General features: G+C 44.7%; 2 protein-coding genes across 21 annotated transcripts in view; both read right to left on the bottom strand.

Annotated features, from left to right (window-relative positions):
• The window catches only part of Nfrkb (nuclear factor related to kappaB binding protein), a 33769-nt gene extending 22097 nt beyond the window's left edge, over positions 1–11672 (bottom strand). For 4 of the 15 annotated variants that reach the window (XM_015995450.3, XM_015995455.3, XM_015995453.3 and 1 more), the window contains exons 1-8: positions 11558–11672; positions 9151–9324; positions 6216–6417; positions 4189–4316; positions 2533–2707; positions 1908–2045; positions 1264–1337; positions 392–476 (exon numbers count right to left, since the gene is read on the bottom strand). In XM_015995450.3, the coding sequence (XP_015850936.1) occupies positions 392–476; positions 1264–1337; positions 1908–2045; positions 2533–2707; positions 4189–4316; positions 6216–6417; positions 9151–9285 (937 nt within the window). In that variant the 5' untranslated portion in view covers positions 9286–9324; positions 11558–11672. Of the gene's footprint in view, positions 1–391; positions 477–1263; positions 1338–1907; positions 2046–2532; positions 2708–4188; positions 4317–6215; positions 6418–9150; positions 9325–10635; positions 10763–11132; positions 11374–11557 lie in introns of those variants that run through there. The other 11 variants (XM_015995457.3, XM_076575927.1, XM_006976551.4 and 8 more) reach the window with 6 other exon arrangements.
• Positions 11673–16496: 4824 nt separating this feature from the next.
• Positions 16497–117246, bottom strand: Prdm10 (PR/SET domain 10). 6 transcript variants are annotated; one of them, XM_015995460.3, is made up of 22 exons: positions 116966–117246; positions 78660–78860; positions 76112–76276; positions 73532–73591; positions 64399–64606; positions 62615–62856; positions 60237–60440; positions 54027–54099; positions 51830–51947; positions 48949–49078; positions 48009–48251; positions 41896–42243; positions 39855–40010; positions 38634–38813; positions 37525–37635; positions 34361–34561; positions 33383–33526; positions 32807–32977; positions 31654–31794; positions 30456–30630; positions 23596–23699; positions 16497–19082 (listed from the first exon to the last, which is right to left on the bottom strand). In XM_015995460.3, the coding sequence occupies exons 2-22, from the start codon at positions 78729–78731 to the stop codon at positions 18879–18881; spliced, it is 3450 nt and encodes a 1149-aa protein (XP_015850946.2). In that variant the 5' UTR covers positions 78732–78860; positions 116966–117246; the 3' UTR covers positions 16497–18878. The 6 variants fall into 6 exon arrangements, with proteins under 6 accessions (XP_015850946.2, XP_076432038.1, XP_076432036.1 ...); XM_076575923.1 differs by having other exon boundaries at positions 48009–48227; XM_076575921.1 differs by lacking the exon at positions 116966–117246 and adding an exon at positions 90343–90584.
• Positions 117247–125380: the final 8134 nt, after the last annotated feature.

Below are 125380 nucleotides of genomic sequence, written 5' to 3'. Positions count from 1 at the left end.
TACATATATGCACATAGAGCATCTTCCTCAATCACTCTCCACTTTGTTTACTGAAGCAGGGTCTCTCTAGTCTAGCCAGTCCACTTGCCCAAGAGATCCCCTCTCGGCCTGCAGAGTACTGGGATTACAGCAGGCTGTGACACTTACCCAGCTCTTACATGGGTGCTTGGGGATATAAACTCAGGTCTTCACACAGCAAGTACCATATCCACTGAGCCCTCTCCCCACACCTTGCTGTGCTAATTTCAAATTCAGAGGGCAATTACAAACAAAAGTGGTCAGCATAAAGGAAGCTATGGTTCCACTCGTTTTCGTCACATACAGACAATATGTCCTACAATAATATCCCAAGTCAGGTGAAGGGATCTAAGAGGGACCCGTAGTCTTTTACCTGCGAGAGAGCCCTTCCTGCCGGCATTTACACGAGTCATGATGTCACCGAGGGTCAGGTCCCCTGTCAAAAGGTCTGGGTGATCCTAGATACAACATCAGAGATCTGGTTATAGAAGTCCAAAAAAGAACCCCAAATTGATGGCGACTGTGCCAATTTACCTAACAGATACAGATACAGGGGGACACCTGAGGTAATCATGTTGAATTAAAATACACAGAAATACCAACTACTGCTCTTCACATGGGGCACAGAAAAACCTGGCCCCCCTTTCTGCTATAGGGCAGCTACAGTTCATAAAGCCCTTCTGCATTCTTAGTTCACATGCTCATCAGATAGTTTTAATACTACTATAGTTTACAAGTCTGAAAATAAGATTATTAGGACTCAAGAGGTCTGCTTGCTATCAGTATAAGTGGAGAAGAGAGAAAGAACTCAATTCTCCCTCCCTAACCTTCCCACTTCACCCCTCTGCCTCAGACAGCTGTCTTCTCCACCTTGGTTGCCTTCACAATGACATGACAATGGAGGCAGCGCAACAAAAGGGAGGAGCACAGCTTTCACTCTTGGTGCTGCTGCAGGACCAAGGATAAACTCAGCCTCTGGGAATGAGAGGCAATCATGATTCATTCTCACACCAGTGTAACCACAAAGACTAAAGGAGGTTCACATTGTCAACCATGCCTTGCAAAGCCAAAGCACCTGATTGCCCTCTCACACCTCTGATGCTAAGTAGCCTGTCTTGCTGCTCCAGTCTCTGACAATGACAACAAAAAAGCACAATGCAGGTAGTGACTACCACTGTCTCAGGACAGACAAACCAAAAGCATCAGACTGAAAATTATGAATGACCACTCCCACTGCAATCTTACTGGTTGATGTTTCCGCTTCTCATGGTGCTTCTTTAACATTATCTTCAGGTCACTGTCACCCAGCTCTATTTTATCTGAAAGTAAATGAATCAAACCACATGGACCAGATCATTCACTACGATGGTGCTCTAACTTAAATCTGCTTAGTCAGACAGTCAAAAGCAAGCTACTTCTGATGCTGTGTAATGTAAGCAGTGTAAGCAGAAAAGTCTTCACACAGTTTCAGGATCAGTATTCCATCATTTCTCTATACACTGCCCAATAAGTGACTTCAATTATGTAGCAGACCCATAAGCATACTCAAGAGGCTTGGCATTCTCCCGTTTCCTATTCCAAATTCAAGTTCTTTGTCTTTACAGCCTAGGGAGTTGCTATGGGTCTGGTTGCACATTCTATTGCTAGTTCAAGCAAGATTATGCTTTTTTAGCCCAAAATAGCAACTGATGAGCTCCTGAGGACAATCTCAAAACAAAGGAAAGCAGGGAAGCCTACCTCTAGATGGTAACAGTACTACGTGGTCCCACACTTCTCCAAATCTCTCACTTCTAAGCAGCAGTGCTGTTTCCTGTCCCCACCTCCCTAAGGGGCTCCACTTTCTACACCACGAGGTCTTGGAACTGCAGTAGCATCAGCTCAGTCCTCACCTGCTGTTTTCATATCCGTAGTGGAAAGCGTGGGCACCACCCTCAGGGGCACCGCAGGACTAGGAGAACGTGCTGGAGAGCTTGGAAGCCATGAGCTGAGATCTTCAAAAGAAAATTTTTCTTGTAAATCCAACGTGGCTGTGGACTCCAATAGGGGAGATTGGGTAAGTGGCCATTTGGGTTGAACAGGGCTAAGCCAACAACATGGAGGCCAGGGTTCCACATTCCTTCCTGACCCTTCCCCAGATGAGCTGGAGCACACTTAGGTCATTTAAACGGCTCTTCCAGGAGAGAGACTTCAACAGAGTGATGGGGTCGCATTGCAGCAGGCCAACAGTCACTACTACTCTCCTGTAAGGGGAAAAGCAGTTCTCTCAAGTGGCACAATGGGACCAGAGGAAAGACCCTGTCCTGCAGGGATCTGTCCAAGATGTTCTCATCTAACCTAAGTGCCACAGGAGCACAAGAGTAAAGAGGGCATGTAGTCACCCTTGACACAATGTCTCAGCAACTCAACCACCAAGAGCTGGTGAGTCCCTCTCCCCCCCCACGGCTCCTTTATTGGGAAATACATGGCTACCACTGGCTCCAGTACCCTGGGCTCCCAGGACCCAAAGACACTCACCCTCTTCGTCAGAGGACAGGGCGGTGTCACCACACTCCTCCTTCACTTCCCGCAAGACCTTCAAGTAACGCTGCTGGGTCCGCCACTCCCGCTCCTCGGGGCTCCGGGATGGTGAATGGCGCTTGTGGCGAAAGGGAAGAGCCGGGCCACTCCTGCGAGCCATCTCCAACAAATCCTACCAGAGACCAGGTGAGGGGCCAGGTCAGCATCAGATCTTACTCTCTGCATAGTCTGCAAGTCCATGTTTTTATTCTCGTCAATGTTAAAAAGGCCTAAGTCTCACTCCTCCAAACGAGGAAATACACCATATTTGATCATGTATAAAGAAAAAGTATCTAGATTACTTAGTTTGATCATTCACGACACGAAGAAACAAAATCTGAAATGCCCTGAGTGCCAGTACAACAGCACAGGGGAAGAGCTGCCCTGCATCTCCTGGCAGAGACTGAAGCCCAAGCACAGGGACACATTGAAAACACTTGATAAAACCATTCGGTCTACACAGACGAGCTTCCTGGTAAACCGAAGTTTGTTTACAACGGTGCCTTATCCCAAAACATATATGCAAGGATTCCAGAACTCTGACAAAAATCTGAAATTCAAAATACTTCTGGTTATACCTTGCCAGGCGGTGGTGGCACATGCCTTTAATCCCAGCACTTGGGAGGCAGAGGCAGATGGATCTGTGATTTCAAGGCAAGCATCAACTACAGAGCTAGTTCTAGAACAGCCAGGGCTCTACACACACACACACACACACACACACACACACACACACACACAAAATATTAACTTACCCCTGCCCCCCAAAAGGAAAAAATTTTTAAAAAGAAAAAAAAAAAAAAGAAACACTTTACTAGAATGACATGGCAAAAAATACCCAATTTTGTGTTGACCTGTTTCACTCAGAATTAAACTAAACACCAAGTATCTCTACACTAAATCTCAAGGAACAATTTAAATAAATTGTAACAGGGTCAGTGAGATGGCTCAGAGGGTAAAGACACTTGCCACCAAGCCTGACAAGTCTGACCACTGGACCTAGACACAAGACAGAAGAGGACAGAGTCCAGAAGAGGACAGTCCCACTAAGTGCCACACATGCTCTGTGGCACACCCACACCCACACATAAGCACACTCTTGCACACAAATTAAGGAAATAAAAATGCAATAAAGTTAAGAACTTTAATAACTCTGCCTCAGAGAATTACTATTGGGGTTGGGAATTTAGCTCAGTGGTAGAGTGCTTGCCTAAAAAGCACAAGGCCCTGGGTTTGGTCCTCAGCTCCGGGGGGCAAAAAAAAAAGGGAGAATTATTATCAAACTGGAAGGGATCACGAGGCCACTATGTACTTGTGACAGAGGCCAGTATGTACTTGCATATGGATTCCAAGGGCATCCTAGATATCCTCAATAGCTCGTGATGAGTATGGGTCCCTTTGCTTTTCTTTGTCAATACTGATTCGAGGAAGTACTTTGTTTTTCATGTTTCAACGTCTCTGCAATCTAAATAATTGCTCCTACCAGAATAAGGGAAAGCAAGCCCAGCTTTTGGCAGTGGTTCTTTTGGCTTTTGTATCAGAACCACTATTTGATGTTATGATGCTTGCCAGGTCACTGGCCACGTTGCAGACCTAGTTCTGAGCATTACTTACACTTCTGGAAGCAAGAATCTGTTTCAGCAGCCGATGGAAATACTGCTGTTGGGAGTTGAGATACCGCTTGTACTGTGACTTGAAGCAGAGCTGACGATACTTGACCACCTCAGGGTTAAAGTGTCCATCTTAAAAACACAGGTACAACTGTATGCATCAGTCCACACATATGGAATGAGTACACAAGAGATGCGGTTGTAGCACAGAAAGAAAAAAATGACTAGGAGAATCAAGAGAGACCCAAAAATAAATGAATGGTAAAAAACAATGACAGCTCAATTAAGTAAGGCTGGAAACCATAGTAACCACAGTAACACAATTATCTTCAGCAAAACTAGAAATGAAATACAGCATCAGTCAGAGAAACACACAGAAATCTGTCTCCGCCTCCATAACTTGTCTGTATACTTACCACACAAGCATACACTGTGGGGGATGCATAGCACTTAACATAAGGGCCCTTACGTATCCTCTAAATCCTGCCAGGGAACCTACTCCGTTTTGCATGAGGGAAGACAGTGTCCTCCCACCAGAGACCTGAGCCACAGTGAAAGAGAATGATACCAAACAAAGGAGAACTTGTTCTTAAACTAACAACACACCAAAGAAAAGCAGCTGTGTAGAGTGGTGTGCCTATCACCCCAGCTATTTGGAAAGCCAGGTAAGAGGATTATAAGCCCAGGTTAGGGCCACTCTGGACAACAAAGTGATGACTATTTCTTACAAAAATAAAGGGGCTTGGGCTGCAGATCAATAGCATATGCATGTGAGAATTCAATCTCCAATACCACCCGTTAAAAAAAATAAAGTGAGCTAGGCGGTAGTGGTGCACACATTTAATCCCAAGACTTGGGAGGCAGAGGCAGGTAGGTGATCACTGTGACTTTGAGGCCACCATGATCTCCACAGAGAGTTCCTGGCTAGAACAGCCAGGACTACATAGTAAGAGAAATCTTGCCTTTAAAAAAAAAAAAGGTAGCAGACACCACTTAACTAAATGACCACAGGCGGCATTACCAATGATGGAAAACTGATACCATGTTCCTCTGAAGTGGTATAATGGGAAGGAAGGAAATTTCCCATTCTTACCAAAAGCATGTGACACAAACATAGTGTGAAGTAATAAGAAAACAAATTCCCAGAAAGCAGGACAGTGTACAACAAAAATGTGCTGGGCTCTTCAAAAAAGCCAGTGTCCAGAAAGCAAAAGAGAACCCTTCATACATAGAACTAAACAGACACAAAATCAAAACACACTGCATGTTCCTTGAGTACTTTACAAATTTAAACAGCAACTTACAAAGACTTTCAAGAGTAGTTAAGAAAACAAAATGGCCAGGCAGTGGTGGCGCATGCCTTTAATCACAGCACTTGGGAGGAAGAGGCAGGCAGATCTCTCTGAGTTCGAGGCCAGCCTGGTCTACAAAGCGAGTTCCAGGACAGCCAGGGCTACACAGTGAAACTCTGTCTTGAAAAACCAAAAAGAAAAGAAAAGTAAGGAATATTCTATATTACTCACTCAGTGTAAATTTTCTTACAGTCAGCTAACAGGACTGTTATGAGGAGGGTGTCCTTTGTGAAAAGATACACACGTGTGCAAAGACAGACAGGAGTGGTGGCTGTGGGAGACCCCAGGCCTGCTAAAGCAAACACACTCTGCTAAACTCAAAGGCAGCCCAGGCTACACAATGAGACCCCATCTTTAAAAGAGAAAGGTGGACATGGTGGTGAGATGTCATGCTTTTTTTTCCCCCCAAAAGTTTAAAAATTAGTCATAAAGATCTTTAGGATGCTGGAAATGTTTTATTTCTTATGATGGTTACACAGCTACGTTCTATTATGTATTTTCTATCATAAGTCAATACAATCCTATTTTTTAAAAAGAGCACAGGCAGCAAATAAATACACAAAACCACTCTCCTCAGAGGTCACATCAGTACTTGCAAATGAATTAGAAAATGAAAGGCATGTGCGCCTAAGTGAATGTGTACTCAACCCTATCAAAAACAAAACACTGAGCTACAGACCTCGAAAGAGCTTCTGGGCAATGTGCAGAGGGTTTCCGAAGCGGAAGTTCTCCCCACTGAACAGGGCAAGGATGAGCTCATTCTGCTGCTCCACATTGTCTGTAGGAAACTGAGGCAGGAACTGCTGGAGATGTTCACGCTGAGAGTCACTTAGTACTTCCTGCCATGTGGAGAGGCTGACGACATCAAAGAATATCTCAGGCTGGGAGAATGTGGAGAAAAAGTAAGCAACAGATAAATATGCACTTAGTGTTTTGTGTCTATGCAGCCAAATTCACAGAACATAAAATTTACCATTTTATCACTATTAGGCACACAGTGAAGGAGTTGTAAGTATATTCACATGTCTTATGTAGCCATTATTACAATCCTCAAGTTTTTGTAAACGGACTAAAATTCTAATGATCTTGACTCATTCTAAAAATCAGAGATTAACTGCCTATGGCAACACCTACCTGTAATCCTAGTACTTGGAAGGCAGAGGCAGGAGGATTATGAGTTCAAGTCCAGCCTGAGCTACATGGCAAGAACCTATCTCAAAACAAGAGTTTACTAAAGACAGCGTTCAAACTACAACATAGCAGTACATAATCCAAAGGAAAATTATCGAAGAGAGAAGCCCATTTGGAAGCCATCTCTGCCAAGTAGGGTATGATGGCAGCCATGTGAATTCAACTTAAAATAAGACAAAAGAAAAAATTATTTGGGGCAGAAGAGATGTCTCAGAGGTTAAGAGCACTGGCTGTTCTTCTAGAGGACCTGAGTTCAATCCCAGCAGCCATATGATGGTTCACAACCATCTGTAATGAAATCTGGTGCCCTCTTCAAGCAGAGATGCAGGCAGAACACTATATACATAATAATAAATAAATAAAATTTTTAAAAAATTATTTGGGAGAGAGGTGTCTAAGAAGAGGTGACTAAAAAGATTAAAAAAAGAGAGGAAGTAGGATTGGCTTCCATTTTTTAATTAATATATATTTTACTTTGAGATATGTAGCCTTGACTGCCTGGAACTTGCTATGTAGACCAAACTGGCTTTGAACTCAAAGAGATACACATGACTCTGCCTCCCAAGTGCTGGGATTAAAGGTGTGCACCAAATCCAGCATGGACTTCATTTCTAATTCACTCGCTATATATTGGATGCACAGGTACCAAATAATGAGCTTAACACACAGTTACAAAGTAGTTTAAGAACTGCTAGTGTTCAGAAGTACATAGCTCAAGAATGTCTACCCTACATAATATTAAGATAGTTAAAGGGGTTGGAAAGGGGAAAAACACACTGGAGTTAGAACAATGTCACAGAAGCAACAGAATCAACAGCAAAGAAGAATAATTATCAATTGGGGGAAATGAAGAAGTAATGAAGGTAAGACAGAGAAAAATACATAGGAGCTTAAATGGCATTGATTCTGTACTACCCTAGGTGGTAGCTACATAGTTTTAGGACAGATGGAATCTATTGATTTATGGTGGTTTCATTTTTTTTTTTTTTTTTTTTTTTTTTTTGGGTTTTTCGAGACAGGGTTTCTCTGTGTAGCTTTGCGCCTTTCCTGGAGCTCACTTGGTAGCCCAGGCTGGCCTCGAACTCACAGAGATCCGCCTGGCTCTGCCTCCCGAGTGCTGGGATTAAAGGCGTGCGCCACCAACGCCCGGCCGGTGGTTTCATTTTTAAGATGGTCTTGAATTAGTGAGCTCCAGTGATCTTTCTGCCTCAGCCCCTAAGTAGGTAAAAATACTGGTGAATGCCACTCACACCTACAGACATGCATGTTTTTATCATTGCTTTAAATATATATACACATATAAGTGTGCCTATACACAGGTATTTGTTTATATACTCTTATCTGTGATTTTTTTTTTTAATTAACAGCTTCAGGCAATGTTTGGCTGGACCAAGTTGAAGAAAGGTTTGACAGTAGACAGAGGGACACATAACCTTCTAGATAATTATGACTTTACCCCAGCAACAAAACAGAGCCATGGAAATTTAAGCAGGAAACCACAGGATAATTCAACCACCAAACACCCTTTCATGAATATATCCAATCACCTTAGACTCAGTAGCTAATATCTTTCCCTCAAAACTTATTTTTGCATTCAATTTTAGTTTTAGCATCTAACCACTTCTGGCATGAATCAGGTATGCAATAAAATAAGCATCTGATGATCGGATGGATGTCATAAAGAAATTTCCTTGAAAGAGTACACAAAGAAAACACAAATAACGGTTGGAGATGAAGCTCAGTTGGCAGAACGCTTCGATTTGGGCTGGGGGTGTAGGTTAGTCAGCAGAATGTTTATCTACCATGCACAAAGCCATGGGTTCTATTCTCAGTACCACATGAACCAAGCACGGTGGAATGCATCTATAATCCCAGTGCTTGGGAAATAGAAGGATCCCAAGTTCAAGGTCATCATCACCTACATGGTAAAGTCAAAGCTAACCTGGGCTGAGAGAGGGAGAGAGCACAGGCAAACACTCTCTTAACTGTTGGTAGCCTCCTTACCAATGATGACAGGACATCTGAGCTGTGAACGTAGTCAGGGCATGCTGATGTTCTATCCTGAGCCATATACCGCTCCTGACCAGAAGGTTACCTTATGGACATATACAAGTCTGGGTTTGTTTAACAATTCACAACAGGGAAACCACTTGAAGAGAAACATAATTCTGCTCTTCAAATCGTCAACCTATTTTTCTAATTAGTGAAAATTATCTGTTATCATCAGGTTTACTTATATCATGCTACTACTATTCTGACTTGTTGGTCAAACATGTAGACTACAGCTTATACTAACTACACTTGGAAAAAGCAGTAATGGAGCACTTGCTGAAATGCGGAAGACAAAAGGGAGCAGGAAAGGCAGAGGTGCAAAGGGTTCAGAAGAGGCGGAGGGAAAGGATCGCAACAATGTTATCACTCACATCCTCCAGAAGGTCTTCAGGCAGACTAACCCTGGTACCACCCAGAAGGCAGTCTTCCATGATCCGTGTACCATGACCATCTCCACAGGGACCCAGTTCTAGGGGATCTGTCAGCATGTGATCCAAGGAATCCATTGTTTCTTCTCCACAGGTATTCTACACAAAAATAAGGACCTGAGACAGAAAAGCAGAGATCCGGTTAATGCTAATATTCCATCTCAAATCTGTGTGTTTTTTTTTCTTTTTTCTTTTTTTTTTTTTTTTAAGCAAGGGTAGGGGCTCACTCTGGATCCCACAATGGCCTGGAATTCACTATGTAGCCCAGGCCGGCCTCAAACATGCAACAATCCCTCTGCCTCAGCACCTAAGCACCAGGATTACAGAGTGAGTCATCACCCCAGGCTCCAACCTCTTCTTACATCTCATCCTTTTCTCTAACCATGCTGCCGTCCTCCTTCCCCTCCAGCACCCCATTCCACCGAGTTTTCGAGTAAGCAAGACTTCTCAAAATGCTTTTACAACAACTCCTAAATTCTTACGTTTCTTACACTTTCATTTTATAGAAGACTAGGACTCAGGAACTGAGTGATAAAACAGACATGATGAATCAAGTGCAGAATCCCAGGCACTTAGAAGGCTGAGGCAGGAGGATCACAAGTTCCAGGCCACATGAGGCCATATCAAAAAAATAAATAAATAAATAAATGATGGATCACGGTCCATAACTACAAGTTCCAAGGTCAATAATCTATTAGAACATAATTTCTTTAGTAACCTCTGAATTGTTAGAAAGCTCACTATCCATGTGCAGAACTGGCAAGAGACCTCAATGGGTAAAACTGCCACACAAACCCGATGACCTGAGTTTGATCCCTAGGTCCCACCACAGAAGGAGATAACAAACTCCTGAAAGTTGTCCTCTGACCTCCGCAGGAATTCTGTGACATATTTGCAAACTTACACACACATACACACACACACACACACACAAATTCCCGAGGCTCCAATCACCAGACCGTTACAACTAGTTGTCAGTGGCCGTTCTGATCTTCAGATCCATGCAAATTAATGCCATTTTCCTCTTTCCTGTAATAACTGAACAGGGCTGGCCACCCTTTTTACAAAACTAAATACAAGAACATATCTAGAGAGCATCTCCCAAAGCTGGAATCATGTGTGAAAACTGAGGCCACAGCTCACACAGTGCCAACCCACCAGTGAACTCACCCTACATGCACTGGATCCATTCTTAACCCCCACTACCAACAAACAGACCAAAAAGCACTCAAAAAAATCGAAAGATGAACTGGACCTAATCCAAACACCAGATTTCTACCCTCGGGTTGTCACTAATCCGTGACATCTTACCTCACCAGGTGTCAGGCTCCTTCCCTATAGGTAGGAGGAGTTGAGTCGGGACCTCCCTACCGTTATTCCCACTCTTGGGAGTCCTACAGTGAAGAATCTGCAGCTAAATGAGTTTACCTAACTTTGAAGATCCTTCCCACTTCCCGAGTTCTCAAAGAGCAGGCCTGTGATGTATCTAGAATGAAGCGCTTTTCTGCGAAATGATTTCCAGTTCTGAAAATATTTCAGACCTAGGAAAGATACAGTGTTACGCGGACGAGCCTGTGCGGTTCCCCAGGCAACTGTGCGCTCACTACATCTTCAGCACAGAGAAACGCGGGCATCCTGAATGCAGGTGGTGCCTAAATCACTGAGGGCGGTGAGACAGGAACAAGACGCTTGCACTTAACAAAACTTCAAGACAAGGAGAAGAAAAGAAAAAAAAAGTAGAAGCAACCTGATGCTTAGAACAAGATCCTCTTAACACAGGCGGCACTGAACAGCCCGCCGTCAGGACCTCATCTGACAGGTGCACCGTTTCCACAACTCACTCCTAAGCTCCCTCCAACGCCGACGGTTGGTTAGGCTGGACGCAGTTAATAGCCAGTGACAGCAGCCTCTGCCTTGCCACTTACTCCGCACAAGAACTCAGGATACGAAACGCGGGCGGCGACCGGCGAACTGGAACCCCGGAAGCCGTGGATTCCTAAGTCTTGGGGTGTCCCGGACTTCCTCGCTGATCAGGAAGGCCTCGCCTCTGCACCTGGGCTAGCCTACCCTCCAGACCCTGGCGAGGCACCGGCCAGCGAGCCTCGCGGGCCGTCGTCCCTGCTCGCCGGCCCCACCTGCGCGCAGCGCGCCGCGGCCCCGCCCCTCCCCCACCCGCCCTCACCCCAACCCTCGCCCACCCGGCTGCCGCAGGCCCACGCGTGGGGCTCGCCGCGTGCCCACGGGGACGGGGATCGCGGAGCCCCCACTTCTTCCCTTCGCCCCGGCTCCTTCCCTTCACCCGGCACCCTCCAATCCCCGACGCCTGGGCCCCCCCCCCCCTCCCCCTCACCTCAGCCCTGTCCGCGGGTCTCATCCGCTGGCTCGTCCGGCCGCGGGCTCCCGGACGCGCTCGCTCCCGCAAGGCCTCTGGGTGCGCGCACGCTCCGGGCTCCGGCAGCGGAAGGGGCGGGGCCTGTGGGGCGTAACCTGAAAGGCGGGGCGGGGCGTAGTGAGCAGGACCGGCTGGGGTGGAGCCTGGGGCAGCACCTGAACAGCTCCGCACCGGTCCGGAACGTCCCGTCCACCGGCTTTCATCCTTTCCACCCTTTCACTGGCTGCTAAAACAAGAGCACAGCATGACCAGGCGCCGTGCTAACCGCTTGTGTGACAAAATTTCTCCTCGGAGACGCAACACATGGGGATCCCATGCCACCAAAGTCCAACGTGACGAACCCATGAGTGTGCCCGGGATTGCTTACAGGAGTATGGGTGAGGGGGTTTCTCACAAGGGCAGAAATGACTCAAAGGCTGCTGCATAGCCGGGCGGTGGTGGCGCACGCCTTTAATCCCAGCACTCGGGAGGCAGAGCCAGGCGGATCTCTGTGAGTTCGAGGCCAGCCTGAGCTACAGAGTGAGTTCCAGGAAAGGCACAAAGCTACACAGAGAAACCCTGTCTCGGAAAACCGAAGGGAAAAAAAAAAAAAAGGCTGCTGCATCACCAATGCCCACCCCAGCATGCGTGACAGCTCACACAGCTGGGAACCTGGAACACACTGCCTACAGGCAGCTCAACAGGTTGGAGAAGGTCTTTTCCAGGTGCCTCAGTTGGTCTAAACCTCTTCCAGGTGAGCTCGGCTGGTTTGTGCTTCTTCCAGGCAGCTGGGCTGCTCTCAAGAGTCTTTGCAGTTTTTTCCCTCTCAGAGTCCTCTTCGTGGCTCAGCTTCCTTCCATCTGAGGGGGATCTGGTCAATTTCAGGGGCTTCCTGAAGCTATCTTGAGTTGTTTACTTTCCTGCTTAAAGAACTACCTGCAGGAGGAGAGAACTCTTACAATACCACTACTCTATCCGGAAGGCTTTGTTGAGGCCAACAGAGAGTGGAGGAACTCTTGCAGTCTGGAAGGTTGGCCAAGTAAAACAACCACCCTAGCTGGAGAAGAATAAACATGGAAAACTTACTCTTCTTACTCATTATCATGGCCCCTTTTCTCTAACTACATCTTATTTAGAAATGTCATCTTCTCAAGTACCCCCCAGTTCTGCCCTCTGGTCCTGTGTAGACTACATAGACTATCCATGGTTATTTCAGTTTAATAGACGTCAGAGCAGTGAGCCATGCCAAGCTAATGCCCTTCCGTTGATGGAAAATAGTGCTTTCAAAATAAATCTAAATCTTTGTGCCCCTATTGGCTCCACAGATGTCCTTAGATCCTGTTAGAGTTAGAAACCAAGTATGAATTGATGAACTATGAAATGTTTGTATGAATGAAATAAACACTATGTCGCCGGGGCGTTGGTGGCACACGCCTTTAATCCCAGCACTGGGGAGGCAGAGGCAGGTGGATCTCTATGAGTTCGAGGCCGGCCTGGGCTACAGAGTGAGTTCCAGGAAAGGCACAAAGCTACACAGAGAAACCCTGTCTCGAAAAACCATAAAAAATAAAATAAACACTATGAAAACCAAGTATGAAGAATCATTCTGCGTGACCAGACAGGAGAGCATCAATACATTACTACTTAGGTCTGACTTTGTTTTAGAGCAGTGTTAGGGTCACTGCAAAATTTAACAAAGCATAGGTTTTCCATAAATTCCCTGCCCACCACCGCCACCACCACCACCCACCCACCCCCCCACACACCCACCCCCCCCACACACACACAGGTTGATGAATCTATGCTGATGAATATCTGTGATAATTGTTTCAATGCCCACCCCCAAATTCATCTATGCCCCACCTACTCCTCCTTACTTCTCTACTTCCGGCAACCATTGATCTTTTAACTTTCTCCATCATTTTGCCTTCAAGCTTGCCATCCTCTTGCCTTAGCCTTCTGAGTACTGGCATTACCACTTTGTGCCACCACAAAGGTTGAGATCAAGTCTTCTTTTCCTAACCAGATAGTAAATAATATGGTTTGGGTTTGGGTGGTGGGTTTCAGATGCAGGCCCTCTGCCTCTGAGCCACACCCCCAAAGTCTTTGTATTGCTTTAATATTAATTTGAAGTTCCCTGGTGATAACAAACATGGAGTGGTATTTTCATATGTTCATTTGTTAGTTGTATATTCCTTGCTAAGATGACTTTAGATTATTTTTTCACTAGGGTTGTTTCTTTTTCTCTTTTTGTTGAGTTTATGTTCACTGTCTACTTTGGCTAACAGTCCATCAGACAAATGGTCTGAAAACATTTTTCCGAGGTCTGACTCCCAGGTTCCATCTCTTGCTCTCGTTCTCTCGAATTCTGTCTTGATGGTAAACACCTTTAAACTGTGTCGGCTTTGGTTTGTTTGTTTTGCCTTGTAATTGTTGTTTCATCTCACAGTGCAGACACAAGGCCTTGCACATACTAGGCAAGTGCTCCATCCTCAAGCTCTCTGCAGCTCAAGTCACCTCTGATAGCTGAACATGATGTCCTGGTTAAAAAGAATTTCCAGAAGCAGGCCTTTAGTAAAGTGCTAAGTTGAGGGGGAAAGGGAAGCAGCCTAGGGCCTAGGATTTAGTTTTAATCTTTTCAGTGAGCATATGATTCTCAGCAGCGGCCTTCCTTCTCAAGTGCTTTTCAGTCATCGTCCTCCTCATGGGGCAAAAGATGGCTGTAGCAGCTTGGATTTGGTTGTTCTGTCCCCCCAGGTCAGGGAGGCTCTGTGAGAAACTCTGCAGTTAGACATTGGTTAACTAGTTTCTCCTGAGCTGGTTAAGAAGTAGAGTGCTCTGGTATATTTCACAATGATTTCTTTCCCTGTACTTCTGCCGGGGGCATCAGGGAATCTTTCTCAGTATTTGCTATGAGAACCTGATAAGCTCATAAAAACATAGGACTCTTCCTTCCCCAATGTTTGGATCCCCTGGAGTTTTTAAAAGTGTGTGTGTGTCTGTCTGTCTGTCTTTCTGTCTGTGTATGGATGGGCATGTGCACATGAGAACAGGTGCCTCAGGAGGCCAGAAGCATCAGATCCCCAGAGCTCCAGTGGTTATGAGCCACCCAACATGAAATTTACTGGGAATGGAATTTGGATCCTTTGCAAGAGCCCTCCAGCCCTGCCTTGGAGGTTTTTCTCTCTCAGATTCCTCCATACTGAGCCTCCAACAATTCATCACAGTTTAAGTTTTCCTATCCCAGCTAACCCTGGTTCCCTTGAAGGGGAGCCCATCAGTCTCTCCAATAGTGAAGGCAGTATGTTCCATGACCTTAATTGTCGATGGGACTTAAGTTATTGATGAAAGGACTCTGGCCAACTCGATTATAGGAGCATGGCTCTAGCAGGCCTTGCCCTTCTCCCCAATTCCCTTTGCATTGCTAAAACAAACAAACAAAAACACATTAGATTACATTCCTGAAGCTAGCCACCAAGGTCTGTTCCCTTACTTGGCTACTTCCTCCTCCTGAGGTTGACTACCAAGGTTCAGCTATCCAAGTATTGAAGTCCAGCAATCAAAAGCCCCCCTTGGCCCACCTAATTAACCTGCCCAATTAAAATTAAACACCTCATCCTAACACAGGGTTTTCCCCTTTACCTTTATAAACCACCATTTGCCTATTGGCCATGTGTGTCTCCTCTTTATCCAGAGGCTGTCCTTTGTCACTCCAGAACAAATGTCCCTGCCCTCTCTCCTTCTTCCTCTATCTACTGCTTGTCTCTTATCCCCTACCCTCTTTGTGCTGAAAGCTTGGTCTTGGGGGTCCTGGGCCCACAGTTCCTTTCAGTTGAGTTTTCATTTTGTTCAGGAAGATCAAGAGAAATCTTTCAAAGTTCTGAAATGTCAGGTTGGGAACCAGAAACCAACGTGTAGTATTTTGAGGAGAGGAGTGTTGAGACAGGGTTGCACTCTGTAGATTAGACTAACCTAGAACTCACTATGCAGACCAGGATGGCTTGTGCCTAAGGGTGCAATATTTAAAAGAAAATATTTAACCACATCAGTAGTCCCTGTACACACACACACACACACACACACACACACACACACACACACACACACACACAAATAAGAGACATGATTATTAAAAAAATATTTATTAATTTTTACACTTGCTGGGTAGCACAAGACTATTAACACTATAACTCACTGACTATACAATAAGTGTTCACATTTAAATAACAGCATAGAATCAATACTTTCAACCGATGGGCCAGCTTCAGCATCTCATTAGGTGCTTCTTAGCTCCAGATATTTGGAGAATCTTTTTTTGAAAGGATAATTCCAGGTCAGAAAATAATTCAAGAACATCAAAACAGAAAGTCTTTCCAGAAAAACAGGAATCTTACATGATGAAATATCCATTTCTCTGGGTACAGACTAAACAATGAAAATGTAAAAAAATCTATATCCAACCCACTTCAAAATATTCACACTGTACTGAATACTGCAGTCTACAGTGTCGTTGATATATCTGGGGAGACATCACCATGTAGACATACATGTCCCCAAATCAGGCTGTCAGAGGGATTATACTCTGCCATCCCTTCTGATGCCTCAGGATAAATTCATAAAACACCTGATCTTAAAGTGGCAATGTCTTCACTGTCACCCACATCTCTGGTTGATGATAGATGTTATGGTATTTATTTACTCCACATAAGAACTAAAAGAGGAAAAAAAAAACCTTAGAAGGGAAAGAGACAAAAAGTCCTTCAACAGTATTTTTCCTGGGTATTTTAAAACTTGAAAAATAACTGACACAAAACCAGCCTTCCTTCAGAGATTGGCTTGTTATTTTAATCACTGGGCTATTCCTGAGAAGAAGGGAGATACCTTGCTGGCTCAAATTAAAGATAATCCAACAGGCCAAATTTATTTATTTATTTATTTACTTTTTGTTTTTCAAGACAGAGTTTCTCTGACTGTCCTTGAATTCTCTGTAGACCACAGTGGCCTCCAACTCCAGAAATCCGCCGGCCTTTGTCTCTGTGCTGGGATTAAAGGCGTGCGCCACCACACCAGCTCTAACAGCCAAATTTAAATTACAAAAACTCAAACTGTACCTTTGAGATGGTCTAGTGCTCTTTGCCTTCCAAGTCCCTCTGGCTGAGACCTTGGGATAGTTAGTTATTACACCACAGGACTTTAGGAACTGGAGTCTTGCATTTTGTGACTTGGAGTCAACATTTCATATTGAAAATATTGTTACCTTTTTGTTGTCAAAGATACAGAGTCCATTTTCAGTTTCCACACATTTTTGAGGTAATTTTCTCAAGTTCTTTTCATGCCCAAATATTCAGACATAGTCTATGAACAAGATCTCAAAAGGAAAGTGCAGGATCTACATAATAAAGTGACTTCAAAAGCAAATATTCCTTTCCAGGAAGGCATCTTTACCACACAGAAGATAATCTATTTCTTAATTCACAGACCCAGTTTTCCCTCAGAAATGTAAATATAATAAATTAGTCAACTTCATTTGAAATGAACTTAGGTGTTCCTGATCTGGAGTGATAAATTCACTCTGCAATAATTATTTTTAAAATGTGTGTCACAAAAAGTTGTTAAAATACAGGCTTTTCCGATGTCTTATGGGTACAAGTGGAATGTGCCATAGGAAGAGGGCAATATTCCCCACTAGAGCCACAGCAAACAAGACTCCCACACAGGAACACAGGAAGACGACTATCACACAGAAAACTGCTTTCCTCTCCCAGCTAACTGTTGCTATTCCTCCACACCCATCCTTTTACCTCAGTGTATTACAATGGTCCCCTTATTTTGACTTTTGCCCTAAGTGGGAAGTTGGTCATCTTTAAACAAGATCTGGGTGAGTTACAATATGCCTGAAATTTAAAATGCTTAGAAAGAAGAAAGGCCACCTTTCTACCCAACTTCAAAGAATCTTCATTTTTAAGACAGCATTGAAAGTGCTAAAATACACCCAATGCTGTGAACAGAAGTGGGATGTAGGGGCTAGAGTTGTAGCTCAATGGTAGGGGACCTGCCCAGCATGCAAGAGGCCCTGGGTTTGATTCCCAGCATCACAAAAAGTGTTATACATATACCTGATGAACCCAGTAGGAGTAAAAAACTCAACCTTTATTAATGAGCAGTAAATGGATCCTGCAAGGCAGGACAAGGTTTCAGTTTTGTCTGTCTCTCTCTTCATATGTATATGTATATAGATACATATGCATATATACATATGTAGATACATATATATTCAATTTATATATTTAGTATTTTTTCATAGAACTAATATCTCCTTCTTAAACACAGTTAAATATAACCGGAAGCCTGGAGGCAGAGCTTTAATGTGGGGGCTTTAAATCCTGTTGAGATCATGCAGCCTTTTGTCTTCCAGGGAGTCTATGCTTGTGGAAGGTGAGGCCAGATCTGCCTGGGGTCAACATCTGTGGGGAGCACCACCACTGCCCAAATCTGTGGGGAGCACCACCACTGCCCAATAGGTTTCCCCAAACAAGGGAGTTTAAAAACAACTGCCATGATGGTGCCTGACTGTAGTCCCAGCTACTTGGGAGGCTAAGGCAGGAGGATCTCACGAGCCCATGAGTTCAAGGTTACACTGGGCAGCACAGTGAGACCCCATATAGGAGAGAGAGAGAGAGAAAGAGAGAGAGGTCAGCAATAAGAAAATTTTTAGATGACAGTTTTTCCTTCAGAACACCATCATCAAAACTTTATCTTATCATTTTAATTTTTTCATCCAATAAGCTGCCTTTGTTAAATTACTGAAAACTCAAATGCATGAGATAAAGTGGTTCTGACCTAATCACACCCATGAAATAAATGCTCCTTCTCTTTTGATGCCATAGCTTGGATTTCAGAAGTCCAATGACCATGGACTTGGTACATCCTGTGTCCACCTTTGGTATGAACATAATATGCCACTTAGTATTTCCACAAAGGGACAGTAAGGCTTGTCAGTGTGTTCAAAAACGAAAACAAAACAAACAACCAGCTCAAGAGCAAGGCCGAGTTTCTCCATCTGGAAGTCAACTTTCCCTTGAAAGAGCTGCATTCCATGGCAGAAATCCCAAGGGTTTGAAGAGTCAACTGGGTAAAGATGACCTTGGCAAAAATCACCCTGGCATATGTGTGTCAAAACTGTAGTTGCCAAACGCTGAGTGAGTAATAAATCTTTAAAAAGAGGTCTAGGTGTTTGAAGCTTCAGATTTCGAATGAAAAGATGTGGTATGAGCTCTGGACTCCAGGTGCAGGATGAAGGCTACGGCTTGGTGATATGCACTTCGCTGTTCCCGTTCCCGTTGGTGGTGGTTGTGATGATGTACTGTGTGGTCTGTTGTTGGCTGGGGCTTGTAGAGTCCAGGGAGTCACTGTGTGTAGAGGGTTGAACCTGGACTGCACCGGAGAGGGTAGAGGATTGCTTTTCCTCCAGTTCTGGTTGACTTTCTGATAACACATAATGACCCTAGAGCAAAAGAAAAAGATCTTTTAAAAGAGCTGGGGTTTGGAAGAGAGCGAGGGAACTACTAGAAGAGAGGAGGAGCAAGTATTCAAAGCAATACTTCAAGGGGACCCAAATAGGTACCTATGAGAGATGCTTGACCTGTGTCCTTTATGGAGGGAGGGATAGGTCACGGTAATTGACTCCAAAGGTAATTCAAAGGAACACCTTTGCTGTGTCATCAGATAACACAATGAGGAACCTTACAGACATTTGTAGCATAGTGGTACCTTACTTGACAAAAGAATTTTTTTTTTCGTTTTTGTTTTTCAAGACGGAGTTTCTCTGTGTAGCTTTTCGCGCCTTTCCTGGAACTCACTATGTAGCCCAGGCTGGCTTCGAACTCACAGAGATCCACCCATCTCTGCTTCCCAAGTGCTGGGATTAAAGGCACTTAGGAAGCAAAAAAAAAAAAAAAAAAAGTGCTTTTTAAGAGTTGCTCCTGAGAATTTAGAAATTTTTAAAATGTTGCCAATTAAGTGTTAAAATTCATCCAAAATGAAGACCAGGTCTCTGTAAAGGGGCAGACTGGTGTCTAACACAGGTCTTCAGCATGAATGGTTCCCAGCTAATAGAATTTCAAAGCCTAATAATATTTGAAATAATACTTAATGGGGCTGAGGAGATAGCTCTGTCAGTTAAGTCTTTGCTGCAAAAGCAAAGAGAGCCGAGTTCAAGTCCTAGGACTGGACCCTCCCCCAAAGGCCAACTGTCGGCACACTCCTGTAATCCCAGCGTTATGGAGGAAACTAGAAGTAGATCCCAGGCCCAGAAATCCATGGGCTCCAAGTCAGTAAGAGGCCCTGTTTCATTAAACAAAGTGGATAGTGCCGGAGTAACACCTGAGGTTGACCTCTGGCTGTCCTACACACACACACACACACACACACACACACACACACACACACACACACACACACAATATAGTAAACGAATGCTGAGTTTTAGTTTTCCAAGTAAAGACGTTTAGAATATACTAGAACAAAGGCTGGTGAGATGGTTCAGCAGTTAAGGGCGTATGTCCTCTGTTTATGGAGAGAACACAGGTTCCCTTTCCCACATCTGTAACTCAGCTCCAGAGGATCCGATGCCCTCTCCTGGTCTACTCAGGTATCTGCATTTACATGCATGTACCATACCTGCTCCCACAGACATACATAATTAAAAATATTTTTAAATCTTTAAAAATAAAATAAAATTTGCTACCCTCATCAAGTATAAACATTCTACTTGAGAACAAAGAAAAGGGGTTAGGGATGCAGGTCAGTGGTAGCATGGGTGAGGTCCTGGGTTCAATCTATAGCACACAAAAATAAACAAACAAACAAATAAATAAATATTAAGAAAAGAAAGTACAGGAAGAATACAGCCTTAGAATACATCGCCTTGCACTGAATAAACTTAAGGGACTCTCACATTGTCTTTACCTTTTTCTCATTTTTTTCCCTTTGGTCATGAGACTTTCATACATATAAGCTGGGCATTTATTCATTGTATTAGTTTTTTGTTTTTTTTTTATGAGCTCTTATATAGCTCAGGCTAGCCTTAAACTCACTATGTAACTGAAGATGACCTTGAACTCCTGATCCTTCTGTTTCCACCTCCAAAAGTGCTTGGATTACAGGCATGCACCACTACACTTAGCTTTACGTTAACATTTTTGTTGTTGTTGTTTTGTTTTGTGAGACAGGGTTCCTTTGTGTAACTGTCCTGGAACTCACTCTGTAGACCAGGCTGGCCTTGAACTCACAGAGATCCGCCTGGCTCTGCCTCCTGAGTGCTGGGATTAAAGGCATGTGCCACCACCGCCCGGCTATATTAACATTTTTAAAGAAATAATATTTCAGACAGAAGGGCAGCTGGTCTTCTATGGAAGCAAGACGCTGATAGGTGTTCCTGTCCCTCGAGAGCCCATGTTTTAGTTTTTGGTTGGTTGTTTTTTTAGGTTTTTGGTTTTTTTGTTTGTTTGTTTGTCTGTTTGTTTTTAAAGGCAGGGTTTCTCTGTGCAGCCCTGGCTGTCCTGGAACTAACTCTGTAGACCACACTGGCCTTGAACTCACAGAGATCCTCCCATCTTTGCCTCCCAAGTGCTGGGAGTAAAGGCATGTACCACTAGCACCAGGCAAGAGCCATGTTTTCAAGGTTTGGCTCCTAGGTGGCACTCTTGGGAGGTAGTGGAACCTCAAGGAGGTCCTGGGTCACTGGGAACATGCCCTGAGTGAGATGCCCAGCCCATCCTCTGCTCTGCTCTCTGCCTGAGGAGGTAAGTGGGAACATGCCCTGAGTGAGATGCCCGGCCTGTCCTCTTCTCTGCTCTCTGCCTGAGGAGGTAAGTGGGAACATGCCCTGAGTGAGATGCCCAGCCCATCCTCTTCTCTGCTCTCTGCCTGAGGAGGTAAGTGGCTTACTGAGCCAAGCACTCTCACCACGTTGTGCTATGGTGGCCCAAAGCAACAGGACCTCTGGCTCAATCACAGAGTGCAACCTCCAAAACCATGAATGCGATAAACCTGGGTTATTAACTATCTCAGGGAATCTATAGTAACATGAAGCTAAACAAAGGGAAAAAAGAAGTCACGGAGGAAAACTTAGGCAGGCTTTCCGAGCTTGTCCAGAACAAGCTATAGCAAATGACCAACTGACTCACATAGGGCTCTATGTTCTTGGCCCATACCCTGAAGCAGAGTTCATTCAGTTCATGATTGGCTCTTCCTCTGCAGTGGGGGCTGCTTATTCACCTAGGCCACACTAATTCTTAGTAAAGCAATATTTTGTAGTGAGAACATTTAAGATCTGGTCTATGCCGGGCGGTGGTGGCACATGCCTTTATTCCCAGCACTCGGGAGGCAGAGCCAGGCAGATCTCTGTGAGTTCGAGGCCAGCCTGGGCTACCAAGTGAGTTCCAGGAAAGGCACAAAGCTACACAGAGAAACCCTGTCTCCAAAAACCAAAAACCAAAAAAAAAAAAAAAAAAAAAGATCTGGTCTCAGTAATTTTCAGGTAGCCACCATGATGTACACCCGAGTTTTTCCCAAAAAAGTTTTGTTCCTGTTCTGCAATGCTAGAGACTAATCCCAAGCTGTGTGCTTAGTCTGTGTGCTGCCACTAAGCCACGCCCCTACCTCCAAGAGAATTTTTCTTTTTTTTTCTTTTTGTTTGTTTTCTTGTTTTGTTTTGTTTTGGAGACAGGGTCTCATTATGTAGAGACCAGGCTGGCCTGGAATTCACTGTGTAGACTAGGCTAGCCTCAAACTTACAGAGATTCAAAGGACTCTGCTTCCCAAGTGCTGGGAGTAAAGGCATGTGCCACTACCCACCCCCACCCCTGCCAAGAGCATTTTTCTTCAGTGTCTGTATTCTGGGGGCTGGAGAGCTGGCTCAATGGTCAGGAGCACTGGCACTTCCAGAGAACCTGAGGTTCAGTTCCCAGCATCTACATGGCAGCTCACAACTGCCTGTATCTCTAGTTTAGCTTCAGGGAATCCTTGCCCTCTTCTGGCCTTCACAGGCACTGGACACTTAAGTGTACAGTGTGTACATATATAATAGGTATATTATGTATGTACATACATAAATGCAGGCGCACACACATAAAAATACTCAAATTTTGAAAAAAATTATGTACTCTTTTCCAAGTAACTTAGAGATAAGCCAGCATAAATCCATGAAAATAAAAACATAGTGCATATAATCAACATTGTACCTGCCCAAGTTAAATATGCTAATCGATGGCCATGTCTCTCTCTCTCTCTCTCTCTCTTTTATTTTGGCTTTTTGAGACAGGGTTTCTCTGTGTAGCTTTGCACCTTTCCTAGAACTCGTTCTGTAGCCCAGGCTGGGCACAAAGTCACAGAGATCCACCAGGCTCTGCCTCCCGAGTGCTGGGATTAAAGGCGTGCGCCACCACCGCCCAGCGATGGCCATGTCTCTTTATGTAGTTAAAATATGTAGAGCAGTTCGGTACTCGCCAAGCATGGATGCTCATGACTGTTGTCATACAAGTTCCAGACCAGCTGGGGCTACATAGCAAGACCCTGTCTCAACACTCCTCTTCTCCCACAAGAGCTCTACAAGCTAGGAATGTTGGTGATACATGCCTGTAATCCCAGTACACAGGAAGCTGAAGCAGGAGGATTGCAATTTTAAGGTCAACTTGGTTTACATAGTGAAATCCTGACTCAAATACACACACACACACACACACACACACACACACACACACACATACACACACACACACACCCTATAGCTGATTCATTGTATTCTCTCCAGTTAAAGTCCTGTAATATTTATAAAAAGTCCATAAAATTGTAATCGTATGGATAGATCTGGGAAGTTTGTTGTAGTTAGGAGCTGAATCGACATTCCCTGTGCATGAGCCTCCTGAGCAATGCACTAAGGATAAAAGAATAAAGAACCAGCTTCCAAACCATCAACTCTGAGAAAACAGACTGTCACAGCCCTGGCAGAGACTTACCGGAGTCACTGCTTTGACTTGCCCAGAAGTGACAGGAGTTGCTACGCCGCTGTCTGTGATCACAAACTGACCGGGGGGCAGTGTCATCATTTGAATTTCAGATGCTGAAAACAGGAAATAAACAAATTCAGTGGTCTTAGATTTTAGTGTAACTGCTGTAAGAAGCAAATGCTTCTCTCCTTATATTATGGGTTATATCCCAGTAAGTCCATGAACTGAAAAGACAGTAAAGTGGAATGCATTTAATACACACAATCAGCTAGGCATTGTAACACACACCTTTAATCCCAATACTGGGGAGGCAGAGGCAAGGGGATGTCTATGAGTTCAGAACCTAGTGACTATAAACACTAGTGGCTCCTAACATCACAGGAAGAGAAGCAACCCACCCCCACAGCAGCTGAGTGCCCTGCGGGAAAAGAATCTGACCCTGGTTAAGCCTCTAGATCTAGTTGCTAGTCTACAGGAAATAAACAGAAGGAAGTACGTCAAGCAACAACATGAGGATGCTCCCAGCAAAATCCAGAGTACGGGAACTACAGGACATGTAGCCAGTTTCTTCAACACAGACACACCAGCTGCAAGGGGAGAGCGGGGACGTGTGAAAAGAAGCTCCAGAGATGCAGTCAGCTGCAATGCATGGCCCTTGCTCAGACCCCAGTTCAAACAAGGAATTAAAAACCTTTCTCAGGCAATCAAAGAAACATGGATACTGACTGGGTATCAGAACTATATCTGAAGATGTTAAAGAATTATTTCCATTTACACAGAGAAACCCTGTCCTGTGGGGGGGGGGGGGGGGATGAAAAAAGGTTTCCATTTATTTCTTTTTTTTTTTTTTTTTTGGTTTTTCGAGACAGGGTTTCTCCGTGTAGCTTTGCGCCTTTCCTGGAACTCACTTGGTAGCCCAGGCTGGCCTCGAACTCACAGAGATCCGCCTGCCTCTGCCTCCCGAGTGCTGGGATTAAAGGCGTGCGCCACCACCGCCCGGCTCCATTTATTTCTTTAGACTAAATAATAGCAATAGTGTGACTATATATATATATATATATATATATATATTTGGGTTTTTTGTTTGTTTGTTTTTTTAGACAGGGTTTCTTTGTGTAGTTTGGAGCCTGTCCTGGAATTCACTCTGTAGATCAGGCTGGCCTGGAACTCACAGAGATCCACCTGCCTCTGCCTCCCAAGTGCTGGGATTAGAGGCAAGCGTCACCACTGCCCAGCTGTGACAATATTTTTTAAATGTTTTGGGCTAGGGATTGCTCAGTAATACAGCACGTACTTAGCATATGCAAGGCCTCATGCACCAAAAAACAAAGTTTACTGTGGGTTTTTTTCATTTATTTTCTTTTTGGTGTTGTGTGTGTGTGTGTGTGTGTGTGTTACATGCATGCACATGTGGAAGTTAGAGGAAGACATCAGGTATCTGCCTGTTTCAACTGTATTCCCCGTATTGCGACAGGGTCTGAACTTGAAACTCCCTTTCCACTGGGCCGCTCATCAGTGTGCTCCGGTATCTGCCTGTATCCACTTCCCAACTGGGGTTACAGGCGTGAGCAGCCATGCCCAGCTTTTATTTAGGTACTTGGGATTTGAACTATGATCCTCATATTTGTGTAGCATGTACTCTCACCCAGGAAGACGTTTCCCCAGCCTCCTCTCTGTTTTTTAGAGACAAGGTCTCAGGTAGCCCAGGTTGAGGCTGAGGATGACTTTGAATTCCTGAGTTTCCTCCTCCACCTTCCAAGTTCTCAGATTACAGGTGTGTGCCACCGTGCTCAGTCATTTCATTTTAGATACATACTAAAGTGTTCAGAGCAAAAGGATGTAATAGTTGGGGGTTGGGGAGAAAGGTAAGCCAAGGCTAAGCAGGACTTGGGAACGGTGAAGGCAAACAGAGGGTACAGAGGGTTCATGTACTGTGTTCTCCACTGTGCATAACTCTTGAATCTTTTCCTAATAAATCATTTCAGTCCCAGAACATTTTTCTCAAGTTAGAATGTTAATTGGTGCTATGATTACTGTATGTATATACATCATTTCACTTTCTTAGTACGTATAAATATCAGTCGATCTGCCAGGTTCTACTGGCATTTCCTGAGTGAATGTCTTTTCCTGACAGAAACTAGAATTAGTCCTCATTGCAATCACCAATATTTCACTGAAAAGATTGGAAACATAACTAAACAGCAGAGCTTGCTCTTGACTCCAGGCCAAATCTGCAAAACACAGACAAGGATGATCAGAACAAAGACAGGCCCTCCCAAAGAAACCAATGATAGAAGGTCAAAATGTGGTAGTGCATGGCTGTAATCCCAGCACTTGGGAGGCAGAGGCAGGTTGTTCAAGGCCAGCCTGGTCTACATAGCAAGTTCCACAGCTACACAGTAAGACCCTGTTTAAAAAAAATGATCAACTTTCCTTTCCCTGTCAGCCTCTAGTTCTCCTACTTGCACTGCTGGGGTCTGTCATCTGCATTTCTGATCCTTCGCTATCTGCAGTGCTAAAGCTCTCATAGCTGCCAAGTGATACCCAAGGCTCTCATCCAACTGCCGTATTCCAGGGAGAAGAGAGGGAGCCTCCCAAGGAATCCTACTGGGCTCAGGAAGTCCAAGAAATCCACCAGGTCCTGGAAGTGTAGAAGTTCTGAGACTCACAAGGCCTTCCTCCGCTGGGAAAGCAGCTGGAGAAGAGGCCCTCCATGGAACTAACTGCAAATGAGACGGGGAGCCCCAAAGATGCTGCTCTCACGAGTCACCATCCATGCTGGAGATGGCTCTGGGGTGACCTGTAAGGAACCCTTCATCCATGCTCCTGTAGGCAACCCCAACATACGCATGAGTTCACCAAGCTAGACTTGGGTGGAATACTTTCTGTCTGTCAGTGCCCTATCTGGGATAAACAGACATGTCTTCCCTTTTCTCCAGGAAAAGTCACACAGCCTCACTGTCACCTCAACAGGGACTGACAGGAGCAAAGATGAGTTGAGAAGAGTGGCTGCATCACAATGGTCGGTGACACGTGTGACTGAGGCCAGTCCAAGTGAGGGTTGTGCATCTGTGGGAGCAATCTCAATATGACTGTCCTTTCCTATGACATACAGGATGATGTGCCTCTTTGCTATAGTGGCAACTGCATGTTTTCAGAAATAGATGGCAAGACACAGCCAAGGCCAAGCTATTTGAGAGCAGGGGTGAGGGGAGAGCAGATCCCAGGACGGCCTCCCCATAATATGGAGTAGCATATCTTGATAATAAGTGAGGTCTACACACAAGCACAGGAATGTCCCTCCCCATAGCTGATGTGTAAGAGAATGTATTTCAGTCCCTGAAAGTAACATGTTTGAGGTAAGAGGATACACAGGCTGTGACAGTTGTTGTATGGTCTTCGCTCTGGGCAGTAAGACACTCATGCAGCCGAGGCTAACCCATCTGTCCAGAAGGAATTTTCCCATGTAAGAGCAGAATTACAGTGGGGAAAAAAACATAAGGATGCTACCCTCAGCATTCACCTCTGATTTTGTGGGGGAAATGGGAAAAGGGGAGGATGAGATGTAGTTATTGGCTTGTCATATTTTACAGCTCATGGAATGCATGGGAAAGAGAATCCAAAAACTTGGAACCTGTGGGAAGAATTAGACAGCAAAAAAGAAGCAAAGGAGTAGAAGCAACAGAAGAGCCTTTAGGTCTGACCTTTAATACAGAGGAAGAGAAAATCTATGATTCAGCATGTGGATGAGTGGGCTTAATAATGGCCAGTACAGGAAACTATGATGACCAAGAATTACTCGGCCTCTGAATTGCTAGACTGGGAAAGACTTTTAAACAAGGAATGAAATAACCTGTCTCAGTCTGGATTATAGAACTGTGGCATGTAGGGACAGATGGGATCAGTCTGAGTGCTACAGAAGCAAAGAAACTAAGAAATAAGACTGTCTATCCTTCCTTGAAACAAATGCTGTATAAAGGAATACAGACCAAGGAAATAGGTATCTCATAGACTGGCTCATACAAGTCACCAGAGACACTTGGTCATCACTGTTTGGGCTTCCCATCAACATCAGGAACCAGAGGACAATGGTGGAAGGGCAGTTATTACTAAAGAAATTGAGTAGGACAGAGGCAGAGCTTGGTGCTCAGGTCACTGGTCCACGTTCTGTGTTCACCAGAGAGTTAAGAAGTTATTTCGGCATGGACTTTGGGACAGGTATAGAGTTTTAATGGCTTTGCTGTGTCCCATAGCAAGATATGATGTTGATGAAGAAGGAGAGGCTCTGGCAGATCAGAATGACTTAGTCCAGGAGACCCATCAGGTTTATAAAGTACAAAAGCGATCAGGAGGGAGATGAGAGAGGAACAAAGTAGACAAAGGAGCCTGTTGAGTCATGCAAATACAAATGCAGAAAGATTTGTATCACAGTGGCATTCCTAGGAAAAAGTTGACACTAAATCAAATGCTGTGTTAGTGAACCTAGAAGGCTTTAAAGCTAGAGCTATATATAGTTCACAGAAGACATAATAATTAAAAAAAAAAAAGGTGAAAAAGATTTAAGCTTATTCTAGGGGAAACCAGTTAACTAAGTAAAATATGATACATAAATTGTTCCCCTGAAAGTACACTGGGTGGCAGCGCGTGGAAAGTCATTCACACCTAGGCACCACATCTGCTCGGAAACGGTTTATTATAAGAGGCAGAAAAGACAGAAAGGAGAGAGAGAAAGAGAAGTATGCACACCTCACGGCGGGAAGGAAGAAAGCGGAAGAGAGAGAGAAAGAGGAGTTTGTCCATAGAACGAGGCTTTTATGTCAGGACAAAGGGCAGTGGCAAGGGGTGGGATTTCAAGGGGCAGATCAGAATATTGACAATAGACCCCAGTGGGGAAGTAACTGTATAGACAGATGAGATGTGTCTGTCTGTCAAACTCTTCCTCAACATTTGTGTTTATGGCTCTTTTTTGCAGGGACTAGTGCTTACTGCAGAGAATCCTTACTGGTCAAACTTCTAAGACTATTGGTGTGTTATAGTAATCCAGTAGCTTAGCCAGAAATGAAAGAAAATAATCAGGCATCGCTATCACTTGCTCCATGACTCAGGAAACATGGTGGAAAGGGGTAGAAAGAATGTAAGAGCTGGGCTGGAGAGATGGCTCAGAGGTTAAGAGCACTAGCTGCTCTTCCAAAGGTCCTGAGTTCAGTTCCCAGCAGCCACATGACGTCTCACAACCATCTATAACGAGATCTGGTGCCCTCTTCTGGCCTGCAGGCACGTATGCAGGCAGAACACTGTATACATAATAAATACATAAATTAAAAAAAAAAAAAAAAGAATGTAAGAGCTGATCAAAGGCCTAAGTGTTGTGTAGCCAAGGGAGACTTGGAGAGCCAAGGAACCTCATAGGGCCCACAGAGTGCAGTGGCTACAAGCTCACCAGGCCTCTCTCCTGAGTCCAGAAGCAGTGAAATTGCTGGGGAGAGACTCTCCAGCACAGCTGACTACAAGTGGGGTAGACAGCTCCCGGGATGCAGCTCCTGTGAGTCGTCACCTATGCTGAAATGGGCGTTTGGGTGATGGACCTGCTTCCGAGTCGGCGATAAGTAACCACACCTATAAGCAATCCTCCTGCAGATAATCCCAGCAAATTCACTGGTTCACTAACCTAGAGTTGGATGAGGTCACTTCTGTGAGCTGTTGTTGGTGCCCTACCTGGGGTGAACAGAAGTTTGTTCATGTTCAACCAAGAAGTTATCAACTCCCACCTCTGACAATCAACCTTTTCACACTTCCAGAGCATGAAACTCAGGATTCCAGAACATACTTCTCATATATACCAACCTCTCTGCTACATGATAATCTCAAAGCCTTTAGGAGAGGCAAGACAGTAAGGTGCTTTAGCATGTCAGTGCTGGAGCCAGGATTCTTGGATTCCAATCTTCTGTTGATTAGTTATGTCTCTTGGACAAGTTACTGTATTTATAGATTTTGATATACCTGGGTTAGAGTCATTCCTGCCACACAAGAAGATCTGAATGAAGTTGTATGAGGTTATTTAATGAAGTAGTATGAGGTTATTACTATTAACATCAATATTAATCTTTATATATTGTGGTGGATGGAATGAAAATGGCCCTGATAGGCTCATAGATTTGAATACTTGGTCCCCAGTTGGTAGAGCTGTTTGGGAAGAATTAGGAGGTGTGGCCTTGTTGGAGGAGGTGTGTCACGGGGGATGGGCTTTGAGGTTTCAGAAGTCCACGCCATTCCCAGTTAGCTATTTCTGCTTCATGGTTGTGTTTCAACATGTAGACTCTCAGCTACTGCTCCAGCACGATGCCTGTCTGCTGCCATGCTCCCCACCATGATAATCCTGGACTCTAACCCTCTGGGACTGTGAGGCCCAAATTAAACACTTTCTTATATAAGTTGCCTTGGTCATGGTGCTTTGTCATGACAATAGAAAAGTAACTAAAACACATATACCCAGGGTCAAGCATAGTGATTAGTACATAAACAGGCATTCAGTGAGACTCTGGGTTTGATTCTCAATATGAAAAAAAAAAAAAGTATTGGTAAAAGGGATGAAGCATTACCATCAATATATCCCCTATCCATCTAGTCCACACCTAAGTCACCTCTTCACAGATTCCAATAACATATGTAACATCTCTGGAAATACCAGACTGGCATTCTGGATCAAAACACTGACCTGAATTTTGCTTTGACATTCATTCACATACACGTACCATAGAGAACTGAAAATGAGCAACAGATACTTCAATCCAAAAACCTATTATAAAGCTGATGAATTAAGACACGTGGCCAGAGGTTTCCCCACCCATGGACTGTCCCGTTCTTCTTACAATAACCACGGAAGGAGTTCCAAGCATTGGGGAGGTATGTGTGTTGTACGGAGGAATTCTGCGGCTGCTGCTGCTGCAGAGCCTGCCCTTGTGTGGAAGAACTGCCTTGGATGTGGGAAGGGCTGAGCCCGGGCTGTGCTTGCGGAGCAGAGGGACTCAGTGGCTGCCCAGCTACCTAAGGAGAAAGAAAACAAAAGAAGGAAATGTGAAGTTCCAGTAGACTTCAGACTCCTAAGTAACCTTTTAAATAAGAGTAGAATTAATGAAAAGCAATCGTAACTCTGAAACATTGTATTGTTTTCAAAGGGTAATCTACAAAGATATTAAAACAATTAATTTCAATAAAACTGCCAGGAAGGCAAATGAGTGGAAGCATATAATCACTTACCTAGCTAAGCTTAAACCCAAAGAGGTGAAACCGCTTGCCTAGTCACAAAGGTAACCACTGTGTAAAATACAGCCCAGAAGTCACGGGTTCCATTGAACTGCCTTGGCCAATCCACCCAGTGTACAGCTAAGCGCAGGTGCCCACCAGCCATCTGCTGGAGAAGCAGTCTCCCAATTCCATGTCAAGTCCACACTCCACTATCTGCCATTCAAGGCCTCTGTAGTCCAACTCCTAACTACTTTCCACCTCTTTCCAAATATCACTTCCTGCTCCTAAAAAGAATAACAGTTTCCCATAAATGTGTTATAATTTCCCATCTCTTTGTATTCAAATGTTATTATTCAAGTGTATTCAAAATGCTATTTAGAACATAATAATGCTTTCTCTCAATGTCGGGCCAAACATTAAAAGACCTAATTAAAAAACATGTCCTTGATACCCAGCTAACCAGAGTTGTTCCCTTCTCTGAATTTCCATACCTTTCTCTACACCTCCAAGTGACAGACTCAACCTTATTCCATAATCCTTGTCCCAAGTCACAGAAGCAATTGGCCTACTGCTGTAGAATGGAAAGGCTGGTGTTTTGTTTTGATTTGGGGATCATATACCACAGAGCTCTCCTGGCAAGCCAGTAACTTAATAAAAAAAATGTTTGAAATTACAACATAAAAAGTAAGGGCAACAGTAAAACTGATAAAGTACAAATATAGTGACATCATCTCAATGGCCAAAGATAATGAGTTCACCGCTATTAACCTGACGGTCCCTGACGGTACCTTAGCTCGCTGCATCACCTACGGAGAAATGTACCTGGGAGGATGACGGCGCTGCAGCGGTGGGCTCTGTGACCTGGATGTGCTGCACCTGGATGGCATGCTGCGTGTAGGTCTGAGGATCATGCAGCTGGCCAACATCCACGGTGGACTGCTGAGAGTGGTGTGGGGAAGTGGCCTGGAGGGAGAGAAGAACAGGTTCCACACCGGATACATACTAACTGAGGTTAAAAGAGATCCCCGAGAGAGGTCACCCGCGAGGCAAAACTGGAGCGAGGCTTTGAGTTTGAGGCCAACTGGGGCTATGTAGTGAGACTCTGTCTTCCAAATAATAAATCAAAGTTTGGGTGTGGCGGTGTATGTCTTTAATACAGCACTCAGGAGGCAGAGGCAGGTGGATCTCTGTGAGTTTGGAGCCAGCCTTGTCTACAATGTTCATTTACGTCTTAGGTCTGCTTCCTTACAGCATAACTAAAGGAACAGCAGTTCTGAGAGACATCCTTCTTTAGTCTCCAGTGAGCAAGAGTGAGTTAGTCGTTGTCTAGTGGAGAACACAGTAATAGCTCTATTCCAAATGGAGCCGACTGGAGCTGGAGGGATGGCTCAGCAAGTAAGAGTACTTGTTGCTCTTCCAGAGGACCCGGGTTCAGTTCCCAGCACCCACACCTCACAATCACCTGTAACCCCAGTTCCAGAGGCTCTAACACTCACTTCTGACCTTCACAGAATGTTTTTTGTTGGGTTTTTGTTGTTGTTGTTGTTGTTGTTGTTGTTGTTATTACTCCCTAAAACCTCTCACTGGAATAAATTATTCAATGTCCACGTAGGTATTTCTCAAACTAGCTCATCATGAAATAATCAGCCAGGTTACTAAGAGACAGGGCACTCTAGTTAGTGACACCTATTTCTGGAAGAGGCGTCACTGGAGCTGTACCAGCTGGCTGAGACACACAGGAGCTGAGGTCCTCTGACCACAGCAGAAACCTCTTACTCTTCTGAGCCCAGAGCCACCATGAGGGGCAGAAGGAAGAAGACAGTGGAGATGTTATTCTCCTGATGCCTCAAACCCAGCACCTCTACACAGCTGCACCCCACGGAGAGCCAACAATGCTTTCGGTGACCCCTGCTACCATGCTGGCCGCTGGCAATATGGCGCCCACAAAGGTAAAGAGAAATAAATGTCCCAGTACCGGAGCCACCTGCAACACTTGAAGCTGTATGTGCTGAGGTTGCTGTAGTCCAGATGCCGACTGAGACACAGGGATATACTGAATCCTCTGGTAGTCCCCCTGAGGTGTTCGGTAATCTGTCGTTAAGGTCTGGGACAGTTCTGTCATTGCCTGAGTTAGCAAGTCTGTTGTCTAGAAATTAAAACAAAACAAAACACAGAACATATTAGTAACAACACTGTAGCAATTTTAGTGTTCTTAAATCCTATAACAATTCAGTTTAGCATAAGGGTCATCATGGAAATACAAACTGGCCTGAGAGCCTGAGTCTGACCCAGTGAAGCTGCTCTGGAGCTTCTGACATTATCACTGTGAAGGGCAGCATTAAACATGATTAAACACGTCCTGCTCCTCCTTGGGCGGAGAGATTTGGAAAGCACTGGCAAGAAGACCCAAGCATAAGCACAAGGCCGTAAGGTCTCGGGCTGAGGGCAGCGGCCCCACCTGCATCAGTCCATCAAATGACTGGCACGGCTTTGGCGTTTGGAGAGGACGAGCACTGCAGGGAATACACGCTCTTCCTGGTCACCCACTTACCACCACTGTCTCTCCAGTGGCACTATCTGTGGTTAAGACGGCTGGGGTGGCACTGATCACGGCTGTCGTCAGCGGTGTGTGGATGGTGTTGGGGAGCTGGGCATACTCTGGATGTTTCTTTCGAATGTGTTGGACCATCTTGGTCTGGAAAATGAAGGAAAAAGAAACAATTACTGCAGCTAAAGCAGGAAAAGTACAAGTTTAAGGCCAGCCTGGGCTAATAGCAAGAACTTGTCTCAAAACAAAGCAAAAAGGACAATGATCAGAATTAGCCACTTTGTCATAGGTAAGTCCTCTAAGGTCCTTAAAGCATTTCATTTGATGCCTTTAAAATGTTGCCTGTTTGTCTATTTTGCTAGGCACAAATAAGGCTCACCTCCTTGGGAAGGTAAAGCAGAAAAGATCACTTGAGCCCAGAGCTGGAGGCCAACCTAGGAAATACAGAGAAATCCTATCTCCTAAATTCAATAAAAAAATCCCAGCAGCACTGACAACGCTTGGGAGCAACCAGCGCCAAGAGCAATACAAGGGTATAGGACGGGGGAGAAGAGAGGAGGAAGAGGAAGAGGAGGAATAGAAACTCACACAGTTCTATACCATCAAGCAGTATCCAAAAAACCTCCCGCTTGTTCCTAATCCCCACGAATGCCTGAAGCAATCAGTCACTCCTGGCTCACAGAAGTGACTTCCTTTTTAAGAACCATCGCAGTTCCTGAACAGTGATTCCACAGGCTGAGCTTGTAAACTGTGAGGCCAACACTCAAATATAAGGTCCCGAGCAGGCCAAGACAAAGGAAAACAGCTGAGCGCTCAGAAATAAACAGCAGTAATTTGGAGGAGTCCACGACATTCCCTTCCCATTTTTTGTTGTGGTCCCTGCCTATATCGGTCTCCTCCAGGCCAGCCGTTCCTGAGAAGCCTATCTATTAGAACACTGCTGGTGTAAGGTTCTGGTGTCAGACTCGGTCAGAGCCGTACCTTGCTGCTATACTGCTTGGAGCAGTGTGGGCAGCAGACAGGAGGTGTGGCGATGGTGCCAGTCAGCTGGGTGTGGGTGCTCAGCATAGGGTCAGGCTCTCCAGGGCCAGCAGGACGAAGTTTCCGAATGCTTGGTGGGAGTTCAGCTCCTGGATGGTTCTTCAGAATATGGGCTTTGCGCTTGCTGGCACTCTTATAAACCTGCAGTTGAAATAGTTGGCCATGAAAGCAATGCATGGTTCCACTTTCTTACTTAAAGCAAAATAAAAAATGTCATTCTAAGGAAAGGAGAAAAATGTATTGATGTAGGCCCGAATAAAACATATCAACAAGCTACGGTATGTGGCGGGACACGCCTGCCATCTCAGCTCTGGAGACAGAGACTGTAACAGGAGACTCTGGTTGACTGCCATCTTGGGCTACTCAGTGAGTCTAAGGCCTGTGTGAAGTAGAGTGAAACCCTGTCTTAGAATAAGAAGGTTGCTGGGTATGATGCCCACACCTAGCTCTCAAAACACAAGGGCAAAAGGACTGCAATGTTGAGGCCAGCCTGAGCGATACAGCAAGACCCATCCTAAAAAACCCAGGGCTACGGATGTGAGTAGTGTATATTAGAATTAAGAGAATCTAGTATAGATATGCTAGGCAATTTCCTTGAATTTTCTGTATAAATCTAAGATAATAACTATAAAAATACCCTTTCTCAAAAGTCTAAAAGATAAAACCACACCTAACAGCCTTTGTCTTTCTGTGTAACTGCAACAATACCAGCAGAGAATTCCACCACACATCTTTCCACCGCCTACTCAAGCTCCTAGGAACCTCAATCTACCACCTACCTTACAAGCTGGCAAACTGTTTTACAGCTCGGAAATTTCAAATGAGTTCATCTTCTAGGCTCTTGGTAATAAGTATTCGTTAGCATTCAGGCATCTGTACTGGCCTGCTCTCAGGGTCCTGACAGGATATACCTCAGCGGCAGTCACTAAGAGCACCCCTGTGCACGTTCACTACGTTTCCTTACAAAGGTGGGCCTTGCCCACTTCCCGTCTCTTTCTCTTTCCCTTTCTCTTTCTCTTTCTCTTTCTCTTTCTCTTTCTTTCTCTTTCTCTTTCTCTCTTTCTCTTTCTCTTCCTTCACTCTCATCCCAGGGACCGGTCTCTGCCCTCTTCTCTCCCCTCCCTCAATAAACCTCCCATGTGGGCCCTGTTGTATGTTGTGACTCCTTCCTGCCACTTTTAAAATACAACATTTGGTGCTGTGACTTGACAGGCTCTCCCGGCAGTCCGAGATGTGCCCAAGACAGCCCGACTTTCCACCTAAGGATTGCTGGGACTCTCCATCCAACACCAATGATTGGTAAGTGCCCCCCTTTCTCACTTCTGGTCATTTAACATGAGTGAGGCTTCGTTTTTTGAGCACAGTCTTCACCTTCTGGCTTTTCTCGAAGTCCTGGAACCAGGCGACTGTGTCTCTCTCGGGCTCTTAGCCCTCGGCCCCTGTTCTTGTATGATGACATACTGAACAGCTTGTGCCCACTTAATCTGATCTTCCCTGGAATGCCAGGACATTCAGGCCTTTGGATCTTCTCTCTGCCTCATCCTTGGGAACTATCATGTCTTTTGGAGACCCACTGACCATTCTTTGGACTAGGCAGTTGGGGAACCAAGAAAGAATTCTCATTTTCTTTCTTTTCTTTGCTCAAGAACTGCTTGTGTCTGTCTGCTCTTGCTCTAAGTGTTCTGTCTGTTTGCTGCAATGTGCAAATCAGAGATGGAGAAGCCAGCTTCGTCTTGCTCAGCACACCCCAGTTCTCCCTTTCTATTTACTCAATTCCTGTTTAATTCTGTGTGTATGTGCATGTAACTATTAACAGCAACCACGTGGCTCTCCTCCATCTCAGCTGGTGACCTCATCACGATTTCTTGTGAGCTCCAGGGAGTTGACTTAGATCCACTTTGAACAGCATCTTGCCAGGTCCAAGCGGCACTGGACAGAGCCTGGACAGCGAAGTGAAACACCCAGCTACCCCAGGACGTGGCCAGCATCCCAGCTCTCTCAGGTCCCCCCCGAGATGATCAACACTCCCAGGCCAGCAGGAAACAGTCTCGAGAACATGATGCCTTTATCCTGCCTCACTGCTACCCCTTTCTAACTCCTCACCTTTTTATAATAAACAAAAGGGAGGAATGTTAGCATTCGGGCATCTGTACTGGCCCGCCCTTAGGGTCCTGACAGGATATACCTCAGCGGCAGTCACTAAGAGCACCTCCATGCGCATTCACTACATTTCCTTATAAAAAGTGGGCCTTGCCCACCTCCCATCTCTTTCTCTTCCTTCACTCTCATCCCAGGGACCTGTCTCTGCTCCCTTCTCTGCCCCTTCTCTCCCCTCCTCAATAAACCTCCCACAGGGGTCCTATTGTATGCTGTGACTCCTTCTCACTGCTTTTCAAATACAACAGTACTCTCTATTGTAAACATCACAGGCAGAAGGGATAATAAGAAAACAAAGTCAGTGAATTCCTCAGAAAGAAAAAAAATGGCTTACAATTAATTTTTAAATTAAATTTTTGTAAAAAAAATTATGTGTACACCTGTACATCAGTGTATGTGCATGTAAAAATGCAGGTGCCCAGAAAGTCCAGAAGGAGGCATCGGATCCCCTGGAATGACAGGCAGTTGTGAACCACCTGATGTGGGTACTGGGAATTAAACTCAGGTCATTTGGGAGAGCAGCAAATGCTCTCAATCACTTAACCATCTCTCCAGCCCCTAAAATATTCTTTGGTTTTAAATGCATGTGTGCGTGCGTGCGTGCGTGCGTGCGTGCGTGCGTGTGTGTGTGTGTGTGTGTGTGTGTGTGTGTATCTGCCTATCTATAAGTGCACCATATTTGTACAGTGCTCATGGAAGACAGGAGAGGGCATCAGATCCCTTGGAGCAGGAAGAGACTGAGCTGCCCAATGCAGATGTTAGGAACAGAATCCTTGGCAATAGTAACTACTTCTTCTTACCCATGGAGCCACCTCCACAGCCCTTGGCTTACAATGAGGCTGCCTTTCAACCTTACTGTCTAAATGAAAACCCCAGTAGGCATCCCTCCAGGGCCTAAGCTCCCACTCCGGCAGCCTAGCCAGGAGGAGGGTTTTATAAACCTTTACCTTATCACAATACTGACAGAAGTAATCGCGGTTGGGTTTTATGATGGGGAGGGTTAACTCAGGCACCTCTTCTATCTTCATGTCTGGATGCCTCTTGGATAAGTGATTTACCTGGAGAAGAGAGAAAGAGACACACAGAGAGAGTGCCATTACAAACAGAAATTAAACAAAAGCCTCTGGTAATGAGTGCTAAAAGTTCAACTCTGAAGCAAATGCTCAAAACAGTAAGGCCGTAGCCCAGAGCCAGCGTCATGAGACACACTGGACACCAAAGTGTCAATGGTCACTCTTATCAGTAAATCATTCGGCAAATGACTGAAGGTTAGTTGGTCAACTGGGGTCCCATCAACAGCTTCTGTTGAAAGAATGACCATTAGGGAAAGGAAAACTGCCTAGCATGAACTTCCTCAAGAACGAACCTGATGTAAACCTGGCTTTCATTATTCAATTGTCTTACTGAGACTGCTGAATGGATACAAAGTACGGGTCTAGATTTGAACTACTAAGACTTTCTAACCACCTTAGTAGAAACATACTCTGTAAATGCACTGGCCGAGTCAGCTGAAAACAATGAGCTGTCCTAACGCTCCCCTAATCTGGGACCACACTCCCTGCCCTGAAGAGAAGTTTCCTTACGTCACTGTTTGCTGACTGGACAAAGAAGACGCTGATAGGGAACAGTGGGAAAGAGATAAATAAAAACCCTACCAGAAAGAATAGTCAACTAAGCAGAGGAGGGAAGTAAAATGAGACAAGACCAAGAGATCAAGTAAAGAAAAACAAACTAATAATGAATAGTGACAGAGGTCTAGGGATGTAGCTCAGTGGTAGAGCACATGCCAAATAGGTACAAGGCCCCGGGCTCCGAGCATCAAAAGGGAGAAAAGGAAGGGCATGGGAACTTTCTTTCAAAAAGTCATCCAAAAAGTGAGTCAGAAGGGCAAGAGGTTTCTGTCACAGAAAGCAAAGAAGCTCAAAGGGGGGAGCTGCTTGCTTTTCTTCTCCCCAGCCACTCACTGACACATCCACAAATCTACTTTGTTAAGGCTCACTGCCAGCGGCAGGACGGGGTGGATCTGGAGACAGGGACTTGCTCATCTGGCACTGACCAGCATTCCTCGCCTCCGGAAACCCATCATGCACAGACGGCACTTGAATGTGAAGCTGTCGTAGTCTGTGGAGGTGATGCGGGGTTTGAAGGTCTTGGAACGGCTGATGCGGTCGGCTTTCTTGGCCTCCCTTTCAGGGTTATGCATCCTTTGCATGTGCTCTCGAAGTTTGTCTTTTCGCTATTTGGAGAGATTTTGTTTAAAAAGGGGCAGGAGCAAGAATAGAAAATTTTTAATTGAAGGGTAATTTTTTTCTTTAAACCAACAGTGATTCCTGGTAAACCCACCAGCCACTTCAGGCAGGGAAATAGGTAAGCTGACTGCAGATCTTTACCTCTTCCTCCTCTCCTCCAAAATCAGTCCCCAGGCTCATCCCAGCTCTATAGCAGACACCTGCTTTGGCATCCTCTTCCTCTCTGCCCCCACCTCCAGTGGATCACACATATCTTCCCCTGCAAACGTCTTTCTGCCCGACTCATCCCATTATCCCAGCCCCTAATTCCAGCTGGGAACCAGCCAGCCAAGCCTGCCAGAGAAGCAAGTAGACCAGCAAGGCAGGTAGACAGGCTTCAGATCTCTACTCTCCCGTCTCTCCTCCACACCCAATCCCCCAGTCTCATGCCCAGCTCTGGAGCAGACGACTGTAGCCTCTCCACACTCTCTGCCCTCACTGCCAGTGGCCTGAGCAGACTCTGGCGGAACATTCTGCTTTCCTCACATCTGTGGGCCCCTCAGCCCCCACCCTCTAGCCCATCTCCATTCCTAAGTGTCAGCCCCCAGTATCTAGATATACTCTCCCAACAATGACAAGATCAGATATCAGCACCTAGAACTATAATCGTCCTGAACCCAAGGTTTCTCTGTGTAGCAGCCCTGGCTGTCCTCAAACTCAGAGATCTGCCTGCCTCTGTCTCCCAAGTGCTAGAATTGAAAGCATGCACCACCATTGCCTGACTATTACATGTGTTTTTTGTTTTGTTTTGGTTTGTTTTGGTTTGGTTTTCGAGACAGGGTTTCCCTGTGTAGTTTTGGTAGCTGTCCTGGATCTCACTCTACAGACCAGGCTGGTTTCGAACTCACAGAGATCCGCCTGGCTCTGCCTCCGGAGTGCTGGTATTAAAGGTGTGCTTTACACATGTTGTATTTGTAGGGGAAACTCACATGCCATGGTGTGCGGGTGTGGATGTTAGAGGACCCTCAGGCTGCAGGCTGGCACCCTACCTTAAACTGCTTCCCACAGGTGGAGCACAGGAAGTCCTTGCGGTCGGAGTGCCGGAGCATGTGCAGCCTCAGTTTGTCGGGGCGGCAGAAGGCCTTGTCACACTCGGTGCACTGGTAGATCTTCTCCGAGTGGAAGCTGCGCACGTGCTTCTTCACCTGGCCGGGAAGACGGGGTGCTCAGGCCAAAAGAGGGGACCAGAGGCGGCGGTGACGCTAGAGGGAGCCAACGCACCGCTGAGGACTGCCAGCAGCCTGGCCAGTCATCCAGTCACAAGGGACAACGGCCCTCAGCAACACACGCTGTCCTTGTCACAAAGAAACAGCACAGGCCAGAGAGCCCTGTGCATCTGAACCTCCCAGGTAACTCACAGGGAGAAAGAGCACTGCCTCAACCTTTGCACGAGTTTCTTCTTCTTCTTTTTTTTTAAGGCTAAAATGAGGGGTTGCTTTGGATTTTAATCAATCTTGCCTATAAGAAAACAAAAGTCACCGTGCGTTGGGAAGCACTCGGGAAGCAGAGCCAGGCAGATCTCTGTGAGTTCGAGGCCAGCCTGGTCTACAGAGCAAGATCCAGGACAGGCACCAAAACTACACAGAGAAACCCTGTCTCGGGGGGAAAAAAAGGAAAGAAAAGTCATTTGTTGTCATTTTGTCTCTACATCTGCAGAGGTAATCTTGCTTTATTAGTAGCTGACCCTTTCAAATCGTCCTCTAAAAGCAGGTCTGGGATGCAGCTCACTATAACACAACTGCCTGCAGCCACACACGCTCACTCAAGCCCTAAGTTCAGTCTCAGCTCTAGAAGAAATGGGTCAGGTTCTAAAGAATGAAAGATAGGAATCAGATGACATTGGCAGTCGTTCATTAGTGAACACTGATTTCCTTCCTCCTGGACTGGGACATGTTCCCTTTACTTCAGATCATTTTATAGCTGTACCCTGCCTGATTCAACTCCAGTACGTGGGTGGGGGTGGAGGGCACAGAAGGACTTAGGTTCTGAGCTCTCTTAGCTACAAATAATAAATGAAAAAGCTTTGGAAGGGGATACAACTCAATAGTACAATGTGTGCTTAGCATGTAGGATGCTTTGAATCCAATAGCCAGCACTAATGGGGGGTAGGAGGGGGTAAGTAAGCTGTGGACAGAAGCTAAGCAGAAAATCTACCAAACAGTTCTTTAAAGCACCCGGCTTCCCTAAAGTTGGAGTTCCTTTTGCTATTGCATTATGCCTTAACAACTTAACTGTGTGCAGAAAGACTGCCCAAGACTCTCACTGTTAGAAGAACTATGATTAAACCACAGTTCTTTTGCTTTTGTAATTTTTAAAGACTATTTTATGAGATATTGTGATTTAATTATTTACTGAACATAAAAATATTTTCACTTAAATTAAATCAGGGACACTCTGGGACTTCTCTAGTCCGTGCCTTACACAACAGCATATTATCTGCCAACTCTCTGTTTCCTTTCAAGATACACAACCTTAGTAAATAAAGCAAGACAGGAAACCAGAATGGTAGAGATGTTTATCATCCAGAAATGAAGGAATATGTTCTATAAATTCTATGCTGTTTTATGAGTAATAGATATCTGACAAAGATTTTTAAAAGGACTTTTTAAAAATAATAACCAGATTTGGTGTTTCAAGATTTTTTTTACATTTATTTTTAGTGCATGTGTGCTACAATGAACATGTGGAGCTCAGAGGACAGTTTGCAGGGAAAGTTATCACGTGGGTTCCAGGGACTGAACTCAGATCACTGGGCTTGGCAGAAAGCATCTTTACCCCCTTGGCTATCTTGCCAGCCCCAGATCTCATGTTAATTACTAGAAATACAACTTAAGACACTTAAAAAACAGTAATCTGGAGTGCTAAGGAAAATAATACTCTGTACGTGAAATGTAGTTTGAAACTATTACAAAGTTATTCTTAAAAAAAAAAGTGAAAATATAGGTGCTGGATGGTCTCGGTTTTCCAAAAATTGAAGTTTCTTTTACCCAAAGACAGAAGCAGACAGGAATCTAGGGCGCACACACTCACCTGGATAAAATCTGGGAACCGTTTCTTACAAGTTGGGCAGGTGAAGTAGCCATCATTGATATGAATGGCCACATGATCTTTCAACAAATCAAGGCGGTCAAAGGATTCTGGGCAAAAAATGCAAGAGTAAGTCTTCTGGTCTGAATGGAGCTTCATGTGGCTCTCCAGGGAGGCGCTGCTGATGAAGCCCTTGTTACAGAGATCACAGGTCAAAGGGCAGTTCCCCTCCCGCCCATGGAAGCGCAAGTGTTGGTCCAGTTTGTCCTTTTCCCTGAAGGCCTTCCCACACTGTAGACATTTGAAAGGCCGGAAGGACTTCCGGATAAATAAGTGCTGAAGAGCTGCATTCTGAAAGACACAAACAGAACCGTGTGGTGAGGACCAAGAGTGACAACCGCGATCAGACTTCCTAGAAAAGCTGAGCTCAAGCTCACACAAAGGAGACAGGTGAGAACAGCTCAGGCTGCAGCTATCCCAAAGAAGGTTGTCTTGAAGAGACAAAGTTTTGGGGGTTCATTTCATGGGGGTTCACTTCCTATCTTTTTTACTATGTATACAGCATTCTGCCTGCAGGTGTGCCTGCAGGCCAGAAGAGGGCACCAGACCTCGTTTACAGATGGTTGTGAGCCACCATGTGGTTGGTTGCTGGAAATCGAACTCAGGACCTTTAGAAGAGCAGCCTGTGCTCTTAACTACTGAGCTATCTCTCCAGCCCCTCACTTCATATCTTTATATGTGTACTTCCTTGTGAAAGGATTTAAGCAAATTTCAAAGCATTTTTTGTTTTTTAAGACAGGGGCTCACTATATAGCTCTAGCTGTCCTGGAACTCACAGAGATCCACCTGCCTCTACATCCCATGTGCTGGGATTAAAGGCATGCGTCACTACAGCCTGCTCAAAACATGTTTTCACATAGGAAACTAAAAAAGAAAGAAAACAAACCCAGAGCAGAACAGAACAAAAATTAAAGATTTGGAAGAAAAAAACTTGGGTAAATCACACATGCATGAATGAGCCTAATTCATCAGTCAAAAGTCCTTGATGAAGGAATCTGAAACATTTCACAATCAAATAACAGAAACTTAAGGGCAATTAGACATTCCCCAGAGGGAGGCAGAGAAAGAAATGGGTATGGGGTTTCCTTGGGCATAAGAAATTAATTCAGTAGATTTTTATGCAATGTGAATTACTGGTCTCGATGTAAGAAAATGAGATGAGAGGAAAATGAAGATTTATGGGAACGCATTTGTTGGTGGGACATGACATGAACACACCATAAATGGAATACATGTATTTCAGTTCTCTACCACGGTAGTTGGTCAGTTCTAGTTAGAATGTCACCTAACAAAGCTATGCCCCCCGCTGTGCTTCCGGTCTAAACAGGTCAATTTTACTCTTTCCTTTTCAGAACAGACTGCCCTTCCAAGGCTGGTTAGCGGTCTTGTAAATCCATGCAGTTGTCACAGGGACCCCAAGCCAGAAAAGACAGACACTCAGTGGAATCTGTCAAAGCTGCTAGACAAATAACAGGCACTCCGCTGAGAGCAAATCCCTACAGATAGCATTCACACAGAGAACACAGAATCAATATTTGTTCTGCCTCAAGGGAGACTCATTCCTATATTCCTCAAAGCACAGAGGGCAAAGGTCTAGATGGCTTTCCGGTGGGGAAATCCTTCAGCATGGACCTGTGAATGGGTGTGCCTCGGCAGCTAGAAGGGAAGAGCCACTGAGAGATTAACGGGGAAAGCAAAATATTTATTTGTGATTCACAGAAATTTCTGAACATGGTCCAATTCACCTAACAGGAAGTATCTCTGCAGGCTTCTCTAACAAGGCCAAGAGAGGCATTTGAAGGTGCTACCTAGTCATTTATTTGGAGTGCTGAATGACAATTCTGTTGTCTTCCTAAGTTGACGGGGGCTACTTGAAGGATGGGAATAGGGCATCACATTTTATTCCTTTCTCTGTCTAGATCCCTTAATAAACTACTTAGTCACAGGAAGTCTCACATATTAGCTTGAAAATTAATAAAATATATTTCAAATAAAAATCTAAACTTATTCCGAGGTTCTTCTCTGCAGTATCCATGACGCTCCTGAAGATCAGAGCTTTATGAATCAGCCAGTTGCTTGCATTTCCTCAAGCTGCTTGGCAGCTCTCTAATCCTTCCAGTTGACCCTGACACACTCTTGGCAAAGAGCGTCTTCCTATTTTCCTCTCTTTCAGAATGCTATGGAAAGACGCCAGGTAAGCAGATGTTCCTCTACAGCTCAGTGAAGATTCGGGACATGGAGCATGTCTGCCATGGAAGAATCACTTCCTTGGTCCAGCCTCGCTCAGGTTTCCAAGGACAGACCTGCTGCACAACAGTGGACGGTCCCACAGGGGACTCCATTTCTGCTGGGTGCCAAATCCAGAAATCAGCTTCGGTTTGCTCCACTATGCTCCTCAGTCTCCTGTCACTTCTGATTAGCATGAGCACCCTCAGACACTTGATTGGAACGGAGCAGCCACCTGGCTCTCCTTCCTTGGTCCTATTGGAACTCTTATCATCTGTCATTTCCACGGAGCCCTGAACACTGTCTGAGTGCTCAAGAGCCGGCCTGCTTCTCTGCGAGCCGATGGCACTCGTGTTACAGGGCAGTGAGTGAGAGCACTGCGCTGCCCCCACCTCTGACCCACTTCCCGGCTGGCTCTGCTCAAAGGTAGTTTCCCCTGTGCACAGTGGGCTGCCCCCACCCTTGACCTACTTGCAGGCTGATTCTGCTCTAAGGTAGCTCTTTTGTGCACAGCCACACCCGGGCCGCGTCTAGAAGAAACCATCACAAACAGGGAGGCTGCACACAGATGCATCATGGGTCTTCTAATCCCCGAGCTCCCGTAAGTCAGTGCCACCACACTGTAAGGTACAGAGGCTGCTCAAAGGACACCAAGACAGTATCTTCCTTCTAAACTCCGACACATTACAGTGAATTCTCAGAGAGGAGTCTTCATTTGTACAATGATTCTCAAGTTTGACATGAGGAGCTGAGGGAAGCCACACTATTGGTTCATTTTCACACTACTGTGATCCTGAGACTAAAGCAAATGAATCAGCTTGTTTGTTGGGTTTTGGTTGTGTTTAAAAAAAAAAAAAAAGAACAAATAATTCTGTCATGCACCCAGCTTTCAAAACCTTTGGTGGGCTAAACCTGCCCACCATCCCTCACTCTGCTCTCTGCTCCACCAATGCCCGTACCAGACACTGCACTGCACCAAGTCCATCTTGTGCCTGGGCTCTGATCCTATGGTTGACTTCCTACGGAGTTATCTACCTTCCACAGGAAGACAGTTTTCCAAGGGCCTGTCTGCTATCTACACATTATTTCCTGACCTCCCCATATGGGGCCCTTCATTCGTCTCAGTTCCTAGAGCAGTCAGGCTGCACCTGTACCTTTGATATGGAAATGCAAACGGCCCTCTGTCAACGCTGGCTCCTTATGAGACTTCAGCCCCTGGAGCCCCAAGCTCTGTTGATGCCCAGACACTGCTGGACATGCACAGATCACTGCGACTGCTCGACTGCTCAGAGATGGAAGGGGCCTTGGAGTCCTAGTCTTCATCTGCACAGGAAGAATCTGCAGCCCACAATTTACTCACTTGTCTATTTGCAAATAAATTCTCAGCATTCATTAATTTGCATTTACAGAGGCATCCAAATTGTGTTTTCCATCTGGATTTAGTAAGTACAGGATGCAAGGAACAGCGGGTCAGCAAACACTTAAATAACATTCTGTTATGTGAAACACAGGAAACAAACCTACCTGCAGCTCCAACTGAGCAGGCAGCATTAGAGGAGAGAAAAATAGTTACATTACCAATTGGATTGGAAGACTTCCCTTCAGTTGGTCATTACCAATCTGGATAAAAAGATGAAAAAATATATAGCCCTACTTTTTAGAATGTGTGAGAGGAAAAATCAAGACAGATCACCTAATATAGACCTCCAAAGGCTTCACACATGTGGCTTCCGCTCTGATGCAAGGAACCTTGTATTGGAACCAGTACCCCACCTCTTGAAACCAAAGTGCACAAAAAGCTATACTATGCTTTTCCTTTCCCAGCTTGACGACAGGGTAGGCTGTGATTCTTTTCCCTTCAAGACAATTAAACGGAGGAAGCATTTCCCTCAACTTGGTAGGCATCAGAATTACCAAAAGAACAGTGATGGTAGCTGGACAAGAGCACAGGTGCAGACTGGGAAGTGACGTCAGCGATGATGGACAGGAAGATAGGTGCAGACTGGGAAGTGACGTCAGTGATGATGGACAGGAGGACAGGTACAGACTGGGAAGTGACGTCAGTGATGATGGACAGGAGGACAGGTGCAGACTGGGAAGTGACATCAGTGATGGACAGGAGGACATTTATTCACATCATTTCTCCTTCAGGCCTATAGTTATGAATTCTTTTTCTTTCTTTTTTTGGTTTTTTGAGACAGGGTTTCTCTGTGTATCTTTGCGCCTTTCCTGGATCTTGCTCTGTAGACCAGGCTGGCCTTGAACTCACAGAGATCCGCCTGCCTCTGCCTCCTGAGTGCTGGGATTAAAGGCGTGCGCCACCACCGCCCGGCTAGTTATGAATTCTTGAAATTTATAGAGCGAGACAAAAGATGTGTGTATTTTGATTACCATTTGTTCACATGATATTTCTTTCAGTCCTCTAGTTCTGAATTCTTGAAATTATATAGAATAAGCTGAAAGTTGTACATATTTCAGTTCTAGGACCCTCATTAAGGATATTTAAACAGTTTTCAGAGCCCTTTGAGGCTGTCATGTGACTAAGAATATGTAAATGTACTGTTAAATGAAATGCATTTCCAAGGTCCCTTCTAGCTTATAGGCAAAGGAGCAGACCAAAAGAGGGAGCAGACCAGGTCTCATTCACAGCAAGACCCCAGCAAGGAGTCACTATCCCCATCTCCAAAGCACACCTTCAATGCTTTGACTAATCATCATTAGAAAGAAAGGAAGAAAAGACCAGAACAACCCTAAGCTAACATGACCATCCATCTAGAAATGTAAAGGCTAGAAAGGTTGTGTGTGTGTGTGTGTGGGGGGGGTGTTTCTTTTTTATGTGCAAGTCAAGTATCTACCAATCTTTTTACACATTAGCTGCCACAAACACAAGTTTATATCCTTACTTGTTGTCGACATAGACATCACACCAAAGCATATTTCTTTCCATACACACTCACTGCAGTTCCTAACTCAGGCTCAAATGCAGCCCACAAAATAACAAAAGAAGCATGTTAGAAACGGAAGACAGAGGACCTCTGCAGCCCACAGTCTAGAGCCAAGGCACAGATGACACAAATGGTTTACTGACCAGCCCCCAAACGGCTGCTCTGCTTTCAGCTGGGCCAGGTGGAGATCCGAACCTGACACTTGCTAGTCCCCCTTGGAACCACAAATAACCACATCTAGTTACCCACAATTTCCCTGAGAGCTATGACTAGAGAGAGATTAGAATGACTGTGAATATCAACATTTTAGGTTGGTAAGTAGGGCTTAGGGAAAGAACCCCTGTTCAGCCTGTGTAAGACCTTTGGTTCAATCTATAGCACCAAAAAGAAAGGAAGGAAGAGAGAAAGGAAGGAAGGAAGGAAGGAAGGAAGGGAGGGAGGGAGGGAGGGAGGGAGGGAGGGAGGGAGGGAGGGAGGAAGAAAGAAGAAAGGGGGAGGGAGGGAAGAAGGGAGAAAATTAAGTAAAATATAAGTAATTATTGTAGTTAAATACACCTAAGTCCTTATTTTGAAACTTTGAATTCAGAAATATAAGGAGCTAGCCTATTTTAAGTATACTAGTCCATGAGCGTCCCAAATGCAGGCCTCTGTGTACCATAACTATGTTTGTTGATTGACTCTAGGACAACCATGTCAGCTTGTCATGAACAGAAACACTGAGAAAAAGCACTTTTGCAAAGTAAGGCAGATATAAAGGGCATTTGGAAAGCTAGATGCAAGATATCAAAGTGAATGGCCAACAGGCTGGGACACAAAGCCCCGAGAGAGCTGGCCAGGAGGAGGAAGGTAACCAACTAGCCAGGGAGTGCAGACTTTCCCACTTACTCGGATCCGTTTGGCCCTTCGCATATCATCCGCTGTCAGAGTGGTCTGGGCAGGCACCACAGTCTCTTCTTGCTGTGGCTGCAGGTGCAAGGTGTGAGTTTCTGGTTCCTGCTCCAGAGAAGTCGGGGTTTCCTGTGGCAGCTGGGGGATTGGGATGGATGCTTGTTCTGGCTGATCCAGTCCGTTCAGAGCAGCTGGTTCAGCCTCATCGAACTGCTCCTTTGTGGGGAAATGCAGCAAGTCCTGAATTTTGCAAACACCAGGAGTTACCTCCTTGTCTACATAAAGATCAGTAATACAAGGACTATTGGCTCAAATTCAAAATCATTGCTATTTAATTACTTAAGAGGAGGGTCTTGCTACATTTCTAGGCTGGCCAAAACCTCCTAAGCTAAAACAATCATCTTACCTCAGCTTCCTGAGCAGCTAGGACTATGGAACATGCCACCTAGCCTAGCTACAATTTTTTAAAAAATGATTAGCATTATGGTGCAGAAAATAATACTCTCCCTCTGAGAAAGTTAACAGGTAAATGTGTGCAGAATACAAAAACTGTAAGACATCTCTGGTCACAGAACAAGGAAACTGACACAATCTTTCTAAGCAACACTCGAAAATATATTTTTTGGGTCAGGCAGTGGTGGCGCACGCCTTTAATCCAAGCACTCAGGAGGCAGAAGCAGGCGGATCTCTGTGAGTTGGAGGTCAGCCTGGTCTACAGAGTGAGTTCCAGGATATCTAGGCCTACACAGAGAAACCCTGTCTCAAAAAACAGAAACAAAAACAACAACAAAAACCCCACTGTTCCAATCCCACTTTAGTTAGCAGGACAATACTCTAATACGACAGGATTGTAAACATCAGAAAGGTTTTTCAAGCCAGGCACAGCTGAGTATCCCCGAAACAAGCGTCTAAGAAGGAGCTCCTTGGACCCCAATACCTGTGTCCCATCGTCACTCTTTTCACCGTTTTCACTGGTGATTTCCAAACGGATAAATTTTGGAGGACGCCCGGGTCGCCGGCCTGGGCCAAATCTCCTCTTGCCTCGACCCCTTCCTCTGCCTCTTGTTCTGGGGACAAGAAACTGGGTTACACACAGTCACCGCGTGGCACCCCCAGCATCACCCTAAGCGCTTCTCGCTGCCCTCACTTCATCACTTCCACTGGCTCTTCTTTCTGATGGACACCACTGCGTTGCTAATGAGTGCTTCCTACATCTCTCACCTTTTCTCTCCAGCCCGGAGACGGAGACGGCTGAACAATTTGGGGGGAAATAAGAGCTAAAATAACAACAACACTTTGCTTTTGAAAGGAGGTGAGAAACGCAAACAGGACAGGCCTTGCCCTACTGCTCGCTCCAGGATTCAGTCCATTCTTCTTCCTCCTTTCCTCGGCTCCTACTCCTTCCCAGAAATGTGGCTAACTTCACATAAGTCTTGCTTTCCACAGCTTTCTAGATAGTCAAAATCAATTTCTAAACTGTTCCACAACGAGTCAAGTAAACACAAACTGAAGTCGTTCCCTTTAACTGATTCCCAACAGGCAAAATGTCCCTATCAGATGAGACTCCTGGGCTGGGGGTGAAGCTGGGCTGGTAGAGTGCTCGCCTAGCATCCCCAGGACTGCATATGCTAGATATGGTGGCACACACTTGTAATTCCCACACTCAGGAAGGGGAAACAGGCAGTTCAGAAGTTCAAGATCACCCTCAGCCACATAGCAAGTTCAAGGTCAGCCTGGACCACAACAAACTGTATCTCAAAACAATGAGAGGAGGGGGGAAGGAGGAAGGGAGGAAGAGAGAGAGAGAGAGAGAGAGAGAGAGAGAGAGAGAGAGAGAGAGAGAGAGACTGGATTACAGTCAGCAGTATAGCACTTGCCCAGCATGTGTGAGGCCCTGGCTGAGGCAAGGAGTGGGTCAAGTGGATTCAGAAAGAGCATCACACATTTATTTTGGAAGGTGTGTGTGCCGGCTCACCTTGACTGCCAACCTGACTAGGCTGAGACACACCCAGGACATTAGCAATGCACACCTGTGTTGTGTGTGCATGACTGTGCACAGAGAGGGTTTACTAAGTGGGAGAGAGCTGCTCTAAATACAGACAGCACCACCCCACAGACTGGGAGTCTCAATGTTCTGAAAAAGAGACCACTACAGCACAGGCGTCCTCTCACTGCTGTGTGGCACTGTGAGGTGAATTAGCTCTTCTCTGTCATGCCCTTTCCACCATAGAAGACTGAAACTACAAACAAAATAATCCTCTCCGCCTTGAATTATTTTTCTCATTTACTTCGTCATAGCAATGAAGAGCTAACACAGCGTGTGGGGTGCACATAATATCAATGAGATCATGTTTCACTCTTCCATGCAGCCATTAAACAAATACAGTTTTTCCAGGATACTTTTTTCCTAAGATGGAGTCTTACTACGTTGCCTAGGCTGGTCCAAAACTCCTAAGCTGAAGGGATCGTCCTATCTCTGTGTCCAACTGACTTGTCACTATAGGCACCCAACACCTCACCTGGACTCCGGGAACTTTTAAAAGATTCTTTATTATGGAAAATTCTAAATATAGGTAAATGGAGAGAAAAGAATGATGAGCCAATATATTCATACTCAATTTTAAGACTTATGACCCATCTTATGCTATCTATATCCCCACTACCTCCCTACATATATATCCATTAAATTTCAGGCATACTTTTATCTGTAAATACCTCAGGAACCATCTCCAAATCCTAACAACTCTACATATGTGTGAATGCATATAAAAACATGATGGCATTATTACATTTAAAAATTTGATAGTTGTGCCAGGCGGAGGTGGCACATGCCTTTAATCCCAGTACTCGGGAGGCAGAGCCAGGTGGGTCTCTGTGAGTTCAAGGCCAGCCTGGTCTACAGAGCGAGATCCAGGACAGGCACCAAAACTACACAGAGAAACCCTGTCTCGAAAAACCAAACAAAAAATTTTGTACCATCTGATCTGGCTCCTGCCTACTTCATCCCACATGACTCTCCTCTGTCTCTTTTTTATATAGTGTGATTAAGCATATAATTTACACTCATGAAGAAATCATAGTACTGGGAAAAGTGTGAAGGTCAGAGACATATATTACTTCAAATGTATATGCTGTCTTAAGAATTCCTGATTCAGGGGGCTGGAGCATTGGCTCAGTAGTTAAGAACATTGACTGCTCTTCTAGAGCACGTTGGTTCAATCCCCAGCACCCTCACAACTGCTAATAATGGTCTGTAACTCAAGTTCCAGGAGATCTAATGCCCTCTTCTGGTCTCCACCAGAGCACGCATATGGTGCACAGGCAGACACGCATTCAGGCAAACCACCCATAGATACAAAATAAAATAAATAGTTAAAAAAAATAAGAATTCCCAAATCAGAATCTAGTTAAATGAAATTTAACTAGGGTAAAAGAATCTCCCAAATGCAGGTATGAGTTATTCTGGAAAAAAATAAAGATATTTCCCGCCGGCGGTGGTGGTACACACCTTTAATCCCAGCACTCAGGAGGCAGAGGCAGGTGGATCTCTGTGAGTTCGAGGCCAGCCTGGTCTACAGCACGAGATCCAGGACTACACAGAGAAACCCTATCTCGGGGGAAAAAAAAAAAAAGATATTTCCCAAGGTATTCAGCAGCCTACCTGGTTAGCGATACATATATGCATTGTGTACATACGTAAGTACACACACACACACACACACACACACACACACACACACACACACACACACACACACACACCAGTGGTTTAGAACCATTAAGAACCAAGTCTGTGAGCTTTTGCCTCATACACCTACCTGGTAAACACGTCCAGTTTCTCATCATGGGAATTGAGATGCTGCTGCAGCTGCTCTGAGCTGATGAACCGGCGATTGCACTCATAGCAGGGCCAGTTCTTCTCCTGCTCTCGGAGAACTAGCCATGAGAGAGAAGTCACAATTTATGGCTACACTCAACAGACACCAGGAAGATACAGCTCCTGCTAGCTCTACCAGTCTTTTTTTTCTTTTTCCAGAGCTGAGGACTGAACCCAGGCTCTACCACTGAGCTAAATCCCCAACCCCATGCTCTACCAGCCTTATTTCATGGTAGACAATAACTGCTATTTGAATTAATTTCTTGTTACAAAATCAAAGGTTTGGCAGAGAAGTGGTGTTTAGGATCCTATTCTCTAAAACTTTTATATAAGACATCAAAGGACCCACACTATCACACCACCCTATCTCACCCCCTCGACACACAAAAAAAATCTATTAAGGAGATCTATGCTTAGATAACTTCCTGTTTCAGATCCAAGACTCATAATTAAGGGAATGTCTTAGCACAGCAAAAGTCAGTGTCCAATACAATCTAGCAAAATGTCCAACTGTATCTCCCAAGCCTGAATATATGCATACCCCATGACCCAGCAGCAACTCCTTTCCCACTTGTACACCCAACCAGAGTGTGCACAGATGCCTGCTAAAACACACACATAAGAGTAAGCCCAGCTGCACTCAAGACAGTCAACAACTCCAACAGTTGTATGATGGGGAAAAATCTGATAGCCTTTATGCCTGGTCCCTTGGGTGTAGCCTCTAAGTCATTAGAATTTCCTGAATGATAGGCGGTTCTTTGTTACTCATTAGTTGCTTATCCTACCTGACTTTATTCTGAGGTGTCTCAAGGTGGGAGCTGATCTGGCTAGAAAAACATGACCTTGTGATTAGAAGGTTGGTGCTTTGAGCTTGCTGATGCCAGTCGTATGTCAGAAAGGAAGAGAAGCTAGAGACTGAATTCAATCACATGGCCAACTGCTCCATTAGTCACGCCTATATAATAAAGCCTCAACAAAAGCTCTGGACAACAAAATTGAGCCTTGTGGTTGGGTACAACACATCACTGCTCCAGGAAGGCTTATGTCTTAGAGACACAAATACTCCATTCTGAGACTCTTTATGTTTCTTTATTTGGCTGATCCTGATGTGTGTGTATATGGATATATATATATATCCTTTATATAAAACTCTAATCATTGACTTTAGTACTTTCCCGGATCCCATGACTTGTTCTAATAAACAATGAAGCCTGCAGGGGTACAGGAAGTCCCCTAAATTGTGGCTAGAAGTATAAGTGGCATGAGAACCTCAGAACCCTGGAGGTGGTGTCTGAAGTGAGTCTTGTGGAAGACTATGCCTTTAACGCTTTAATCTATGAAATGTAACCTAACTCTGGGTACTTACCATCATAACTACATCACACAACTAAATCTATAACAAGGCAGACAAACTGTTACACAGTCATGAGTAGAGTGACTGACAGCACTGAAAATATAAAAATTAATATTCTATGTATAATATTAATCACAATGTGGATGTATCTCAAAACTATGTACACCTAGAAGTTAAGGGTTTGGCTCAGTGGCAGAATGCTTGCTGAGTAAGCCCAAGGACTTAGGTTCAGCTCCCAGCTCCAGAAACAAAGAAAACAGCATGTCCAGGCAAAAGATGCTCAAACACAAAAAATGTGCATGTACCGTATCATCCCGTTTACAAACAATTCGTTCGTAAGCAATTAGTGTGTGATCTCAGAAATCAGGACAGTACCCTTGGGAGTTTCTTGCTCAGGTGTGCTCACTGTGAAAATTAAGCTGTATACACTTCATTATTTGTGTACCTTTCTGTAGGTAGATTATACTTCAATCACATTTACATAAAAACAAGGTCAGTGTTTGCTTTGCTATGTATGTATTCAGATACGATTAATTCCAGATAGGAATCTTCCTCTGTCTCTAAGGTTCTAATTTGATAACCGGAGGTTTTCATTATATTAAATACTATTTTCAAGCAGCCAGGAAAGAAATGCACACCTGCCACTGTAATTTGGTCCTAGGATTAAATGGAGATGTGTAGCTCTGAGAAACCTGCTCTGGTGAGCTATACTGAGATGGGAAAATCAGATGTTACATAATGGTATTATATGCATGTAAAAAGGCACACACAAAAGTCCAGGCACCTTTCCTTTCTTCTTCAGATATATCATGGATTTTCTGGTTCACGAACTCAGCATAGGAAGCAGCATACCACACCTGTAAGAACCAAGGACATCATCAAGAACCAACGGATGTCACCAGCTGTGCTTTGCATGCTTAAATTACTTCTCCTGCCTGCATATGTGGGCATTTCATTAACACATCTATTAGCAACAACAGCCATACTGAGCCCCCAGGATCCCTATCTGGCAGGTGACCCATCAGGACATCTAGGATCCGGATGCATTGCCTGTTTTCTTCTTCCTTCTTAAAAATTGTTTGTGTTATTTAAAAATTTCACAAGGCTAACATTCATAGTATCTTTACCTAAATAAAGTTCAAAATTCTATGTTTAAATATGGGTTTTTATACAGCTGTAAGCATAGACACTGTCACTCAGCTTAATACCAGAACCATGGGGCTATCTGGGGCTGCATCAAATATTCCTATGTTCTCCTGGGACTGGTCTTCCTTCCTATCCCCTTAGCTTCTGTGTCTGTCCATTCTCCCTAGCTGTCTCCTTCCCTCCAGCCCTGTCTACATACCATCTGCATATTCGTCAAAGCTTAGTCTAAACCCCGAGTCGTCTTCTTTTTTCTATGGTGTCATACCCACTTTAAACCAACTGTATGTTAATAACTACTAAATCTTTTTTTTTTTTCTTTTCTTTTCTTTTTCCCCCAAGAGTCTCATGTATCCCAGGCTGGCCTCAAACTCAGTAAGTAGGTGAGAATAGCCTTGAATCTCTGATCGTCCTGTTTCTAGATCCTGAGTGCTGGGATTATAGGTTTATGTGCCAATTGTGGTTTACGTGGGTTTGAAGATTGAACCTAGGAATTTATGCATGCTTTGCAAACAGTCTACTGCTCAGCCACATTCCTAGCCCTTTTATATTTTTATTTTTAGACAGGATCTCACTATGTTGCTCATACTGGCTTCCAACTTGTAACCTTCTGCCTCAGACTGCTGAGTAGCTATGGCTGACATGCTCAGCTTTCATCTCTAGTACTTAGGCAAGAGTGGGTGTTGCTGCTTTGTTCTTGTAGTGCTGGGAATGCATGCCCTTGTAGGTACCAGCAAAGTGCCCTCCCTCCCTACGCTGCCAGCCCTCCCCATCTCCAAGTTTAAACGTCCTACTCCCAACAGGTGCTTGGACTTAAAACCTACAATGTCTTTTGTTTCTCCGTTTGCTCCATAATCTTTAGCAAGGGCTGTCCTCAGATGTGACACCCCACCTAGTCAGTGTTTCAGCTACCAGATGCATGCCAGCACCATCTCTTGCCTAGATTACCACCTGACCTTCTAACTAGCCGCCCTTCCTCCTTGCAATTCCCATTTCAGCCACAGCGGTCCTCTTCCTTCTCCTCCTCCTCCTCCTCCTTCTTTCTTTTCTTCTTCTTCTTCCTTCTTCTGTTTATTTTATGTATATGAGTATTTTGTCTGCATATCACATGTGTGCTTTACCTGAAGAGGCTATCAAAGACTCTGGAACTGGAGTTACAGATAGTTGTGAGCCATCATGTGGTTGCTGGAAATGAGCCTGGGTCCTCTACAAGAACAGCAAGCGCTCTTAACCCCAGAGCCATCTCTCCAGCCCCATGGTGGTCTTCTTAAAACACAAATGGCTTTCATTGTATGTGTTTCCATTTGGCTTCTTGTTTTACAATAAACCCAAAAGGCTGAATCCCCAAACAGCTCTGTAATCTCCCTGCTACATTGATACATACCTCAGCCCTTGTCACTATCTACCAGCAAGCCCAGAGGACCTGCTCTCTGCTACCCAAACATACCCAGCGCTTTCAGGCCAGGAGCTGTCCTGATCCAGGAACGCAGTCTTGGTCCCTCCCTTCTGCCATCCATCCTCGGCCTTCATCTCTTAGTGAGCCTTCAGATCCAGCATATCCAAATTGGTCCCTGCCCTGTTACTTGCTCTCTTTGTACCATAACACTTAATCTACTTGATATTGTTTGTTTTACATCTTTCTGTGTAGCTCTCCCTCTAGATACAAGTCTGCTAAACACAGAGAAAGCCTGGTTTTTTAATGTAGGAAATATACCAGAAGTTCAATATGTATTAACTGCTAAATGAATTAACCATGCACAATTTTATGTATATTAAATATATGAGGGTACTTATATAAGGGGAACTTCAGTAGAACAACATCTGAGTTCCACTGTTCCTTAACTATGCCCTCTGATTATACTATTTTATGAAGTTTGCCATTTTCCTATTACAAATTCTGCCCTGACCCATTAGTTCCAAGATGTATGTTTTTCCATATCAGAAATCAGAAGCTGGGCACAGTGGTATACATCTAGAATCTCAGGACTTGGGAGAGGATGGGGTAGGCTGAGTTTTAGGTCAGCACAGAAACCCTGTCTCAAAAAAACAAAACAACAAGCCAGGCATAGTGGCTCACACCTTTAATCCCAGCACTCGGGAGGCAGAGGCAGGCAAGATCTCTGAGTTTGAGGCCAGCCTGGTCTACAGAGTTAGTGCCAGGACAGCCAGGGCTACACAGAGAAATCCTACTGTTAGAGGAGGAATCAGAAAGTATGTCACACTCCAGCACCCAACAGCCTTGAGGAACTAGTGCTAGTAGCCTGCGCATCACTCCTGAACAGCCCCTTAGGCTCTCCTTACTTCCTACTGGGCCCAGTGACTTGTAAACAATTCCTAGGCAATGCAAGAAAAAAAAACCCAAACCTGTCATTTCCCTCAAGAATAGAGTCAAGAATAGAAATTTCAAAGCAAAACAAGGTTGGTGAGCATCTGCAGACTCTCACTAAGGCACCAAGCAGAATTGTCAGAAAGTTCCTGATGGTTTGATCAGAGACCACATTAATTTCTATGCACAATTCAACTCTGGAGAAATTCAAACGAATGGGAAAGTGCAGTGTCTAGACGTGCAGACAGGATAGCAGTCATGTGGGAAAATATCCCAAAAGCAAGAGTGTGATACTTACTTTGAAAATATTTCAGGGTGTCCAAGATGGTGGGATAGCCTGTAATCCCAGCACTGGGAGGCTGTGACAAGATAGCCAGTCAGTTTGAAGACAGCATGGGCTACATAGTTCCAGGTCAGCCAGACCTACAGAGTGAGACCCTGTCTTTAAAGAAAAGGACTTAGGGCTAAGTGTGCCTTGTTATTCATGTACCAGTGGGGCATAATTTGTAACTGAATTCTAATCAAATATAAAGTAGCTTCTTTGATAATGATTTTGTGAGGGGACTATAATAGAAAAATTGACAGTTTTCTTAATGGAGCATCTTGAAAGCTGTGTCTTAGAGTCACGAAATATAGTATTATTGTATTCTAATATAGCTAGCTTATCTTTTTTCAGAACTGTTTCCTCAGATTAACTGAAGGATTTGTCTCACTTGGACAAGAATATTTTTTGTATTAATTCAGAAATATTCATACTATACAAGTACTGTAACTCTGTAATCAAAGTCTCTGTTTTATTCATTCACTCATTCATTCACTAATCTTTTTTATGTTTATTTATTTTCATTCACTCATTTATTTATTTATTTATTTGTGTGTGTGTGTGTGTGTGTGTGTGTGTGTGTGCGTGTGTGTGTACACCTGTGTACAAGTGCAGGGAAGGATATGTGTGCAACAGAGGTCAGAAAAACCCTCAGGAGTTGGTTCCATCTTACCACCTTGTGGATCCAGGGACAGAACTCAAGTCATCGGGCCTGTGTGTAAGTGCCTTTCTGTACCTGCTGAACCATCTCACAGGCCCTGGTGTCTGTTTTCTGTTTGTTTGTTTTTGGTTTTTCAAGACAAGGTTTCTCTGTGTAGCCCTGGCTGTCCTGGAACTTGCTCTGTAGACCAGGCTGGCCTCAAACTCATAGAGATCCATCTGCCTTTGCCTCCTGAGTGCTGGGATTAAAGGCATGCACCACCACTGTCCTGCTTGGTGTCTCTTTTTCTAAAACCTTCATCTTCGTTATACCTTACCCATTTAGTTCTGCTAATTTAAACTAACAAAGATAGTAACTCCTTTGTCTTCTGCGATGTTGAGAATTCAACCTAGAATGTTACACACAGTAGGCAAGCATTCTCCACCAAGATATAGCTTGAACCCTTTAAGCATTTTTCAAATTATTGAGAAATTATTTTAACATGTCTTTACTATTTGTTTCTTCCAAATAAGGTCTCTTCCTGCATTTCTCCATAGGCATCTAGTGAGGCTGAATTGTGAAAAACACTCTTCCTGTTTTCATCTAAACATGTACACTGTATTATAAAGATTTCCATCTAATTGCTTCCTTTCTGTTTTTGTTTGTTGGTTGATTGATTGGGATCTTTTTTCTTTTCTTTTCTGAGGCAGGGTCTCCTCATGCAGACCTTGCTGGCCTCTAACTAGCTATGCAGACCAGTCTGGCACTGAACTCTGTCTTCTAGTGCTGAGATTAAAGGCATGCGCCACAACACCCAGCTTTTTTTTTTTTTTTTTTTTTTTTTTTTTTTTTTTTGTAGTGCTAGGTATCAAACCCAGGGTATTGTTTATGCTAGGCAAGTACTCTACCACTGAGCCATTTTCCCCAGCCTTGGTTATTTATTATACCTAACTATTCTTATTTGGTTCTGTCCATCATTACCCCTAGAGTTCTGTCTGCTGTTTTCCAAGAGAACACAGAACTGGGGATGCAGCTCAGTGGTTCTATACCCAGCACCCAGATAAGAGGGGATGGAGGGAAAGTGAGCAAAACGATATTTCTACAACTAAGAACATTCTTTTCAGGCCTTTTTCTTTATTATGTGTGTGCCGGAAGCTACACTTGGTGGTCTCCACCTGTACTCCCAGCAGCTGGGAGGTGAAAGGAGGAGACCAGCAGTTCAAGGTTACCTCTTGCTATGTAGTGAGTTAGAAGCCAGCCAGAGCTACATAAGGCCCCACCCCTTAAAGGTGTGGTTTCTAGTAGACTGACCACAATCCAGTGGATGCCCACACTCCCAGCAGAAATTGGAATTAATGGGTTATTGTTTTGTTTTGTTTTTTTAAGGATACAAAGTTGGGGAGTAGGGAGATGCAGGCAGATCTGAAAAGAGTTCATGGGAGGAAGGGGGAATAACAATGACCAAAATACATTGCAGGGGATTATCAAAGAATTAATAAGAGTACTTTTAAAGACTTAATGCAAACAAACAAAAGTTCTGTGTCAATTGTGCACAGTGGACTATGCCTATTAATAAGAGTACTAGGGAGACTAAGACTGAGAGATTCTTAATTTAAGGCCAGCCTGAGCTGTGCAGGGAGACCTCACAGGCTGGGGGTGTAGCTGAGGTGACTTCTTGCCTGTCATGTACAGGTATACAAATTCAACCCCTAGCAGTAGAAAAAAACAAAAACAAACAAAAAACCCCCAAAATGTCCACTTACATACAGAATCATAGCACAATTTTTATTATGTCATTGAGTTCATAAATAAATTCTAACAATTATCCTCAAAAAATTATTTCTGAAATCAGAAGCCAGTACATAGAATTCTTTGAAAAAGTTAAGTTGCTAGGTAAAGAAAAGGAATCTTGGACATACGTCTGAATTTCATTTTACAGAATCTCCCATTTCCCAATTCTTCCTTAGTACACACAGTGGCCCTGGCGACTTCAGTCACCCTGTCGCTGTTGCCAGCCTCTTCAAACCCCACCCCCCCACCCCACCCCCGGAGTTACAAGGCACCTTCCCCACGCTCAATGCCTTGCTATAGGCCTTCAATGAACACAAAAGTGACCTATTTTCATTCTGTTTTGTTGACAGGATTATTAAAAGTATTCAGTGCACAGTACAGTCAGCCCTGCTTATTTGGGGTTCCACCAACTACAGATTGAAAATATATGAATAAAATCATCATCCATACTGAAGTAAAGATTTTGCTTGCCATTGTTCCTATACATTAAGTATAATGATTATTTATACAGCATTTGTTTTGCAGGAGATGTTATAAATAGTCTAGAAATGATATGAAATGTATAGGAGAACAGTCATGGGCTCTATGCATATACTTATATAAGAGACTTGAGCATCCACAGACTTTTGTAACTGTGGGGAGAAGGGTCCTGGAAGCAAAGAGAAGGCTGACATCACTCAGTAAAAGAAAGACAAACCAGGAGAGGGTCCTTTTATAGGAAAGAGCCCTCGTCCTCACTGGTCAGCAGGCTACTGTGGGTCCTGCTCAGTACCTTCAGTTCCTGCTTGGGCTCCACGTTCTTTATTGTTGTGTAATACACATGGTGGCCATACTGGTAAGCTACCAGGTTCTGTTCGAGGTGGTTCTGGGCTGGGCGCACAAACATCATCCAGTTACAAAGGGTCTCGTCAGACAACTCAAACCACAGGTCTTCATGCAAATCCCTGTCTTTTCTGTCTCCTTTATCAAGAGAAACCTGTAACCAAAGAGAAGGTAAACTGAACTGAAGTCCTCTAGGAAGGCAATACACATTTGTAAACGCTGAGCCATCCCTCCAGCACCGATGGGCTATACTTTCCTTTTAAATACATTTTTATCTTGTGTTTTGTGTGTGCCTGAGTGTTTGTCTGTGCACCAAATGCACGCAGGAGCCCACAGAGGTCAGAAAGAGCACCAGATCCACTGGAACTGTAGTTATAGATGTCTGTGAGGAGCCATGCAGGTGCTGGGAACAAAAGCCTGCTCTTCTACAAAAGCAGCAAGTGCTCTTAACAACTGAGCAGTGCTCCACCACTGCCATTCCCTCTGAACTATTCTCTCCTTTTAAAAAATAATTTATTTAACTTTATTTTATGTGAATTGGTGTGAAAGTGTCAGATCTCCTGGAACTGGAGTTACAGACAGCTGAGAGCTGCCATGTGGGTGCTGGAAACTGAACCCAGGTCCCCTGGAAGAGCAGCCAGAGCTCCTAACCACTGAGCCATCTCTCCAGCCCTATGTGAACTATTCTTTAACACAAAGAATGCCACAGGTCAGACCCATTCCAAGACTGAAGAGTGTCTCAGTGCAACCGTTCCAGCACACACAGAGTACGTGCAGCCACAGGCTTCTTCTCCATATTCTAGTTAAAGTCTTTCTTTTGGACACAGGTTCTGGATATGCAGCCCAGGCTACCCTGGAATTCACAATCCTCCTGCCTCAGCCTTACAACTGCTAGGATTATAGGTGTGTGTGCTACCACACCCAGCTCTAAAGTAAAAATTTTTTCCAGTTAGGTTCACATGCAGCCCAGGCTGGCCTCAAACTCACTGTGTAGCCAAGAATGACCTTGAACTCCTGATCTTCCTGTCTTTCCCTCTTGAATGCTGGGATTACAGAGTAGACAAGCACTGGACCATGTAAGCTATATTACAGCCATCTACTATCATTTTGTTCAGAATAGAAAATATAGTTGGGCGTGGTGGCATATGCCTTTAATCCCAGCACTTGGTAGGCAGAAGTAGGTGAGCTCTGTGAGTTCGAGACCAGCCTGGTCTATATAGGGAGTTCCAGGACAGCCAGGACTACATAGAAAGACCTGTCCAAACAAACAAACAAACAAATAAATAAAATAAAAGAGAAAGTACACCAAGGCCTCTATAAGAATAATAACTATTAATAAATAAATGAATGAATGAATGAATGAATGAATAAAATAAATAAAATTAAAGAAAAAATACACCAAGGCCTCTGTTAAGGGGACTTTAATGTCCCCTGCCCTCAGCCCTAAAAAAATTCATTTAAGAATCCTATAACTCTGATTCCTCAGAATGTGACTATACTTATGTCAATACCTTAAAGAGGTGACTAAGTTACCATGGCATTATCAGGGGAGACTGTAATCCAATAAGAGGGAAAATGAACACAAACATAGGGGGTAGAACCTGTGAGGACACATCAGGGTGACAACCCTTTGAGAGCCAAGAAGAGACTCTGCTGAAACCTGCCCTGCCAACATCTTGATCTTGGCCTGGCAGCCTTCAGAGCTTTAAGAAATACATTTCCATTATTTAAGGTACCTACCCAGCAGGTGCATGCAGACTGCACATGTGTGTTCATGCATGTGTAAGCCAGAGGGTGACACTGGGTATCTTCCTCAATAGCTCTTTATTTTATTCACTAAGGCAGTGGACCCAGAGCCTGTTGTTCAGTCTAGCTAACCAGCTCCAAGGACCCCGGCTCTACCTTCAGATTACTGGAACTGCAGGTGGGTCACCATACCACCTAGGCTTTTTATTATTATTTACTACATGCGTGTGAGTGTTTTGCCTGAATGTATGTCTGTGTACCACGTGCACGCCTGGTGCCCATGGAAGCCAGAAGGCGGCACTGGATCACCAAGGACTGGAGTTCCAGATGTTATGAGCCGCCATATGGTGCTGAGGATCTGAACTCTGGTCCTGGTGCTCGCATGGCCAATGCTTTACCTCCCAACATAGCAGTCGCCCTTACCGTCTCTCAGTTCATTGAGGACAGAGGGCAAGCTTCCGTTAAGCAACTTAAAGCGTGACAAGAAAACTACTAGCAAAGAGCTCGTATGAAATGGAAAGAAGTGAGTGCCTCTTGGAAAGTCTTAACGGAACAAGTGAAGCGGGAGAAGGCCCGAGTTACCTTGAGATGAATGTAGCAGTCTTTCAGCTCTGACCCCCTGACCAGAGGCCCCTCCACAGGGCCAAACTGGGTGCGCTTGGGAATCCGCCTCTTGGAGAACACTCCCCCAAGGAACCTATCTATGTAGAGGACCAGAGGCAGACTTGCTCTTGCCCGAGTGAGCACAGGCCGGTTAGGGATCGGATGCAAGGGGCCATGCTTTGGGCACACAGAAGAATGTGCGTTGTTACATTCTTCACACCCTGCAAGAGAAAGAAAGCTTGAAGAAAAGTCAAATGCCTCAAAGCTTCTTGGTCCAGTGACAAAAGCGCTAACCTTAAAAACATCCCAAATCTACCTTTTCAGGACAAACTTCAGTTGACTCCCACAAAGGTTCTGCCATTCTACTGGAAGGCATCACCTTCCATAGCTCAGTAAGAATGGAATAATCCCAACCCCCAAAATCATGCTAATCTCCTTATATCTGCTAAAAGTACTATGTAAGTTAAGACCTATCTCCCTGCTGGATAGTGGTTCAAACAGTGGACACAATAGAAAAAAATGAAAAGCTTATTAGTTAAATGTTGAGACATCTGATGAGACACAATTATTTTAACACAGCTGTTGAGGGATCAACCCTGACAATACTGTTTAATCCACTTCCTCCCAGGGAGTTTGAGAAGCTGTAACACAGGGGCAGTCTAAGGCTAACAGAGTACTGTCCACTTCAGGGTGCAAGGCCTGAGGATGCTAAATTAAACATCACCAGGATCCCCTCCTTTATTACTAGACAGCACCATTGGTCTAATCCTGAAGGGCCATGCATTTTCAACTCATGCTGGAATCCTCCATTTGCCTCAACATGCCTCAAGCCAGGCATGTTCACTCCCTTTGCTAAAAGAGCCCAGAAGATACACTCAGGGCCACAAATCAGAATAACCAGGCCAAACAGAGTTCATACTCATCACGCCCCACCCACTCTGGCTATGTGGTGACCTGGTTTAGGTATTCACAATTTCTACAATTTTCAAGCAATGGAGAGTAACTTTGTATTAATATTTACAAGATAAAGTAGGTTTCAGTGCATTTGATTAAGGGGTTGCCTTGAAAACTTGAGCATTCAAAGAAAAACAAAACGAAGTTCTTTGTTACAAGGGGCTGAGTACTGGTCCACACAGACAAGTGTTACCAGCACACAAAGAAGGCCTGTGAGGGGGGTGCAAAGCCACAAACTCTGAAGAGCCTGGGTCACTCAAGTGAACGAGGTCAGTCTTTGCTACATGGGCACGGAAACCCACAGAAAGAAAACAATGAGTTGGTAGGTAAACACAGAAGGCTGAGCAGGAGGCCGGAAGGATAATTTAGGGTGGGACCAGCCACCCAGAGCTAGAGTTCAGCTCTCCAAGGCACTCAAAGTTATGACCTTGAGAAAGAGGCCAACCTATAAAGGCTGTAGAGTGCACTGTGCTCCAGTGCCTGAGAACATGTAAGCATTCTTAAAGGATTCCGTGAAAGAGACAAGCAACACAGCTCAAAGACCTGACCTAAGCCAACTTACTGTAGCAACTTAAGCCCTGCTGTGGACACCCCATTGCCCACTCACTTGACCCTGGACAGGCACCTAACCTGTTCTGGGTTTCAGATTCTTTTTATCAGTAAAAACAAAAGCAATGGTCATGACCTCCCTCCCAGGGCTGCAGGGAAGACAAAGAGAGATGATGTGCCAGTAGATGGGATGGACAATTGCTGTGCACACGAGTACACTCACACACATCTTCCTGGGAGAGTCCAGGGCCTGTACTTACACAAATCATGGGGGTCAAAAGGCCGGGGAGGGTCAGGCTGCCAGTCATCCACATCGGTGTCTTCAGCATCCTCTTCCTCCTCTTCCTCTGTATCCTCATCCTCATCCTCTTCTTCTTCCTCTTCCTCTTTTGCATCTAGTCTGGCAATTGGGTTCTGCAGAGTTGCCAGAGGGTCGGAAGCATCCACACTCTCAATGGAAGGCAGCACCTGGTTATGTACAGGTAATGAGGCTTGGACAGACGCTTAAGGGACAAAGCAAACAGGCACCTCTCTTAAGTCGACTGGGACCCACGTACATGCATGACATACAAACTCTTGGAAGAATATGTTTTTCACACTAGCTTCTTACAAGACTCTGAAAAAAACAGCTTCTGTCCATAGGTTGAAGGAAAAATTTAACTCCCTCTCAGATGTCTAATGCCCTTAATCTTTCAAGCTCCCTCCTCCCTCCTCACCTTCTGTCTCACATCTGGGCAGACTGAGAAGCCTTGGTCTCTCTCTTTGACACACACAGGTTCTATCTAGTTTGAATTTGAGTCTAACAGGTTTAAATCTAGTTCCTCTCCTTGCTTGCATAAGTCATTTCACATTGGCTTAATGGACCTGCCCTACCTCCCCAGAGACTTCAGGTGCACACACAGCATCCTTCCATTGCCTCCTTCAGAGGATGTGTGTGGGATCTTCAGTCTTCATATATGAATGAAATCTGGGGCAAGGGTCCCTCCTTCCTTTTAGAAGTGACTACCATGCAGGGAAGTGAATATATGGTTTCTTCAATTACTTTGCTTTCCTAGAAACTTGTGTGATATACACATATATATGTGCATGAGTGGGTACATTTGCCTATACATGCATATGTGGGGGGTCAGATATAAACATTGACTTGTTGTTTTGGTTTGGTTTGGTTTTTTGAGACAGATTTCACTGGATAACCACCTTGGCTGCCCTGGAACTAGCTCCATAGCCCAGGCTTGCCTCAAACTCACAGAGATCCACCTGCCTCTGCTTCCCAAGTGCTGAGATTAAAGGCCTGTGTCATCACTGCCTGGAGAGTTGTTATTTTTTTAATCACTCTCCATCTTTAAAAAAAAATTATGTATATGTACATGAATGCAGGTGCCCACAGTGGCCAGAGATGCTGTATCTCCCTGGAGCTGGAGATATAGGTGGTTATGAATCACGTGATGTGGGTGCTTGGATCTGAACTTGGATCCTCTGGCAGAGCAGTATATACTCTTAGCCACTGAGCCATCTCTATAGCCCCACTTAATTTTTGAGGCAGGGTCTATTATGGAACCTGGAGCTCATTAATTCAGCTGGACTGTCTGGCCAACAAGCCCCTGGTATCTACTTGTCTCTGACCCTGCAGCGCTGGGGTTACAGGCACTCACTACCATTCCCATTTCCGTGTGTTCTGAGAACTTTTTTCCCACGGAGCCACCGGCCCAGCCCTGCTTGTTACTTGTCAGAGACAGAATTACTATGTTGCCCAGGTAACCTCTCCAAACCCCTAGAGTCAAGTGGTCCTCCTGTCTCCTGAGTAAGTGGGACTACTTATTTTGCCTTCCTGTTTTGTTTTGTTTTGTCTTGTCTTCAGTGCTAGGAAGGGAGCCCAGAGCTTTTCACACACTAGGCAAATGTTCTACCACTAAACTACATCCCCACTCCACTTTTAAAACTAAAGACAGGGTATAATAAGTTGGTACAACTCCACAGCTGATAGTTCTCCTGGGAAGCACTCGGAGAGGCATAAGTGTTTTGGAAAGAATGAAAGAGGTGAATGTCCGTTTCCTTGTGCTCAAGTCAGTGTTGCAAATAAGCAAACATTCAGGAAGCATACAGGATTAAAGGCACTCAGCACACATGCAGAACAGAATTGACCCCTACAAAATGAGTGCTAAAGTGTTACAGACTACCTGGCCATATTCAACCCACGTCCTTCTCAGTCATGTAACCATTTAAACGGTCCCTCTGCTCTCTTCTCTATCTTCCCACACGCTGCTTTCCTCTGCTAGGAAGCTATTCCCTCATCTCCCTTCTAAACGCAACCATGTTCCAGTTCCCCAACAAGCCACATCTGGGGCCCTGAGCCTCCTATGCTCTGAAAATCTACCGCAGTTGGAGCCGGAGCCTAGTTCTCCAATAGCTCTGGGCCTCATTTCCTCCTGGGGCAGCCAGAACTTTTGGGAACAGCCTAATGATATCTCCCTGTACATACCTTTCTGTCAGAACCTAGGCCTTTCCCCCTGGGACTCAGGAGAAAAGTCTAAACTTTCACATGACACAAATATTCAAGGACTCAAAACCCCTAATTCATCCGATCATCTCTCATGCAGCCAGACTCCCAGCTGATCGTCTTGCCTGTTTATTCCCCTGTGAATTACATGTCTGTGAATGCAGCATCAGCCCACACTTAGCATATGACAGCCGCCTTCCTACGGCAAACTTAACTTGGACTTAGAGATACTGGGTCATTTTCTACTCATTCTCCATCCTCCAAACTTAAATAGTTGATGTTTATTTACATGAGGATTTGCATTTATCTCCAGAGATTTTCATTTTATTACCCTGTTTTGGGGTTTGTTGTTGTTGTTTGTTGACACAGGATCCCAATTAGTCCAGGCTGGCCTTGAACCAGTTTATGCAGCCAAGATGAGCTTGAATTTCTGATCCTCCTGCCTCTACCTCCCATGTGGTAGGATTCCAGGCTCGTATTATCATGCCCAGTTTAACTACTTTTATTTGTTCTTCTAGCATATCCAGATTTTGCAGATTCTCGATTCTGACATCTGACCTTTACCATCACTCACAGTCTTGCCAAACACCACCTACTTTGTCCATAATTAGGCATTTTCTTGTGGTGGGGGGGGGGGCAGAAGTTGAAATAGGATTTCTCAGTGTAGTCCTGGCTGTGTTGGAACTCACTCTGTAGACCAGGCTGCCTCAAACTCTGAAATCCACCTGCCTCTGCTTCCCAAGTGTTGGGATCAAAGGCGTGCGCCGCCACCCCCAACAATGATTAGGCAATTTTATGAGAGTCCATCTTGCCTCTCCAGCCACTCCTGAGAGAATAGAACAGGCTCTAGAGTCAGTCAGAGAATACAGTCCTGGCCTCCCGTGAAAGTTACTAAACTTCTGACCTCAGCTTCTTCATTTAGGCAGTGAGCATGTGAGTCAAAACGACTTTGATTCTTATAAAGCTTAAGTGAAACAGGGCCTGGAAGAGACGGCCCAGCCAGTGACAGGCTTACAGTTTAAGTGTGAGCACTTGAGTTGGGATCCCCAGTTCAGAGGCCCCTGATTCATTTCCCAGAACCCAGATGGCAGCTTACAACCACCTGTAACTCTAGTTCCAGGGGATCCAACACCCTCTTCTGGCCTCTGTGGACACATAAGCACACAGTCCACATCTATACATTCAGGCAAAACACCCATACACATAAAATGAAAATAAATAAATCTTTTAAAAGGCTGGGTACAGCAGCATGTACCTGTAACCTCAGTGTTGGGGGAGGAGGCATGGAATCTGGAAGAGCCCCAGAGCTCACTGGCTAACCAGCTTAGGGGTAGGGCAGTGAGATGGCAAAGGAGCTAAAAGTGCTTCTTTGCAAGCCTGGTCACCTGAGTTCAACCCCCAAACCCCACAGTATCTTCTGACCTACACACCCCACAGCATGGAGGAAAGCGAATGAGGAAGACACCTAACATTGACCTCTGGCCTCCACACATGTGCACTCACATATGAACACATGAATATGTACCACGTATAACACATGTATGCACCACACTCATACAGATTAAGAGAAGCAATCTGTATGTAAGGACAGTAGTAAAATGTTTGGCACTTAGGAAGTACCTGGTAATGGTAAGAGCACATTTTACGTTTCTTTTTTTGTTGTTGCTTTGTTTCAGTACTGGCACTGGAATCCAGGACCCTATTCATGCTAGGCAAGCACTACTTACTAACTTATGGTCCCAAGCCCTAGATTTGTTGTTCTTCTTTTATGTTTTTCGAGACTATGATTTTTTTAAAGTTAGTCTTGCTATGTAGTTCAGACTAGCCTTCAACTTGTGAATCTCTTGCCACTGCCTCCTAAAATCTGGCATTACAGGCATATGCCACCACATCTGGCAACCCTTTCTTTAAGAGTCCCACGTAGCCAGACATGGTGACTTTAATTCCAGCACTCAAGAAGCAGAGGCAGCCAGGTGGTGGTGGTGCACACCTTTAATCCCAAACTCGGAGGCAGAGGCAGGTGGATCTCTGTGAGTTTGAGGCCAGCCTGGGCTACAGAGTGAATTCCAAGACAGGCTCCAAAGCTACATAGAAAAACCCTGTCTCGAAAAACCAAAAAAAAAAAAAAAAAGCAGAGGCAGGCAGATCTCTTTGAGTTCCAGGCTAGACTAGTCTATATAATAAGTTCCAGGACAGCCAGGGATACATAGACCCTGTCTCAAATAAAGAGAGCTCTATATAGCTCAGAATGACCTCAAACTCATGAATCTTTTTGTTTTGTTTTGTTTCTCTGTATTGCCCTGGCTATCCTGGAACTCACTCTATAAACCAGGCTGGCCTTGAACTCACAGAGATCTGCCAGCCTCTGCCTCCCGAGTGCTGGGATTAAAGGTGTGTGCCACAACACCCAACTGAACTCATGATTCTTGTCATCACCTCCCAAGTAGCTGGGATAACAGACATGCACCTGCATGCTTGGCCTGCTGTGTTTTTACATGCATTCATTTAACCCAAAGGCCTAGACTTTTCACAACATTCTATCTCTGTACCTCAGGGCCTTTCAGAAAGGGGGGGGGGGGTGGTAAGGAAGATACTCTGCTTCAGCCTCAACAAACACAGCACGAAGGTGAAGGTACCTCCTGAAGGTAAAGGAACAGGGGGTTTCTGGCAGTGCAACCTCCTCAGAACAACTTGCAAGGAAGCAACTTCATTCCCACTCATCACCTCGAGCAATTTACTACACCGCCCTCTACTCTAGGCCACTTAAACTCGAGATGCTGGGGTCAGCGATGAATGTCATCACAGACTGAACCACAGCACACATAACCCTCTGCTCCTTGTAAATTCTTCATCTCTCCGCAGAGCCCACCAAAAAGATGCACTCGACAACTCAGAGTAATTCTACAGCTCCAAGTGTTCTCAACAGATATGGTTGAGCGAAGCTGCTGCTGGCTTCTCGACGCTGCTGAGAAAGCTGACATGACAAGTGTGGCAACGACCTTTCCCACGCTTCTTTCTGCATTAGCTCTGAGGACTGCTGCTGAAGCAGACATGAACACAGAGCACCGACCTGAAGCACAAGCGCCGTGGAAGAGGCAGGAGCAGCATCAAAGAACATTTCCAGTAAGAACGGTCTATCTGTAGATAGCACAGACCTGAACACACAGTCGGCTGCTCTGCAAACTAGTTTAATTCAAATTCACCTGCTGTTTACTGAGCACTAGGTATGCATGTAAGTTCCACGGAGATGAGGTATGTTCTCAGCCCCTAAACTGCAGACATGAAATTCAAGTTCTGCCACTACTTAGTTCTTCCACGATGTCACAACAGCCCCTGTGGAATTTAGTCCATTCAAGGAAGGCAGCAGAGGAGATAAACACCCCCTACTTCACCCCTCCCTGAACACTAGGCAATCAGCTAACTATGCATGCTCCTGGTAATGGCCAGGCAGTGGGTAAGTGACCAGTGTGTGCCCGATTTACACAGAGGAAAAGAACTTACAATGAAGCTGTTAGTCCTGTACATTTCAACCACTATACAATCAAACACGGTGAAAGGAAAAAGAATTTGCTAAACTTGCTGTCTACTTTCTTCCCACTTAATGGCACTCCAAATCGATCTATGCATTTCAGGACACGAGTCATCTGAGAAGTGAAACAGGAAAAGACACTGGACAGCAGTGAGTATGACAAAATGCTTTGTGACTCCCACTGAGCCCAATTATCAGGGAAGCATGTTTTCCTCTCTGTGTGTGGGGAGTCCCACATGCTCACTTTCGGGAATAAAGAGGAGTGGGCGCTTCCATGTCTACACTGGTACCTCTCCTAAAGACAAAGGAATAAACATGCAAGAAGATCTTCCCATCACCAAAGACAAAAATGAAAGCTTTCCACTAAGGCAGGAAGAAAGAGACAGACGGGTGGGGATGTAGCTCAGTGGTCGAGTGTGGGCTCCGCTTGTACAAGGCCCTGAACTTGATCCCAGAATGGAGAAGAGGACGGAGGGCAGACTCAAGCAAGGCTCTAAGACAACAACTACAGTCACACTAACTTATAATGCCATGGTTCACAGCGCTATCTAAGTACAACTTTCCTTTCATACAAAACATCAAAGAACCAGATTGTTTCTGGAGATTGGAGAAGATGAAGGGCCCTTTCAGGTGCAAATAGAAACAGACCCATCAATTAAAACATGCCTCGATAGTAAAACAACAGAACACCATTTGTCTATCAGATTGGCAAAATTTGAAAAGAATTCAAATATACCAGTAATAGAATGTTGAAAATGGGCATGCTCCTATAGTTGATGAGAATATAAATTTCTTCAATAACCCAGAAGCAATTTACAAAGAACTATCAAAATTATTTTCTTAAACAAGGCATGGTAGCTCACATCTGTAATCCCAGACCATGAGAGGCTGAGGCAGGAGAGTATCATATTTGAGACCAGCTTAGACCACACAATTAAGACACTGTCTCAAACAAACACACTGTTTTCTTACCCACAAGGACAAATCTCAAATGCATTAAACAGAACAATGCAACAAACTTCATATATGTGCCATTTAGACTCAAAACACCAACCCATCTCCCACCCTCTTTCCCTCTCACTAGATTACTGTGAAACAAAAACTACACACATACACTATATATATACATATATATGTATGTATATATATATTTAGCCTGTCATCTTTAAATAGTTCAATGTGTGTATATGTATTTATATATAACAACCTTTATAGTTTACATATTATCATTTCTAAAAACTTAACTATTCTTTAGTATAATTAAAAATCCATTAGTGTTACTATTTTCCCCAATTGTCTCCCTCTTTTTTTTTTTTTTTTTTTTTTTTTGGTTTTGGTTTTTTCCGAGACAGGGTTTCTCTGTGTACTTTGTGCCTTTCCTGGGACTCACTTGGTAGCCCAGGCTGGCCTCGAACTCACAGAGATCCGCCTGGCTCTGCCTCCCGAGTGCTGGAATTAAAGACGTGCGCCACCACCGCCCGGCATCTCCCTCTTTTTTTATACTTAGTTTTATCTAATCAGGATCCAAATGAAAACCATATACAGCGTTTACTAATACATCCAAGTCTGTTAGTTTCCCCTCCTCTTCTTTTCCCTTGCAATTTATTTGTGGGAAAAGTCAGGAGACACAGCTCAGTGGTAGAATGCTTATACAAACTAAAACAAAACAACAACAGAATCCAAACAGGTTATCTGGCTTGGATGTAGCTCCTCTAATACAATGTGTGCGTAGCATGCACAGAAGCCTTGGGTTTGATCCCCAGGACACAGAGTGTGATGACGCATGCCTGTAACCTCCATATACGGAAGTGAAGGCGAGCAGATCAGAACTTCAAAATCTCCTTTTGCTCCATAGTGAGTTCAAGCCCAGCAGCTTAGAATACAGGAGATCATCTCCACAACAAAATAAGAAAAAAAAAAAAATCAACAACAAAACAAAATAAAAAGAGCCCAGGTCATTTCTCCCAGAGTCCATCAGCTAGATTTCTCCATTAAGTCTCATATGTCTTTTGACTCATCCAGTATGTCCACCGTGCATCTGCATCCTGTCAGTTTCAGAACACCCTATGGACTTGGTCATATTCGGGTTTGGTTTGCTGGGACGAACACACCACATAATATGACACAATAGGAAGTATACATCACTAGGAGGCACATAGTAACAGCCATCTCTCTCTTCCATCACAGGAAAGCCGAGGTGCTCTCGACCATCTGGTTTGTCCATCACAACATTCCTCATCAGTCTTTTTCAGGCTACTATTGACAGCAACCACCCCAACCATACTTCATTAATTAGGGGATGAAAATGGTGTTGTGTTTATTGTCTGGAAAAGAAGTTTCTCTTTCAAGTAACTGATGAGGAACTCCTCGAGTGTCCATGGTGACAGGCTTGCCAGATTTCAGAAGGTATGGTGGTGTGTCTGTCTTTGTCTCTCTGTTTATCTCTGTCTCTCTCTCTTCCTGCCTCTCTCCTGAGACAGAACCTAGCTATATAGCTCAATCTGGCTTAGAACCTGTGACTCTCCAAACTCCGCCTCTCAAGTGCTGGTATTATAATGACACCAGGTCTGCCCCCCAACAAAAGACACTTTTAAAACTCATATCATTCTTCTATTGGAAACATGAACAAATATCCTGTTTGTCTGATATAAAGACTCACTGTTTGACCCAGGGTAGTCTTGACCAGGTGGATCAGTCAACTGTCCTGTCTCATCATCCCCAGTAGGATATGCTTACTTCTTACAACTTCCTTAACCAGCCACTTCTTACTAGCAGGCTATTCCAATACACGCATGCACAGTGTTAGCTTTATGTTCTGTTTCCTTAACCAGCCACTTCTTACTAGTAGGCTATTCCAATACACGAATGCACAGTGTTAGCGTTATGTTCTGCTTTGCTTTGTTTGCATTAAAGAAGTTAGATAATGAACATTAAAAAATAAATAAAACAAGCCGGGCGGTGGTGGCGCACGCCTTTAATCCCAGCACTCGGGAGGCAGAGCCAGGCGGATCTCTGTGAGTTCGAGGCCAGCCTGGGCTACCAAGTGAGCTCCAGGAAAGGCGCAAAGCTATGCAGAGAAACCCTGTCTCGAAAAACCAAAAATAAATAAATAAATAAATAAATAAATAAATAAATAAATAAATAAATAAATAAAACAAATAAAAATTAAAAACCACTCAGAGATGGCATAGCGTTATGTTCTGCTTTGCTTTGTTTGCATTAAAGAAGTTAGACAATGAACATTTAAAAATAAATAAAACAAATAAAAATAAAAAAACCACTCAGAGATGGCATAGGGGTAGAAGGATCCTGCAGAAACATGACAGCCACTCTATACTCCCAAATGGCACAAAGGGTTTTTTATTACCTGTTGAGCTGTAGCATCCTGTTGGACATAAGCTACCTGAGTTGGATCTGTAAACAGAGTCTGGAGGAAAACAAACAAACATATCAGTAGATCTTAGACTGCTCACCCACACAGGAAGAAAGCACTCTGCTAAGCACCAACACAGGAGAGTTATCTTGACTCACAGCTGGTAATCCTTCATTAATACAGAGATAAAGACAGTATTCTTGCACTTGCCCGGAGTCTTTCATTCAAAAGCCTCCAGAGATTGAATAAGTAGCCATCCCAAAGGCTAACATCCTTCAATATTCTACTCTCGAGCAAAACCTTTTTTGAGGTTGAATGTCACAGCTAATTAAAATGCCATGACAAGAAAACATAAAAGACACACCATGAACAGAGTCCACCATTTACATTGAACCCTGCTCGCAGAGGACATTTGAGTCAGTAGAAATGGACTGAGAGGTAGAAACACAGAGAAGTATCAGGAACACAGGTTTGTAAGCCTTTACAATATGAACATATGTTTTTCATTTGAAAAGTAGAAAAACCATAAATTGAATATACAGCCCACAGGCTCTTTCTTTCTTTCTTTTTTTTTTTTTTTGTTTTTCTTTTTGGTTTTTCCAAACAGGAATTCTCTGTGGAGCCATGACTGTCCTGGAATTAGGTCTGTAGAATAGGCTGGCCTCCAACACACAGAGATCCTCCTGCCTCTGCCTCCCAAGTGCTGAGATTACAGACCACCACCTGTAATTACAGGCCACAGGTTCCTGTTTTTTGTTTTTTGTTTTTAAATAAAGCCAGCAGGTATAATAATAATGATAATAAAGAAATTTAGTAATATAATATAATATAATAGTAATACATAATAACTAAAAGAGGAAAATGTCCATACTGTTACAGCTAAGATATGGTTAGTAACTGCAATCCAGAAAAAGTTTCTTTTCTATATCGTTTGAAAGAATTTAATTTGCCCAAGACTTTGGTAAACCTATGGGACTAAAATAAAAAACTGAGCTACACAAAGAAACCCTGGGGGGGGGGGGCAAAGAAAATTGGTTAAATCTGAATTCCAGAAGAACATGAAGGAAAGTTGTAGGAAGTTGAAATTCCTTCAGTTTGACATTTGAAAAATTATCAAAATTCAGACATTTTGTAACATTATAATGAATTAGCAGTTAAGTACAGGCCATCCTTTACATATACTCGCTGGTTACACTTTATTTTGTTGTTGTCTGTTGTTGTTGTTTTCTGAGACAGGGTTTCTCTGTGTTGCTCTAGCTGGCCTGAAACTCACAGAGATCCACCTGCCTCCACCTCTGCCTTCTGCTGGGATTAAAGGCATTCACCACCACTGCCGGGCTTGGTCGTACTTAAATACAGTTGGAGAAATAACACTAAGCCAAGACACTCCAAAAGGACCACATGAGCATTTGGCAAATTCATTTCTATATGGACTAGAAATGTGTTAAAAGGAAGGGAATCTCGTTTTTTCTTAGAATTGATATGAGCCTCTTGATGAAATATTATACAAGGACAATGTTATGACAAGGGTCATACTATAAAAATATCATTAAAAAAAACCAAATGAAGCCAGGCAGGGTGGCAGGTGCTTTTCGTCCCAGCATTCAGGAGGCAGAGGCAAGTGGATCTCTGTGAGTTCACGAGGCCAGCTTGAACTATGCAATAGTGAGTTTCAGGACAGCCAAGGCTATGTAGAAAAACCCAGCCTCAAAGATAGATAGATAGATAGATAGATAGATAGATAGATAGATAGATAGATAGATAGATAGACAGACAGATAGATAGATAGATAGATGCTCTTTAGGGGATGACATTACAGGCCACTGGTAGAGCATTTCTTAGCATGCATAAAGGTCTAGGTTAAAATACAATACAAAATGAAGAAATAATAGTAGTACAATGTGTTGCATACTTACTATATCCTCAGCCTTCATTAGTATGTGTGAGTATGGTAGTAAGGCCTGTGAATATGTACTGTAAGTAACACATATATATGTATGGAACACGTTATAAATACTTTGTACATTGTAAAGTGCCAACAATATTTGTGGAATATCTATGTCACTCTTTTAGAAACTCTAAGTCAGTGGCAAAAAACAAAAGCCATATTGTAAAGCTTTTGTGAGAATGTGCCTTGGCTTTTGTTAGAATTCTATAAACCAGTAAGTTACTAACAAATAACAGTAGAAGCTGGTAGGACCCTTTACTTATACACTGAACTGAAATAATCTGGAGGCTTTCACAGAGTCAACTGTGATTTACCTAAACACTGTGTTGTGTGCAGAACACAATGCTTAGTCTGGATACTCAGGAAAGGTAACAAATTGATAACCACCTCACTGGTCACTAGAGAGAAAGCCTGACATGAGACTGGGGTTCTAACTCATTTTTGCACTCAAGTGAAATAAACGAATCATCTCTTTCATTGCCAAGTTAGTTTTATGCTCCTTGACAGCACAAATCTTATCTGAATGTTTACTGAATCAAAACATCTAGGATAACAACTGACCCATGGCAAACATAAGTAATTAGTGTATTAATTAATAAACAAGTCAAAACCAATCCTTCACATGCCTGTGCAGCTTCCACCGGGTGGATGTAGACCAGTGTGTGCTCTGGACCGTCCACTGATGTGTAGGAGGCACCATCTGCTGTGTACACCACCTGCTGGGGTGGACGACCTTGGTCATCGGTGTATACAATCTGAGCCACAGTGCCGGCATCCGGAACAAAGTGCACCTGGGGGGAAAGCAGGCAAGTATGTAGCATCTATCCTTATAAAGCAAAAGCAAGCTCACACAGGCATATGGCCACCAAGAGTAACTGAACTGAAATATCCCTAATGCGAGAAAAAGGAAGACTGATGTGCCTTCACCCACGCTGAGCTAGAGACCAGAAGGCAGGATGCACAGACCTTGTCAGTAATTTACTGCTTAACATTAGAGAGCTGACTTGAATTCTTTTGCCTTAAAATCCCAATGCAAATAGATAACTTCTGGTGACTCATGAGGAGACAATTAATTGATCCTGGAAAAGCAACTGCCGATTCCTGCATGACACCACTGACAAAATACAAAACACACATTGCTCTGTGATGTAGCCCTAAAAGCAATTGCTTTCAACACATCATAAAAATTCTATTGTATAATGGGTAATGCTTTTCAGCAGACATACTTAAATAAGGTCACTTTTACTCCTACAAGTTATTTCATACGTGAAGGACATACTGCATGGAGGCCCATCAGGAAATGTCACTGAATCATGGGTGTGATGCAACTCTTCCCCGGCTGGCTAAGTAAGAAGCTGAAAACCCTAATGAAGTACTGTTAAATGGTCCTGGTCAAGTAGTTCGGCTGTCCCCAGGGAGATAATCTTCTGTGTCCTAACACCTAAAGAACTAAAAGCAAAACTGAGTTGTATAAAAACCTCCCTGAGTGGTCAGCAATAAGAGATTGGCTCTGAGGCTCCAGCCCGGCATTTGCCTGGTGTTTGATATGGAAAGTCTGCAGGCAGACAACCGAGCCCTCATCTGGGGGAGAAAAAACTGAAGTGTTGATGTTGCTGGGTGGGCATCCTTGCTCCTTTACTGACTTGCCTATGGTCCTAATGTTTTCTATGGCAGTGGGAAATAGTAGATTTCACAGATGACACATAAACTAACTTAATGCCCAGAAAGAATGCCAGAGGCCAAGTATAATTGAGCACCATAGGAATCCAACAGATTTCCTGCTAGGTGATTAGTCTGTCTTCTGTATACATTCAATTTACGCCTGAAGATAAAGTATACACATGGGGGAAATTAGGTTCACAGCGTATCTGCACAGCTTTCATTGTTGTAAGGAAGTCCTGTGACTTCAGATCGATAATCTTGTAATTTTCAGTTTCCTTATTCATACCAAAGCTTTAAAATGGGGGAACAGATATTTTCCTCAAAAAAAGGAGAAGGCTAAGCTTTTCTATTTGGCTTTCCTCATGGAGCGTCTATAAATAAGAATTTGGAGAACTTAGGAACAGAAATGACTAGAAAGAAGGGGTACAGTGCGGTATCCTGACCTCAACTCCCCTACAGCCAAGGACCCTGGTCATCACAGAACCTCACAAAGACATTTTGTTTGGTTTTGCTCTTTTTTTTTTTTTTTTTTTTTTTTTTTTTAAAGACAGGGTCTCACTATGTAACCCTGACTGGCTCAGAATTCACTAAGTAGACCAGACTGTCCTTAAACTCACAGAGCTCAACTTTTCTGTCTACCCAGTGGGCATGTGCCACCACGCCTCACCTTTTATCTTCCTTTTGGATAAATAAAATATATAAAATCATGAAAGTAGTCATCAAAACAGTTTCCATGAGAAAAGCAGTGTTCTGAGTTATTCTGCTGAAAATACCTCTGGAACCACTTTTCTCTGAATTTTAGGCTGCAACCTTTAAATCTTATTATATAATCATTATTACTTATTACAGCATTGATTATATAGCCTAAATTAAGTAGTATTTGCACATTTAAATATTTCAAGGTTAACTTTCTGATTTTGATGATGGTACTAGGATTACATAATTTAGTGAAAAATTGGATCAAAACCTTATGTTTATACTATTGTTCAAAAACAAGTTTATGGGCCAAGCATGCCTCCCATCATCACTTGGGAGGCAGAAGCAGGCAGATCTCTTTGAGTTCAAGGCCAGTCTGTACCATATAAAGAGTTCCAGGACAGACAAGACCCCATCTTAAAAGGGACGATAGGCCACTCACTTTATGAGCACACCTTAGACTTCATCATTCATGAAGAACTGAACCCTACACTGGTTAGTGTAAAAGAAGTCAGCAGTGGTTTGAGGTTTTCAGGATCAATAGCACAGATAAAGGAGGGTAGTCAGACAGTGTCTACCAGTAAGGTGCACAGGTGATGCCTACGGTGACCGGAGTTCTTCTACCTCACAGGAGACCTGTCAGTGAAGCAAAGTGCTGATGCAGTCCAGCGTCTCACAGCATTCTCACTTGGGCTCCCTCCCAAGCACTCTCACTACAGAGACAGAGATGCTGGTATTTCTTTAGCTGTCAGCATCCCCACACACACACACTAAAACACTGCTGCCAGGAGTGAGCTGGAAGACGCCGTCCTTCACCTGTGCAGTGTTCTGTTCATGGTCCGCAGACGTCGGCCACACATGGGAGCTTTCATCTTTGGAATCCATCATCCCCCTGTTGGACAGCTCCGTGTCGGAGCCACCTACAGCAGCAGCTCAGGACAGAGGGCACTCATTTGTCTTGTACGTCCTGAACGAACTCATGTGTTCATGGAGGGTAGGAAGGTCTCTGCAGTGTGCCTGAGGAAACACAGGAAAGGTTTGAGTCAGTGGCTGCATTTTAATAAATTACTTTCAACTGACAGAGGGTGAAAAGTTTCATTACAAGGCAACACACTTAGGCAAAAGGGGTAAAAATATGGTATTTGTGGCAATAATATGTTTTACATACCTACTATATTTTGGACAATCATTAGATGTATGTGTGTGATTATACACATGCACTGTATATAGAATGTAACCCTCATGAAAAATATTGAAGGCAATCTTAGTTCTTTTGAGAAAAAAATTTTTTTTCCATATATTAGCTGCAGGTTATATTGGGCTTATGCTCCAATCTGATTGCTGTATAGCCCAAGATTTTTCATGGTAGACATGACCTCGTACACCACTCCCACTTCTACTCAGAATGAAGAGCAGAATGATGAAAACGTTAAAACAAGGGAGAAGCAGCTGATGAAAGAAACTGGACTGTCCAGGTCATAGTTTGGTGAATGCAAATACAAACCTCGTCTTCCATCCTGACAGTACAAGAGTGAAGAGTGGGCAAGTCAAAGCCTTTCCAACGTCAACACGCAAAAAGCCTACACTGAAACCTCTTCTACTTTCTAAGATAAGACTCCTGAAAAAGTTATTTTCTAGAAGTTTTGCTCTGAAGCTGCCTGTGCCGACTACAGAGCAGCCAGCCACCTCAGCACCTGTGGCCAGCCTGTTCCTGGCCTCCTCACCCCGCCCTACTCTGTCCCCACCATGTTCAACAGTACCTGACATACTGCCAAACAGTGGAACTTAAAGGGGCACGGGGAACTTTCTAGACAAACGGGAATACCCTGTTTCTTAAATCTGGACTGAAAAGGTTGTCATGCAGGAAATAAATGTGTCAAAATTCTTCATTGAGATTCTTCAAATAACATGATTTACCAAGTTTACTTTCCTTGTATGCAGCATACGCATATTATATATTAGTATATAGTTACTAATATATTAGTTACTTTTCTTCTGCTGTGATTAAACACCATGACCAAGGCAACTTAAAGGGAAGAGTTATTTGGGCTTTCAGTTCCAGATTCAAAACCCTAATTGTACAGTAAAGGCAGCAGGCAGGCATTTTAGCTGACAGGATGCCAAGAACTCACCTCTTGAATATAAGCACAAAACAGAGAGACCAACTGGAAATGGTCTTTAAACTCTCAAAGGCTGCCTCCAGCGACATGCTTTCTCCAACACGGTTACCCGGCCTAAACCTCCCCAAATAGCACCTCCCTGAATAGTTGTACCAACTGGGGATCAAGCGTTTAAATGCAGTGTGGGACATTCTCATTCAAACCACCACAATGTGCTTGCATGCGTGGGGGGGGGGGGGTACTGGCACGCAAGTGCGGGTGGAGGGCCAACGCCGACACTGTCTTCCTTAATCACCTCCCACTTTATTTACTGCAAGGTCTTCCACTGAACACAGTGGAAGCTCACAGGCCAGCTTGCCCTGGGAATTCCGTCTCTCCCTTCCACATGCTGAGACTGCAGGCTGTCACCAGCTGTGCCTGGCTTCTGTGTGGTTTGGGGACCCACACTGCAGTCTTCATGTTTACAAGAGATTTTCCCACTGCACCATCTCTCCAGTCACAGTCTTCTCTTTTCTCTTTTCACCTCAACCATTTCAGAGTCAATTACAAACACTGCTTCTCTGCCTTTTTTCCCCTTGATGGGGTCTTGCTAAATTACCTAGGCTAGTCTCAAACTCCTGGGCTCACATGCTCTTCTATGGTCTTCTTTTATTGGTCTCACGAATGACTAAAGTTACAGGTGTGTGCCATCCTCCAGCTTACCTCCAAATTCTTAAGGAACTCGTTCCTAAAACTGAGACCATTCTCTTGGAGGCACAGGACCACGGTCAACATCACAGAGGTGACACTTGAACTGCGGTTTCACTTTACTCCCAGACCTTCCTAATGTTTGGTCAGCCGTCTAATTCATCGTCCTCAACAGTCACAGGAACATTTTCCTCTCTGGCTCTGATCCAATCTGGCAGCAAACACTGTTCACTGTGTGTGCTCACTGTCATGTCCCTGTCTCCTTCAGTCTAAGAGCTTCCTGTTCCTGGTCTTCTGTGACCTTGACACTTTTGAAACACACAGAATGGTCTTCAGCTTATCTGATGTTTCTCCATGGTTAGATTCAAGGTATTTTTATCCCAAAAGATATGCAGTACCCTTCCGATAGGAGAATCAGAAAAAGTTTTCAACCTGATCCTTCTAAATACTCAAGTGCCCCTAGCTGTGGGAATACTTCATGGACGGGGCAGTTACACCCATGTCCTTGCAAAATGGACACAGCCCCAAGTGCCTGCTCTTTGTTTTCGTTTCTAGAAAGGCACTTTGTAGTTAGAGGGGAAAGTGGAACCCAGGACCCCACAAGGTGATAAGCAAGCACTTCACACTAGCTAAAGCCTAGCCTGTTCTATTTCTTTCATCTTAATTTTATTTATGTCTAGTTTAATAAGTATTAAATACAATCAGCTGAAAATTGAAAGAATACAAAGGACACAGTGAACAGTCACCCTCCCAGAATCTCTTAGCCATGTTTCAGGAGCTTCACAGAATCTGTTTTTCCTTCCAAAGGCATTTCATTCACATACAAGCAAATACATACACAATCTATGTTTGTCTCCAACCACAAACAAACAAACAATTGATTCTTACAAGGCAGCAACTCTTCTACACTTGTTTGTTCTGTGCAACAGCCTATCTCGTGCACTGTTCCATCCACATATATTTTCTTCATTGTTTTGTGTGAATATATTGTAATTTATTAAACCACCCTTATGTCAATAAATGTCTAGGTTCTTGGGACCTGGGAGATATCTCAGTACATAAAGTACTTGCCTAGTAAACATGAGGACCTGAGTTCAAGCCCCAGAAACCATCTAAGAAGCTCAGTGTTATACTTGGTAAGTTCTACACCTGTGAAAGACTCCGGGGATGGGAGGCGTGGGGTGGTAGTCAGTTTCTCAGGATTGACGCCTCCACAAGTAAGTGTGCATCTATGTATCCATATCCATAGCCAATTCTCACACACAAGTGAGTACTGGGGTTAAAGACATGGACCACCACACCTGGCCATTTAGGTTTTCTTTGATCTTTTACTGACATGTAACATGATGCCAACGAACTGAGGACATCTCTTGGGACTGTAGAGGTTAGTATCTCATATTCTTATTTCTAAGAAGATACTGCAGCAGTTGAAGTGGCTGTGTGCACGGAGATCATTATTAGTTCTGAACTCCCACATTGGTGCTCACCTACCCTACACCTAGTACTCTGAGTGTACCTGAGGTACAGCGCACAGGAGCACTAACAAAAGTCTGGGACAGCCTCAGCTGGGAGAAGCATGTGGAGGGTATGGGCTCTTGACCTGAGTCTTAACAGCAACTTAGCTAACCTTGGGCAAATCCCAAAAGGCCTTTCTCTTTTTTCTCTGTGAAATGGTCATCATATGTTTATGGAGAGACATAAACAGTAGGTGGAAAGTGCTTTAGCATACTGTTTGCTACATCAGAAGCAATTGCTTTTCAAAAGTTATCCAATCCTGTTACAGTCTCCTCCCTGCCTATCTTGAGCCTCTAAGTTCCTTAAAGTCAATGGGTATGTTTTGTTAACTGCAGACAAGAGGAAGGACTTGGTGATTGTTGTTGAGTAGTTTAAAGATGTCCTGCTGTGCAGGGGGGCGGGGATGATGGAGGAGAGGATGCCTATCCTTGAGGTGCCAAGATCGCTTCCTAGAGATGAAATGTAATAGATGTCAGGAAGGAAGCAAAAACCAGAAGAAGCAGGACAATCATTCCAAACTGAAGTGTCATTGTTAAATCTCACTGGCTCAAGAAAGGGTACATGATGTAAGACATCTGCAGCTACATAAAGCAGGGGTTGGGAGTGGCTGGGAGGGACTAACTCCTTACTTGGACAGAAGAGGAAAGACACGGAACAGTCACTTTGTTTCTAGGAAAGTAACAGCAGTAACCTTCAGCAATAAGGATGAGAATCACATCCACAGAGGCACTTCCCAGTAAGTTCAGTATGCCCATAGCAAATAAAGCCTGGTGTGGTATCAGGAAATACACATTTGGTCTTTGTCGCATTTATCTGGCAGGTAAATCTTAAAACCCGGGTCTCTCCAAAGGATGTTAATGTTAGCAACCTGGGGAGGTTCAGGATAGGTGCTGATTGCCAAAAGGGCCAAGGCAAGGCTAAAGTGGCTTCTGTTCTCTGCATGTTGTCATCTGCCTAGCCTCCTCAAATACCTTCTCAGTCATTTTCAGTTCCTATCCTGCCATTCACTCACTGTCCTGCCCCAAACTCTAAAAAAGTCAGGGATGAGACAGATAAAAGACTGAAGATTAAACTTAGCACCAAAGGTCAATGATTTAGTCAAGCATTGATTTAGTCAAGCATAAGTCTCCAAATGACAGTTTAGCTAGCTTCAGGACGGCGTCCTGGGAAGAAGCACATCTGGAGAGAGCAGGAAGCCCTCCTCCTGCCTTGCCCTGTGCAGTATGTCATCATCTGGAGTTCACTGGCATCATTTGTAATATCCTTAACAACAAGCCAGTAAACATCAAGTGTTTCCCTGAGTTCTATGAGCCACCCTTGCTGTGGGATGTCCTGTATGTTGCTATGATTGATTGATAAATAAAACACTGATTGGCCAGTAGCCAGGCAGGAAGGATAGGATAGGCGGGACAGACAGAAAAGAGAGGTTGGAAGGTGGAAGCTGAGGGGAGACGCCAGCCTACCATTCAGGGAGCAACATGTAAAGGCAACAGGTAAAGCCACGGAACACGTGGTAACATATAGGTTAACAGAAATGGGCTGAGTTAAGTGTGAGAGCTAGTCAGTGGTAGGCCTGAGCTAATGGCCCAGCAGTTTAATTAATGTAAGTTTCTGAATGATTATTTTATAAGTGGTTGCGGGGTCTATAGTGCTGGGCAGGGCTGGAAAAAACTCCAGCAACACACCCTAGTGAAGAAATAGAAGTCCAGAAGGGGTGTGAAGAATGTCAACTTAGGACAGGCCATCAGAAGCACAGGTAAAACAATCTGGAACTCTGGCTGGCATCTCAAATGGGCAGCAGCCTTGAGGACTAAGCTATCAACCTGAGGGAGCTAAGCTATCTACAGGAAGACAGCATCCCAGCTAGATTGGATTTGGTTGGTTTGGAGTTGTTGTTGTTGTTGTTTGTTTGTTTGTTTTTTCCTTTTTTCCAAGACAGGGTTTCTTTGTGTAGCCCTAGCTGTCCTGGAACTTGCTCTGTAGACCAGACTGGCCTTGAACTCAGAGACCCACCTGCCTCTGCCTCCTAAGTGCTGGGATTAAAAGTGTGCACCACTGCCTGACTGGCTGGTTTTTTGTTTGTTTGTTTGTTTGTTTGTATGAAATATAATGGTATCTCTTAGCATCAGCATCTTAAATTCAATAAAACATGGAAATACTTGTGATCGCCAGCATAAGGGCAAACGTTCAAGAAGTGGTGGCAAAGCTTTGTACCCTGGTGAGCACTGAGAACCTTCTTCAGTCTGCGGTGAGCACTGAGGAGAACAGGGTGACCCCAGCCCTGCCCCACAGGACTCAGCATCTAGCGGGAGAGCGGACAACCAGCTTCTCACTTCACTCTCCATGACATCTACATGCTAAAACTGATAGTGGTGGAGACTATGGAGGAAGTCAGTTTCTCGAATGTCCAACCTCCTCAAACACCTTCTTGTCAGTCACTTTTCAGTTCCCATCCTGTCATTTATCCACTGTCCCATCCTTCAACATCTATTATCTCATCCCCACCATCGCTGGGCCATTCTCAGCTAATGCTGCTACTCTGGAGCTTTCTGGGAGTCCAGAAGCTCCTACCTCCACTGCCTCCAACTATTAGAGAAAGGATATAAGGAATCCAACTCCATGGTGTGAAATAAGAGAACTGGCTTCAGGGCTTCAGAAATTGCAGGGGTTGGGAATGTCACTCAGTTAGTAGAGTGCTTGTCTAGCACACTCAAAGCCCTACATTCAGTTCCAAGCACTGCATAAAAGCAGTCATGGTGGCACACGCCTGTACTCACAGCACTGAGGACATAGAGGCAGGAGGATCAGAGGTTTAAGGTCATCCCCCATTACACAGTGAGCATGCGGACAACCTAGGCTACATGAGACCCTTTCTCAAAAGAAAAAAGAAAAATTAATTCCACGTCTATGGTTCTCAATTATGTTCTGACAACAGAACATCATGAAATAGTTGTTTCCCTATAAATCATTTGAAAAGCAGGATGAATCAAAAAGGATACCACAAAAGCACTTGCCATGCAAGCCTGACACCCTGAGTTCAATCAGGAAACCCACTTAAAGGTAGAAGAAGAGCACCAACTCAACCAGATTGTCTTCTGAAATGTGCCATGGTGTACACACACACACACACACACACACACACACACACACACACACACACACACACACACTCATACAACAACAATAAGAAATGAATCATTTTAAAAAGTAAAGATGGTGGTGCTCGGCAGTTAAGAGCACTTATTGCACTTGCAGAGGACCTGGGCTCCATTCTCAGCACCCACATGGTGGCTCCCAACCATCTTAACTCCAGTCCCAGAGGATCCGATGCCCTCTTTTGGAGTCCTCAGGCATCAAGCACCTAAGTCATGTACACGTGCATATGCAAGTAAAACACTCATACACATAAAACAAGATAAATACATATTAAAAATAATAAAAGATAACGGTGCTAGGGAGAGGGCTCGATCGATAAAGCACCTGCCACTGTACATTTATAAATGGTTAAGTGTTAAATATTTTTAGATGTTTTTTCCATAATAAAAAACTGAAATAAATGTTCATAGATAACCAGTAATAATTACTGTCCCACTTCTTCATGGTGGAGATGGGATGTGACAGGTCTCTTTTTTCACAACAACTATGAATGAATCCATGGCCACTGAGAGGTAAGACTTGGTTGGCACAATCAAAAAACAGCCCTGCCTCCCAACCCTTCCTCTACCTGGCCAAACTGGCATTGTTCGCTCACTACCATTGCAGTCTCCTGGGCCCAGGTCTTGAACTGTGGCCTTCTGAGATTCTCAGGACCCACTCTGCTGCTCAGGCGGCAGCAGGCTGGCTATACAATCAATGAAGCCAGCACCCAGCAGTGAACAGCAGGGAGCAGTGGCAGCCACCATGACAGCGTGGAATCCACAGGTTGAATCTGGGCTGCACTCTTTACTCCTGGAGCTGTAGTGTACCAGAGCTGGAGTCAGGGGAGACAATGGGAGCTGGTCTCAGAAAACACTAGTTACCTACGGTGCCTGCCTCTAGGACCTTTGAGGAGGAAGGAGGAGGAAGGGAGGGGAGGAGACAGAGTGGGCTGTAAGGGATGCTCCTGTCTGGCTCCCTGAGGAAATGTGAGCATAGGCCATGCTGGGACCCTAGCTTAACAGCGCACTCCCACACCCCCACCCTCACCTGGCTTCTTATTTCATAAATTCTCAGGCTGTGGATCTCTGACTACTGACCTGATTCACATGGGGTTTTGTTGTTGTTTTGTTTGTGCAAGACTTAGGAAAGTCCTTGTCAAGGGTTGACTGTGAAGGGCCCCTCCCTGCAGCCTCCTGTGTTGGAATACTTGATCCCTAGCTGGCAGCGCTGTTTCAGGAGACTGTAGACCTTCAGAATGGGGGACCTAGCAAGAGGAAGTGGGTCATGGGGACCACAAGGTAAGGTTGTACAGCTTGGCCTTGTTTTCTGCCCGTTGTTTCTTGATCAGATGAGATACAAGCAAGCAGCTGCCATACACTACCCCACCATGGAGCCATCTGCACAATGCCTTTCCTGCCACGCTGTCCCTCCATAATACCTTTTATCCACTCAAACCACTCACACCAAAATGAATCCTTCCTGTTTTCTGTTACGTCTTTGAAGTCAGGTATTCCATCAAAAGTAAGTAGTCACAGTAGAAGCTCCTCCCAAACGCAAGCCTTTCCCAGGGCACCCAGCCCTGTGGGGGTGGCTAGAGGGAGCAGTTGGCTCAGAACTAATCACAAGGACAAGACATTGAAGATAAATAACTCAAATTCATGTCAGCTGGGATCCAAGGAGCTCACACTGATCAATTCAGTTCGGTAATTTAGTGCCCACACCAACCCAAAGAAGTCGTTTAAAACTCAGGTTCAGGAAACGTACAGCAGCAGACAGTAACAAGCCAGGCAGCCGGTGACAGCCTCGTGAGGAGGAAGCGCCACGTTCAAGTTGAGAACAAATACAGTGAACATAAAGAGCTTTTGTTCTGTTCACATTTGGAATGTGTGCTAAAGCTTTTACATTTAACTGATTCCTAGAACAAATCGCCTTACAATTCAGGAAAGACAACGCACTAAGCTTAATTCTAACTTGTGAAAGGAAACTGAAGCAGAAATGCAATGGACAAATAACAAAATGATGCACATTTCAGTACAAGTTCCCTATTCTGACCAGGAAATGCAAGGCTATTAGATCCTTCAAATAAAGTGCTGGCTAGTTTCATGTCAACTTGATATAAGCTAGCATCATTTTGGAAGAAGAAACCTCAATTGAGAAAATGCCTCCACCAGATTCTTTCTTTCTTTTTTTATTTTATGTGTATTGGTGTTTTGCCTGCATGTCTGTGTGAGGGTGTCAGATCTTGGAGTTACAGACAGTTGTTAGCTGTCATGTGGGTACTAGGAATTGAACCCGGGACCTCTGGAAGAGTAGTCAGTGTTCCTAACCACTGAACCATCTCTCCAGCCCCAGGGGTGCATTTTCTTGATTGATGATTGATGTGGGAGGACCCCTGGGCTGGTGGTCCTGTGTTGTATAAGAAAGCAGGCTGAGCAAGCCATGAGGGGCAAACCAATAAGCAGCGCTCTTCCATGGCCTCTGCTTTAGTTCCTGCCTCTAGTTCCTGCCCCGACTTCCCTAGATGATAGACTACAAGCTGTAAGATGAAATAAACCCTTTTCTCCCCAATTTTCCTTTAGTCATGGTATTTTATCACAGCAATAGAACCCTAACAAAGACAATATAGCCTCTCAGTTTTGAAAAGAATTGCAACAGATTGCTAGGACTGCTGTGGAACCATAGGAATGAATGAGCAGCAGTCACGTGTGTATGAAACAAATACCACTACCTTCCTGCCTAGTGAGGCTTCCCAGGAGCCTTGAGAGACCCTATGTCATCCGCTCATCACCTCAGTAGCTGAAAAGGTCTACTCTTGGTGTGACTTTGGAGAGATTATCACCTCTGGTGACCCAGAACCCTCAGGGCTCTCCATCCACACAGTATGGTGTCTATCTACCATACCACTCTGACTCCAACTAATGAGCTGCTGGAAACCCAGAAGTGGGGTGGGAGGAAATATAGCTAAAATAGTTTTCTAATTGCAGTAGGAAGTAAAATGTAGACAATTTAACTAGGCCATATATGCCTGAGAAGATGAAGGCTTTCATAAAGGGTTTTAGCAAATTTTTAAAAAAGGAAGAAAAAAGAGGATGGGGATATTGCTTCTCGGTAGGTAGAACACTTGCAGAGAGGGTCTGATCCCTGGTACTGCAGGGACAAGTGAGATTATGCCTCTGACTAACAAAACTGCTTATTTGCTTCTCTGGTGTTTTTTCAAGCCTTTATAGGCTTGGGATAGTTCTATATAAGCAGAGGTATAAAGGTAAGGAGTAGTATGCCCACAGCATTAAGGGACGCCGCACGTGTCTACCGAGGAGGGCACATGTAACAACTGGACAAATGTCAACAGTGCAGCAAAGAGCCAACGCTCCAGCTGTAAAAAACAACAAAACCACTTCAGAATAAAACGTATGCCATTGGTCAGGGTGGGTACTCAGAAAAGCATTCAGACACTGGTGAGTAAGCGAAGGCAGATCAATTTTTGAGTAAACAGCCTTTTGATTTATGACAGTGAGCAGTTTCAACTCCAAAACTGTTGTAGAATGTGCTGTGGGATGGTCTGTATGTTAAATTGCTCTGATTGGTCAATAAATAAAACACTGATTGGCCAGTGGCCAGGCAGGAAGTAGGTGGGACAAGGAGGGAGGAGAATTCTGGGAAGCGGAAGGCTGAGACAGAGAGACACTGCCAGACGCCGCCATGACCACCAGCATGTGAAGACGCCGGTAAGCCACCAGCCACGTGGCAAGGTATAGATTTATGGAAATGGATTAATTTAAGCTATAAGAACAGTTAGCAAGAAGCCTGCCACGGCCATACAGTTTGTAAGCAATATAAGTCTCTGTGTTTACTTGGTTGGGTCTGAGCGGCTGTGGAATGGCTGGTGACAGAGATTTGTCCTAACTGTGGGCAAGACAGGAAAACTCTAGCTACAAGAATGCCTCTTAAAGAAACGTTCCTCGGGGCTACCTGTTGCTCCTGCAGAGCTCCCACACCTACAAGTCAGCTCACAACTGCCTATAACTCCAGTTTTGGAGATGAGATACTCTCTGGTCTCCACGGGAACCTGAAAACATGTGGTGCACACAATGAGCTGCTGGAAACCCAGAAGTGGGGTGGGAGGAAGTATGGCTAAAATGTTTTTCTAATTGCAGTAAAAAAGTAAAATATAGACAATTTTAGCTAGGCCATATATGCCTGAAAAGATGAAGGCTTTCATAAAGGATTTCAGCAAATTAAAAAGAAAGAAAGAAAAAGAAGGTTGGCACACACATATACAAAATAAAAACTAAATACAGAGATTAAAATCTTTAAGGAGCCAGGCAGTGGTGGCACACACCTTTAATCCCAGCACTGGGGAGGCAGAGCCAGGTGGATCTCTGTAAGTTCGAGGCCAGCCTGGTCTACAGAGTGAGTTTCAGGACAGGCACCAAAATAACTACACAGAGAAACCCTGTCTCAGGAAAGAAAAAAAAAAGATCTTTAAGGAAGGAAAGAAGAGGAGAGAGGAAAGAAGGAAAACAGGAAGGAAGGAAGGAAGGAAGGAAGGGAGGGAGGGAGGGAGGGAGGGAGGGAGGAAGGAAGGAAGGAAGGAAGGAAGGAAGGAAGGAAGGAAGGAAGGAAGGAAGGAAAGAAGACCTGTCAGTTCACTGGAGAGATGACTCAGTGGTTAAGCGCACTTGCTGCTCTTGCAGAGGACCTGGGTTTGGCTCCCAGCATCCACATGGCAGCTCATAACCATCTATAATTGTAATTCCAGGAGATTTTACACTTTCTTTTGGCTTCTGCAGGCACTGCACACACATGGGTACATTTACATACATGCAGGCAAAACACGTATACACATAAAATAAAAATAATTCTTACAAGAAAAAAATGTTCTAGTTGATTTTCTGACCACCATCAAGAAAGATAGTATGGAACCACAGAGCTGAACTACTATTTAAGCATAAACAAACAACAAGACAGACTGGAAAGCAGAGAGGAGAGCAGGGCCAGACAAGGCTCAGGAGTGAGCCAGGGCAGCCACTCCTTCTCACCCATGAGTCCTCCGGGCCCTCCTCGCCAGGCCAGAGCTCCTTGCTTTCCCTGTGCACAAAAGGCTTCTAGGGCCATCGATTCAAGTTTTTCTTCTAAGAAAGGGTCTTTTTTCCAGTTAGAGTTAGAGCACTCCTTTCTTCGTGAGTCAAAGGGGGAAGCAGCGAATCTTTCCTGTTAGCACAGGGAATGTGGACTTTCCCCTTCTAGTTCAAATAAGAACTTTTCATGTACCAAAAACAAAGGTGACTCCTCCCATCCCATTTGATAGTCCGCTCAGGAGGCACTAGGGCTCCATCAAGTCCTTCAAAGGAATCCCTAACATTCACTCAAAGAAAAGAAAAACCCAGGTGATGAGACTTGTTGGGGGTCCGGGTCTGTCAACCCCACATGAAAATCCTTGAGAGTTCAAAAGGGCTCCATGTGAGTTCTAAGGAAGGACAAACCTTGATGTCTGTCTTTGCCGTTTCACAAAGGATGGCTGCTTGCCTGATAAAACACAATTTCAGAGAGAAATCTGTCAGCGGGCCTCTATTCTGTTCTCAGGAGCTACTAGGTAGAGCCTCCCAGCAGCAGAGTGTTGTGTTGCCGCAGTAGAGCAGGCAAACCAGAGCATCTGAGCTGGGACGAATTCACAAAGTAAGTGCGACCAGCTGGTGAGCACCCTCTCACCGGGAACCCACTGTCCTCTCTCTGGCAGACTCCAGAGGCACGGTACCTCCCAGGTTGAGCTGTTTTATGGCCAGTCTGCGGTCGGGATGGGTCCACCTGAGGGCCAGCCCTTCCAGTGTAGGAGGGGCCATTTCACAGTGTATTTGAGGGACCTTGGACCTCAGCTTCTGTGTGTCCAGTGGCATGAGACCACCATACATCCCATTCCTCTGTTCACCTGTGTTCAGACTTCCTGCTGTGTCCCTAGCTCTGGAATGTCGGCCCCTGTACTGACTGCATTAGTGACTCCTTCCTCTCGAACTGCTGACTTCCCCAGCCTGGTGACATTACCTGAAGCTCTGAAGGCTTCTCTGCCTCTCAGCAGCTACCAACAAACTCCCTAGCCCCACAGGGAGGAGGCAGGTGCCAGAAGCTGGGCTTGTTTTCCTAAAGATCCCCTCTCCAGGAGCTGGCGTGGACTGGGCTACTCTTGCAGGAAACTGTGATTTCAAATGTTTTCTCTGTGGTCAACACTCCTGTTACCTTATGACTGACTGTGTTTATCAGAAACTTGAACTTACCAACGCCAGTACAGGTTGTCCCAGACAAGAGTGACACTGCTTTAGGGCCTATCTGTGACATAACAAAATAATCTCATAACCAAGATACAACTGGGATCCTGGAATATTCTTCTCTTGATAAAGAAAAGGAGCAAAAAAGCACCAAGGAAGCCTTACAACAGAAGTGGTGTCCGAAATGCCCTACTTTTACATATCCTAACTTTGAAATCGAATGACAGTTTTCCATGTGCATAATTTTTCACATAGCAAGGAGAGAAAATATTTAAAAAGCATATATCTAATAAAAATTTATATAGAGAATAAAAAATTAAATAATAAAGCTGGGTGTTGGTGGTGCATGCCTTTGATCCCAGCAGAGGCAGGAAGATCTCCAAGTTCAGGGACAGCCTGGTCTATCGAGCAAGTTCCAGGACAGCCAGAATTGTTATACAGAGAAACCCTGTCTTGGGGGGGAAAAAAAAGGAGGAGGAGGAGCTGGAGGAGGAGGAGGAAGAGCTGGAGGAGAAAGAGGAGGAGCAGGAGGGGGGGGGGGGAGGAGCTGGAGGAGGACAGGACTGGACATGTGGCTCAGCAGTTAAGAGCACATACTGCTTTTGTAAAGGCCTGAGTTCAGTTCCCAGCACCTACATCAAGTGGCTCACAACTGCCTGAAACTCTACTCCAGGAGTATCCAAAGCATCAAATCTGGACAGTGACTCACATACACAGACATACACATAACTAAAAAACAGTTAAATAATTAAGACAGAATAACAAAGGATCTAAGTAAACATTTTTCTCAGTTACAAATAGGCAATAACATACAAAAAGATGTTTAAGAGCTGAGGGCATAGCTCAGTGGTACAGCAGGAGCTTATATGTACAAAGCCCTACCTTCAGTCTTCAACACAAATACACGTACACACAGTATCTCAAGGGGAATAAACACACAAAATCCCCAAAGGGAATAATGTGATATGAGATGTTATGTAGCTGAACCTCTGAAAACGCAGTAAGTAGTGTGTGATAGGTCCATGCCTATAATCCTAACACTCAGGAGGGTGAGGCATACAAACTGAAAGTTCAAGGCCAGCCTATACATACACATACACTATACATATACAGAGAGAAACTGTCTTAAAACAAATAATAAAAAGAAACGGAGGAGGAAAGAAAAAAAAAACTATGATAAGTGAACAAAGCCAGTCACAAAAGACCACTTATTGTATCTTTCAAGTCCAGAACTGGTAAGTCTATACCGACAAAACGTAGATTATTGACTCTACAGGCAGGACTGGGAGGGAGCTAAGGGGTACACGTTTCTTTGAGGTGATGAAAATGTTCTAAAACTGAACATGTATGTGGATGTATTTTTAGACAAAATACTGAATTAGAAAAAAAATCCAATAGACTTGTTTTACATAAAAAGTAAAAGTATCCCTCTCCCATCTCTACATAAGGCCACTGTTGATAGTCTCTTGTGAGCCCTGTCCTGTTACACAAACTCAACACACAGAAACCAGCTGAGTCTATAAGCACATGCTTAAGTAGAGCCAGACAGCATGAGTCACACTGGATATGCTGTGGGCACCTCTGAAGATACCTAAAGTATTTGTAGTAAATACCACTTTTAACATGGCAGATGTGGCCAAAACTTACTCAACTATTTACCTACTGCAGGACTTTCTTTGGTGGTGGTGATTCCAGGGTAAACCCGAATGCTAGGCAAGCACACTGCCACTGAACAACATCCTACTCAATGTTTTCATTTTTACCCTTATTTAAAATGTGTATGTATGATCGGCTGTGGTGCAGAAAAACCATCCATCCATTCAAACATAAGGAATGTCTTAGTAGAAGGAAAAGTATTGGCACAAGACACTCAAGACCAAGCTCTCAGCACAAAGGAGATTTATCTGCCCTGAGGGACAGAGGGCAGGGAATAAGAGACAAAGACAGGAGAAAGAGGATGAGGGAGAAGGGGAAGGGAGCAAGGGAGAGGGGCAGGGGTATCTGTCCCAGAGCAGAACAAAAGACTGCCTCTGGATAGAGGGGAGACAGATGTGGCACATAGGAAAATGGCAGTTTACGAAGGTACAAGGGGAAACCCTGTGTTAGGATGAGGTGTTTAATTTTAATTGGGCATGTTAATTAGGTGGGCCAAAGGAGGCTTTTGATTGCTGGACTTCAATACTTGGATAGCTGGACCTTGGTAGTCAGCCTAGGGAGAGGAAGTGTCCAAATAAGGAAATAGGTCTTAGTGGCTAGCTTTAGGAATGTAATGATTTTTACCAAGGCAGGGGGAATCAGGAAGAAGGGCAAGGCCTGCCAGGGCCATGCTCCAGCTGGCCAGAGTCCTTCACTTAGGAGCTGGGCAGCTTACTCAAATGACAGGGGAGCATTTCTAGAACCCAGGAGTTTGTGGCCACCTTAAACAGTGTAGGGAAACCTTGCTGAATTAAAAAATATTCAAAATAAAGCCAGGTATGGTTGCATATGCCTTTGGTCCCAGCACTTGGGAGGCAGGGGCAGGTGGATCTCTGTGAGTTTAAGACCAACCAGTCTGGTCTAAAAGTAAATAAAATAAAAATAAAAATAACTTAGCCACATACATGTTTATTGTTCATGTGTACAGGTGTTCAGGTGTTGGTTCGTGTGTGTGTGTGTGTGTGTGTGTGTGTGTGTGTGTGTGTGTGTGTGTGTCTGTGTGTCTGTGTGTGTGTGCAGGCCAGAGGTCAAAGCTGGGTATTTTTCCTCATTGCTCTCCACCTTATTATTTTGAAGCAGGGTCTCTCACTGAACCTGGAGCTCATTAACTCAACTAGACTAATTGGCCAGGAGGCCTCCAGGACCCTCCTGCCCCGACCACTACAGTGCTTGTATTACAGGCATGCTTTTATGGGGGTACTAGGGATCAAACTCAGGTTACTTATGCAGCAAGTAACTTACTGACTAGGCTGTTGTAATTTTAAAACGGCGGGAAGGAGTCACACATACAACAGGGCCCAAATGGGAGGTTTATTGAGGGAGGGGAGAGAAGGGGCAGAGAAGGGGGCAGAGCAAAGGAAGAGAAAGGAGCCAGGAGGTGGGCAAGGCCCAGCCTTTTGTAAGGAAACAGCAGATGCACACAGGGGTGGGGGGTGCTCTTCGTGGCTGCAGCTGAGGTATATCCTGTCAGGACCCTGAGGGTGGGCCAGTACAGATGCCTGAATGCTAACATAGACCATCTGCCCAACTCTACTTTACTTTATTTATTTTTAGCAGGGATAGGCTTGGACCCAGGGTCTGGTGCCAGTGTTCCCAGTGAGCTATGGCCCTAGCTCCACAGTGACTATTATTTAACTTCTTTCCAGCTTTAGATGCTTTCTGAACCTTTTCCTTTTTTGTCTGTTTTTGGTTCTGGAAACAGGTCTCACCATGTAGTCCAGGCTCCCGCTTCCACCTCCTGAGTGCTAGGATTATAGGTTCCTGACACCATGACCAGTTCTGAATTCTTTTCAATAGCATTCAGTCTGGTTGGTTTGTTTGTTTGTTTCTTGGGGGTTTTGTTTGTTATACAGCCCAAGCTGACCTCAAACTCAGTGTGTAGCAGAGGATGACCCTGAATTCCTGATCTTCCTGCCTCTATCCCCTAAGTGCTGGGATTACAGGCATATATCAGCATGCCTGGCTGAAGCCTGTGTTTTTATAATCAAAAGTTATTTTCATTATCATAAAATATAAAATTTTAGTTGTTTATCATCATTGATCTAATCTTTATAGAGTTACTCAGTGTCCACTGATAATGACGGTAGCTTAGGAAGGACTAGACACAGTGACAGCTAAAACTGAGCAGACCTTTGTTTCTACACAATTGATGCTGGCACTACACTGTAAACAGTCCTGCAGCAGCCGAAACACTGCAGCAATCAAACACTTTTACTGCATTAAATTTCCAAGTCCAATGTTATAGAGCCCTCTTGGAAACTCCCATCAGCTTCATGCCTTAGCCATTCAAGAGGAAACCCTCTATGGGTAGTGCCTGGTCTCACTTTGGTTTTGGTACTGGAGATCAAAATCTGCCTCAGCAAGGCTAAGCATTCACTCTACACCTAAGCCTGGCCCCAAGGCCCTGGTCTCACTTTCCATGAAGCGAGAGTGATCTGCGATGTACACTAGAAGCTGGATGAAGCCTGGTCCACCTTTGTATCCTGTTCCGGCTCTCACTCGGTCTGCTGTCTTCCTCTATCACTTACCACTTTATCTGATTTTTTGAGACAGGGTCTCCTTCACTGAACCTGGAGCTCAAGGACTGGCTAGACAGGCTGGCCAGTGACATCTAGGGATCCACCTGTCTCTGCTCTCTCCAGGGTTACAGGCACATGCTGCTGTTCTGAACTTAGGTCCTCACACACTTTATCTATTGCCCCATCTTCTCAACCCCCAAGCTCTCACTCCTAAAATGGACCATTTCTTTTCTTCTTTTTGCTCAAAGTTGCTCCCACCTCAACTCCCAATTGATGAGCCTGTCTCACATGTCACTGGGAAACAGGTCCCTTTGGGGTTTACCCACACTCACTAACCCTTCCAGTGACAACACAGGAAACACCCCCAGTCAAACCAAACACTAGCCACGAGCCCAGGTGGCTGCAGAGCCAGCCTTCTTGGGCCCTGCCGGAGCTCTTCCTTGTCTCTCCTGCAGTGTTACTTCCTTCCCCATGGGAACACCAGCAAATATGCACTAGAGTCTCCTATTTGTATTGAATATACAAGCCAGGCCTTATGGTGCAGGCCTCCACTCCCAGCATTCAGTAGGACGGACGGACGGACACGGGGACACACACACACACACACACACACCTGGGGTTTGGGGATGAGGGCTGGGTTTTAGGTCAGTGATAAAGCCTTTGCCCAGCATGCATGAGGTCCTTGGTCTGATCTGATCCTAAGTACTTGAAAAACAAGTTTGAAGATTTCTAGGCATACACTGTATTCTGATAAAATGTTTACAATGAACAGTTTCCCATGGACCCTGTTTCCTACCCAACTACCTGTGTCTCTGTTCACTCCTTCTCACATGTACTGAAAAAAGATACGTGTCGTTCATCTCCATCACCTCATTTGAGAATATACTTTTTAAAAATTTATTTATTTTAATTTCATGCTTATTGGTGCTTTACCTCAATGTATATCTGTGTGAGGATGTCAGATCCTCTGGAACTGGAGCCACAGAGAGCTGTGAGCTGCCATGTGTGTGCTGGGAATTGAACCAGAGTCTTCTGGAAGAGCAGCCATTGCTCTTAACCACCGAGCCATCTTTCTAGCCCCAAGAATATACTTAAAACAAAAAAGTATATCCCAAACTGGCTTGGAACTCACTAGGTAGCCAAGAATGACCTTGATCTGATCATCATGCCTCTGTTTCCTAAGTGCTAACACACAGGCATGCACCACCACAAGTGGTTTATGTGGTCCTTGTTTGTTGCACGCAGAGTCGTGTGCATGCAAGGCAAACACTTTACCAACAGAAAATACATCCCTAGCCGAAATACACTTTTTCAAATGTATGTGCCAAAGGCAAGACTTACTCCACACTTCTCATCCCACTGGGCCTTTCAATGGCATTGACAACTTCCTTGAAACTCTGTCCTGATTGCGTTCCTCTGGCCTTCCTCCTATGTCCAGAACATCTGCTTCACACCCCCTCTGCGGGCTGGAGCTCCGGCAGCTGTGTTGCGCAGGTCCCTCCTCCCCTGTAGCTTTATACCCCAGGCTCATCTGCCCCTAGGACAAGGGCAACAGTTGTCTCTGCCTGGATGCTCTGGGACAATATTATGGGAAATCTAACTATTTTTCATCATCCAGCTGCCAAAGTCACTGCTACCTCCTTGGGTGGCCATTTTGCACATCCTCTCTCACCTGCCTCTCCTTTAACACTCTGTTAGGCATTACCATCAATTAGAAGGACTGGGGATCTGGGGGTGTGGCTCAGTGAGAGCACTTACCTACCCTGTATGAGGTTCTGTGTCCTATCCCTAGCACTACAGGAAAAGAAAAAAGGCAGGAAGCCAAGCATGGTGGAGCACTCCTTTATTCTCAGCACTCAGGAGGCAGAGGCAGCAGATCTCTGTGAGTTTGAGGCCAGCCTGGTCTACATTTGTTGAATCCCAGGACTACATAGAGAGACCCCGTCTCAAAAAAACTAAAACAAACAGAAACAAAAAGTCCACTTAGGATGAATTCTCATCGACTAAAAATCGACTATCAGGCAGGGCGCAGTAGTGTATGCCTTTAATCCCAGCACTCTGAGAGGTAGAGGCAGAAGGATCTCTGTGAATTCAAGGCCAGCCTGGTCTACAGAGTGAGTTCCAGGACCAGCAGGGATACACAGAGAAACCCTGTCTCAAAACAAAACAAAATCTGTTATAATTAAAAACGACCTACAACTGCTACCACAGTGAAGAAATTATGTGTGTGTACAGCATCAAAATTTATACTGAGCTTGAATGAACCAGAAAGGGGGAAAACACTACCAGGGAAAAAGCAGAGTACAGTGACTCTTTCTGCAAGTGAGAATATTCTGAGAGGATCTGAATTCTTGCTGTCTAGACAACTGAAGATACAGAGTTCAGCTGCTCTTAAGTTATGAAAAATTAAACTCAACATCAGTTCTTGTGAATGCAAAGAATAAGTTGGAAGCCAAATATGGGGAAGGAATTAAGAAGTGTGACTCTCTACTCCACGGCCTGTCCCTGGTGACTGTCAGCTTCTGAGTGTTTCCACACCCACAACCCACCACACTCTCAGAACAGTGCTGCCGGGTCTGCTCCAACATCCCACGCCCTGAGAGGAGGCTCTGCACCCAGTGGTTCAAGCAGGCTGCAGGGGGCATGGGCAAGTCCATGGTGGTGACTCTGGGGCTACAGTGCAGATCTACCTCCTCTTCATCAAAGCTTCCAACTGCTTAGTGAACAGGGAAGGCCAGAGACCCAGGATGACAAGCAGTCTGTCCTTGTGGAGCTGTAAATTCCTAAGTAATTCCTGGCGCCTGAACAAGCCCTTCCAGCAGCCTGCCACTGACCAAACTGGTTCTTCCTTCAGCTTTATCTCTGCTCACACCTTCGCTGGAGGAGGCACCAGGTGAGTTAAGTCACTCCAACTTAACCTCTCCTGTACAAATGATACCAGCAGTTATCCCTGCCGTAGAAAGGTGAAACTAGGAAGCAAGTCAAAGAGGGCTATGCTGGGGCTCAGTGCTGGGGCACAGCATGCATGAAGGTTCAAGTCCTAGTACCAAAAAATAAGAAGTATGGAATTCTGTAAATGAAAACTCCAGAAAGTACTAAATGCCATAACTCATACACCAGAACCATCAAAAATGCCCCTTGTCATCAATGTGGTTGTTAATAAAATTGCCCACAGACCCTAATAATTCATGTTCATCCTAGAATTAAAAGGAATGAGAATAGTCATAAGAAAAAAACATACCACAGATTCTTCCTGCTCTTGCATAAGCAAGGTATCCTTGAAATTCAAAGCACACAGTACAAACTATGAACTCCCAACTAAACATAAAGGTTTGTCCAGTCAGAAAAACAGCAAAACAAAGGGCTGGGGATTTCGTTCAGTGGAAGAGCACTTGCCCAGCGTGTATGAGGTCCTGGCTTTGATTCCCCAGAATAAAAAATAATAATAATAATTGAAAATAGGTTTGGGGACTTCATTTCGGTAAAATAGTGATACACTGCATCATCTAGTGAGGCCCCAGTCTAACGCCAGGCCATGGTGTGCATTACACAGCAGTGATTCTGTTCATGACCTTCTCGTTCCTGTCACCCTCACTTCAGCAGGAGATCTTCATTTTCTCAGTTTAGTCTAGATTTGATAGAGTAAGATAAGAACAAATGGTGAGACTATAGAGAAACCAGGACCTTCATTTGCTCTTGGTGATATAAAATACTGTAGGCACTTTGGTAAAGAGTCTGGCAATCGATCAAGAGTTTAAACAGTTACCAGATGATGCACTGGTTCCTTATGAAGATATAATAAACCCTAGTGGAGTAACGTATTTCCCCAAAGAACGTGTACATAAATATTCATAATGTTATTCATAAGAGCTAAAAACTGGAAACAATCCAAATACCCATCAACTAATAACAGGATGCATAAAATGTAGAATATCTATATACATACCCATAAAAAGGAATGAAGAATTGGGAGGTTAAGGCAGAAGGCCAGCAACTTTGAGACCAGCCAGGACTTCACAGACAGCCCATATCTCAAAAAAACAGCTACCCATGCTCCTACAGCAGCCTAATTAAAGTGCTGGGGGGGGGGGGTTGCCAAAACTGAAAAAAGGAAGGAAGGGAGGAGAGAGGGAGGGAGGAGAAAGGAAGGAGAGAGGGAGGGAGGGAGGGAGGGAGGGAGGGAGGGAGGGAGGGAGGGAGGGAGGGAGGGAGGCATGACAACGGAAGGAAGACTGACTGGGAACAGGAAGATCAGTAGGAGGGGGACAAGAAAGGATCAGGGGTAAATACGTTCAGAATATGTTATATACATGTATGTAGCAAACATAATGAGATGCAGTATTAAGTATAACTAACATGTATTCATTAGAAAACAAAAAAAGGATGAAGCACTCATGCAAGAATGGTGATGGGACAATGGATGAAGCCTGGCAGTGCTATACTATGTGAAAGAGGTAGTTAACAAGGAAACATGTAACAGATGTAACATGTTCCATGACTCCACTGACACAAACCTGCAGAACAGGGAAATCACAGACACACAAAATAGAGACCAGGTGCTGAGGGCTTGGGAGACCATGAGAGAATGAATGGTGCCAGATAAGGGATACAGATGGGGGGGGGACAGAGGGGGGGGGTAGGAGAATGTTATAAAACTGGTTGTGGTCAGGGTTGCACAATATGAGGATTTGAAAGTCATTAAGTTGTACAGTTTAAATAAGTGGATTGTACAGTACATGAATTATATCTCAAAAAAGCTTTATTTAAGTGTTGTAGATGGAACTTCGGGCTGAGTGCACACTAGGCAAGAGCTATACCATGAGCTCGACTCCAGTCCAAAGCACTTTTTGTTTTGTTTTCCTGAGACAGGGTCTCACTTTGTACATAGCCCAAGCTAGTCTGAAACTTAGGCAAGACTCCAACCTCGGCCTCTTGCATGCTGGAATTACAGGTATGAGCCACCATGTCCAGTTCCAGGGTCTTTTTATGATTAAAAAGATGGAAGTTTAGCCAATATAAACTTTTACAAACAGAAAGTGTAACTTTTGCTACCAGAGTAAACAAGGGGGCATTTCTGGTGGGTTTCTTGAGAATTCCAGGACGGAAAACAAAACAACAAAACCCTGAGGAAATGCTTGGGAACCAGTAAAGATGAGGGAAAGGGACAAAACAAACGCCCAGAGCTGGGGAGATGACTCAGGGGGGAACAGCTCTTGCTATGCAGGACAAAGATTAAATCCCTGGAGCTCAGATGATGTCCAGAGCAGGCCTCTTATTCCAGCGCTCCTTCGAGATTCAAGGAGAATCCACCCGCAGGCACTCAGGGGCCAACCAGCCTGCTGTGTTCAGGATCAGTCACGGCAGAAGTCGAGGCCTGATACCTGAGGCTGTCCTCTGGTCACACACATGTGCATGTTTGCACTCACACACGCACAGATTTTTTTTCAATTTTTTTATTTTTTTAAGCATCAAATGGGCTGGAGAGACAGCTCGATGATTAAGAGCACTCCATGATTAACCTGGGTTCAGGTCCCAGCTCCAACATGGCAGCTGACAACTGTCTGTACTCTGTCACCTCGCTCTGCAGGCCCAGGCAGCACATGGTGTACAGATATACATTCAGGTAAAACACTCATATACATAAAATAAAATAAAGCCGGGCAGTGCCTGGCGGCGCACGCCTTTAATCCCAGCACTCAGGAGGCAGAGCCAGGCGCATCTCCATGAGTTCGAGGCCAGCCTGGGCTACCAAGTGAGTTCCAGGAAAGGCACAAAGCTATACAGAGAGACCCTGTCTTGAAAATGCAAAATAAATAAGTCTAAAGAAAAAAGAAAAAAAAACATCAGAGGTGAAAATTGTGTGTGTGTGTGTGTGTGTGTGTGTGTGTGTGTGTGTGTGTGTTTTGTTTTGTTTTGTTTTGTTTTTTAATGGAAAGGTAAAAATTTTAAACTCCATTCAGTTGGTCTACCTACAGTTCCAAGGTTCATGAACCAGTTTTTCTGGTTTCAAACAGGAGGCAGGTGAAAGGCAAATTCCAAGGTCTGGCCCTTGAAGAATCTCTCGCAATCAGTTGCACAGAGAGGAAAAAGCAGAGGAATCTTTGAAACTCTCCAGGTGATCCTTGTGGAAGAAGCCGGATCTAGTTGCTGCACAGCCGGGAAAGAAAACTGCACAATCACTCTAGAAGCAACCTGAGGGCTGATTACAATGAGGCCTCCCGTAATCGTGGGGCAAAGAGCTCAAAATTCTTAGCCATTTAATGATGCGAATCAATATTCTTACACAAACTTCCAAAGGCCAAAGCTCCCACCTCAAAAGAGGAAACAAAAAAGAAAAGAAAGAAACCTGGGCTGTCGACAACACTCAGAGGGTAGAGAAAGGCACTTAACACCAAACCTACCACCTGAGTTCAATCCCCAATCACCACTGGTGGAACAGAACCTGCTCCCAAAAGTTGTCCTTTGGCCTGAGCATGTGCACGTGTACGGACACATACACATACACTTAAAACCTCTTTTGTTGCTAAACAATAACTTAACAAGAACGTTTACATCTTCCTTCAAAGAATGCAACTCATCGGATTCTCTAATCTAACTGAGGGTCTTTATGTCTTAGAATCCTGGAGGAAGTAGGGGTGAACTCTCTTTACTAACCAGGTTGCTTTCTGGGGATTTCCTTTGCAGCTTCCCCTTACTACATGGAAACAAGCAAATCGGTACCAGACACCTCTGACACCTGAAGTGAACTTTGAATGTAAATATGGACTCACGGAAGTAATTGAAGACTGAGAACTGGCTGCAAATGACTCCCTGACCAGTATTGGGCCACCCTGTTATCCACTACAAACAGAAGATTCACAAAGCTCTCAGCGCTCACCCTGGAGCCCCCTCAGGAACAGCAGCATCACAGAAGACAACTCCAGGAGATCGATGCCACCCGTGGTGAGGTGTGCCTCTGCACGGATCGATATGTGCCTGCTTGTCTCCAACTCCTTAGTTAAAGCAGCAGTCACAGTAGCTAAGTAGGAATCTTGTAAGCGGGTCTTCTGCAGCCTCAAAAGCTGCAGGTAACTATGGCTCAAATATAACAAATCCAACCCCAAAGATAAAATCCTAGAAGTATTGACAGAGGCGCAGTCTGAAGTAGTAAACTGTTTCCTTACTAAGTTCACTCCAACTTAACCCCTGGGGAAAAAAGTCTTGTTCAGAGACTGAACCATTATTCTGACTCAGGACTAAAAAGCTAACTGATACTGGTTTGAAGGCCTCCCTTACAGCTAACTCACAGCCCATGTAGACAGGCTAATGAGGGCCTCACCTGTTTCTCACTTCCACACTTTCATTCCTTGACACAGTTACAAGTGAAATGGGTAAAATAAGTATTTTATTAACAAAGTGATCAATCCAGCTAGATGACATATTGAGGCACTTACTTGTTTTTAAAAACTGTATCTTAGTTAAGGACATAGCTCAGTGGTACACTTGCCTAGAATGCATAAGGCCCTGTATTCTCCCTCTAGCACAGCAAAAAAGAACAAAACCAAAACTCCACAGCCGGGCAGGGTGGTGAATGCCATTAATCCCAGCACTCGGGAGGCAGAGGCAGGAGGATCTCTGATCTCTGATCTGTGGAGCTCCAGGAGAGCCGGGGCTACACAGAGGAACCGCATCTCAAAAACAAAACAAAACAAAAAATCTTTATCTTGGGTAGGGAGACGATGGCTCAGCCAGAGAAGCACTCATCAGCTGAGCACGAGAACCTGAGTTTGGATGCCTAAAACCTACATGAAAGGCCAGGTGTGCTAACACACACACACACACACACACACACACACACACACACACACAGACACACACACACACACACCTGTAATCCTAGCACTGGGGAGGCAGACAGACAGGGTCAAGGGAACTTGTTGGCTAGTTCCCTCCAGGGACCTCCAGGATCAGCAGGAGACCCTGACTCAAAAAATAAGGTGCAAAATGAGAAACACGTAATGTTCACCTCTGACCCTCACATACGTGCACACACACAATGCACTCATAGAAAACCTCCTTCTCACCAGCATATAATTAAGGTCTCTAATAAACTTCCATCTCCTCCTTTTTTTTTTTTTTAAGATTTATTTATTTATTATGTACACAGAAGAGGGTGCCAGATCTCATTACAGATGGTTGTGAGCCACCGGGTGGGTGCTGGGAATTGAACTCAGGACCTCGGGAAGAGCAGTCAGTGCTCTTAACCTCTGAGTCATCTCTCCAGCCCCCATCTCCTCCTTCTTAATAAAACTCCTACGGTAGTCTCTGGTCTGGTATTCAGATATGCAAGCCAGGACCCACTCACACCCTTCAATGGTGTCATTTTGCAGCTCAACTGTCCTGGAACTCCAGAGCATCCTGCCTCAGCCTCCAGAGGTCTGGCCTAACAGGAGTGCACTTGCAACCCCTGGCTGTCACCGGGACATTTCTTAAAGTGCTTTCTCAGAAGGCAGTAGTGGGAAAATAACAGACTTGAAAGCAAGCAAGGTTTCCTTATCTGGACAACTGAAATAATACCTTGTCTTTCCCAGCTCACAATGTCATTGTTAACATAAAAGGCGATATGATGTATACAATGACAGTATATGGTGTATAGTGCAACTGTCTGTTAGTTCTGTTAAATTTAAACTGTGGCTACCACAGGATATTAAATCATAAAACTGACTTATCCAGAAAAGTCTTACTTCATTATTAAACAACTGACTTGGAAATAAATATCTCTTTACTATAGGCATGAGTTTTCTCTTTCCTGATCCATTTACAAGATGTTTAACTTCAAAATGATAGAATTTCTAAATGATGTGATGAGGTTTTTCTTGTTGTTTTTTTTTTTTTTGTTTGTTTGTTTGTTTTTAAGACAGGGTCTCACTAGTAGCCTTGGTCTGGTATTTGCTGTGTGTTCTAGGCTGCCTTGAACTCACAGAGATTCCCCTGCTTCTGCCTCCCAAGTGCTAGGACTAAAGGCATGAGCCACCACTGCCTAGCTAGTTCACATTTTTTTTTTCCCTGCATGAAGAGGCATTTAGAAATCAGCTCAGAGACACTGAAATGACTCAAAAGCACTTGGCAGCAAACTTGAGGACCCGAGGCTGATTCCAAGAGCCCACATAGTTGAAGAACACCAACTCAGCAGTCCGCTGACCTCCACATGTGTGCTGTGCCTTTTGTTCAGGTGGAGCCTATATGTTGGACTCATTTATATATGCACTACAGGAGTTCAATGAGATCACAAAATTGAGAACCCTTGACAGATGCAGCTCTTCATTTTAAAAATCAGCATAATCACAGTTCCACTGGCTCAAAATGCAGACTGTGGAAATTCAATGTTACCCAAGTAAACAAGGAGTGGGACAGTAATAATAGAGTGGCTGCCATTACTGAACATCTCGCAGGTGCCAGGCACTGTGAAATGCCCTTTAAATATCAGCTTTCAAAAAAGTCCTCACCACAACCAAGAACGGCTGCTTGTCCAAAGTCAAAACACTACGTGGGGCTTAACTCCAGACCCATGACCACAGCGTGGGACCTCTTCCCCACTGCAGCAACAGCTTTCACCCTTGGCAAGGCCGCCAGGCCCCAGCAGCGTTTGCATTTGCTGCTGTCTCCCAGTTTCCACCAGATGATGAAATCACAAGGCTAGACTGCATCTCAAGGGAAGTAGAGCAGGCTGTAATTTCCTCAACCCACAAAGAGCTTTAATTGAGCAAATTGCTCAAAAGCTAGCGAACTAAGTAACTTCAAAGCTATAGTGAAGAGTTCCCGTTGGAGAAAGAAGGAAACAGGGTGTGTGTGTGTGTGTGTGTGTGTGTGTGTGTGTGTGTGTACTTGAGATTGTAGACCAGAGTGTGCACTTGTGAGTGGACATCAGAGGACAACCTCAGGTGTCACTTCTCAGGCACTGTCCACCTTTCTGATGTTTCCTAAGACAAGTTCTCTCATAGGCCTGGATCTCACCAGCAGTGAGCCTCACAGATCCTCCTTTCTTGGCCTCCTTGGCACTGGGATTGCAAATTCACTGGTACCTAACTCTATTTTATACTTTCTTAATAATGCTGCTTTCCAAAGTAGTTGTGCCAAAAACACACTTTTACCAGTGTTGTATGAAGATCACTACTGTCAGCATCCTTACAATTTGGAGTTGCCTACTTCAACTTGGGTGTACGGGAATATATATATCATTGTGGATTTAGTTTATGTTTCCTTAGTTACTCACAAGGTTGAGCAGATATAGACAGAGAGATAGAGATAGAGATAAATGTATCTTAGCCATGAGGGTTTCTCATTTTCCACGTTCTGTTGAAGATGCTGCCTGTCAATCCATTAGCACATGCAGCGCCTTGCTCAAGAGTTTCTTCTCTATGCAGAGGCCACGCATATATTCTCCTCCATTAACTTCCAAAAGCTTTCTCATTTTGCTCTTCACCTGCTTCCTGGGTGTTTGAATATGTATGAGCCTATTTCTGGACTGCTTATGGTGTTCAACTGATATATCATTATTAATTTTGTCAAAAGCAGTATTACATTGTTTTAAGTATTACTTCTTGGTCTCTAGCAGAGAAGTTCCCAATTCTCTTTCAAGAGTAGTCTGCTCTTTCTTAGAAAAAACTTGTCTAATTCTACATTTCTGCTGGGCCTACACTAAGCACATAAATGTTTTCAGAGTATTAACACCATGTTACTCAAAGTCACTCCAAAAAGTCTTTAGGTTTTTTTTTTCCTACAAAATCTTACACACGGTTTGCTGAATTTAATGTTATCTGCAGGGGCAGAACTGTAGACCAGCAATAGAAGTCTAGCCTGCCCTGTGTTAGACCTGCATTTGATCACCAGCACCACCAATATTCATATGTATCTGCTACAGTGTATAACTGTTGAAAACCATGGACCTGGAGGTGGGGGTATAAAAAAATATTTGTGTGTGTGTAAGAAAGAAAGATGACCAAGTGGTGGTGGCACTCGCCTTTAATCCCAGCACTTAGGAGACAGAGGCAGGCGGATCTCTGAGTTCGAGGTCAGGGCTACACAGAGAAACTCAGTCTCAAAAACACCAAGAAAGACAGGGGTGGGGACGGGGGTGAGGATGGAGGTGGGGGTGGGGAGCTAAATTAAAAGTCTCCTAAAGAAATGACAGGTGCAGTAAGTGGCACCTGTTAGCATTCAGGCATCTGTACTGGCCCGCCCTCAGGGTCCTGACAGGATATACCTCAGCGGCAGTCACTAAGAGCACCCCTGTGCGTATTCGCTATGTTTCCTTACAAAAGGCGGGCCTTGCCCACCTCCCGTCTCTCTTTCTCTTCCTTTGCTCTCATCCCTAGTGAGCGGTCTCTGCCCCCTTTTCTGCCCCTTCTCTCCCCTCCCCTCAATAAACTCCCCAGGAGGCAGTGTGACTCCTTCCTGCCTTTTTAAAAATACAACAGCACCCACATGGTAGTGGTAACTGTCTAACTGGACTCAAGGCCCACTCAACAGAAGAGAAATCAAGCCCGGTACTGGATACCTAGCCAACTACCCAGGGTTAGTGAATCATGGATCTTATAAAAAGAATCCACTATTGTTACTTTGCTAGAGCAGCACAATCCCTAACTACATTCTAAATCCTATCCTATATCCTCATCAAAGAAGCTTCTCTCTATAGCAAATGCAGACCATTACAGAAAACCACGGCTGGATACAATGCAGACAGAGATCAAGGGATCATGGAGATCCTGGCCCCAGCTGATAAATCGGCATCATAGCTCCTGCATCCATGGCTCATAAACATCATGGAAGAGAGAGAGGAAAGACTGTAGGAGCCAGAATCCCAGGAAGTCTGCTGTGAAACACTCACTCCTAGAAATGGCTGCATAAACAAGACCAGAACAACAACTCGATCAACAGACCTATCACTGTGCTTTTGTTCTGTTGTTTTGTTTTGAGACAAGATCTCTCTCTATAGCTCTGACAGTCCTGGAACTCACCAGACTGGTCTCAAACTCACAGAGATCTGCCTGCCTCTGCCTCCCGAGTACTGAGATTCAAGGTGTGCCACTACGGCTGGCTGGCATGTTAATGTGAAAAAGGAAAATCTCAACCAAGTCACACCCCTAGACAAAGGCAACTAATGACTGCTGAGAGGAAGAATTACCGGCTCCCCAGTATAAGCCCCCTAAATAGCTAACCAAAACAAAGTGGTCAGCCCTAAAATCATACACACACAAACAAAAAAGAGACTCAGGAAGCTGTTTAGATTATATATTTGTGTGTGCGTGCTCGCACACACACACAATCAAAGAAACTATCAATTCAAGAAAGAGGAGTTATAACTACATTTTAGTTTAAAAAGTATTGAAAAATAAAATCCAGGAGCTGGAGGGCTAGGGGTGTGGCTAGTGGAAGAGCACTTTTCTTAGCCTGGGTTCCATCCCCAGCATCATACACACACACACACACACACACACACACACACACACACCACAGAAATCCAGAATAATTTTCAATTCATCCACTTCCAGAGACAAAGAGATGAATAAATGATGACAAGATTGAAACTCACTAACATACACTGCATTGCCTAGGACTGAGAATGCAGAGTTCTTATGTCTATCGGCTGCCTCTCACTCTTGTATAATTCTCTAAAGCTGTCACTTTTTTTTTTTAATGGAACACTGTTCTATTGATGTCGTGTGTTAAAGTTTTGGGGAGTTTGTTTTGGTTGGTTGGTTTTTGTTGCTGTGTTTTGGGGCTTTGCTTTTTTGTTTTTGTTTTTCGGGGATGGGGTTTCTCTGTGTAACAGCTCTGGCTGTCCTCAAATTCACTCTATAGACCAGGCTGGCCTCAAACTCACAGAGATCCACCTGCTTCTGTCTCCCAAGGGCTGGGATTAAAGGTGTGTGCCCCTGCCACTTGGCTCTTTTTGTTTTTGGGACAGGGTCTAACTATGTAGTGCTGGTTGGCTTGGAATTCACTTGTAGACTAGGCTGGCCTTGAATTCTCAGAGATCCACCACCTGTCTCCTGAGTGCTGGGATTAAAAACGTGCACCGCCAAGCACCCAGCACACATTAAGAATTAAATAAAGCCGGGCTGTGGTGGCACACGCCTTTAATCCCAGCACCTGGGAGGCAGAGCCTGGCGGATCTCTGTGAGTTCAAGGCCAGCCTGGTCTACAGAGTGAGATCTAGGACAGCCAGGACTACACAGAGAAACCCTGTCTTGAAACAAAACAAAACAAAACAAAACAAAACAAAACAAAGAATTAAATAAAAAGTTTAAAAAGTGAATGAAGCAACAGCTCAGCAGTTAAGAGGGCTTACTGATCCTGCAGAGGACCAGAGTCTGGTTCCCAGCACCCACATGGTAGCTCACAACCATCCCTAAGCCCAGTTCCAGGAGACCTAACATCCTCTTCTGGCCTCCAAAGGCATTGCTGCACATATGTGCAGGCAAAACACTCGACACATTTTTCTAAAAGCTAGTCAAACATTTGGGGGCACGCCATTAATCTCAGCACTTGGGAGGTAGAGACAGGCAGATCTCTGAGTTTGAGGCCAGCATGGTCTACAGAGTGAGTTCCAGGACAACCAGGGCTACACAGAGAAACCCTATCTCAAAAAACAAAAACAAGGGCCGGGCGGCGGCGGCGGCGGCGGCGGCGGCGGCGGCGGCGGCGGCGGCGGCGGCGGCGGCGCACGCCTTTAATCCCAGCACTCGGGAGGCAGAGGCAGGAGGATCTCTATGAGTTCGAGGCCAGCCTGGACTACCAAGTGAGTCCCAGGAAAGGCACAAAGCTACACAGAGAAACCCTGTCTCGAAAAACCCAAAAAACAAAACAAAACAAACAAAAAAAGAGCTAGTCAAATATACTACAAATTTTAGTTACAGGACAAAAGAAATCAAGTTTGCACTGAGCTGGAAGTTTTATCCCAATAACTAGCTTTCAAGATGCTGAAAGGTACAGTGTAGGCCACCAGGGGAGAGAGGGCATCAACAGCCTTAGTCAACTGTAGGTTCTGCACACTACACTACCAACCTGCCAGGCAAGATGTACCCACAGGTGCAACAGTGGTATAACTATTATGGGAATAACCAACTGTGTTGTGATTGGATTTGAGACATGCTCCACGGGAAAGATTTCCTACCAGTTACTCTAAACCTGGTGAAAAGCCTGTGGCAAGAAAGACCATAGGCCCTAGTGAGGAAAGTACTAGTGCTGTTTTGCTAAATGGATATAATATATCCATCAAATTGCTTTCTAAATATTTATATTTATGCCCATAGACAAGTACAGCTATCAGCCTTGCTCAGAATAGCTTCTTTTTGCAGCAGGTGATGGTTACCACAGAGATTCATAACTGGTTGAAGTGCTGAGAATAAGTAATTGTTGAATGCAAAGTCATAAATGGGACATCTTCAACATACACACTCTCTCTCCCTCTACATCTCCCACCCCCACACCAATGTTCAGAAAACATCGAAGAAGGGATAAGGGGGTGTTGAAGCGATGGCTCAGTGGTTAAGAGCACTTGCTGTTCTTGCAGAGGTTCTGGGTGCAGTTCCCAACACCCACAAAATGACTCACAACTGTCTGTAATTTCAGTCCCAGGGGATCAAACACCCTCTTCTGACCTCCACTAACAGCAGGCATACCCATGGTTCATATACATACATTCAGGCAAAACACTCATACACATAAAATAAAATAAACTTTTTTTTTTTTTTTTTTTTTGAGACAGGGCTCTGGAACTCGCTTTGTAGACCAGGCTGGCCTCGAACTCACAGAAATACCACCTGCCTCTGCTCCCAAATGCTGGGATTAAAGGCGTGTGCCACCACCACCTGGCAGGTTTTCTTTTTTTGGTTTTTCAAAACAGGATTTCACTGTGTAGCCTTGACTGTCCTGGAACTCACTCTTTAATCAAGCTGGCATCAAACTCAGAGAGATCCACCTACGTCTGCCTCCTAAACGCTGGGATTAAAGGCGTGTACCACCATCTTCCAGCTCAATGAAAACTAAAAAAACTCTATGGTGGAGAGTAATAGAGGAAGATAGCTGATGTGTGCCTCCAGCTTCCACACACAGGAGGCACACACAGGAGCATGCACATGTGTACATAATACTGCAAAGACAGACAAAACAGACCCCATTTTATTATCAAGTTCAAACAATGAACTGAATACACATTAATTCAGTAACATTTACGACAACTGTGAGGGAGTGAGTGGTTCGGAGTGGTTCGGAAACTAAGACACTCTTCAAAGGAATACCTGTGGGTTTGTGAGCGCTATCATAACCACTAGAAAAACTAAACACACCTACAAATTAGCATGAATAGTTGACACTAGAAAAGCCTAAAGATAATAAGCACATTATAGTATTGCTGCTTCAGAACACCTTGCCCTGTCAGGTTTAGGCTAAGCTGTTCAATAAAAATACAGGAGCTACATAATTTAAAGTTTCCAGGAGTCACGCCGTTTAACAGCAGACACAGGTGAAATTAATTATGTTATTTAACTACCTAGCCCACATATTGTCCTCTCAACATTTAAAGTATTGTTTTTTTTTTCATGCTAAAATTTCAAAAACTGGTATGTACAGTTCACACTAGCACGTTGCACACGTGTCACACTTCAGAAGTTTAGCAGACGCAAGCTACGTAGGCCACTGTACAAGGCTCAGCTAAGGGAACACAGGAGGGGAAAGGCTGCATAAATCACAACATCAGAGGCCCTGAGGCTGAAAGACAGCAGTGAGCTTCAATCTTCTAGTTTTTACAGATGTCTGTTAGCTTTTCACTTGTTTATTGGGAGTTCGTGCATGCTCCGGCGGGCCAATGGAGACCAGAGCCCAGCCTGGGGAAGTGCGTTCTTTCCTTCCACCATGTGGATCTTGGGGACCGAGCTCAGGCCACGAGGTTTGGCACCCGGCGGCGCCTGTACCAGCTGAGGCATCTCTTCCACCCCCACTCCAACCCCCACCCTAACTCAAAGTAAATGAGTTAAACTTTAAAAATAGCCAACAGTAACCAGCTATTTCATCAGATTGCCTGGAACCTTCTGGCAACCCGTGTTTGGAGTCAAAGCCCTATACAGTATTGGTTTTGTAACAACTGTTTCCAGCACATTTTAACTAGTCTTGCTGTCATTATGAGATTAACCATAACTTCCTTCTTCTCTAACCAGTTCCTCACACACTCCTCCCACTAAGTTCACTAAACTGTTTCAAAGTTATCCAAAAAGAAGCTTCCTCCAGCAGCTGGAGAGATGCTCTGGGTTAAGGAGCACTTGCTGCTCTTGCAGGAAACCTGGTTTGGGGTCCCAGAACCTATACAGAGACTTACAACCATCTGGAACTCCAGTTCCAGGGGATACCACACCCTCTTCTGGCCTCTAGGGACACCAGGTATTCATGTGGTAGGCAAACATCTGTATACACACAAAAAAATCAGCTTAAAAAGGAAGCAACTTCCAGTCACGCCTACAACAACCTGAACAGACTTTTGGTTACCCAGGCTTGAGCACCAGGAAGACAGCAAATGATCTCAGAAAGCAGGGAGGGGGATTATGTTTCTGAACCAACAGCATGGTGTAAACCTACAGAAGCTACAGGAAATGAACTGGACTTGCACCAGCTCAGAGGATTCCAAAGGAGCCTTCAGTTGGTGTTATAACGACATTTCAAAAGGAGAGGGACCAAATACTCTTCCACCACTTACACAGTGACTCAACTAAGCCACATAAACAGAGAAAGGAGCTGGTCTGTGGTGGCCAACACCTTTAATCCCAGCACTGCGGAGGCAGAGGCAGGTGAGTCTCTGAGTTCAAGGCCTAGGACAGCCAGGACTACACAAAAAAAACCCTGTCTTGAAAACCAAAAACATAAAAAAAAAAAAAAAAAAAAAGGACAGAAAAATATGGACCAAAGTAACAAAGAAAAGCACCCTATTCATTTTCCTGCTCCTACCACACCTGGACCCTTGGAGAATTGCAATGGAACCACTCTGCAAAGATTTGGTTGGCCCAAGCTTGTGTGTGCAGTGATGTTGGGGGTGGGGGTGAGTGCCATGCACTGGGGACTGAACTCAGGGCCTTACACACACGTCACACTCTGCCACTGAGCTATATTCCCTAGCCCTAACATTTCATATTTCTTAACTCCCTAGGCTAAATTTCCATTTGTTAATCTGTCAGAGATTAACAAACAGCAACAAGTTCTGCATGTAGGAAAGCAGATACCTAGACTGGGAGTGTCTACACTTCTAGAATGTTCAAGTGGCAGTAAGGATGTTGGCATTCACCTTTACAACAGGATGCTTACTCGTTTTCACCACATAACTTTTACCAAATGAAATCATACAGTCACCATGCATTTACTACTGCTTCAACTGTAAACTTATTGAGGAATGGAAATTACAACTCAGTGCTTCTCCGCCCTTAGTCAGCTCTACTTGTCCAGAAACCCATCCTTTCCAGTTGTTTTTGCTTTATTGTATTCATTGTGTGCATGTGTGAGTGTGTGTCTATTGGCCTGACAGCACATGTGTGGAGCTCAAAGATCAAGTATCTTCCTCTATTGCTCTACACCTTTTCTTTTCTTTCTTTCTTTTTTTTTTTTTTTTTTTTTTTTGAGGGGGGGGGCTGGTTGTTTGTTCTGAGACAGGATTTTTCTGTGTAACAGCCCAGGCTGGCCTCGAACTCACAGAGATCCGCCTGGCTCTGCCTCGCAAGTGCTAAAATTAAAGGCATGTGCCACCACCGCCCAGGCTCGTTTTACTTTTTAAAAGCAAATCCTGGATCAGTGAAATGATGTTAATCTCAAAAGATGGGAGGAGAAAGACTACCAACCCAAATCATCATGGCAGGCGGTGGTGGCGCACGCCTTTAATCCCAGCACTCGGGAGGCAGAGGCAGGCGGATCTCTGTGAGTTCAAGGCCAGCCTGGGCTACCAAGTGAGTTCCGGGAAAGGCGCAAAGCTACACAGAGAAACCCTGTCTCGAAAAACCAAAATAAATAAATAAATAAAAAATAAAGCAAGCCTTGTCATTCATGTACGTGGGCTGCTTCCCCCTGAGGTGGGATTCAAGAGGTCAACAATGCACCTGAGGAAGACAAAGCTTATAGCTCAGAGGTGGAAGGAACGTAACAGAAGCCTCACAGGTTAGTCCTAAGGACCTCCTGAAACAAAGACATGGTCGCAGAATAGAGGGTAGTCATATAATCCTTCTGAAAAAAAGGATTATAAACAACTGTTTGAAACAAAGACATGGCTGCCATTCTACAACAGGCGGTACAGAGCCATTTGTAGTTAAGGTCACAGGTGGGGCATAGCCCAGTCCTTGAGAAATACAGGTTTAATCATAAACAGAAATGAATCTCGTTTGTCTTTACTATAAGGTGGATTTTAAACCTAAAATGGAGCAGCAGGTTCTTCACTGGCACGGCAGGTAAAGCTGCTCGTCTTGAAGGCCTGGTCCCCTGAGTTTGTTCCCAGGAACCCTCATTAAGGTGGAAGGAGAGAACCGACTCTACAAAGTACATCTGTACCCCATCCCCAACAGCTTTAAATAAATGAATAAATAAATAAATAAGTAAGTGCTGGGTGGTGGTGGCACACTCATCTGAGTTTGAGACCAGCCTGGTCTACAGAGCAAGTTCCGGGACAGCCAGGGCTACACAGAGAAACCCTCAGAAAACAAATAAAGAAGGAAAACCAGCTAGTTGTGCTGGCATACACATTTAACTAAGCCCAGGAGAGGAAGCAGGCAGGTAGAGGCAGGCCAGCCAGGGTCTACCTACAAGCAGTGGTTCTCCACCTTCCTAATGCTGCAACCTTTTAATACAGTTCCTCATGTTGTGACCCCCCCCCAACCATAAAATTATTTTCATTGCTACTTCATAACTGTAATTTTGCCACTGTTAGGAATCGTAATGTAAATATCTATGTTTTCCAATGATCTGTGAAAGGGTCGTTCAACCCCCGGATTGAGAACCACTGATGTACAGAGTTCAAACCAGCTGAAACTGCACACTGAGACCCTGCCTCAAAAGAATAAAACCAAGCTTGGAGTATCAGTGCTCAACTTTAATCTCCTTTAATCCCAGCACAGACAAGCAGCTCTCTGAGTTCCAGGAAAATCTAGTCTACATAGCAAGTTCCAAGCCAGCCAGCACTTCATGTCTTAAAATAATAACTTTTTAAGTAAAATGAATAAGAAAATTACTCTTTCAGTTCAGTGGACTTCATGTGGCAAATCACCATGAAGTATTTAGGCACCCATCTACACTTAAAACAGATACTAAGCCACACAACGTGCTCACACAAATATTTTGTGCACATTCATACTTTTAACACGACGATATATTAGTAAGAATTTCCTCTAGTCCTACTTTAGGGGTTCTTACTTCTTATGCTGTTTCTATGATGATTATGTGATTGTTAAAACTAGAAGAAAAAAAACAGGCAAGAAACTGGCCAGTGCCAATCAACTGAGGTTACATTGGATTGACACTCCATAATCACTAAGTAAAATCACTTAGGGGCCTTGCCTTACTTTTGACATTCTCACCTACGTTCAGGCCTGCAATACAATGGGCAAATTACTTTTGGTGGGCCATTAGTAAAAAGAAATCATTTTTAAAAAATCATTAAAACTCACTAGTAAAAAAACTTAATCTGAAAAAAAATCTCTAGAAAAAGGTAACTACTTCAAAAAGTGGATGCTAATGGATTAACTGAGTCACGGTGAAAAAAAAAAATCTTGATCCAAAATGAAAATGTAAACCTACTAAATGGCAAGGAATCGTTCCCGTGAAAATAGTTCACTCTGTGTCAATTTCGCCTTCATTTGTAAAATGTAAACCTAGTAAAGTTACTAAATATACCAGATTGAGCAAATATTGTATGTTGCTTTGCCCCCAACGAATCCTGATTTTTATGTTTTCTCAATTCTGGAGTAACAAATAAGTACAGTTCATGAGCGCAGAAGGTCCTGGAGTGGCAACCGTGGAGTGGATGGGCACAAAAGAATACAATGTAATGCTGCACTTACACCCTCGGGCCCACAAAGACCCTGCGGCAGTGGCGCGAACAGGACAGACAGCGAGGTTAGTCACGAGCGACTTTGTTTTTAATGAAAAGTAGATACAACTGGCCTAAAGCACGAGACTGATGGGAGAGGTACAGGCAAGCTTTAACCCGTGTAAGGATTCAGGGCATGGGATTTAGCTGGATGAATCTCATCAATGACACCACAAAGCCACCTCTCTACCCACTAACTTAAGTGTACGTATATACTAGTTGGAAATGGGTTGAAGTCCAACTAATCCACCTAACACGGCTAAAAGAAATGGCACCCAATTTCAGCAGCCTTCGTGCGCCGGGAACGCACACCGCAGCTATTCCATTTTACCCGGGCCCTAAGTAACCTGGCTCCAGACTTTCCTTGTTTTAGCATTAGCTCAAGGAGAGCCCGGCCTCGCCAGCTCTGCAGGTCCTCGGCCTCCGCCCTACCCAGCCCGCCACCGCGTTTGCAGACCGACCCGCCGGGGCCTTCCCCACACCTTCGCGGGCGGGGCGGCAGGGAAACGCGGGCCGGGCACCCCGCACCGGAGCCCACGGCCACGCGCGCCGCCACCCCCCGCACGGGTCCCGGCCGGCGGACACCCGCCCGCCCAACCGCCGCCCGGCGCGCAGGCAGCCCAACCGCCGTCCCGGCCCAACCAACGCGGGAGGGGAGGAGAGGAGCGCACGGCCGGCGGGGCATGCGAGCCGCTCGGGGGGCGCGGGGCAAGCTGCGCGCCGGGGAGACGGGGCGGGCGGCACCGAAGCCCGCGCTGCACGGACGCGGGGCCCGGGCGGCTTCCAGGAGGGGCCTCGCCCCTTTTCGCGTAGAAGGTGCAGATGGTTTGACCCCCCACCCCGAGCGAGGTGCCTCGTCCCAGCCCCGGCTGGACTGTACCATCGGGCGGTGCCGCCGGGATTGCTCCCCCCCACCACTACCATCAGGTCCCCCCCCACCCGGGTCCGCGGTCGGTTGGCCCCGGCCGGGCGCTGAGACGCAGAAAGAGCTGGGCGCCATTTTGGGTGGGACTAAGCAAAGACGAAACACTCTCCCAGGCGATGGGATACTCTGGACCCTGGTTTATCCGGTTCCCTTAATCCTTTAGGTACTTACACGACGTGGGGTGAGGGGAGCTGGAAGATCAGCGGGTCCCGGATCCTCTCTCCCTAGGGGTGATGGAAATCAAACCCCCCCCGCCGCCTCCAGGTGGTTCTTCCCGCCGCAGAGTGGGAGCAGCATAAAAGGCGGGGTCTTATTAGCATAATCTGCCTGGCAACCTGATCTCAACGCTATGTGATTGGCTAAACTCTGAAAGTCCCATGCTGTGCCTAGAGACCTGGAACGCTGGGCCGAACTGACAAGCCCAGATTTAAGAGTCATGACGAAAATCCTGGGACGTTAATTCAGTCGGCAGAGAAGGCAAAAGGAGATTCACACAATGGCCCAATGACAGAAGGCCTCTTTATTTCGTGCTCTGCTGTTCATGTAAAACCCAATAGAAGAGCGGGTCTCTGGCGGTGCTCGCCTGCGTTTGTACTCTAAGCCAATCAGAAAGCCCCACTCTATGCATTCAGAGTCAAGGCCCATCCGAGAACCCTGGCGGGCAAGTGGAGGGACAGGGTCCAATGTGCCTGAGGGTCCACCGTGCAAGACCCAATGCGCACCCTGGCTCCCAGCCCACCTATCCCCCCCCCACCTTGGGTCCTGGGAAGCTCTGGAGGTGTGGCCCCCAGCTCGAACTTGCAGGGAACCTCGTGCGCCCGGGGGCTCTGTATGACTAGGGCACGCCTTTCCGGGACCACAGAAACCGGTTAAACAGACTGCACTCCCCCCCCTGCCCCCTCCCCCGGGCCTATCAGCCTTCCGGAGCAAGGGGACTCTGCCATCAGCCCCTGCGGTCCCCTAGAGCGCCTACACTACACCTCTCTTTTCAACCCTTTACCATTTTCGAAGAGTATTTTTCGAGAAGCAATCAGGGTGAGAAAGTGTCTCGGTTGGTAGGATGCTTTGCCTGGCATGCACTAAATCTTGTGCTCAATCCCCAGCACCCCATAATCCTGGAGTGGTGGTGCATCCGGGAGGTTAAGGCACTAGATGCAGAAGTTCAAAGCCGTTTGGACTACTTGAGACTGGGGGGCGGGGCGTTAATCAACACTGAGCAACCAAAAAAGACGAAATCTTTCTTAACTGAGGACATCCACATCCAACTGTTCTTTTTTTTTTTTTTTTTTTTTTTTTTTTTTTTTTTTTTTTTGGTTTTTCAAGACAGGGTTTCTCTGTGTAGCTTTGCGCCTTTCCTGGGACTCACTTGGTAGTCCAGGCTGGCCTCGAATTCACAGAGATCCGCCTGCCTCTGCCTCCCGAGTGCTGGGATTAAAGGTGTGTAGTCTTTTTTTTTTTTTTTAAATGTAGAACCGCCCGGCTCCAACTGTTCTTTAAGACTGCCTTCTCAAGCAGGGCGGTGGTGACGCACGCCTTTAATCCCAGCACTCGGGAGGCAGAGCCAGGGGGATCTCTGTGAGTTCGAGGCCAGCCTGGGTTATCAAGTGAGTTCCAGGAAAGGCGCAAAGCTACACAAAGAAACCCTGTCTCGAGGGGGAAAAAAAAAAAAAAGACTGCCCTCTCAGAGTACAGCAAGTGCATAGAAAAAGCCCAGGCTTTAGAATGACAAGCTGGAAACTCCCCACTGACAACACTAATAGCAACCGAAGGTCAGAGACCTTTGCTCTTTTTGTCTGCAGAGAATGGTTTCACTGTCCATGACCTGTACTTTGCTGTGCTGTTTTGAAGATGAAGTAAGGTCATACTTTTAACATTCTCTTCCGACACTGGTTGAAACTTAGAGAAACAGAAGGATTAGTGATGATAAAGCCTACAGAGTGACTTGTAATCCCAGTTCTTGAGTGCAAAGGCAGAATTGTTTGAGGGTAACCTGGCCTACATAGTTCCAGGCCAGCTAGCAGTATTTAACAAGATTCAGTTTCCAAACAAAAAACCCCTACAAAACCACTGGCTAAGCAAGAAAAAAGAAGTACCACAAAGGAAAAGACTTGAGGATATAAAACATCCACGGGGAGAAAAACTAAAATCCATTCAAATATATTTGCTTACAGTTTTGTTTAAATGACTGAAAACAGTGAAAAGCTGAGGCCAGCGTCCTGTTTTTAATGCTCAAAGGCATGACAGTTTTGGGAGGTAGGAATTGATGAGGATGTCAACGAATCGTAGACCCCTGTGGGAGCAACACTGGACATAGAATAAGGGCTGTCAGTAACTAAAGCCTTGCTGCTAAATTGAAAAGAAAGCACGGAGTGAGGCTGGAGGACTCACATTTGTCCAATGCAGCAACATTTGCTCTCCTCTCTGGGTCTATTCACAAGAAGCCATTTGCTTTCGGAATGGTTTTAGTAGCTAAAGAAGTCTCGGGGAGGATCCCTCGACATCGCCAGAGGTAGATGGGTCCTCTGTGGCCTTGGAAGGCTGCCATGCCCTGTACCTGTGGCCTCTAGAGATCCTTTTGAGATTTAACCATATTATGTCTTCTCTGATGGATTAAAAGTCGAAGAGGTCAGGTTATCAGAAATGACACAAAGGGAACGTACCAGGAGAGGTAGTGCTATCTACCTAACTGGGCCTTAAATAAACACTCCAAAACCTTTTCCTTTTTTATCACCAGAGTAAGATTACTGCAATATATGAGGAAGCCAATTTTTGTTTCTGCATATTTTTTCTTAATGTCTTAGCTATTGTCACATTGTCAGATGTCTTCATTACAGTTCGTGTGTGTGTGTGTGTGTGTGTGTGTGTGTGTGTGTGTGTGTGTGTGTGTGTACTGTTAGGTCTCAAACTGGGGGCAAATGGCTAACTGAGGTGGCCATTAACATATCAAAGCAGCCGGTGACCACCAACCAAGTTCTCCCTGCATCCCTCCATCCCTACCTGTTACAGGGTATGCCTGGCAGACCCCACCCCCTACCTAAACTTCTCCAGCCCACCTGCTGGGCTGCCCTTCCCCCAGCTGCCCTTCTCTATATAATCCAGACATTTTGGTTACCTGCACTTTTTGGTCTACCCTTTACTCTCTTGGCCAGTCTCTGGGCCCAGGATTTCCCTCTAGGTCAGCAGCTCCTCTTCTCCCTTCACCCTCTCTCCTCACATGGCCTAGCTCAGCCATGTTCACTCTGGGCTCTCCCAGATGTCTCTGCCTCTGGCTATGCTCTCCCTTTTATCTACAATAAACTTTCTCCTCCACCATACCTAGGAACAGTCATATCATTTCCTTTTTTATTTCTTTTTTTCATTCATGTACGTGTATGCGCACGTGCATGTGCGTGCGTGCGTGCGTGCGTGCGTGCGTGCGTGTGTGCATGCATGCATGCATGCATGTGGAGGCCAGAGGTCAACTACAGGTTATGAACAGCTACCCATCTTGTTTTTTAAGGTACATTTCCTCCCTGGGACCTGGTACTAACAGATGAAGCTGGGCAGTCTGGCTAACGAGCCCTAGGATCTGCCTCTGTCTTCTCAGTGCTGAGGATTACAGGTGGGCTTTTCTACCAGGTCATGCTTTTCTGTGTGGGTTATATGTTGTTCCTCAAGTTTGAGCAGCACACACTTTATGGACTGGGTGATCTCCCCAGCTGGAAAACATTATTTATTTATAGTACTTTAGAAGGAACTTGGTGTCTCATGCCTGCTGGGCAAGGGCCTTACACTGATCCAGATCCCCAGCCCTCTTTGATTTTTTTGAATTTTCAGGCAGGGTCTCATTAAATTGCCCTGGCTGGTCTTGAACCCACTCTATAACCTCCTGGGATTATAGGCTTGTGCTATCAGGCCTGTTCTAAAGTTTTAATGGGCACAAATATTTTAATGATGCGGCAGTCTACCAATTTTTAAAATTTCAAATGTCTGAAGTCTCAGAAAACTGCTTTTTTAAAAAATGCACACATAATGAAATTTCCTGTGCAGTGAATACATGGAATATGTACCACGTGCCATTCACTGCTCTAAACAATGAAGATAGGAGAGAATAGAAAAGTGCTCTCATTAAAATTCCAATTAAAAGGAGCCGGGCGGTGGTGGGGCACGCCTTTAATCCCAGCACTCGGGAGGCAGAGCCAGGCGGATCTCTGTGAGTTCGACGCCAGCCTGGGCTACCAAGTGAGCTCCAGAAAAGGCACAAAGTTACGCAGAGAAACCCTGTCTCAAAAAACCAAAAAAAAAAAAAAGATTCCAATTAAAAGGAGGCAAGAGAACAAAATTCACAAATAATTCCAAGTGATGGTGTTACAAAGAAAATAATGCAGGAAAATGCCAAGGAAAAGGAATGCTGACTATGGAAATGTATGTCAAAAAAAAAAAAAATTCCACCCAGTATTGGGCAATGGCTCTGTTTTGTTTTGTTTTGATTTTCCTGAGACAGGGTAGCCATATATTTAGCACTGGCTCTGCTGAAACTCAATATGTAGACTAGGCTGGTCTTGAACTCACAGAGATCCTACTGCCTCTGCCTCCCCAGTGCTGGGAATAAAGGTGTGCACCACTATATCAACTAGGTAATGGCTTTTGTTTGTTTATTTGCTTGTTTGTTTTAATTTTTGTTTTGTTTTGTTTTGTGGGGTTTTTTGTTTGTTTTTGTTTTTTGTTTTTTTGAGGCAGAATTTTTCTGTGCAGCCCTGGTTGTCCTGGAACTAGATCTGTACTGTAGCCCAGGCTGGCCTCGAACTTACGAAGAGTCACCTGCCTCTGCCTTCCGAGTGCTGGGATTAAAGGCATGTGCCACCACCGCCCAGCTGATGACTCTGTTGATAGAGGTTTTCTGCAAAAACATGGACCTGAATTTAATTCCCAGAGCCCATCTAAAAGATCCTCAGCACCTATGAAAAGCCAGACATGGCAGTATATGATCATAATCCCAGCTCTGGGGCCGAAATACAGGGGGATTCCTGGACTCTCTGATGAGCTCCAAACCAATGAGACACCCTGTCTCAAAAGACATAAATGGCATTCCTGAGGATGACATCCCAGGTTGTCCTCCAGCCTCCACAAGTGGTACACACACACACACACACACACACACACACACACACACACACACACTTTTAACAAGAAGTCCTCCTAAAATACTAGTAAGAGTGGGGACTAGAGTGGGGACTAGAGCCAGGTGGTGGTGGTGGTGGTGGTGGTGGTGGTGGTGGCGGCGGCGGCGGCGGCGGCGGCGGCGGCGCATGCCTTTGATCCCATCACTGGGAGGCAGAGCCAGGCAGAGCTCTGTGAGTTCGAGGCCAGCCTAGTCTACAAAGTGAGTTTCAGGACAGGCCCCAAAACTACACAGAGAAACCCTTTCTCGAGAAAAAAAAAAGAGTGGGGACTAGAATAAGGCAAAAGGAAACCAACAATGTTAAGATTTGGGGAAACACTCCAGCCTACGAAAACAGCCTAAAAGTTAAAGGCCAGTGAGAGGGATCAACAGTAAAGACATTTGCCATGCGAGCCTGGTGACCTGAGTTTGATCCCTGGATCCCATGGCATCTGGTGGAAGGAGAGAGGCAAACTCTACAGTCTCTATCTGCTGACCTCCACGTGCATGCCGTTGCAGGCATGGTAGGGTACAACACCCCTTCCCCATCATGCAAACACAAAAGCTTTAACCATGGCATGCATGTATTCAACTATTCTTTTACTGTAAAACTGTTCATGGAGGGCCTACTATATATGCCAGGAGGCACTGCATTGGCTGCTTTGGAATTAATTCATCAGCTGACCTCTACACAAAAGGATAGAGCATAAGAACCCATGGCTTTCTGGAGCTTCCCCTCTGAGAAGGAATGAGAAAGGCCAGGATTGCTGGGATACAGGGCAAAGGGCAAAGTCACCAAAAACAACCCTGGGGAAATAGGCAGGGGACATGATACAGGGCTTTGAGGTATGCTAGTGTTAGACGTTTTGAATGCATTTTAAACGAGGAAATGAACTTTTACCCCCCTTTAAGATAACTGCTTCAGGATGCTTGTTTATTGGGAGAGGGTAGAGTAAGAAATGAGACAAGGAGTCTGTCCCTGCTTTAAGCAGGAAACGATTGATGTGAGGAGGGCGTGGGTAGACTTACAAGTGGACTAGATATGGGACTGGATGGTGGTTAGTAATGCCAAGACGATGATCGGGATTGACTCACAAGGTTAGATCTGGATGATTAAATGGTGATGCATTAACTGAGAGAGATGAGGAGAGAAATGGTTAGAAAATTCACTGTTCTCAGCTAGGTGGTGGTGGTGGTGGTGGTGGTGGTGGTGGTGCACACCTTTGATCCTAGCACTCGGGAGGCAGAGGCAGAGGGAGCTCTGTGAGTTCGAGGCCAGCCTGGTCTACAAAGTGAGTTCCAGGACAGGCTCCAAAGCTACACAGAGAAACTCTGTCTCAGGAAAAAAAAAAAAAAAAAAAAAAAAAAAAAAACACCACACACACACACTCAAGAAAGAAAGAAAGAAAGAAAGAAAGAAAGAAAGAAAGAAAGAAAGAAAGAAAGAAGGGAGGGAGGGAGGGAGAGAGAGAGAGAAAGAAAGAAACAAACAAAGAAAGAAAGAAGAAAAAGAAAATTCACTGTTCTCTGATATTCATGACAAATTTGAAAGCTCTTGTCCTAGTCTTGGGGCATGGTAGCACTCACCTGTATTCCCAGCACTCCAGAGGTAGATGGCAACAAGGATTTTGATCCAAAGGGTAGCCTGAGTTATATGAGATCCTAACTAACTAACTAACTAAATAAATAAATAAATAAATGAAATCAGGTGTGGTAATACACGCCTTTATTCTCAGCAGGAAGGAAGACAGAGGTAGGTGAATCTCTGCGAGTTCAAGACCAGCCTTTTCTACAAATTGAGTTCCAAGTCAGCCAGGACTATACAATGAGTCCCTGAAAGGCAGGCAGGCAAGAAGGAAGGAAGGGATGGAGAAAGAGACAAAATAAGTGAATGAATGAATGAATACCTTTTCAAATTGAGGAAACACTATGGTTGGGATTGAAGGGGAAGACAGGGTTTCTCTGTGTAGTTTTTTTGGTGCCTTTCCTGGAACTCACTCTGTAGACCAGGCTGGCCTCGAACTCACAGAGATCCGACTGGCTCTGCCTCCCGAGTGCTGGGATTAAAGGCGTGAGCCACCCCTGCCCTACAAGACTGGGTTTAGAAAGACAATATTAGTATTCACCAGATTTTTTTTTTTTTTTTTTTTTTTTTTTGTAGAACCCAAGCTGTTCTCTAATTCCCTGTATAGCAAAGGAGGACCTTGAACTTCGAAACCTCCTGCTCACAATTCCCACATACCCCATTTATGCAGCTCTAGGGGTCAAATCCCATGGCCTCTTCCACAATTGGCAAATACTCCACCAACAAAGTTACATACCTGGTCCTATTCACCAAATCGTAAATCGTGTTTAAATGTATATGATTGTGGCTGGAGACATAGATCAGTAGGAGAGTGTTTGTCTCAGTATATAGGATTAGATGAACCCTAATTAGATATAGCCATTTACTGAAGATTAGAAGCCTGGCAGGGGACAGGGTGCTACAGGAAGACAAGAATGTCTAGGACTGATCTGTGTGGACCTGCTGCATGTAGAGGTGGGTAACGGGAAGCTGAGCGAGGCCGGGTGCGATGGTCTGTTCCAGTCCATTCCTGTAATCCCAGCACTTAGGAGCCTGAAGCAAGATCTTTAGTTTGAGGTCAGCCTAGGTAGTGACCCAGAAAGATCCCACCTCAAAATGGGAAGTGGTTTAGTAACTAGTAGAGGCATTGTTCCCATGTCTTACACTCCTTGAGGCTCAGAAGGACAGGACAAAGTAATCACTTGAGCTCAGGGGTTCAAGACTAACCTGAGAAACAGAGCAAAACCCTGTATCCAAAAAAATTCAGCTGAGTGCTAGAGAGATGGTTCAGTGGTTAACTTGTAGAGGACCCAAGTTCATTTCCCAGCACCCACATATGAGAGCTCACAATGGCTTGTAACTTCAATTCCAGGAGAGCCAACCACCTCTTCTGGCCTCCTTTGCCACTTGCACTATATGCAGATACACAAATACACAATTAATTGTTTGTTTGTGAGACACGACCTCACTATGTAGTCCTGGCTGGCCTGGAGCTCTCACTATGTAGACCGAGCTGGCCTTGAATTTACAGAGATCAGCCTGCCTCTGTTTGGTTGCTGGGATTTAGGACATGCACCACCACACGTGCCTCATAATTAATGTTCTAAATTCAATTAAAATGGCTGAGCAGGTCAATAAAGCAGGTGAGCCAAAAGAAGATCGTGTCTGAGGAACCAGGGGACATAGTGGTCAGAGGAAGATGTAGCTGTCAGCAAATGTCACTGAGAGATAAAAGGGAAGACAGGCTAGTCCCTTGATAAAAGCGCCCTTAGGGGAGAATTAGGAAACACAGTAGATGTCTGAGGAAAGCATAAGGATGGCCAAAGACATCTGCTGCCAACTGTATACCAGATAAGACACACTACCAACAAATCAATTAACC

This window comes from Peromyscus maniculatus, chromosome 7, assembly GCF_049852395.1.
Source record: "Peromyscus maniculatus bairdii isolate BWxNUB_F1_BW_parent chromosome 7, HU_Pman_BW_mat_3.1, whole genome shotgun sequence".
NCBI lineage: Eukaryota > Metazoa > Chordata > Mammalia > Rodentia > Cricetidae > Peromyscus > Peromyscus maniculatus.
This window is presented reverse-complemented; position numbering and strand designations above follow the sequence as displayed.

Excerpts from the sequence above, each read along its gene's own strand:
- Prdm10 (XM_015995460.3), bottom strand. The coding sequence starts at position 78,731 with ATGATGGATTCCAAAGATGAAAGCTCCCATGTGTGGCCGACGTCTGCG. Across the intron at positions 33,527-34,360 it reads CCAAGCAGTATAGCAGCAAG|ACCAAGATGGTCCAACACAT; the intron begins GTACGGCTCTGA and ends TTCATTTTCCAG. Across the intron at positions 31,795-32,806 it reads AAGTGTTGCAGGTGGCTCCG|GCCACTTCCCCACACCACTC; the intron begins GTACTGGGACAT and ends CTCTCCCTCCAG.